This window comes from Pelophylax lessonae (genome assembly GCF_965119305.1).
Source record: "Pelophylax lessonae genome assembly, chromosome: 6".
NCBI classification, from domain to species: domain Eukaryota; kingdom Metazoa; phylum Chordata; class Amphibia; order Anura; family Ranidae; genus Pelophylax; species Pelophylax lessonae.
Genome location: NC_138773.1, coordinates 295,958,198 through 296,102,376, shown reverse-complemented (window position 1 = coordinate 296,102,376; position 144,179 = coordinate 295,958,198). Strand labels below are relative to the sequence as shown.

The 144,179-nt window shown below is 44.0% G+C and overlaps 2 protein-coding genes across 2 annotated transcripts; one reads left to right on the top strand and one right to left on the bottom strand.

Moving 5' to 3' along the window:
* Positions 1 to 20,357: 20,357 nt before the first annotated feature.
* Positions 20,358 to 36,743, top strand: INHA (inhibin subunit alpha; the record flags this gene model as incomplete). Its single annotated transcript, XM_082262011.1, has 2 exons — positions 20,358 to 20,643; positions 35,834 to 36,743. 2 exons carry the CDS (start codon positions 20,358 to 20,360, stop codon positions 36,712 to 36,714), a joined length of 1,167 nt encoding a protein of 388 aa, XP_082118137.1. The 3' UTR covers positions 36,715 to 36,743.
* A 26,901-nt stretch (positions 36,744 to 63,644) lies between these two features.
* Positions 63,645 to 124,647, bottom strand: LOC309558340 (gap junction gamma-1 protein-like). Its single transcript, XM_082261407.1, has 3 exons — positions 124,512 to 124,647; positions 69,192 to 70,353; positions 63,645 to 63,997 (listed from the first exon to the last, which is right to left on the bottom strand). The coding sequence occupies exons 2-3, from the start codon at positions 70,333 to 70,335 to the stop codon at positions 63,990 to 63,992; spliced, it is 1,152 nt and encodes a 383-aa protein (XP_082117533.1). The 5' UTR covers positions 70,336 to 70,353; positions 124,512 to 124,647; the 3' UTR covers positions 63,645 to 63,989.
* Between the last annotated feature and the right edge of the window lie 19,532 nt (positions 124,648 to 144,179).

Here is a 144,179-nt window from a genome sequence, read left to right as displayed (position 1 = left end):
GAAATGGTCAGAGACTGCAGATATGATGATACAGGAGACAGTCAGAGACTGCAGACATGATATAAGAAATGGTCAGAGACTGCAGACATGATATAAGAAATGGTCAGAGACTGCAGACATGATACAAGAGATGGTCAGAGACTGCAGACATGATACAAGAGATGGTCAGAGACTGCAGACATGATACAAGAGATGGTCAGAGACTGCAGACATGATACAGGAGATGGTCAGAGACTGCAGACATGATACAGGAGACGGTCAATTCATTGAAAACAAAGGATCATAATGACATGCTGGTGACTCTTATTTCCAGACTCGGGCCATGAATGGAACCCTTCCTTTCTCTAAGCACCAGGTTCCTTTCTCTGAATCCTGAGGAGTCCACACATTGTCCGGGGGTGGGGGGGGTCCTATAAATACTCCCCATACACAGCACTGAGCTCATGGAAAGTCCCAGTATAGATTTCCCAGAATTCCTCTGCCCTTCCCAGAGATTACATTCCAACACTGCAATGATGACCCTGCAAGGTGGCACTCTGATAACCGATACCCTCAGCACACCGGGATACATGGCTGTTAATGGGGGTCACCGCCTGGGGTGTCCTCGGTGTAAACTCACTCCAACGTCCGCTCACATCTGTCCCCGCACACCCTCTCCATGAGCTGAGCTATGAGGACAGACAGGTCACTGCACACCTTCCAGAGTCTGGGAGTCGGTACAAGCTGTTGTCTGATGGTAACGGCTCGGGAAGGGTCCAGGAGGAGGAAGAATCCTAATACTGGCCATACATGGAGAGATATTGCAGCAACTTCCATTGAATGGCTGGATCAAAAGCGACTGAAAGAAAAAAAAAACAACCTGCCATTACCTTGTTAGATAGAGTGCAAGAGTAGAGGTGCACAGAAACTGAACCGAAAACAAAAAAACACATATAAGAGTCATCATACTCCATGCAATCTGATTGTACAATCTTCTTTAGATCTACCATCACAATAGCCTGCCTGATTGGATACAGATTGGATAGATCCTCATATTCCATAGTTCTGATAAATCTAAAGTTATCTGTACAAAGATTGTATGGTTAGATGGTATTGTCCCTAAAGCTGACCATACACCATGCAATCTGATTGTACAATCTCATTTGGACCTACCAATAACTATGTAATACAAGAGCCTGCCTGATTGGATACAGACTGATTAGTTTAGGTATGTCCTCATATTATATAGTTGTAGGAAATCTAAAGTTGATTGCACAGAGATTGTAAGGTCAGATTGTAACATGTATTGTGACTCTGCAGGCCGTTCTCTGCTCAGCGGGGGATCGATCCGCCGATCCCCACTGAGCAGGCGCATGACAGCTCCGTCTCCGCTCTGTGTGCGGAGACGGAGGTGTCAGATCCCCGCTGTCCCCTGTGGAGGAATCGGATGAGAATGGACCGCCTGTCTGCTCTCATCCGATCCCATCCGATCCCCTGGACCAGTGGTGTATTTTGGTTTTGTGCTGCCCTAGGCAAGACTAAAATTGGGCACCCCCCTCTCCCTTCTATGTAAATTTGCCCCACTCCTTTTTTAGCGGATTTGACTCCCTCCAAAATTGAAGGACTACAAGTGCCAGCATGAACCCCTGAGATCTCACGAGAGGGGGTGGGTGAGGTAGAGAGAGAGGGGGTGGGTGTGGGAGAGAGAGAGAGAGGGGGTGAGGGGAGATGAGAGAGAGGGGGAAAGAGAGAGAGGGGGGGATGAGAGAGAGAGGGGGGATGAGAGAGAAAGAGAGGGGGATAAGAGAGAGAGGGGTGAGAGAGAGATAGGGGGTGAGAGACATGAGAGAGAGAGAGGGGGGGTGAGAGAGATGAGAGAGGGGGGATGAGAGAGATGAGAGAGAGGGGGGGATGAGAGAGATGAGAGAGAGGGGGGATAAGAGAGAGAGGGGGTGAGAGATGATTAGAGAGAGAGGGGGGATGAGAGAGAGAGGGGGATGAGAGAGAAAGAGAGGGGGATAAGAGAGAGATAGGGGGGTGAGAGACATGAGAGAGAGAGAAAGAGAGGGGGATAAGAGAGAGAGGGGTGAGAGAGAGATAGGGGGGTGAGAGAGATGAGAGAGGGGGGATGAGAGAGAGGGGGGGGATGAGAGAGATGAGAGAGAGGGGGGATAAGAGAGAGAGAGGGGGTGAGAGATGATTAGAGAGAGAGGGGGGTGAGGGAGAGAAGGGGATGAGAGAGAGAGAGGGGATAAGAGAGAGAGGGGTGAGAGAGAGAGAGGGGGGGATGAGAGAGATGAGAGAGAGGGGGGATAAGAGAGAGAGGGGGTGAGAGATGATTAGAGAGAGAGGGGGGTGAGGGAGAGAAAGGGGGGTGCGAGAGAGAGAGGGGGGGGGGTGAGAGAGAGGAGGGTTAAGAGAGAGAGAGGGGGAGGGTTGAGAGAGGGGGGGTAAGAGAGAGAGAGAGGGGGTGAGAGAGAGCGAGGGGGGTGAAAGATGGGGGTGAGAGAGATTGAGGAGGGGTGTGTGAGAGAGGGGGTGAGAAACAGAGGGGGGGGGGGGGATGAGAGAGTCGGCTCTAGCAACCAGTGACCAATATAGTCTCAGGTGGAGGGGGGGTGGCTTCTTTGCTGCCCCCCCTCCAAAGTGCCACCCTAGGCCAAAATACAGCACTGCCCTGGACGGATGGACAATAGGGATTCCATCCGTCCAGATTTCACGGACAGGATCAGACCGGATCGGATAGCAGTGGGTGTCAGTGGAGATGTCACCGCTGACATCCGCTGCCCCATAGGGATGCATGGGGGATCCAATCAGATCTGCCCGAAAAACTGACAGTCGGATCGGATCGTCCGGGTGAAAGGACCCTTAGGCTTCATTCACACCAATCCTTTTTGTGGAAACGCAGGACATTTTATTTAACATGGGTTCCTATGGAACACGTTCACACCAATGCATTTTTGTGCCTCTGCGTTTTTGGAAAGGGTTGGGGACTGTTTTTAGCCACTTCAGGACCGGAAGGATTTGCCCCCTTAATGGCCAGGCCCTATTTTGCGGTTCGGCACTGCGTTACTTTAACGGAAATTGCACGGTTGTGCGATGCTGTACCTAAATAAAATTGATGTCCTTTTTTCCCCACAAACAGAGCTTTCTTTTGGTGATATTTGATCACCTGTGCCATTTTTGCGCTATAAACAAAAAAAAAAGAGCGACAATTCTGGAGAAAAAAAAAAACAATATTTTTCACTTTCTGCTATATAACATTCCTTAAAAAAAAAAAAAAAAAGAAAAGAAAATTGTAAAAATCAAATTTTAGGCCAATTTGTTTTCTGCTACATATTTTTGGTAAAAAAAAATCCCAATAAGTGTATTTTGATTGTTTTGCGCAAAAGTTATCGCGTCTACTAACTACGGGAAATTTATGTCATTTTTATTTATTTATTTTTTACTAGTAATGGCGGCGATCTGCGATTTTTTGCGAGTTCTGCCCTCCTCTCTGCTCCGGACTGCTAAGAAGGGGGGGTGGGAAAAGATGAGCCTTTTTTTCAGCAGCACAGAGGACTGCAGGATCTGGCAAAGGAGTTCTGTCCTCTCTGCTGCTGACTACAGAGACAAGGTTGGGGCAGAGACAAGGGGTGTGCCGCAGCTGCAGGAGAGGTGCGAGGGCCACATGAAATGGCCTGAGGGGCCGCATTCGATCCACGGGGCCTTGTGTTTGACACCTGTGGTCTAGGGAAAGTCAGGCTAGGGAGGAAAGCAATAGATGATGTTGGACGTCCTCCAACCAGGAGATGAGGAGGGCTCTATCTGACTTGTTGCAGCTTCTAGTGCACATTGTGGGACGCTCACAGTGTGCGGTGACATCAGTATAGGAGAAGAGCCTGCAAGACTGAAGGGAAGGCTGGAGGTCAGCTTTGTAAATACTCCCTCTAGTGGTGATATGTATATCAAAGAATTAAATCTCCTGAATAATAATAATAATTACAATAACGAAACAATATAACCATGCAGGAGCACCTACCTACAGAGAGGCAAGCGCTGTCCTCCACTTCTATGTCTGGTGCATTCAGATATGGGAAATTCCACCTCCCTATGCCTCCTGCAGATCATTGCTGGTCGATTAAAGGGACGGACTGGCCAATAGTGCGATGCCGGAATACAAGGAGGTGACCAATGACTGAGGAAGACCCCTGAGCTTCCAGGAGAAGAACAAATACAGTCAGAAATTCTACATTCCAGCTGATAATTGCTTTTGTTTAACCACTTCACCCCCGGAAGGATTTGCCCCCTTCCTGGCCAGGCCCTATTTTGCAATTCGGCACTGGGTTACTTTAACGGACAATTGCGCGGTCGTACGCCGATGTACCCAAATAAAATTGATGTCCTTTTTTTTCTCACAAATAGATTTTTCTTTTGGTGGTATTTGATCGCCTGTGCGATTTTTTTTCTTTTTTTTGCGCTATAAACAAAAAAAAAAAGAGCGACAATTTTGAAAAAAAAAAAAAAAAAAACAATATTTTTCACATTCTACTATATGAAATTCTCAAAAAAAAAAATGGAAAAATCAAAATTTTTAACATTTTAGGCCAATTTGTTTTCTGCTACATATTTTTGGTGAAAAAAAAAAAATCGCAATAAGCGTATTTTGATTGGTTTGCGCAAAAGTTATCGTGTCTACTAACTACGGGAAAGATTTGTTATTTTTATTGTTTTTTTTTTTTACTAGTAATGGCGGCGATCTGCGATTTTTTTTTTTTGCCGGACTGCAACATTGCGGCAGACAAATCGGACCCTTGACTGACATTTTTGACACTTTTGGGGGTACCAGTGACATTACTTCAGTAATCAGTGCTACAAATATGCACTGTTACTGTAATAATGACACTGGCAGGGAAGGGGTTAACATTGTGGGTGATCAAGGGGTTAAATGTGAGCCTAGGGGAGTGATTCTAACTGTGGGGGGGGCGTGGCTTGTGAAATGACCATAGAGACTTGTGATCCTATATAGAAGGATTACATGGGCTCTGTGATCATTTCAGGGAGAAGAACGGCCAGCTGTGTTTACAACAGCCGACCATCATTCTCTCTCAGCGGGGAGCGATCGCGGGTGTCAGGTGGCAATCGGAGCCGCCTGCCCCATGCATTGGCATCCCCGCTGCCGAGTGGGGACGGGAGCGCGCCGCCGGTGGTGCGCGCTCACCCCCTACCTTCCCATGTGCAACCGACGTAGATCTACGTCGGTTTGCGCAGGAGAGCCACCTTGCCGCAGTAAAAAGGCGGCAGGTGGTCGGGAAGTGGTTAAGACAGGTCCCCTTTACTGTAAAGATTCAGTGCCGGTTCACACATATGCGATCTCAGACATCCCATGCGATTCGCACCACACTACTGTGTAAATCACATGCGATGTCTGTGCGATGCAAATTCAGCCATACAGATTGCATGGGTCAATTCGCATTACGTTCGGACCAAAGTCGCACAGGACCCTTTTTTTGGTGCGCACCAGAATCGGATCACATGGGTGTCCACACCTATGCGATCCGGTTCATGTCCGAACTAGTTTTGCACTGCGATATGCAAACTGATCTGGGGGGTGTCGGTAACTTTGTATTGACACCCCCAGCGATTCCCATATGGCAGTGTGAACTGCCTGCGGGTCAGATGCAATGCGGGAACCCGTAGTGGATTCGCAGGCTTCCCGCATCGCCCCTCTGAGAACCAGCACTCAGGGCCACTTAACACCACATACAGTTCTGTGCGTTTTTTTTCTGTATTAAAAACGCCTGGATAGTAGGTTATATGGTTTTTAGTTCCCACCAGTGCAGTCAGTTCCTGGGTGTTTGAGAAAAAAGTAGAACATGCTGCATTTTTTTCTGCACTGAACTGTACTGAAACGTGGTAAAACGCATCAGAAACCAACCAGAGCACACCAAAAACGCACTGAAACGCGTCTTTATTTAAGCTCAGTTCTCACCCATGCAGTTTGCTTATGATCATTTCTGCAGTGCTTTTAGCTGCACTTTTTGCATTTTTTGCACAAGCAATTTTACTGAGATTTGTATTTGTTATGCTTTTTTTTTTTTGGCCAATTTGTTGTTGGGCAGATTTTAAAAAAACGCAAAATTGTGGTAAAAACGTGGCAAAAACGCACTACATGCTTTTCTGCAGCTTCTCCATTGGACCAAAAAAGGCATTGTTTTGGGTTTAAAAAAGTCCCTGATCCTTTCCAAAAATGCAGCGGCTGAAAAAAGCATAGATGTGAACATGTCCCATAGGAAACCATGTTAAATGGACTGGAGTGCGTTTCTGCAAAAAGCTACAAAAAAAACGCATAGGTGTGAACAGAGCCTTAGGGTTAGTTCACACCACAAAAACGCATTTTCAGATCTGTTCCGGATGTATTTCTGCATGCGTGTTTCTAATGCAGTCTGGTGTGTTCCAGTGTGCTTTTAAAGCATTTATTATGCTTTTCTGGACACATTCCAGAGGCTTTTTTTCTTATTTTTTTTCCTGTTTTTTTTTTTCTGCTGTACTGGGGTCAGGGGCGTTTATGATGCATTTTTGATGCGTTCCAGTTCGCTTTTGATGTATTTTACCCCGTTCCAGTACAGTCCAGTGCAGGAAAAATGCAGCATGTTCTACTTTTTTTTCTGGAACTGGAAAGCCCTGGAACTGACCGCATGGTGTGAACTGTGCCATTGGAAATCATATAACCTATTTTCCAGGTGTTTTTGATTCAGAAAAACAACGCATTTGGTGTAAACCGACCCTGAAGGTTATGAAAAAAGAGGGGGGGGGGGAAGTACTAGAATGCATCAGAAAACACGCAGAAAAGCATCCAGACTGCGTTTCTATGGTGTGAACTGGCCCTCATGGGGTATTAAATAAAATGTGATGTATTGCAGCTTTTTATTAGATGTGGTGGCTGCATTAGTTTCCTTTTCTCTGGCTTTTTTCCCTGTGTTTTCACCTGGTGATCTGGCCAGCAACACTGGCCTCCACTCTGGATGAAGGAACACAGGAGGCACAGCAGCATTGTCAGTGGGGAGGAGGTGTTAAATGTATTAACAAACTTATATACACTAATTGAAGCCAAACTGCGGCTCACACTTTATATACAGTTACAGAAAAGTTTTTTTTTTACTTTTCGGATAAAGGTTTTTCCATAAATATATAAAAGATGATCATTGTAAGCATCCCTGTCAGTGGTAAATGGTTTGTGTCTTCCATTTAAACTAATAAATTCTGCTAGAGAGACTGTGCTCTGAAAATAACAGACTTGCTGGCTGGATCACCGAATGAAAATAGAAGAAATTAAGCCTAAAAAAAAAAAAAAATGCAGCCATTACATCTAAGAATTGGTATTCTGCAATATAATATAATATAATATAATATTTACTTTGGGGGTTAATACCGCTTTAACTCATTCAGCCCTATAGTTTTTTTTTTTGTTGTTTTCAATCAGGTCAGACCTGAGAAATGACAGAGGATTTCTGAGGATTCAGCAGTCAAGAATCTGTGGGCAGCCGCAGTTAAACCTTAGAACATAGAAATACTTACATAATCGTATCTTCTGATCTGGTATTCGTAACATAAACAAGATGTGGCTGAGACCTTCTCTCTCTCTCCCTACTTCCTCCCTTCCAGGATCTTTTCCCAACACTACTCAATCAGGAAGTGACATACATAATTTTACATTACAGTGTGATACTAGCAGCTGACAGTAGAGAGCAGCAGATCCCTACATAAGCTTACCTAAAAAAATCTCTTTTCAAGTTGTGAGTGCTGCCTGTCTGCTGGCTGTCTCTTTCCACAACTTCCTGGATTCCCTGCATGCTTTGCAGCTTCTCCTTAATTTCTAAGGACTACATATCCCATGGTACCTTGCTGCCTGCAAGCAGCGATTCCCCTCCTGACTCTGCCTCCTGAAACTCCTCCTCTCAGCACCTCTGTAGTTCAGAAGGCGGGCTCTGTGAAATGTGTGACACAGCAGTGCCTAATCACAGGGCATAGTGACTACATGTCACAGAATTCAAGGAAGTAAATATGTGGGGATCTTCACAAAGTAAGTTTACAAACTTCAAGATGGTTCATATTATTAGGTGTAGGCTAAAAAGCATTGAAATAGAATGTAGAAATGAGTATATGATTTTACATTTTGACCATAGAGATGCTTTAATGACTTCTGGCTGCTGCAGCTGGAGGCCCAGGCAGATAGGAAAACAAAATCTGGCCATTTTATTTGCCTGTCCAGTAAACTGTGAACAGCTTTTGGGTCGAACTCATAGTCAACCTGAACCCAAAGGTCACCCCTAGCTACCTAGCTAAGATGTGGACCTAGGAATGGAGGCTTCTTTCAAACCAAAGCTCTACAAAACCTCAAGGATCTAGATATCAGGTAAGATGTCGACCCAGAAACACATGCTTCATCGCATCCAAAGCTCTACAAAGCCTCCAGGTTCTAGGTATCAGGTGAGATATGGGTTTGGGAATGGAGGCTTCATCCTATCTGAAGGTTTATTAAGCCTCCAGGATCTAGATACTAGCTAAGTTGTGGACCTAGGAATGCATCCCATCCCATCCAATGTGTTACAAAGCCTTCAGGATCTAGATTCCTGGTAAGTTGTGGACCTAGGAAGGGAGGCTTCCTCCCTTCCAGAGCTGTACAAAGCCTCCAAGATCTAGATTCCAGGTAAGATGTGGACCGAGGAATGGAGGCTTTATCCCATCTGAACCTTTACAAAGTCTCTAGGATCAAGATACCAGATAAGATGTGGACCTAGGGATGGAGGCTTTATCCCATCCAAAGCTCAACAAAGCCTCCCATATCTAGATACCAGGGAAGATGTGGGCGTAGGAATGGAGGCTTTCCCCCCGTCCAGCGCTGTACAAAGCCTCCAGGATCTAGATACCAGGTAAGATGTGGACCGAGGAATGGCGGCTTTATTCCATCTGAAGCTTTACAAAGTCTCTAGGATTGAGATACCAGATAAGGTGTGGACCTAGTGATGGAGGCTCCATCCCATCCAAAGCTCTACGAAGCCTCCAGGTTCTAGATATCAGGTAAGAGGTGGGCCCAGGAATGGAGGCTTTATCCCATCTGAAGCTTTACAAAGTCTCTAGGATTGAGATAACAGATAAGGTGTGGACCTAGTGATGGAGGCTCCATCCCATCCAAAGCTCAACGAAGCCTCCAGGTTCTAGATATTAGGTAAGAGGTGGACCCAGGAATGGAGGCTTTATCCCATCTGAAGCTTTACAAAGTCTCTAGGATTGAGATAACAGATAAGGTGTGGACCTAGTGATGGAGGCTCCATCCCATCCAAAGCTCTACGAAGCCTCCAGGTTCTAGATATCAGGTAAGAGGTGGACCCAGGATATGGAGGCTTTATACTATCTGAAGCTCCAAAAAGCTTCCAGGGCCTAGATACCAGGTAAGATGTGGACATAGGAATGGATGCTTCATCCCACTTAAAAAACTCAACAAAGCCCTCAGGATCTAGATACCGGGTAAGATGTGGACCTAGGAATGGAGGCTTCATCCCATCTGAAGCTAAACAAAGCCTTCAGAATCCTGATACCAGGTAAGATATGGACCTAGGAATGGAGGCTTCCTCCCATCCAAAGTTCTACAAAGCCTCCAGGACCTAGATACCAGGTAAGATGTGGACCTAGGAATGGAGGCTTCGTCCCATCTGAAGCTAAACAAAGCCTTCAGAATCCTGATACCAGGTAAGATATGGACCAAGGAATGGAGGCTTCATCCCATCTGAAGCTAAACAAAGCCTTCAGAATCCTGATACCAGGTAAGATATGGACCTAGGAATGGAGGCTTCCTCCCATCCAAAGTTCTACAAAGCCTCCAGGACCTAGATACCAGGTAAGATGTGGACCTAGAAATGGAGGCTTCCTCCCTTACAAAGCTCTATAAACCCTCTAGGATCCACAACAGAACTTATTAAAATCCTGGGAAAACCAAAAGTTATTGTGTTCTTCAGATTAGCAATCAACCCTTGGGCCCCTCAATGTGAAGAACTTAGGTGACCCACATGAACTATCCTGGCCACCAAGACACAACTTTTATACAGAGTACGAGGTTGCCTTTTCTGAATTGTGTGAGCTGCATTCCAGACATAGAATGCCTGGCACTCTTCTCCTCCTGCCAGGCCAGTAACACTGTATCTGCTTGTACATATCACAGCCGGTGCTGACGCATTGCCACACAGTTTTGTCTGCTTTCTTATCAAGGTCGCTGGCTTAACCGCGTCCTACCTGGCCGAAAGCCACAGACGAATGCCTAAACCACACCGCGATGTCTCAGAAAGGACACCAGAGTCCGTTGGGAGGCGGATGTCCCAGCAAGCGCCAACACCATTTAGATTGGGTTATCTTTTCGTTACTGACAGTGACGTGACCTGAAGATTTATTGATAATTGACAAAAAAGCCACTGAGTGTATGATAAGATTAGAAAGGGGTTTTGTATACCAAAAAAACACCATTAAAGACGAGCCCAGAGCCACAATATAATAAAATAAATAAACGCAGGGTCTCTATGACGGGATGAAATAAGAAGCCAGGTATTACTTCCTGCTTGCCCCAGCGTCCCTTTAACCACTTCACCCCCGAAAGGATTTGCCCCCTTCCTGACCAGGCCCTATTTTGCAATTCGGCACTGCGTTACTTTAACGGACAATTTCGCGGTCGTGCGACGCTGTACCCAAATAAAATTGATGTCCTTTTTATCCGACAAATGGAGCTTTATTTTGGTGGTATTTGATCACCTGTGTAATTTTGCGCTATAAACAAAAAAAGAGCGACAATTTTGAAAAAAATATATATATTTTTCACATTCTGCTATATAACATTTAAAAATCTAATTTTTTTTAACATTTTAGGCCAATTTGTTTTTTGCTACATATTTTTGGTAAAAAAAAAAAAATCGGAAAGATTTATGTCATTTTTATTGTTTTTGTTTTTTTACTAGTAATGGCGGCAATCTGTGATTTTTTTGCAGGACTGTGACATTGCGGCGGACAGATCGGACCCCCTGACTGACATTTTTGACACTTTTGGGGGGACCAGTGACATTACTACAGTAATCAGTGCTAAAAATATGCACTGTTACTGTAATAATGACACTGGCAGGTAAGGGGTTAACATTGTGGGTGATCAAGGGGTTAAATGTGAGCCTAGGGGAGTGATTCTAACTGTGGGGGGGGATCCTTCCAGGGAGAAGAACGGTCAGCTGTGTTCTTCTGACCGTTCTTCTCTGTCAGGCGGCAATCGGAGCCACCTGCCTGCTGCATCGGCTTCCCCGCTCACGAGCAGGGGCGGAAGTGCACTCCCTAGCCTCCTGCGTGCGACCGACGTATAGTTACGGCGGTTCGCGCAGGAGTGGCTGCCTGCAGCAGTATAACTGCGGCGGGCGGTCGTAAAGCGGTTAAAGACCACCGTTTCGCCACTGCACATACAGTGAGGGAAATAATTATTTGATCCCCTGCAGATTTTATAAGTTTGCCCACTGAAATGAAGGGTCTATAATTGTTATCATGGGTGTATTTTAAATGATATAAAAATAATGCAGATAGGTAGTTGTCAGACTATTGGAGGCACGGTCAGGGCTGCTGTTAGAAATCGCGGGGCCCCGTACAGACTACCTGGCAGGGCCCCCCCAAGAAAATATTAAAGATATATTTAGCTAAAATTACAACAAAATCACTATTAGCAGACACAAATATAACATAACTCGCATAATTCCTGCTAAATCTAAAAAAAAAACTATGTTAAATAAAAAAGAAGATGAGATGAAATATCCAGGCTGGGCAGTTGGAGCTCAGTGATCAGAGAGACAGAGAGAGAGAAACAAAGTTACAATTTACAAATAAACTCCTGAGCAGAGATAAGTGCTGGGAGGGGGGGGGGCACACAAGGGAGGGGGATTAGTGAGGGACAACTGTCTCTTTCTCAACAGATAAAAGCTGATAGCAGGGAGAGGGACAGATCAGATCCAGGTGCTGGAGGAAGATTTCTGTATTTGTTGTCCATCACTAATCCCCCTCTCTGTGTGGGCCCCCCCCCCCCCTGTGAGCTCGGGCCCCCTACAAGAGGGCTGGTGGTCCCCCCCTATCAGCGGCCCTGGGCACTGTACCGCATCACAAAATATATTCAAGAGACGAGAGAGAAGAAGCCCCACAGGGATTTTTGAGGTATAGGCCAACAAGATAAAGTAAACAGAAGAGTAAAGATGTATAAAATCAACAATTTTTATTTAGGAAAATTTTCTTCCAACATGCGTAAAAGGTGAAATAATCACCAAAGGTAACATAAAAGCACAACAAAAATGTTACAGGTACAGTGTAGAACATCTAAGTAATTAGATATGCTCTAAGTCTGGAACATAGGGTTGGTCTTTAGCAGTGAAGGGCCAAGCCAGTTCGTAGTGTACAGACAATCCCAACATGTTTCGAAATTTACAATCATTTCTTTCTCAGGGGAAAGAGAAAAGCAGAGCATAATCTCTTTTCTATAAATATTATATATATATATATATATATTAGAATAGTGCACAAAATACAATACATAGACATATAGCATCCATCCATATATAGGAAAGCATAGAGTCAGTCTGCCATACTCACACTATGTCGATGTCTCAAAGGCATAACTGTATGTAGCCCTGCCCCCAAGGGGGTGGCTTATTGCATTGGTATCCTCTTCACTTCTTTGACCCTGAGCCTGCTCCGACCCAACTGACACTATTTGCTCTGTCATTCCGAATGATTGAGACCACAAGTATTGCAGTGAAGAATCAATTTACTGCTTTTGAAATAAACAAGATTATACAAATAGAATCAAAGGTAATGCAAATGTTGCTAAGGAAGTAGATCCTGAATTCCCAACCAAGGATTTAGGTTTAGTTCAGCACTCAGGATCTTAAAACACAGACCGCACATACATATGCAAATAAATGCATATGTATGCTAGAGGATTGCGTTCAGCAACAGTAAAGACACACTGAATTATATTAGTGTACTTAGAAAGTGACCACAGATTAGAATAACTACACTTAGTAACTTAAAATAGAATAAACAAAATAACAATGCTAGAGTACTATCAGAGTGCACTCTGTGTACTAACTGGGACCCACTTTATGCCGAATTGCAAGAGTCTCCTGGAGAGTGAGGCCTCACTAGTCTTCACCGGCAAGGAAATCCCAACAATCCAAGGAAAGTAATTGTAATCCAATAAAGGTAATGATGATGGAACTGTATGCCCCAAAGCAATCAATAATTGTAATCCATAGAGATGTAGGTAAAACAGATCCTGATGCGTCTAAACAACTAACAGCCTAGGACTGAATAGAGGGCTTGGGGCCTAGTTCACCCACCTCGCACTATATGTATAACTGCAGTGTCCAGTGGTTTAGTTATATGTCAGTATGGCCTTGTTGAAGCAAACAGTTTGGTAGTCCTGCCCTGACTCAGCCTAGGTCTGTGATTAATGCAGATGTAGATGCTGGATGTCTCTCACCCAAACCGGGAGCTCCGCTCTCCGCTGCGGCCAGCCCCGCTCTGCTCAGTGTCTCCTTCTGCCTGCCAGCAACCTTCCGCTCGGTCACGCTACCAAGACTCCTCCACACACTCACACGACCCGCTTCAGCTCCGGTGTCTGCCACTAGGCTTCAGCCTATTCTCCTGCGATCCGCAGCAGCGCTGTCCTCGAGGCAAGAGAGCGAGAATCGATCCCGCCCCCTTTATAAAGACACTCCCAACAAGCTCCGTGCGTCCCATTGCTCCCTGGGAGAAGGGTCTCTCTCTCAGTAGTCTATGATCCTGGATCCTCCCGGACTATATCTCCCATAACTCCAAAGTCACTGTGTTTGCAGAACTTTAATAACAAATAACAGTTTGAACAATGTCAGCCGTGCGACTCGGCTACATGTACATAATGAGTTGCAGTTCCCAGATAGGCCTCTCCTAAGAGGGTCCAAAGGACGCCCAAGCTTTAAAACGCACACCACTTGACTGATCAGGTATATTGAATAGGACAAGGATGTAAATTATGGTCCCAATGCTGCACCAACTAGAAAGAGGGGTAGGCTGCTCACAAGGATCGCCACAAAAGAGGAGCCATCTTGGGGAAGAGAAACAAAATAAAATAAAAAAAACACTGTAGCACTGCCCCCTTGAGGACTGCTGGATGTTAACACTTTCGGTTCCCCTTGGGTTACCATTAGCAACTCTGACATTCACAGTCTATCACTTTACCTCTTGGCTCAGTCAATAATTAGTCCATGGGTATGTAGTTGTTTTGTGTTTTATTTTTAAATTAGGGATGGGAGAAGGGAAAAGTGTAGATACAGCCAGGTTGTTGATCCACCTTGCCACTTAGGTGGATTTAGGATTAAGACTCTCTCCGGATGACTTGATGAACTAATGTTATCTTCAGGACACTCTCCTAGTATCCTCTTTCTTGACCACTGACACCTGTTCACTGACTATCCTACTATGGGGTGGCCCCCCTCAGGTCAGGCCCCTTGACACGATCCCCTGTACTCATGATACTGTTTTTCTAGGGTCTCCAGTGTCTCCCCCTCAGTCATCTTTCCTGGACCTCTGGGTTCAGCTCCTCTGGCCCTCAGGACGACCTCCTAATGCCATGTGCCACTGCTACAGAGGAAGAGGCAGCCGCCACCCTCCCTCTGGGACTCTACTCACCAGCCAAAGACCCTGCAGCACATGTGCTCCTGGCTTTTATCCTGTATCCCAGAATGCACCGAAACAGCCAGTCTCTGCCAATCACCAGGACTGTATCCAGGGGCAGACTGGAAACTTTGAGCCCAGGGGGCAAGTACAAACCAGAGGCCCATGGTGTAGCGACTCGGCCCCCCTCCCACTCTCCCTCTTCCCGTCCTCCTCCTGATCCCCATTCCAGGCTGAAGCTCTGCTCCCGATACTCTCTACTCACCGGCTGAATCCTGGTTCCCAACCTGGCCAGCAGGGGAAGTTGGGGGGAGCTGGGACAGCTCAGTCAGGGCTGGCTGGGGGAGGAGAGTCTCCAGTGGGGCATTGAGCCAGCCTCTGTTCAGACACAGCTTACACCATCCATGCTTGGGGGTAGGGAGTCCTGCGCAATATCCTTGTCTTCAACCTGCACTCAGTAGGTCAGCGGCGGGGGGTTTTTTACTTCTTTTTCTTCACCAGGAATCATTTAGGCATGTCTGTAGCAGAAGAGGTGTAACCTGTTTACAGGGCATCAGAGCGGCCCAGGGGGAAATTGCCCCCCTGCCCCCTGGCCCAGTCCTCCCCTGACTGTATCAAAACCTATGTATCTACTGGTCAGGTTTCCTCCCACTGTCCAACATGCCTGCCTATTGGACCACTCTCTAGACCCAATGAATCACATACGGAGCACACTGAGCAGACCTCACTCACAGATCCTGCTCTCTGGTAGGCAGAAAGCAATAAAGGATTTCCCTGCTGCTCCTCTGATAGGCAGACAGAGCCAAAAACGATACTCTCTCACTAGCACCTACCTAGGAGGGTGCTACACCACTGCAGTGAATATAAGTATATTTGTGTGGTAAATATAATTGGGAATTATCTAAATGGACTCATAAAGAGTACCTGTATAGTAGGCAAGAAAACTTACACGAATAACCTGATCAGCAGTCATAGACACCAGATCGACATCCGAAGTGGTTGGAAGCTGCCCATCAGTGTGGGACAAAGGAGTCCCTATTTATATATACAAAGTAATTTGGACAGATTGTCAATGCCTCTCACCTGTGTGGTGTCCCCATAGCATAGAAATTAGCCCGTTTGTTGGGTTCCTCTCTATATACTCCCTTTATAGGCAAGGGAGAGTCTCCCCAAAGAGTGGCCCCAGATGTGATACCCCGGCCTCAATGGCATCCGGTGCCACCACGCATGCGCCGCGCAGTGACGTCAGATGTCAGGGGGCCGCCGACACATATCACGGGGCCGTGCAGCAAGCAAAAGGCTCAGAGTGTTATATGAGCAGAATGGTCCGGCGCCCGGAAATGACCCCAGACCACGGGTGCATCGCACGGCCCAATATTTGCAGGCCCTGTGTGTCAGAAAACACGACGGGGCTTGCGCATGCCGAGGAGCATATCAACCACACATCAGAGACATCTAGTGGCCAAATAGTAGAATGCCTTGGAAAATAAGTGTGAGATAAAGACAGCACCCAACTAAAGTACGGTATATGAAAATAACTGAAATAGAACAAAAGACCAATGTAAATATTAGCAGACCAACTCTCATGCATATTCACAGACAACAGGTAGAGATATATATATATATATATATATATATATATATATATATATATATATATACATATATAGCAAGATGAACCATGGCATCAATTGTAACACAGCACAAAGAATATATATGAAGCACTCTCCTAGGTAGGTGCTAGAGAGAAAGTATGGTTTGCGTCCTGTCTGCTTACCAGAGGGACTGCAGGTAAATCTATATTGTTCTCTGCCTACCAGAGAGCAGGATCTGTTAGTGATGTCTGCTCATTGTGCTCAGGTTCAACTCGTTCTGTCTGCAGAGTGTTTCACACTGGTCCAATAAAGAGGCATATAATTGGACAGTGGGAGGAAACCTGACGAATGACTGCACAGGGGTTTAGTACAGCCCTGGTGATTTGGCAGAGGAAAGTGCCTCAGTGCATGCTGGGATACTGTATAGAAGTCAGGAGCACATGTGTTAGGGGTCTTTCGGCTGGATGGCGGAGTCCTGGAGGGAGGGGGTGGCTGCCTCCTCCTCTGTAGAGAGGTCCAGAGGCCTCAGGTGGTTGACATGAGGGCCTAGAGAGTAGCAGTGAGGAGCTAAACCTAGAGGTCCTGTGAAGCTGACTGAAAGGGAAGACACTGGAGGATCTGAATCTGCTGTACAGATCTGTGTCAAGGGGTCTGACCTGAGGGGGGCCACCCATGCTCCTAGGATAGTCAGTGGATGGGTGTCAGTAAAGGGGATGCTAGTGAGTGTCCCGAAGACAATGTAGATTCACCAAGTCTTTTGCTGGAGAGAAAAGAGCAAGGAAACCTAACCCTTTCCATACATGTGACAGTATGGATTAAGCAGTGCAGTTGCTTCCACAAGCAACCCACAACACGGTGAGGCCAAGTGAGAGTTGTCCTTATCCAATGTGAATAATTACAGTTGGAGTATCCCACTATTCCCTTCCCCCATCCAACTTCTAAAATAAACACTAAAAACCAATACCCCTAGACTGGACTGTTTATTGAATGATGAGCCATCGGGAGTAAGGAGAGATGGGTGAACTGTACCACAAGTGACTGAATGCTGGTAATCAGAGGAGGCCCGAGAAGTCATCTTACAACAAGTCCTACGGGGAAAGTGCTACATTTGGGGGCGTCGTCTGAGATTTTCTCAAAGTTACAGCAGCGGTTGCTACCGGCAACGGCCGAGTATTTGTCCAAGTAACACTATGTCTTCCCAAGCAAAGTACTGGAGTGTTAGCGGAGAAAATAATGTCTGTTCTACAGCGACCAGTGAAAGTGTGCTGCATAGTCATGGTCAAGGCAACGGTCGCTAACGACCGGACATTTACCTAGGAAACCATATGTCTTCTCAATTAAAGTGCTGGAGTGTCAGTGTAGAAAGTAATGTCTGCTCTACAGCTATCAGTGAAAGTGTGTAAGTCATGGTCACGGCAATGGTTGCTATCGGCAATGACCAGACATTTACCAAAGAAACAATATGTCTTCTCAATTAAAGTGCTGGAGTGTCGATGGGGAAAAGATGTGCTGTATTGTGAGAGAAAATCGTGTCTGCTTTACAGTAATTAGTGCAAGTGAGCTTTCTAGTGATGGTCAAGAAAGCAGTAATCCTGGGCGCGGGGATTGGCACGCCAGGGGTTGTGTTTCTACATGTACTGTGAAAGAAAATGTCTGCCATGCATCCGGTTACAGCTGGACCATTTCTGACAGCAGCAGGGGTGTAACTACAGGGGTTGCAATTGCAACCGGGCCCTATTCTCCAGGGGGCCTGTGTGGCTCCCCTGTACACCGGCTGCTGCAGGGGATGTGTCACAATAGAGAACCAGGAAGGGGTCAGTAAATATGTCATTTACCAGCTCCTTCCTTTTCTGAATGGACAGAGTCATAGTCAGGGACATTGTAAAAAAATAAAATAAAATAATATGATAAAAAATAATACAATTAAAATACCAAAAAATAAAAACTACTGACACCAGGGAGTGAACTTCCAGGATCGCAAAGGTCACACTTGCGACCGGGCCCTGGCATTCCACCACCGTGGGGAGGCCCCAAGATGGCAGGCAGGGGGCCTACTGCAGAAATTGTGAAAGGTTCCCGCTGCGGGACCGTAATAAAGGGCTCCGCAACGAGAGTAAAGGGCCCCAGGATCAGTGGGAAGAGCCCCAGGCTTGAAGGGAAGGGCCCCGGCCAGGGGTCCGGGGGGCCCTTTATGGTTTCTTGCACCGGGGCCCTGAAGGTTCTAGTTACGCCTCTGGACAGCAGTAAGGGAGTTTGGTTGTCTTGTGAATGGAGGAGTGCAACTGAAGCTCAAGTACAGACAGAAGAGGCAGATGTGTGTGTATCTGTGGCAGGGAACACAATCTGCATCGCAGTACCATTCGTGCAGGCTGGGCAGTGTTATGGCAGCGGCGAAGGGACAAGCCAAGCGACAGCCAAGTAACCTTAAGGATTTATCGAAGATCTATAAATAAGAGTAAACCAAAATCCCTCCTGAGATGTGTGCAAACCTGGTAACCAACTACAAGAAATGTCTTATCTCTGTGCTTACCAACAAGGGTTTCTCCACCAAGTACTAAGTCATGTTATATTGGGGATCAAATTTTACTCACTGAACTGCAACTTAATTTGTAGTATTTGTTTTATGTGTTTCTTTTCTGGATTTTTGGTTGATATTCTGTCTCTATCATTTAAGATACACCTATGATAAAAAGGATAGACCCAGGGGAGTAACTACAGGGGTTGCAGGGGTTGCAATTGCAACCGAGCCACATTCTCCAGGGGGCCTGTGTGGCTCCCCTGTACACCGGCTGCTGCAGGGGATGTGTCACAATAGAGAACCAGGAAGGGGTCGGTAAATATGTCATTTACCAGCTCCTTCCTTTTCTGAATGGACAGAGTCATAGTCAGGGACATTGTAAAAAAATAAAATAATATGATAAAAAATAATACAATTAAAATACCAAAAAATAAAAACTACTGACACCAAAGGGTGAACTTCCAGGATCGCAAAGGTCACACTTGCAACCGGGCCCTGGCATTCCACCACCGTGGGGAGGCCCCAAGATGGCGGGAAGAGGGCCCACTGCAGAAATTGTGAAAGGGTCCCGCTGTAGGACCGTAATAAAGGGCCCTGCAACGAGATTAAAGGGCCCCAGGATCAGTGGGAAGAGCCCCAGGCTTGAAGGGAAGGGCCCCGGCCAGGGGTCCGGGGGGCCCTTTATGGTTTCTTGCACCGGGGCCCTGAAGGTTCTAGTTACGCCTCTGGATAGACCCTTCATCAAATCAAATGGGGATCAAATTTTTTTTTTTCCCACTGTAAATAAAAGATCCTTGTGCCCAGAGTTCAGATTTAAAATCAAGTACAATTGGAGGAGAGGGACCCAGAATGGTCATCTGCCCTGCATGCTGGCTGTCAGTGTCACCAAGCCTTCCCAACTGAGCTGCTGCTGTCTTACCCAAGTGCACTATAAAAAGCCTGCTGGATCTGGCAGCACTGAACTAGGCATAAAAGAAAATGCTATATTTCTTCAATAGCATTATAACTGATCATTTGTCGCCTAGAGTTGCTCTTTAATGAAACTGCAATCCCTATGAATTTCAAGGCCTTTCCTGAATGAGGAGGGATGTTCCCGTGTGAAATGACGGGTCAGCCTGGCCTGATCGCAGTTTTATCCCTGGGCCAAACAATACATTCCAAGTTGAAGATAATAGTGTGTGTGCGCCCATCTTTCTTCTGGCTGCCAGCTTTGATAATACACTGGAGAATCGGTAAGAAGGCATTGTCTGGGACATCCAGAGCCAACACAGACCTAAAGACCAGAAGAAACGAGAAGACGTTCAGAAAACGGTCTATAATACGGGAGAGGTGACCTACATTTAGGGAGAAGTCCCATGTTCATGAAAAAGTAGAGAAAAGACGACAAGATCTCTAGAAGAGCCAAATCTAAGAGCCTTGCAACAAAGTTGCATTCGTGCAAGAGAAGGTCAGAGCCCAAAGGAGGAAGGACTGCCTGAAAAACACGGAAGCTGGGAGATAGAGAACTGAGAGGACCCCAGTGATCTGTAGAAGTGGGACACATCTCCGGTGGACATTAACCTACAATGTCTTCTAGATTGGTCCTTCTCCTCTTTTTGGTCCCATTGTGCGGTAAGATGGGGCAGAGCTGTGAGATTCCAGATGGCGATCGTAAGTTCATCCTGGACAAGGTGAAGACAGAAATTCTGGAGGCTCTGGGATCCCCGCCGGCTTCTGCCTTGTCTCCAGAATCACCGGACAAGCCTGAAATACCTACCAGAGTGGCAAGGAGGATCCTACGGAAAAGGGCCACCAAAAAAAGTTCTGCTGTCGTTGAGGACACTTCTCAGGTCATCCTATTCCCCTCTTCAGGTTGGTAGACAGGATTCCAGAGCAGGTTATGGGACTCATTTACACTTGTGGTTGGGGGACAGTAAAAACGTACGATTTAGCCACGTTTTTATTAGTGATCGACTGATATCGGTTTTCGTTGCCGATCCCAATACCAATATTTTGGCCATTGCATATCGGTATTGGCCGATATTTTCGTATATTTAAAAAAAAAATTATTTTTTTTCTCACTTGACAGGTACTTTTGTGGAGGGATCTGGGGGGTCTAAAAGACCCCAAACCTCTCCTCTGCACTTAAAAGCATTCAAAACGCCAAGTTTGGCTGTTTTGAATGCTGTCATTTTTTTTAAATCTGGCGCCGAGTACCCGAAAGTGATGTCATGACATCACTTCATTGCTTATATCTTTAATTTGTACACATGTGAGTGGCATATTCAATAACATTTGTAGACAGAATTATGCTATGTGACATCATTTTACCCTCAAATGAGCAATATTTGGAATATCGGCAATATCGGTCAGTTCCGGGGCCGATACAGATATATCGGCAAAAGTCAATATCGGCCCTCCGATATATCAGCCTTGCCGATAATCGGTTGATCCCTAGTTTTCATTACCCCCAATTGCTCCCCTTAAAGGGGGCGTACACATAATTCTTATGCTTAAAGCAAAACTACACTGCATCGGAGATTCACACACCAAAAGCACTATTTAATTAATTTTTATTATTGGGTATTATTTACTTTTTTGTTGAGAAACCACTTTGAACCCATCCCCCCCCCCCCCCCTCCCCCAGCATTTTTGGCTGTGGCCATCTTGAGTAAGGGCGGATGATTCATGTAGTAGCATTTACTTCCTTAGATCCATCTGCCCTTAGCTCAGGCATGCATGCAGGAGAGGTGTGCTTAGCTGAGAAAACCCCTCCTCCTTTCCTGAAGACTCTTGGGATGGATGACATCATTTGCCTAGGCAAGAAAACAGAAAGTAGCTGAACAAATGTAAAAAAAAAAAAAGTTTAAAACAAGTAAATAGGATATAATTTTCTATCTTTTTACTAATGCTAGCAGCATGAGGGTTACAAATAATCAATGTTGATTGAGAGAGTGAAGTTCCACTTTAATACACATGATGAGAAAATCAGACAAAAAAAAACAAGTTTAGAGCAATTGTCAACTAATCTGATTGTTAGTGCACAGCTATTAGGAGCCAATCATGTGAAAATATCTGAGGGGACAAGAAAGAACATTTTTTTCTCGTAAGATAACATAAGGAACGATTTTCGTGTAATTAGTACAGTATTTGTATGAAAACAATTGAGTGACAAAGACTGCGTATGCTCAGAAACAAAAGAATACATTCAATGACATCACTTCTGACGTTGTATTCTGTCTTATGGGAATTTTCTTAACTTTAATGTCCTATTGGTTTTTGGGAGGAGCCCAGCATGCAAAAAAAAAAAAAAAAGACCATTCATCCGATATTCTGATTGCGTGTACCACCAGGCTTTAGCTTCTCAGCTGCAGCAACAATTAAACCCCTTGTTGCATTTGGTGGACAGAACCACTCCCTGAACCCGACCCATTCAAGTAAATGAGGCCAAACCACAACTGCCCACAATGCAGAAAGTTGCAGCCTGTGGTGGGGACTTTGGTGATTAAAATAAGCAGTGAGGAGGCAACATAATACCTCCTCACTGCCTGCCAAACACCCTCTGAAAAGTGATCCAACTCAGTTCGCACTTCAGGAGGCTAACTCTATTGTAAACTAGTCCTTAACCAGTTCTGGACTGGAAGGATTTGCCCCCTTAATGACCAGGCCATTTTTTGCTATTAACGGATAATTGAGCGGTCGTGCAACGCTGTACCCAACTAAAATTGGCGTCCTTTTTTCCCCACAAATAGAGCTTTCTTTTGGTGATATTTGATCACCTGTGGGATTTTTTTTATTTTTTTATTTTTGCGCTATAACCAAAAAAAGAACAACAATTCTGAAAAAAAGTATATTTTTCACATTCTGCTATATGAGATTCCCAAAAACCAAAATTTTTCATCCTTTTAGGCCAATTTGTTTTCTGCTACATATTTTTGGTAAAAAGAAAATCACAATGAGCGTATTTTGATTGGTTTGCGCAAACGTTATCGCGTCTACAAACTAGGGGAAAGATTTATGTTATTTTTATGTATTATATTTTTTTATTAGTAATGGCGGCGATCTGCGATTTTTTTTGTGGGACTGCGACATTGCGGCGGACAGATCGGACCCCTAACTGACATTTTTGACACTTTGGGGGGACCAGTGACATTACTACAGAAATCAGTGCTAAAAATATGCACTTTTACTGTAATAATGACACTAGCAGGGAAGGTGTTAACCCAGTGGTGATCAAAGGGTTAATTGTGAGCCTAGGGGGTGTTTTCTAACTGTGGGGGGAGGGGCTTGTAAAATGATCACAGAGACCTGTGTTCCTAGATAGAAGGATCACAGGCACTCTGTGATCATTTCAGAGAGAACAGTCAGCTGTGTTTACAACAGCTGACCGTCAGCGGGGAGCGATTGCAGGTGGCAGCCCCGTGGATCGACATCCCCGCTGCTTAGTGGGACCACTCCCACAAACCAATGTACCCATACGTATATCTGTGGTGGGCGGTCGGCACAGGGGTGAGAAACCTTTTTCCACTTAAGGGCCGGATTCAGTATATGTGAATGCATGGAGGGCCGCATTCACCTGCTAATAAATAAAGATAACATTACACAGCCCCTGTACCTCTGAGCCCCTTTACATTACACATCCCCGCACCTCTGAACCCCTTTACATTACACAGCCCCTGTACCTCTGGACCCCTTTACATTACACATCCCCAGCACCTCTGGACCCCTTTACATTTCACAGCCCCTGCACCTCTGGCCCCCTTTACATTACACATCCCCCGCACCTCTGAACCCCTTTACATTATACAGCCCCCGCACCTCTGGACCCCTTTAGATTACACAGCCCCCCCTGCATAATACACAGCCCTCCCCTACAAACACCCCCTGCATATTACACAGCCCTCCCCTACAAACACCCCCTGCATATTACACAGCCCCCCTCCCCTGCATATTACACAGCCCCCACCCCCCGCCCCCCAATTTTACACAGCCCCCCGGCAGCTACTTAAGCTACTACCTAAGAAACTTTGTTATGTTTACACAAACATCCCTGTTTGCTAATGACAGGTGTCCCAGTGCCTGTGCTTTATTAAAAAAATGCCGCTATATACCTGATTTCTGAGCACCACGTGAATGGCTGGCTCTCTCCTCCTCTACTCCTCCCCTCCCTGCTGATGTCAGCGGGGGACTCTCAGCCCCTCCCGCTCTAGCTGTCAGATCTGGAGAGGGGAGAGCCAGCCGGTCTTGTGAGCGCCAAGTGGTGATTAGAAATCAGTTATATAGCGGCATTTTAATAATAATGCACAGGCACTGGGACACTTGTCATTAGCAAACAGGGACATTTGTGTAAACATAATAAAGTGGCTTAACTACCACTTTAAAATGTGCGCAGGCCAGATGCACCTGAATCCATCATGTGCACTGACGGGCTGAAAATTTAGTGGCGGTGGGCCGGGTGCGGCCCGTGGGCCATAGGTTGCCAACCCCCGCTGTAACGGATAATAACGTTTGAGCCGGAGTTTGGCTACGATTTGTTAGTGGCTCTAAATCTGCTAGTACATTAAACCCCCCCAGAGTGACAATGTTGCTGTCTGCTATGTCTCCTGTGCTCATTCTTTCAGACTTGTGTCTCACTAATACAGGAGGTGTGTCACTGGTGTCCCGATCACCAGGTGAAAACAGAGGGAAGACAGTCAAAGAAAAGAAAACTAATGCAGCCACCACATTTAATGATTGCTAAGCTGCAATATATCACATTTTTTCGTTTTTACGTTTAATACCACTTAAAATAGAAAAATTGGAAGCAATAATGAGTCAGTCTAAACATAAAGAATACTACATTGTTAGGTAAATGCTGGAAAGCTAAACCGACCAAAACAGTTTCTTATAAAATATTAGACATATTCATCCTGTGAAGCTGCATGTACATTGGTTGTGTGTGAATAGAGGCAAACATGAGTGTTATTAGGCTATTTTCTGTCCAGGTTTTCATTCGTACAGAAAATAGTTTATTAGGAATCACCACAAATGGCCACTAGGTGGAGTTGATGATCATAAGAAATTAATACTTGTTTACTATGATTGTCAGCTCCATCTAGTGGCCATAATGCGTCTTTTCCTGATTCATTTGATTTTGTATGAAACATATCCAACATTGGTAAAAATAAACAGGCAAAAAATTTGGGGGAGCATACCCATGTATTTCTAAAGCTGCTGCAGCTATGAACCAAAAGACATGTATATTTAAAAAAGAATAGCGCACAAATGCAAAAGAAATTACTACCAAATCTGAAGACAATCCATAAATAAAAATGGGGGTTTGGTCCCACCATATGGCCATATCGTGCTCAAGCCCACTACTGCGTCAAAGTACCCCATTATCAGTGGGTCCTACACTATCCATGGAAAAGAGATGAATCCAGCCTTTCTAACCCTTGGAGATAATACTCCTTGCTGGGAAAGATGTGCAAATGCACTACAGGGGACTCCTCCTATATCCACTTGATGGTGGACACTGATTGAGTACAGGTGTGTGTGGGGGGGTGGGGAGGGTTGCTCAACCTCGATAGTCTGGTCAGACCGATAAATATACATATCCAACATTGGTACCTGCATGCCTCTTGTAAGGGCAGTGTGTTCACCTGCGGTGTGGGAAATGCTCACAGAACACGCTTTTCCCACATCGCAAAGTGCTGTGACTGGGCCCTAAAAGTGGTGCTAGTTTATGTGCCTGTGTGTCCATTGAAAGCAATTGGCTGCATTGAGATTAGTAAATAAATAAACAAATAAATAAATATATATAAATATATATATATATATATATATATATATATATATATATATATAATGCATGAATGCCTAAAAATTTGGTGTTTTTGGCACCCCTGTGCAAGAGCCTCTTTTTGAAACAAGGTAAAGAAGAAAGAGGAAGGAAAAAGGCATTGGACCGCTCAATTATGCACCAAAAACACATAAAAAAACGCACTGGAACGCATCAAATGCGCATGCAGAAACACATTCGGAATAAGTAACGCTTTCCCCCCAAACGCACAACAAAAAAAAACCTAAATTAATGCTTTAACCTAAATTAATGCTTTTGTGAGCATAGTCTAAAGCAGCCTAGACTTCTTCTAGAGGCTTCTAGGAGTTCCTTGAGCAATGAGCAATTTTGGGCTCTCAGAAAATTTCTCACTGACACCACTAATCTTATTAACCATCCAAAATTGGGGGCATTCTTCCCACCGACCACCAATGTAAAGGGCATTCTTCCCACCGACCACCAATGTAAAGGGCATTCTTCCCACTGACCACCAATGTAAGGGACATTCTTCCCACTAATTACCAATGTAAGGTGCATTCTTCCCACTGACCACCAACATAAAGTGCATTCTTTCCACTGACCACCAATGTAAGGTGCATTCTTCTCACGACCACCAATGTAATTAGCATTCTTCCCATTGACCACCAATGTAAGGGACATTCTTCCCACTGACCACAAACGTAAGGTGCATTCTTCCCACTGACCACCAATGTAAGGTGCATTCTTCCCACTGACCACCAATGTAAGGTGCATTCTTCTCACGACCACCAATGTAATTAGCATTCTTCCCACTGACCACCAATGTAAGGGACATTCTTCTCGCTGATGACCAAAGTAATGGGACCCTTTTCCTCTCTGATCACCATTGTAAGGTGGCACTTCCAGTGACCAACAATGTGAAGGAATCCTTCTCCACTGACCATCAATATAAGGGAGCATTTAACAGGCCACCATCATAAAGGGACATGTCTCAACTGATCATAAACAAGTGGGTGTTTTCCACTGACCACCAATGTACAGTTAGATAATACTACAGCCATGATTTTTCCATGATTGTTATTAGTTTTATTTCTTTATCACTAATAATCATTTTGTTGTATAAAGCATACCTGGGTGTAAAATATTTTAAGTACACTACATTCAGGATTCATTTAAATATCCTTTAATCTGAACTTACTGTTCTCTCTAATGTGCCATGAGGTGTAGATTCAGAAATTATTTGCAGGAGTCTCCTGAGATCTGACATATTTCAAGGGTCCCTCCATGTTAAACAGGTTTAAAAGGTGAAACTAGTGTAGCTATAAAAACTCACCACTAGATGTCAGCCTAATGCTAGCTCCAGTAAACACCGTGGTCTTCTACCTACAGTTACACCTGCAGTGTCATGCCGAGACTTACACTATATTACCAAAAGTATTGGGACGCCTGCCTTTACACGCACATGAACTTTAATGGCATCCCAGTCTTAGTCCGTAGGGTTCAATATTGAGTTGGCCCACCCTTTGCAGCTATAACAGCTTCAACTCTTCAACTCTTCTGGGAAGGCTGTCCACAAGGTTTAGGAGTGTGTCTATGGGAATGTTTGACCATTCTTTTACACTGATGTTGTACAAGAAGGTCTAGCTCGTAGTCTCCGCTCTAATTCATCCCAAAGGTCTTCTATCGGGTTGAGGTCAGGACAGTAAAGTTCCTCCACCCCGAACTCGCTCATTCATGTCTTTATGGACCTTGCTTTGTGCACTGGTGTGCAGTCATGTTGGAGCAGGAAGGAGCCATCCCCAAACTGTTCTCACAAAGTTGGAAGCATGAAATTGTCCAAAATGTCTTGGTATGTTGACGCCCTAAGAGTTCCCTTCATTGGAACCAAGGGACAAAGTCCAACCATTGAAAAACAACCCCACGCCATAATCCCACCTCCAATGATTTAGACCAGTGCACAAAGCAAGGGGTTGGGCTTGGCCCCTTAGTTCCAGTGAAGGAAACTCTTAAGGCTTCCAGTGGAGCTGAGGCTGCAGACCTAGGGACTGGGGAAGCTCTGTCCTCAATCTCTTTCTCTGTCTCAAAAGTGAGAGATCAAAGGTCTGTTAAGATCCTTGATATTTCACCGAAGCCCCCCAATGGGGCTCCTAAAAAAAAAAATTGTAAAAAAAATAATAATAAAAAAGATAAATAAAAAAAAATTGTAAAAAAAACAAAAAAATAAAAACTGACACCAATCTCTGCGCTACCGACACCGTCCACTGCTCTGCTGATATATGCCCATGTGTGTTTGTGCTCTGGGGTGCACACACTAATGCAATAGACCGTGCATGCCAATGGTATCAGAGCTGCATACATCTCAGAACTGGATGGACAGAGATAAAACTCTTTATTAGGTAAAACCTCTCTCATTTATGTATTCTGTCTGTGCATTCAGCTAGTTTCCTGGAGTTCAATCTTAAAATCTATTCTAGGGACACTTTGCTAACGAAGTTGCATAATAATATGTAATAAGTAAACGTTATGTGAATGCGGACATCATTCAGGATACCAAACTCACCAGTAGGGTTGCTGTTTATGAATGAGAAAATCATAAATTAGCCCGAAACATTGCAGATTCAGGTCTGAAGAGCTAGAATTTAACATCTGCGATATTTAAATGTATGGAATTCAGTGTAAAAAAAAATGCGCTAAAAGCCGTGCAGCGTTCTTAATTATATGTACAAATAATTACACCTGTGTGCTATTTCAAGCGGTGAGGATCTATTTGTATTGTAAATTATATACCTGGTCAGGGCTGGTTAAAATGTAAATATATGTCACCTGACACAGAAAGCCCCTCTGGGGGTAGATAGTAATTACTGGCGTGATGTCCCACTTAGAATTCCAAGCAGACCCTTAACAGGCATGCAGCATAGATGCCAGAAGTAAGCACCCCCCCCCCCCTCCCCTATACCAGACCATGCCACATGCCTTCTAGCATTATGGGGGTACCTTAGAAGGAGGCAGTAAGCACCCCCTATATTTAGCATTATGGGGGTACCTTAGGAGGCAGTAAGCACCCCCCCCCCTATATTTAGAATTATGGGGGTACCTTAGGAGGCAGTAAGCACCCCCCTATATTTAGCATTATGGGGGTACCTTAGGAGGCAGTAAGCACCCCCCCTATATTTAGCATTATGGGGGTACCTTAGGAGGCAGTAAGCATTCCCCCCTATATTTAGCATTATGGGGGTACCTTAGAAGGGGGCAGCAAGCCCTCCCCACCCCCTTGCAAAGCACCCTGTCCCAATGTTTGCCCCAAAAAGCAGCAGGAGGTAATAAGGGGGACCTATGGGAGAATCTGGAAGCCCCTTTATAATAATATATACAGTATTATATATATATATATATATATGTATATAATCATATAAATAATATATATATATAAATATAATTATATATGTATATATATATATATATATATATATATATATATATATATATATATAAATAAATATATATATATAATATATCCTCTCCCAGCGGAATGAGTACAGGGGTACATTATTACCCCTTGCCCATTCCTACAAAGAGTTAATAGGAAAATAAAAACATGAAAGACTAAAAATCTTTTAATTAATTTGAAGCGTAACTTCACTTTTGTTGAGAAAAAAAAAATTCCCCTCTGGGTGATCTCTGTACATTGCTGGGAATATAATAAACTCTGTTGCAGATTCCTATCTTTTGGCATTTTCAAGAAATTATTGTTTGTTCCTCTGTGCTGAGTGGGTCTAATGGGAGTGGTTTCATAATTATCTATCAGCTGTGGCAGCTGCAGAGCACTAATGAGGAAATCTGCTGGGCCTGCATCCCTTTAGACATGTTTCTTTTGGGAGTATCTCACCCAAAATGAAATTTTTTGTTGCAGGGGATGCCAGAAATCTGACTTGTGTATCTTAGGCAGACTTCTGGGAAATTGGTGAGCCAATCACACAAGCAGGAAATTATGTTTCTGGGGGTGTGGTCAGTATACATTCTGTGTACAGTACAGCTCCAGGCGGCCATATTGCATTTTCAAAAAATTACAGCGGCTGCAGACTGAAAAGGAAAGGTCATTTTTAATAACGTTCAATTACAATATGATTTGTGTGGCAATTGTATACACTATATTATTTTTTCTGTATTTGCTGTTTTTTTTCTTCGCGAAAGGGGAGTTACCCTTTAAACACAAACACACATGTATCGGATTTTAAAATAAAGTTTCAAAGTAAAGCGAACCTAAACTCTCTCAATCAACATTGGCTATTTTTTATCCTTATGCTGCTAACATTAGTAAATAGATAGGAAGGTATATTATATTTACCTGCTTTAGGCTTTATTTACACGGCCGTAAAAAAAATGGATATATACAAGTGTTTTTTAACCACTTGACCTCCGAAGGATTTACCCCCCTTCATGACCAGGCCATTTTTGTGATACGACACTGTGTTACTTTAACTGATATTTGCGCGAATATGCAACGCTGTACATAAATTACATTTATTTCATTTTTTCCCACAAATAGAGTTTTCTTTTGGTGGTATTTGATCAATACTGGGTTTTCTTTTTTTTGCGCTATAAACAATAAAAGACAGAATATGTTTAAAAAGAAAAAAACAATACTTTTTTCTTTCTGCTATAAAACATATCCAATAACAAAATTTAAACATTTATTCATAAATTTAGGAAATTTAGGCCAATATTCTGATACATATTTTTAGTAAAACAATCCCAATAAACGTATATTAATTGGTTTGTGCAAAAGTTATCGCATCTACAGACTATGGGATATATTTATAGAATTGCTATTTATTTATTTTTTGTACTAGTAATGGCGGGGATCAGCGACTTATAGCGAGACTGCGATATTGCAGTGGACAATTGGACACTATTGACACTTTGTGGGAAGCAGTGACACTAATACAGTGATCAGTGCTAAACATATAAACTGTCACTGTACTGATGACACTGGCAGGGAAGGGGTTAAACATCTAGGGCGATCAAAGGGTTAGCTGTGTGCCTAGCCAGTGTTTCTGTGTACTGTGTGTGCAGCTTTTACTAAGGGAAGAGATTTTTTTTTTTTTTTCCCTGCTTTGCAGGAACACAAAATCCATCCCTTCCTCCCTGTCAGAATGGAGATCTGCCTTGTTTACATGGACAGATCTCCAGTCTGTGTGGTTTAAGAATGATCGTCAGGAGCTGCCAGGATCACATATATATATGTGATTCTGCACTTCCGCCTGCAGGGGGGGCTGCTTCTGCTGTGATTATTCATAGCAGAAGCCAATCTGCGGGTGCCAGGCACTGGATGTCCTCCGGCACCTGCCGATCATCAGTAAAACACACAGACCGGAGATCTGTCTATGTAAACAAGGCAGATCTCCATTCTGACAGGGAGGAAGGGATGGATTCTGTGTTCTGGGAAAGCCAAAAACAAAATCCATCTCTTCCCTAAGTAAAAGCAGCACATACATTATACAAAAACACTGGCTAGGCACACAGTTAACCCTTTGATCTCCCTAAATGTTTAACCCTGTGCCAGCCAGTGTCATTAGTATAGTGACATTTTTCTAACACTGATCACTATATTAGTGTTACTGGGTTCCCACAAAGTGTCAGCAGTGTCAATTGTCCACCGCAATGTCGCAGTCCCGCTATAAGTCGCTGATCGCCACCATTACTAGTATAAAAAAAAAAAATGAATGAATAAAAATTCCATAAATATATCCCATAGTTTGTAGATGCTATAACGTTTGTGCAAACCAATATTCACTTACTGGGATTTTTTTTATATTTTATTATATATTTATATTATATTATATTATATTTTTTATATTTTTTTTAACCAAAAATATGTAGCAGAATACATATTGGCCTAAATTCATGAAGAAATTCGATTTTTTTACATTTTTACGGGATATGTTTTATAGCAGAAAGTAAAAAATATTGTTTTTTTTAAAAAAATGTTCGGTCTTTTTTTTAGCACAAAAGAAAATAGAAACCGCAGAGGTGATCAAATACCACCAAAAGAAAGCTGTGTGGTAACAAAACTACATACATTTCTATTAGGGTACAGTGTTGCACGACCGCACAATTGTCATTTAAAGTAATGCAGTCAATGGGGGGGGGGGGGAATATATGGGGCTTGATATAAGACAGGTAGCAGGGAGTAGAATACGATAAAACAGTGGATAAAAATATACTACCTTGTTAATTACATAGTTGGATTGGTAATTTTTAATTTTCAATTTTTAATTTTCATATAAAGTAATGCAGTGCCGTATCGCAAAAAACGGCCTGGTCATTAAGGGGGGTAAATCTTCTGGAGGTCAAGTGGTTTGCCACCAGGAATCTGTCATTTGCACCGGGTGTGGATTCAGCCATTATTGACTTTAGTGGTGTTCAGCTTAGTTTTCTGCTTGTTCTGCCAAATGGATGAGAGCAACACTTCCTAACAGTGGCAGGATATGGTCATGTAGAGCCCAGAGGGAACATGCCAAACTCCCCCCCCCCCCCAAATGTATAAGCATTATGTGTCAACGAAAATCCCCCCTAAAAAACACTGAGCAATCATCTGCATGCTTCCCCCTAAGCATAAATTCCCCCTCCTCCCAGTACAAATCCACCCCCCCTGCTGAACTCCCCCCCTCTCAACACAAATCTTCCCCCCCCCCAAAAAAAAAAAAATTCACCCCCTCCTAGCACAATTCCTATACTCCTAAAATTGCCCCTCCTAGTACATATCTTCTCCCCCCCCCCCCCCTTTCCTTACTCACATCAAATCCCCCCTCCCAGCACAAATTGCCCCCAAATTGCCCCTCTTAGAACAATACTTACCCCCTGCCGCCCTCCAAACTCCCCCTTTCAACACAAATGTCATCCGCTCCAATCTCCTTATGGCACCCGCCACCTCACAGTGCCAAGGGAAGCCGCCCCTTCTGCCACCCCAGGGCGAACATGCCAACCTAAACTTGTATAAGCATTATGTGTCAACGACGAAAATCCCCCTAAAAGACATTGAGCAATAATCTGCATGCTTAACCCCGAAGCATAAATTCCCCCCTCCTCTCAGTACAAATACACCCCTCTGCTGAAATCCCCCTTCTCAACACAAATCTTTGCCCCCCCCCCCCCAAAAAAAAAAAAATCACCCCCTCATAGCACAATTCCTGTAATCCTAAAATTTCCCCTCCTAGTATATATCTTCCCCCCCCCTTTCCCCACACATATCAAATCCCAGCACAAATTCCCCCCAAATTGTCCCTCTTAGAACAATACTTAACTCCGGCCACCCCCCAAACTCCCCCTTCCAAAATAAATCTCTTACCCTCCAATCTCCTTACGGCACCCCCCACCACACAATGCCCAGGGCAGCTTTCCCTTCTGCCCACCCCTTGTCCCAGCCCTGCTTCCTAACACGTTTCATTCCCTTTTATACAACCCAGTGCAGAAAAGCCGGGATCAAGATAAAACCTCAGGAGCTGCCTTTTACTGTACAGTTATTGGATATTTAAAGCTTAGAAAACCAGTACTGAAAAAATACAGGAAAACCCATTGCTGACCTTTCTAAAAATGCCAATTGTCTGGCTGCCTCTGGCTACTACTGAGTCATTGGCCCAGAACAAGCATGGCGATTGGCAGAGTCAGAGCAAAGTTACAACTCCTAATCAATATACTTGTTCTTGGTCAGTAACTTAAACAGTATTGCCATTAAAATAGTATGACAGCCAGAAAAATAGCATTTTCAGATGACTGCCAACAAATTTTGGAGCAGTTCACTGATTCAGTCAGGTGATTTTCATTAGAAGAAAAGTTCAGAAGCAGAACATTCTGTTCATATGAAGTGGGAGAAGTTGGAGACTCCCAAGGTAAAATTACACTTCCTATGACACCCAGCACCATCTAGTGGCCAGATGTGGTATTTTAACTGTTAAATGAAAAACAAATGACCAGCCCAGGCAATAGCCTAATACCTAGGGATACATCGATACCGTTTTTTTTTTATCGGTAAATATGAGTGCCAATACTTTCAGTCAAGTACTCGCTGATACTGAGTACCGATACTTTGGGGTGCAATTTGCACCCATACAAAATGAATGTGCTTGTCATAGTGATTTCAGCCTGGGTTCACACAGGAGCAGTGCGATTCGGAGAGGAATCGCACCAGATTCCTGTTCAAATTGCATGTCATTCTTTGCAGTGCGGTTTGCGCCCATTCCTTTTGTATGAACTCAAATCGCACCACAAAGTATCGGTTTCGGTATCGGGAGCATTTTCATGAGTACTCGTGAAAATACTCGGTATCGCCACCACTATCGGTATCGGTGAACCCCGACTAACATTCATTTTTTGCTCTATTCACACAGAACAAAAATCATGCACTCTAACTGGGAAATTGCTATGTGATTTTTTTTTTTAACCAGTTCCTGCCTGCGCTATAGCCAAAAGACAGCTACAGGCCAGCAATCACAGGGCTACAGGGGACGCACGGGCAGCGCGAGCACATCCATGCATGCCCTATTGGCTTTGTGCGCCCCCTACGGCTCTGTGATTGCCGGTCTTTTACCATGTGATCAGCAGTCATCCAATGACAGCTGGTCACACAATGTAAACAGAAGCCGGTTATAGGCTTTTTTTTCCCTCACGCTGTCATTAAAAGTTGATAATCAGCTTCTGGTAAAGGGACATCGGTCCCAACATTGCCCAACAGTGCTGCTAATCAGTGCCCACCAGTGCCACTTATCAGTGCCCATCAGTGCCTCATCATCAGTGTCAACTATCAGTGCTATCAATCAGTGCCACCTATCAGTGCCACCTCATCAGTGCCCACCAATGCCGCCTCATTAGTGCCACCTATCAGTGTCCATCAGTGCCACCTATCAGTGCAGCCCCATCAGTGCAGCCCCATCAGTGCCCCCTATCAGTGCTCATCAGTGCATCCTATCAGTGTCATCTATCAGTGCCACCTCATTAGTGCCCCCCAATGCTGCCTCATCAGTGCCACCTATCAGATCCCATCAGTGCCACCTATCAGTGCAGCCTCATCAGTGCCTCCTGATTAGTGCCCCCTATTAGTGCTCATCAGTGCATCCTATCAGTGCAATCTATCAGTGCCGCCTCATCAGTGCCTCCTGATCAGTGCCCACCAATGCCGCCTCATCAGTGCCACCTATCAGTGCAGCCCCATTAGTGCCTTCTGATCAGTGCCCCCTATCAGTGCTCATCAGTGCATCCTATCAGTGCCATCTATCAGTGCCGCCTCATCAATGCCCACCAATGATGCCTCATCAGTGCCACCTATCAGTGCCCATCAGTGCCACCTATCAGTGCAGCCCCATCAGTGCCTCATTATTAGTGCCCCCTATTAGTGCTCATCAGTGCATCCTATCAGTGCCATCTATCAGTGCCGCCTCATCAGTGCCCACCAGTGCCACCTATCAGTGCCCATCAGTGCCACCTATCAGTGCAGCCCCATCAGTGCCTCCTGATCAGTGCCCCCTATCAGTACTCATCAGTGCATCCTATCAGTGCCATCTATCAGTGCTGCCTTATCAATGCCTACCAATGCTGCCTCATCAGTGCCACCTATCAGTGCCCATCAGTGCCACCAATCAGTGCAGCCCCATCAGTGCCTCCTAATCATTGCCCCCTATCAGTGCATCCTATCAGTGCCCATCACGACAGCCTATCAGTGCCTATCAGTGCAGCCTCATCAGCGCACATCAGTGAAGGAGAAAAATTACCTGTTTGCAAAAGTTTTTAACAAACTATGAAAAAAACATTTTTTTTTTCATTATTTTGGGTCTTTTTTTGTTTGTTAAGCAAAAAAATAAACCCAGTGGTGATTAAATACCACCAAATAAATAATTATTATATTATTATATATTATAATATATATTATATACAAATCATATTTGTGTGAAAAAAAAATGATAAAAATGTCATATGAGTACAGAGTTGCAATTGTCATTCAAAGTGTGACAGCGCTGAAGATTGGCCTGGGCAGGAAGGGGGTGAAAGTGCCCAGTAGGCAAGTGGTAAATGGACTCCCATGTAAAAAGGTGTTATTTTTAGAATGTACAATTAGTTTTTAAAAATGGTCTGTCCATTGCACTTATATGGTAAGAAAGTGCATAATGCTGAGGCAGTTTTCACTGTCGGGTAAAATTCTTCTTTACCATAAAGTAAAGTCTATTGAGAAATGATCTGGAACTCAGTTGCATTCTTTTCTTTTTTTTACAGATGTTCTTTGTGAGACTCCAGATGTTGAATCTCTTAAAACCGGAGGTGGAAACACCTATACATATATCTTCCGCCCTTCCAGTCACATCCTAAGCCGTAGAATCTCATCAGTGCAGTTCTGGTTTTATACTGGAAAATCCATGATGCAAAAACCAACCATGCCCACTAGGGGGGAGCCAGAGCTCCGTTCAGCATTTACTAATGAGTCTCTTTGCCATGGGCAAAAATTACCACCTGGCAACTCTCCAAATGGTGGAAGATCTAAGACAGGTGACTCAGTTAGTAATGACAATAAAGAGAGGGACCTACAGGTGGACATTCAGGTGCTCTCTGCGGAAGAACTGGTCACCGTGGACACTACGAAGGTGCAGAAGATGGGTGACTGGACTGTTTTTTACCTGGCTCCAGCTTTCCACGGTTACTTGACTATAAGTCTTTTTGTGTTGATGGTGCATTGTTCAAGTTGTCCATGTTCAGATGAGCCAGAAAATACTCCCTTTCTTACATTTCATACTCTTCCAGCCCATCGTGGACGCAGATCAACTATTCCATGGTCTCCATCTGTTCTAGAGCTCTTACAGCGCCCTCCAGCATTAGGAGCAGATAGCGCACAGTGTCATCGGGGTTCTATAAACATAACCTTTGAAGAGCTAGGCTGGAACCAATGGATTGTGTACCCTGGTAGCTTCCAGTTTCACTATTGCCACGGCACCTGTTCACCTAGCCATGGCCTAAGTGCTGCCCTCCACTGGGGGAATTGCTGTGCCGCATTGCCCAGCACCATGAAGCCACTGAGAGTAACGACCACCACAGATGGAGGATTCTCTTTTCGTTATGAGGTTGTTCCAAACTTGCTAACCCAAGATTGCACCTGCAGTTAAATGGTCAACCCACTCTGGTGGGCCCCTGGCGACAAGCAACCTGAATTCCCAACTCCTCCCACCCACCACAGCTATTAACCACTTAAGCCCCGGAAGATTTTACCCCCTTCCTGACCAGGGCCTATTTTGCGATTTGGCACTGCGTGGCTTTAACAGACAATTGCGCGGTCGTGCGACGCTGTACCTAAACGAATTTGACGTCCTTTTTTTCCCACAAACAGAGCTTTCTTTTGGTTGTATTTGATCACCTGTGCGATTTTTTGATCATGCGCTATAAACAAAAAAAGAGCGTCAATTTTGCAAAAATAACAATATTTTTCACATTTTTTATATGAAATTCCCCCACAAAAAAATGTAAAAATCAACATTTTTTAACATTTTCGGCCAATTTGTTTTCTGCTACATATGTTTGGTAAAAAAAAATTGCAAAAAGCGTATTTTGATTGTTTTGCGCAAAAGTTATTGCGTTTACTAGCAAAGGGAAAGATTTTTGTCATTTTTGTTGTTTTTTTTTTAACGCGTAATGACGGCGATCTGCGATTTTTTTGCGGGACTGCGACATTGCGGCGGACAGATTGGACCCTTGACTGACATTTTTGACACTTTTGGGGTTACTAGTGACATTACTACAGTAATCAGTGCTATAAATATGCACTGTTACTGTAAAATTACACTGGCAGTGAATGGGTTGACTTTTTTTGAGAGGGAGGGGTTATGTGTGTCCCTAGGGGCGTGATTCTAACTGTGATTGGCTGTGGCTTGAGGTGTAGGAACAGTGATCAACGGTCCTACATAGTAGAACCGTATGATCACTGTTCATACACAGGGGAGAATGACAGGTGGCTTGTTTACATTAGCCGCCTGTCTTTCTCCCTCTCCATCTCTCCTTTCGATCGCGAGTGACCGGCGGACGATCGGGTCCGCTGGTCACACGCGCGGGGGGGTCCGTGACTGCGCGGGAGCGCGCCTCCGGCGGCGCGCACTCGCTCCCGACACCCTCACAGGCTAGCGACGTAGACCTGCGTCGCTCTGCCTGTAAGGGGCTGACCGCCGCAGTAAATAGTCGTGCGGCGGTCGGCAAGCGGTTAAAGTGGACCTGAAGTTTTGCTACGTTATAGGGAACATCTATTAATGTTATTAGTGCCTAAATTGCTCCCTGAAAGATCTACCCTTTTTCCTAAATATCTCCAGATAAAAGGAGAGCACTTCCTACTATGTGAGGGTGCCTAGGCCCTCACATTGGGACTCAAATGGCACTCCTGTGCCATTTTGAAAAAAAAAAAAAAAACGATCAATGAGAGTGAAAGAAAATCTCAAATTTTGAGTGGTTGCCAGAACTGGAATAGAGGGGAAAACGTCCAATGGAGACACTAGTTCTGGTGAACTAGGGGTCCCCAAGAGATTCCCTTAGCTTTCAGGGATTTCCTGTTTCGGTTATGGGACAGGAAGTGAAGAAAAATCTCCCCAATGGGACATAGATGGAAAAAAATAAAACTTTCAGGGGTTACAGTATATCCCTCCATTACTCTATCCAAAATGAAAAAAGAGCTTTGCCTATAGTTCTACTTTATAGTTGGTATTGTACTTTGAAGATGCATACCACTGAAGCATGAAAATGCTGCATTTAGAGTTAGTTCATGTCAAGAGGACAATGGAAAGATAAGAGCACCTGTGTTATCTGGGTATCTACCTTTGGTGGAGTCTGACCACTCTAATGGCCAAAGCCTGAATATTGCACATACCATCTTGTACTATTGTGCCATCTGGTACACTGACTGCCCACATGTGTATTGATCCATTCAGCAACAGTTCTCTACATGTCATCCATCATTCAAAGCAGTGACTGACAGGGTTAGAACTAGGGATCGACCGATTATCAGCAAAGTCGATATATCGGGGGCACTTTCCAAGATATATCGGAATCGGCCCCTGAGGATACCGATATTTTGGGAAAGTGCTTGTACCAGAGTGATGCCTGCAGCTAGAAGCATCACCCTGGTACCGGCGTCCATAGCCAATGGTCGGCTGGCTTGTAATGACAACCGATGCGGCTGAGAGCCCCCCTCCCGCCGCCTTCGGTGGCTCGCCCGGGTCTCCCGTCCCACCGGGAGACTCGGGCAACCAGCCTGCATGGCCACTGAAGACCCAATCAAAGCTGCATTTGGCTCTGATCGGGTCTCCATGTAAAAACCCAGAAGTGATGTCATGGCGTTTTGAATGCTTTTAAATGCAGTGGAGGGGACCCGCAGATCCCTCCACAAGAGTACCTGTCAAGTGCTAAAAATAAAAAAATAAAATATTTTTCAATGTACGAAAATATCGGCCGATACTGATATTCAATGGCCAAAATATCAGTATCGGTAGCGAAAAAACAGTATCGGTCGATCACTAGTTAGAACTGTATGCTAAGCGCACTGTTCGGCCAATGAAGAGGCCCTTTAGAGCCGGTTCACACTACCACGACTCAAAGTTGCCCCGACTTAGGGCGACTTTGAAGTCGCCCATGCAGCACAACTTCATCGCGGCTTGCAAACGACTTCTCATAATAGAAGTCAATGCAAGTTGCTCCGACTTTCTCCCAAAAGTAGTGCAGGAACCTTTTTCTAAGTCGGAGCGACTTGAGTCGCTCTGATTAGAACGGTTCCATTGCACAGCATGGAACGCTACTTGTCAGGCGACCAAGTCACCTGACAAGTCGGAGTAGTGTGAACCGGCTCTTATAGATACCTTATTGCCATAACTTCATCTTAAACAGTGCTGAGTCTGGTCAATGTTCTCTACTGTTCTGCTCATGGCACAGCGTGGCTCTCGGAGAAAAGAAGATCCACGGCACAGAAATCAAGAGATTGCAATCCCAGTTGAAGTATCTTTGGAAGATCCGTCTGGAGTTCACCAGAAATGAATGTTTTCACTTTAGCAGAAGCACTATTGCAGAGTTTCTTAGACAGCACTTGTAGTTAAAAATTCACATTTTATGTATTTCTAAACCTTACATATTATGTAATACAAACTCACTTCACGCATGTAAGAGCTGCACAGCTTATCTGTTAAGGATTATTTTCTACATAATGATTTCTGATACCCAAAGTAAATGATTTGCTGTATCATGTTTTAGAGAAAAAAAATAAAAAATAAAATAAAGAATCCACATCCAGCAATGTGAGCAGATCTTTTATTGAACAAGATTGTAAGCCTTTGGTCATAAATTAAAGTCTTTGTAGAGGATGTTAGACCCTTTGCCAGTCTTTTATTGCTGACTGTGTCCCCATTGGGGAGATTCATCTCTCTTGATTTGCCCTTGTGACCATTGCCACTAAGAAGTAAAACATTTGAAAATTAAAGTGGTTGTAAAGCTTGTAATTAACCACTTAAGCCCCGGAAGATTTGACCCCCTTCCTGACCAGGCCCTATTTTGCGATTCGATACTGCGTGACTTTAACGGACAATTGCGCGGTCTTGCGACGCTGTACCCAAATTAAATTGATGTCTTTTTTTCCCACAAACAGGGCTTTCTTTTGGTGGTATTTGATCACCTGTGCAATTTTTACTTTTTGCGCTATAAACAAAAAAAGAGCGACAATTTTGAAAAAATAACAATATTTTTCACATTTTTTTATATGAAATTCCCCAAAAAAAATTTAAAAATCAAAATTTTTTAACATTTTTGGCCAATTTGTTTTCTGCTACATATGTTTGGTAAAAAAAATAGCAATAAGCGTATTTTGATTGGTTTGCGCAAAAGTTCTTGCGTTTACTAACTAAGGGAAAGATTTTTGTCATTTTTATTGTTTTTTTTTTTTCACTAGTAATGGCGGTGATCTGCGATTTTTTTTGCAGGACTGCGACATTGCGGCGGACAGATCGGACCCTTGACTGACATTTTTGACACTTTTGGGGTTACCAGTGACATTACTACAGTAATCAGTGCTATACATATGCACTGTTACTGTAAAAATGACACTGGCAGGGAAGGAGTTAACTTTATTGGTGATGCAGGGGTTAAGTGTGTCCCTAGGGGCGTGCTTCCAACTGTAAATAATTCAATATTTCTTCTCTGTCTAATATTACACTGAGCAGATTCATAGGCTTTGATAAAGCACAATTCATGTGTGAAACATGTAAGCCGGTCCTCCCTTGCTTGTACATGTAGTCAGGGCCGTTAATAAGGCAGCACAGCCAGTCCTGTTGTACCGGACCCGGCTCTATCAGCTTACCAGGGGTGCCAGGGCATTTTTACACTTAATTTCTGCAAAATAGCAAACAGGGCTTTCTAAAGCCCTGTAGGAGCAGAAATCTCAATATTATCAGATGCTTTAACCACTTAAGCCCCGGAAGATTTTACCCCCTTCCTGACCAGGGGGTTTTTTGCGATTTTTTACTGCGTGACTTTAACGGACAATTGCGCGGTCGTGCGATGCTGTACCTAAACGAATTTGACGTCCTTTTTTTCCCACAAACAGAGCTTTCTTTTGGTGGTATTTGATCACCTGTGCGATTTTTTGATCATGCGCTATAAACAAAAAAAGAGCGTAAATTTTGCAAAACTAACAATATTTTTCACATTTTTTTATATGAAATTCCCAAAAAATAAAATTTAAAAATCAAAATTTTTTAACATTTTCGGCCAATTTGTTTTATGCTACATATTTTTGGTAAAAAAAAATCGCAAAAAGCGTATTTTGATTGGTTTGCGCAAAAGTTATCGCGTTTACTAACAAAGGGAAAGATTTTTGTAATTTTGGTAATTTTGTAATTTTTTTTTAACGAGTAATGGCGGCGATCTGCGATTTTTTTGCGGGACTGCGACATTGCGGCAGACAGATCAGACCCTTGACTGACATTTTTGACACTTTTGGGGTTACCAGTGACATTACTGCAGTAATCAGTGCTATATATATGCACTGTTACTGTAAAAATTACACTGGCAGGGAAGGGGTTAACTTTATTGGTGATGCAGGGGTTAAGTGTGTCCCTAGGGGCGTGCTTCTAACTGTAAAGGGGTGTGGCTAGTGATGTAACCACAGAGACATACGATCCTACATAGCAGGATCGTATGATCTCCATTTTTACACAGGGGAGAATGACAGGCGGCTTGTTTACATAAGAAGCCTGCCTTTCTCCCTCTCTACCGACGATCGTAGTGTGACATCGGGTCCGCCGACCCGGTCACTCGCACGGACTCCTCAGTGAACGAGCCGGGGCGGGAGCGCGCTCGCCCGCTATTGGCTCACAAGCCGGTCACAGGCTAGTGACGTATATATACGTATATATACGTCACTCTGCCTGGCCGGGGCTGACCGCCGCAGTATATCTACTTGCGGCGGTCGGCAAGTGGTTAAAGGCTAGAGGAGAGATCTGAGGTCTAATAGACCCCAGATCTCTCTATAAAGAGGACCTGTCATGTCTCATTCTATTACATGTTCAAAGCCAGGGTAGGGGAGGGGAAGGACCAGGGGTGGGGTCAAGAGGGGGGTCAAAGGGGCCCCAAAAGATAGGCTGTACAGGGCCCAGTGATTTCTAACAGCAGCCCTGCATGTAGTGCTCTTTATGTTCTTCATGGTTTTATGCTAATAAAGGGGTTTGGATCTCAGTTTGGTGTTCGGCCATCTGGGCTTTCCTTTCATTACTGAGCAGATTTATAACTGAACAGGATGACAAAAAGCACTTTGCCCATAGCACCTAATCAAGTGCGTGCTTCCATTCTCTAACCAGAAAAGGAAGATTGGCAGCTGATATTCCTATTGGTTGCAGTAGACTCCATTTTCAAATGATGTAAATCCTCTTGGCTCAGTTGTGAAGTGTGCAGCAGACGTATTGAGCGGAGGATTGTGCTGTACATACAGTATGAAGAATGTACTTCTCTCAGCATACATGTACCTGCAGGCGGTGCATTCCGTGTGTTGAGCCGCTCCTCCTCCTCCAGGAACTGGAATTCACTCTTTTGCTGCAGGCGAGCTCACCGACATCAGTCCATGTCACATACAACATGCTGGGGCTCACTTGACTTGATTAAGTGGAATTAATGATAAATAGGACTGTCTGAAGTGGTCAGGTGAGTGTTACCTTTTCATTTTCTAATCAGCACTAGAAAACTGACACTTGGATCCCTCTTGGTTGCTATCGGTAACAGTCCTAGACTTTGGTCACCTACAGCCCTGCTTCAAGTGCACAGACTGGGCTATGTGGGGTTCAGGTCAAATACCCCATCGCAATGGATTGCCCAATACCTCCCCATGCCCCCTTCACCAGATTGTCCAAACCATCATCGTCATTTCCATTGAGTACCAATATGACCCGAAAAGAGTGATGGTGAACCTTGGCACCCCAGATGTTTTGGAACTACATTTCCAATGCAGTGTAGTTGAACATCATGGGAAATGCAGTTCCAAAACATCTGGGGTGCCAAGGTTCGCCATCACTGCCCTAAAAGATAATTTGGTTTTACTTTGCATTTGAATATCTACAGGCCAGCTTAACCGCTTGCCGACCGCCGCACGACTATTTACTACGGCGGTCAGCCCCTCACAGGCAGAGCGACGTAGTACTACGTCGCTAGCCTGTGAGGGTCTAGGGAGCGAGCGCGCGCCCCCGGAGGCGCGCTCCCGCTCGGTCACGGACCCCCCCCCCCCCCCGCGCGTGTGACCGGTCACTCGGCGATCGTCGGTGCAGAGGGAGAAAGTCCGGCGGCTGATGTAAACAAAGCCGCCTGTCATTCTCCCCTGTGTAGAAACAGTGATCATACGGTTCTACTATGTAGGACCGTTGATCACTGTTCCTACACCTCAAGCCACAGCCAATCACAGTTAGAATCACGCCCCTAGGGACACACATAACCCCTCCCTCTCAAACAAAAGTTAACCCCTTCACTGGCAGTGTAATTTTACAGTAACAGTGCATATGTATGGCACTGATTACTGTAGAAATGTCACTGGTAACCCCAAAAGTGTCAAAAATGTCAGTCAAGGGTCCGATCTGTCCACCCCAATGTCGCAGTACCGCAAAAAAAAATCGCAGATCGCCGCCATTACGCGTTAAAAAAAAAAACAACAAAAATGACAAAAATCTTTCCCTTTGTTAGTAAACGCGATAACTTTTGCGCAAACCAAACAAAATACGCTTTTTGCGATTTTTTTTACCAAAAATATGTAGCAAAAAACAAATTGGCCGAAAATGTTAAAAAAAAATTATTTTTACATTTTTTGGGGGGAATTTCATATAAAAAAATGTGAAAAATATTGTTATTTTTGCAAAATTTACGCTTTTTTTTTGTTTATAGCGCATGATCAAAAAATTGCACAGGTGATCAAATACCACCAAAAGAAAGCTCTGTTTGTGGGAAAAAAAGGACGTCAAATTCGTTTAGGTACAGCCCTGGTCAGGAAGGGGGTAAAATCTTCCAGGGGTTAAGTGGTTAAAGCAAACCATAAGAACTTTTTAATCTCTAGTTCTAAAAAACTAATTATAAATACACAAGTTGGCTACATTCAAAACATGGAATGGGGGGGGTCCAGATACTAACAATGTTACATGTCACCTGGCACATCTGGTCTGTTTCTCCGCAGCCATTTAAAGCCCCCAAAAAAAGCTTTTTCCCATGCCGTGGGGCTGTGCCCACATTGCATGGGCTAACTGCTCTTTTTTTTTTCTAGGGGAGAGGAGAGGGGAGATATACTTACCTGACTGGTCTGGCACCCCCATGCTCTTTAATTTGGACTGTTCTAAAGATCATCACACCCAGAGTAGGCTCCACAGACCAGGAACAGTCAACTGGAACTGGTAGACTATGGGGGAGCGCCATTTTCCGGAGGATCGAAGGATCAGGTGAGTATATGGTTTACGCTCACCCCTAGACAAAATAAGCAGTTGACCTATGAATTGGAAAAAAAAAGTTTTGCCTGGGGTCAGGCTTTAAGGTTAAGTAATGTAGAGAATCCTGAATTAAAATTGAACCCAGGGTGAAGAAAGATTGTCTAATAGCAAGAGACATTATACTCTTAGGCTGCATTCACATGTCAGTGTAGCGATTGCGGGCAGAATCGCTGCAAATCCGCCCGCGATCCGGAAATCATTGCAAATCGCGGGACGCCTGTGCGTTGCCCGTGATTTGCAATACCACCCCAAACGCTGAGCGATGTTGCCGCGATTTCCGCCTGCCGAATCACGGTAACATCGCGCAAAAAAAAATTGCATTTAGGGGCAGTTAGGCCTTTTTTTTTCAGCAGCCCCTGAACTCTCCTTTATGTTATCTTATCTGTCCATGTACAGAGTTTTTTTTATAGTCCTTTAGAGGAATTTTTTTGAAAGCAAAAAAAATGCGTTCAGGACGGAAGTTTAGTGGCATTTGAAACGCCAAATGCTTTTAACAGCATGCAAACGCGTCTAAACGCGGTAACTCAAATTTATAAGCAGTTTTTTTGTTTATAGGTGTTTTCAATAGGGGATACATTTCTGACCATTTTACAATGTAAAAACACTTCTAAACATAAACGCTGCTAAACGCGCAGAAAAATGCGGCAAAACAGACTTTTTTTAACCGTCGGTTACTAGCTGTCAAGTTCCAGCGTTCAGGAGAGGTTTTCCAACATTCCGTGTCCATGAAGCCTAACCTAAGGCTCGCTTCATATCTATGCGTTTTTTGCAGAAACGCACTCCAGTCCATTTAACATGGTTTCGTATGGGAGACATTCACATCTATGCTTTTTTCCTCCGATGCGTTTTTGGAAAGGGTCAGGGACTTTTTTAAATGCAAAACGGTGCTTTTTTTTGTTCCATAGGTGTCAATGGAGAAGCTGCAGAAAAGCATGTAGTAGTTTTTTCCGTGATTTGCGCTTTGAATCTGCCCAATAACAGTTTGGCCGTAAAAAAAAAAAAAAAAAAGCAAAATCCAATCGTGGCAAAAATTCAGTACATGCTCTTCTGCAGCTTCTCCATTGAAGTCTACGAAATCATAAAAAACAAATGCACCGTTTTGTTTAAAAAAGTCGCCGACCCTTTCCAAAAACTCAGCGGGTGAAAAAGCTTAGATGTGAATGTGTCCCATAGGAAACCATGTTAAATGGCCTGTAGTGTGTTTCTGCAAAAATCACCATAAAACGCATAGGTGTGAACCAGGCGTAAATGTTGGCGGTCTGTGTAGAACACTTTTGTCATGCAGATTTGAAAAACATCCACTTATTTAGAATAAAAAGCATAGTATTTTCTCTAATATATATCTCAGTATGTAGTTCCTATATTGTTTTCAACCCCTAGTGGCCATAATGCGGTTCTCCCCATAAATTTGTCAATCATTATGGCTACTGGGTTAAGGTGACAAGGATTTTAAAATGAAAGCCTAGGGCATATTTTTTTTGGCAATTTTTTAACCGTATTTTCCTTAAATTACATATGCATGGTACAGTATGTGTTTATGGAATGATTGTATGATATATACGTTATTTCTCACATTTCGTCCTTGAGATAAATAAAAGATAGTTCTTAGAATTTTGTGAGATATGACTACCAAATAGTATGAAGATGAGATAGAGAAAAAACAGGAGTGCGTTACTTACAGAGTGCAGAGTTCAGGAGCATGCTACATAAAGAATGCAGGGCTCAGGAGTGCCCTACATAAAGAATGCAGGGCTCAGCAGTGCCCATCTATGCAGCCTCACCAGTGCCCAGCAATGCAGCCTCACTAGTGCCCACCTATGCAGCCTCACTAGTGCCCACCTATGCAGCCTCACTAGTGCCCACCTATGCAGCCTCACCAGTGCCCAGCTATGCAGCCTCACCAGTGCCCAGCTATGCAGCCTCACTAGTGCCCACCAATGCAGCCTCACCAATGCCCAGCAATGCAGCCTTACCAGTGCCTAGAAATGCAGCCTCACCAGTGCCCATCAATGACGCCTCACCAGTGTCCACCTATGAAGAATCATCAAGGCCCATCTATACAGCCTCACCAGTGCCCATCTATGCAGCCTCACCAGTGCCCATCCAATGCAGCCTCATACTGTAAGTGCCCTTCCAATGCAGCCTCACAAGTGCCCATCCAATACAGCCTCACCAGTGCCCATCAATGCAGTCTGACCTGAGCCCAGCAATGCAGCCTCACCAGTGGTCATCTATGTAGCCTCACCAGTGCCCATGAATGCAGTCTGACCAGAGCCCAGCAATGCAGCCTCACCAGTGCCCATCTATGTGCAGCCTCACCAGTGCCCATCAATGCAGCCTCACCTGTGCCAAGCAATGCAGCCTGGCCAGTGCCCATCCAATGCAGTCTCACAAGTGCCCATCTATGCAGCCCCACCAGTGCCTATCAATGTAGCCTCACCAGGGCCCAGCTATGCAGCCTCACCAGTGCCCAGCTATGCAGCCTCACTAGTGCCCACCAATGCAGCCTCACCAATGCCCAGCAATGCAGCATTACCAGTGCCTAGAAATGCAGCCTCACCAGTGCCCATCAATGACACCTCACCAGTGTCCACCTATGAAGCCTCATCAAGGCCCATCTATGCAGCCTCACCAGTGTCCATCCAATGCAGCCTTATACTGTAAGTGCCCTTCCAATGCAGCCTCACAAGTGCCCATCCAATGCAGCCTCACCAGTGCCCATCAATGCAGTCTGACCTGAGCCCAGCAATGCAGCCTCACCAGTGGTCATCTATGTAGCCTCACCAGTGCCCATGAATGCAGTCTGACCAGAGCCAAGCAATGCAGCCTCACCAATGCCCATCTATGCAGCCTCACCAGTGCCCATCAATGCAGCCTCACTTGTGCCAAGCAATGCAGCCTCACAGGGCCCATCTATGCAGCTCCACCAGTGCCTATCAATGTAGCATTACCAGTGCCCATCTATGCAGCCTCACCAGTGTAGGGGATCAGAGAAGAAGAGGAGAACTGGCCAGATCATCACACAGGCCAGCGTCGCCCGCTGTGTCAGCTTTAATTTGAATCGCCGGGCGCCCACCGTCACACAAGTCCCGCCTCCTGGATCGGCTCCTACCTATGATAGACAGCACATGTCCCTGCATTGGACAAGTGTGCTGCCTATCAAAGGAGCCAATCCAGGAGGCAGGACTTTGTGTAACGACAGGCGCCTAGTGATTCAAATTGAAGCTGCCACAACGCAAGATGCCGGCCTAACACCACCCAGTGTGTGTCCCCCCCCGTTGATATGCCACTGGCTTCGGTGCCCCTCCTCCGCCCAGGTTCGTCCCTGCACCTAGCGCAGCCCCTGCAATCCGGGGAGAAAACCTGGGGACGGACTGGCTCTGTGGAGACTGTGCCTGGAACTAGTGGACATCCGGTCACCCTACACTAGGTAGTGCTGACGATATAGGAAATGCATACATTGAAAAAAAAAAAATATTACAGCACTTTTTGTTCTAAACGTATAGATGTTTTTCCTTTTACATTGATCCCTTGGTGTACTTTGTGTATTTCTTCCAGATCTGTGCAGTAATCCAGTGTAAAATTTGCAGGAGTTTCCTCTAATAAAGACCGCGCACTACTGCTCTCTCCTTCTGCAGGCAGCCTGTAGTGGGTGGAGCCTGCTGGGTCCCTCCCACAGCTCTGCTCCCTGCATAGGCTATGTACAGCACAGTGATGATGTCACTGCTACTATTATAAGGTATTACGTGGGTTGAGTGGATTTGTATCCTTTGTGGTTATTCAGGAATATATTTCATTATTTATAATCTTCATTTTAAAGCAGAACTCTGCCCATTCCTATTAGTGCTCCAAAAACATGACATTGTTTTGCACCCGATGACCCGTAGCCTGTTGGGTTGAGCAGCATTGCTCAGCACTTTGCACATGATTGCTCTCTTCACACCTGCAATGCAATAAGAAAGATTAAGACAGAGGCACACCTGTACACTCAGTGACTGGAACATTGATCAATCAGGTGAGATAATGTGGATGCACATTGAGGTGGAGCTCCGACAATGTCAGTACAGTGCACATAATCTCGGCAACATTGCACTGGTAGGGGCCGGGGGGGTTTCAGGGCTCTCTGCCAATCAGAAGGAGGTTCAGACGCAGACAATTCTTAGAAATGTTACCCAAGGAATTGGAAGAAATTCAGGAATGTGATCAATGTGCTTCAGAGCTCCATGAAGACAGATGGGGCAGTGAATACAGCTATTTAGGATAAGTGGAGCAGAGTTCAATCTCCCCCCCCTAAACAAAATATATATATATTATATATATATATATATATATATATTTCATAGGTGACTGAACTGAGATCAATCAGACCCATGCAGCATTTTTGCTGGCCCAAAAAATTTACCTTTTTTTTTTAAAGTATTAATAAAAAATAAAAAAAAAGCAAGCACAGGCAGATAGCTGTGGATGTCATGATCTATTTATCACTAATGCACTTTCCTGAAATTTCTCCTTCAGGGCCCCTTTACATCATAGTGCATTATAGCAATAGAAAATTAAGCCTGCACCTGTGTTTAACCAAGGGGTCTCCCAACTTTTTAAACGAAAGGCCAGTTTATTGATCTTCAGATTTTAGGGGGACCAGGTCAGTGGGAGTGGAAATGTTTTCGGTATTGATGGGAGTAAACATTGCCCCATTTGGTATTAGGGGAGGAATAGTGTCCCACTGTTGGTATCATAGGGAGGAATAGTGCCCCATTGTTGGCATCATAGGGAGGAATAGTGCCCTGTTATTGGTGTCAGTGGGAGGAATAGTGCCTCATTATTGGTGTCAGTGAGATCAATACTACCCCATTTTTGGTGTCAGTGGGAGGAATAGTCCCTCATCATTGGTGTCAGTGGGAGGAATAGTGCCTCATTATTGGTGTCAGTGGGAAGAATAGTGCCTCATTATTGGTGTCAGTGGGAAGAATAGTGCCTCATTATTGGTGTCAGTGGGAAGAATAGTGCCTCATTATTCATAACAGTGGGATGAATAGTGCCCTGTTATTCGTGTCAGTGGGATGAATAGTGCCTCATTATTGGTGTTAGTGAGATAAATAGTACCCCATGTTTGGTGTCATAGAGAAGAATAGTGCCCTTTTTGGTGTCAGTTGACAGCATAGTGTCTCACGGCAGTGGGAGGAATAGTCCCTCATTATTGGTGTCAGTGGGAAGAATAGTACCCCATTATTGGCGTCAGTGGGAAGAATAGTGCCCCATTATTAGTGTCAGTGGGAGGAATAGTGCCTCATTATTCGTGTCAGTGGGAGGAATAGTGCCCCATTGTTGGCATCATAGGGAGGAATAGGGCCCCATTATTGGTATCATGGGGTGGAACAGTGCCTCATAATTGGTGTCAGTGGGAGGAATATTCCCCCATTCTTGGTGTCAGTTGGTAGCATCATCTCATATCATGTCAGTGGGAGGAATAGTGCCCCAAGGGCCAGAAAAGGGTAAGCAAAGGGCTCCATCCGGCCACCATTTGTGGACTACTAGTTTAACTAATCCAGGTTATTTATTAATAAAATAAACAAAACGCTAAATCCATGTGCACAAGGAAAAATTCATGTGCTGCATCATATCACAACATGATCCAGTGTGGGGTCAAGTTACTCAACCCATGCACCACCATATCGGCCATCTGACCCGTTTCAGGGGATGCACCCCTGTTCTTCAGAGCTTGGGTTAGGTCACTTACACCACTATTGATTATAATTTGATATGAGCATATTAATATTTTGTTAGGTACTTATATAGCGTTGTCAATTTACACAGCATTTTACACAAATTGTACATTCACATCAATCGCTGCCTACAAGGAGCTTGCAATCTAAGATCCATAACTCACATTCATGCATACACATACTAGGGCCAATTAACCTACCAGCATGTCTTTGGAATGTGGGAGGAAACCAGAGTACCCAGAAAAAACACACAGAGGCACAGGAAGAACATGCAAACTCCAGGCAGGTAATGCCATGGTTGGAATTCTCCCTCTAGCGAGCCTGGATTTGGCTTTTTGTTTAACAATAAATCTTGCAGTAAAGCAATAGGTGTTAGCACCCTCCTGTGGGCACTTTAAGGCTCCATGTACACGGGACGTTAGAAAAAACGTGCTGCAAAGCTAGTTCTGAGGCCAGGAAAAAGCAGCTGTTAAACGTGCTTTTAGTAGCTTTTTCCATTGGCGTTATTGCACATTTGGCCACGTTGCTTTTAGCAGCGTTTTTTCTGCCTCCATTCAAAATCAATGGTTCCCTATGAGAGCCTATTGATTTGAATGGAAGTCGCACCAGAAGTCGGATCAGGATGATAAACCCAACTTACGGCGCGACTTGCGCTGTGAGAATCTTGAGGGGGAACTCCACGCCAAAAATGGGAAAAAAACTGCGTGGAGGTCCCCCCCGGGTTCCAAACCAGGCCTTTCGGTCTGGTATGGAATTTGAGGGTAGCCCCACGCCGAAAAAACGGCGTGGGGTCCCCCCCCAAAATCCATACCAAACCCTTATCCGAGCACACAGCCCGGTAGGGCAGGAAGGGGGAGGGGACGAGCGAGCGGCCCCACCCCCCTGGACCATACCAGGCCACATGCCCTCAACATGGGGGGGTGTTGGTGCTTTGGGGCAGGGGGGCTCTGCACCCCCCCACCTCAAGGCACCTTGCCCCCATGTTAATGGGGACAAGGGCCTCATCCCCACAACCCTGGCCGGTGGTTGTGGGGGTCTGCGGGCAGGGGGCTCATCGGAATCTGGAAGCCCCCTTTAACAAGGGTGGCCCCCCAGATCCCAGACTCCCTCCCTATGTGAATGGGTATGGGGTACACTGTACCCCTACCCATTCACCCCATAAAAGGCAGTGTATGTAAATAACGACAGGAGACGTTTTGGAAAGTTTATTAAAAATCTTCATCCGGACTTCTCCGCTCTGGTCTTCTCCCTCTCCGCTCTTCTTGTCTTCTGCTCTTTTGCTGTCCGCTCTTCTGCGCTTTTGCCCTCTTCTTCTTCCTCCGGTCCTCCTCCGACACTGTCCCCGGTGATTATGCCGGTCTACGGTCTCTGCAGCTTGTTATATAGCCATTGTGGGCGTGGTCGCCAGGTGACGTCATCAGGAGACCCCCACCCCCTCATGTCACAGATGACGTTATCTGTGACATGAGGGGGCGTGGCATTCCGATGACATCATCGGGAGACCACGCCCCTAATGGCTATATAACAAGCTGCAGAGACCGGTATAATCACCGGGGACATCATCGGAGGAGGACCGGAAGAAGGAGAAGAGCCGAGGGCAAAAGAGCAGAAGATTGGACAGCAGAAGAGCGGACAGCAAAAGAGCAGAAGACAAGAAGAGCGGAGAGGGAGAAGACCAGAGCGGAGGAGTCCGGATGAAGATTTTTAATAAACTTTCCAAAACGTCTCCTGTCGTTATTTACATACACTGCCTTTTATAGGGTGAATGGGTAGGGGTACAGTGTAGGGGGGGTGTAGTTAAAGGGGGCTTCCAGATTCGGATGAGCCCCCTGCCCGCAGACCCCAACAACCACCGGCCAGGGTTGTGGGGATGAGGCCCTTGTCCCCATCAATATGGGGGCAAGCTGCTTTGAGGTGGGGGGGGGGTGCAGAGCCCCCTCTGCCCCAAAGCACCAACCCCCCCATGTTGAAGGCATGTGGCCTGGTATGGTGGGGGGGTGAAGCCGCTCGCTCGTCCCCTCCCCCTTCCTGCCCTACCGGGCTGCGTGCTCGGATAAGGGTCTGGTATGGATTTTGGGGGGGACCCCACACCGTTTTTTCGGCGTGGGGCTACCCTCAAATTCCATACCAGACCCAAAGGGCCTGGTTTGGAACCCGGGGGGACCCCCACGCAGTTTTTTTTCCCATTTTTGGCGTGGAGTTCCCCCTCAAGATTCTCACAGCGCAAGTCGCGCCGCAAGTCAGATCATCCTGATCCGACTTGCGGTGCGATTTCCATTCAAATCAATAGGCTCCCATAGGGAACCAGTGATTTTGAATGGAGGCAGAAAAAACGTATAACGTGGCTGAACGTACTTCATCACGTTCGGTCCCATTTTTGCGTTTGAAACGCCGGGAAACACGCGTTCGAACGCAAATAATTGCGTTCCAAAAAACGTCCCTGAACTCACCTGCCTGTAAATGACTGTAAATGACCCTGTGTACATGGACACATAAGATAACATGCAGGAGGGTTCAGGGGCTTCTGAAAAAAACGCCCAACTGCTCCTAAACGGCCATTTACAACGTCCCGTGTACATTACTGTTTGTGGGATTCCCCTATCTGAGGAGGGCTGCACCATTCTGAGTCCTGGGGATGTTTGTTTGTGCAGATGTGGTCCAGGTAATAGGTGAATGGGAGAGAAAAGCCGCTCAGGTGAGGCTAAGTAGACAGGTGAGGTCAGATCCGCCATCCAGAACTAGCACAAACCAAAGAAGTTGGACAGCACTCGGAAATATGAAATCAAAGATGTTGTTTATTCCTCATAAACCAATCCATACAGACAATGCGCATCAAGGGACATGCCAGGTTGACGCGTTTCACGATACAGATGATGGCTTACTTATAACCACAGTAACCAGTAAGCGATCATCTGTATCGTGAAACGCATCAACTTGGCATGTCCCTTGATGCACTGTCTGTATGGATTTGTTTATGAGGAATAAGACATCTTTGATTTCATATGTCCTAGTGCGGTCCAACTTCTTTGGTTTGTCCAGGTAATAGGCTTGTGGTCCTTTCTAAACCCCCCACTTTCCATTTCTGGGACCCTGCGATGTATAGCATAATTTAAGGCAGGTATCCTCAAACTACAGCACTTCAGCTGTTGGAGGAACTACATATCTTATGAGGCATTGTAAAACTCTGACATTCACAGACATGACTAGGCATGATGGGAATTGTAGTTCCTGAACTAGAGGGGCCATAGTTTGAAGACCCCTGCTTTAAGGGATATATGGATTTTTATGTGATATATCTATTTCAGCCCAAGTAGTCTGTAATTACATAGATGCATGGGTAACTCATGTATATATTTTCAAATTTCTTGTTATAGGTTTCTCTCTATCGTTAGTACTCTGTTCTCCTGAAGAAGCTCCTCTTTACGAAATGTGTTGAGAATTATTCATGTAAAACCCCACTGACCCATTTTTTTCTCTGCTCAACGATCACCACAAGCTATAGATGGCAACGCTGATCAATGTACTCTGACGGCGGGGAAGTCTCCTTGCTGTCAAACACGCCAGCTCAGCAGGGAGCATTCCGACATCGACAGCCCCCACCCCATTTCAACCCGCTGGTTGAACAACAGAAAAAAAAAAAGAGAAAAAAAAAAGAGGGAAGAAGAGAAAAAAAAAAAAAAAAGAAGAGGGGAGAAAAAAAAGAAGAGGGAAGAAGAGAAAAAAAAAGGAGGGAAGGAGAAAAAAAAAAAAGGAGGGGAAAAAAAAAAAAAAGGAGGGAAGAAGAAAAAAAAGACTCAGGCCTATACCTTCTATGTAATGTGAAAGTAGTAGTAGAATTTGGAAAACAAAAACCACTTCACACTGCAAATGAATCATAATGTGCTAGTAGGAGTCCCATACTGTCACAGATAACAGGGCTTCAATCTTCACCCGGTCTTCCTTCCAGGATCACGGGTTTTAGCCATTTGAATGGCCGAGCCATGATGACGTCATTCCCACGCATGCGCACAGGAGCAATGATTGTGGCACAGCGCTCTGTAGGGACAGTTTACTCAGTATGCAATCCCTTCAGAGCACATGTGCCAGTGACTTCACTGGCTGCAGAAATAATAAATACCTCCTAAACAGAGATTTTTCTTGCATCTACAGGTAAGCTTTGTTATAAACTTTCTTGTAGATGAAAGTCACCAAGCTGTGTTTACTACCGCTTTAAAGGAGGCAGCCGGGGAGTTGGTTAGCATAATGAACCCTCTCGCACTGCGCTGGGACATCTCCATTATTAGTAACCTGGATGTGCAATGTCCTAACAAAGGGTTCAAGAGCTCAAGGCTTGGGTGGTACGTTGTAAGTTACGCACTTTTTTTTTTATTATTAAATCTTTGTCTGTCTCACGATTGTACATTGCAAATTTATTCTGAATAGAAGCCACCTATAAAATTCTATATAGAAACCTGCTCCAAAAAGAAACAAGAATGGCAAGAATTTTATGACTTTTTATGCTTTGCAGCATGTTTCATCCTAAATATGGGTGTAACACACAACATTCTATTAGGATATTGCCCCAGTGACTACGTTCATTAGGAGGAAACGTACGTTGGGCGGTAGTGGTAATGTCTCATCGTCTGTAAGGACACCAGACGCTGTGTGTAGCTGATTTGCCTACAATATCCTTCCTTCTCGTATGTACATGTTTATACCAATAAATTGTTTTTTTTATGGATGTCTGCGCAAATTAGTTTGTTTCCTCCTTTTTCATGTGTGGCACAACGCGTTGGAAGTGTGGATTACTAGCACAGCTTGATGTTAATGAGATGTGGTTTATCCATCCATACTGAGAGCCTGGGTTTGCTAAGAAAAGCCCTGTACACACGATAAGAAAATCTGAAGGGAAATTTCGTCCGACGACCCATCTGCCAATTTTCGGATTGTTAGTATGGTGCTTTCGACAGCCGACTCCGACTTTTCGGCTGACAAAATCCTGATGTGCAGGCTATAAAATTTTTGTTGTCCGTAATACAACGTCCGATTTTCGTCTCATTAGTACAGATTTCGACGGAAAAAAATCTTAAGAGCAAGACTAGGCATGCTCAGAGACGAAAGAACACATAGAAAGCAATCCAACACATGACATCACTTCTGAAGTAGAATTCTGTCGTACGGGAAAATTCCTATGAAAAAAACTTCTTCACTTTCCACATCAGACTAGCATGCCACAAAAAAAACAGACGACAGATCGTTCGATAATCTGATCGTGTGTACGGGGCTAAAGTGTCATCCTATTGATTAGGCACTTTGCTTCCTTTGAAAAAGCTGCAAAAAGGCTGTTTAGACCTGCAAAGGTCGATCAATCTGGTAAGAGACAAATCAGCTTGTGTGCAACAGGGCATGACATATTTAAAGCGGAAGTGGAACTTCTGTTTTAAGTACTCCTGACTCCTTGACATACCACATTTGGCATATCATTTTTTTTTTCGAGGGGGTACCCAGTTTTGACAGGTATCCGCTCCCACTCCCGCTGCCTAGGAGGTTCGAGCGGAAGTTCTCCTCTCCCCCTCTTCGTCAGAGACACGTCAGAGATCCCAGAAGATTGCCCCGCCATTGAGGAGGTGCAGTGAACACCGAGCTGTGAAGCCGCAAGCCGTCACAGCCAGGTGCCCACACTAGTGATGCCAGCACCGCCGAGAGGATTGGGAGAGGAGCGAGGGTTCGGGTGGCCGCATCGCTGGCTCATGGGATAGGTGAGTGTGTGTTTATTAAGTCGCAGCTGCAAAAAGAGTGTAACAAACACCGAAAACGGCTGGAACTCCATTTCATATAGGATCACAAATATATTCAGGAAGAATCCCCTCTGATTGGAATCCATACCTGATCACACTATTTAACCATTGACTCACTTTTGGTTTAATCATTTCATTTTGTTTGTGAAAAACAACCTTTTCTTTAAATTGATGCTATTAATGATTTTTTAGCAATATTGTTTTAGATCAGAGCATTCACTTTCTATACAGGGTATTTTCTTTTGTGTAAGGCTGTGCCAGCACTACAAGGGTTAGCAGCTTGTTTATGTCGCTCTAGGCCAGTGATGGTGAAGCTTGGCAGCCAAGGTTTTGGAACTATATTTCCCATGATGCTCATGCACTCTGCAGCTGGAGCATCATGGGAAATGTAGTTCCAAAACATCTGGGATGCCAAGGTTTGCCATCACTGCTCTAGGGGAACAACAAAAGGAGATTTTGACTTTAGCGGTGGGGGACTGGGGTAGAAGCTGCAGGAAGGATCAGGTACAGTCAAATCTCCTTTCATTGTTCCCCTAGAGCAGTGATGGCGAACCTTGGCACCCCAGATGTTTTGGAACTACATTTCCCATGATGTTCCTGCACTCTGCAATGTAGTTGAGCATCATGGGAAATGTAATTCCAAAACATCTGGGGTGCCAAGGTTCACCATTAATGGGTTTTAGATGTCTTAATATAGTTTTAATAATATTTTAGATGTTTTTGGAAATATGAGTGAATATATTAAGAATATCTCAAATATTTCAGATATCTATATTTTTAATAACTTTAATATTGACACATTTAGTTTTTTTTTGCATATACAATTCATGGCTGTCTTGTATGTACACAAGTTCACTATGAAGTTTTTATATTTTGCATATATATATAATTCGTATATATCTATTATATTAATGAATATATTTTTATACATATTTTCATATTTATTTTGATCATTATTTCTATTTAATTTTTATTTTTGTTCCTATTACATTTTTATTATTTTTTCATATTTATTATATTTTCTTATTTTTTCATATATGTATTTTTTCATATTTTTTATTTATTTTGTATTTTTCAGTCCATTTAGTTCTTTAGTACATTTTTAGCATATAATGTTTTACACATTCTTTATCATTCCCATGTGCTGACGATATTTTTCAAATTAATGTACTTCTTTTGGTATTTGCCTATGAACGGTTTATAATTATTCCTTGTGTGTTTTTTTTACCACTGCTCGTTCTTTGTTGTGTATACAGCAGTCCAAAATGCTAAAACTCTTTATCAATGAACTAGATGCTGTATGGGGTAACAACATGTGCCGTTGTATTTGATTACAAGGCAGGCTTTAGGACAGAGCAGATTGAAGGCTCCTCCTCTATTTAATCCCATTTCCAAAATGGCGCAGTAACGGCCTGAAGGAGCGCATGCTCCGAGAACGCGTCGCCGGTGCCCTGACGTCACGCTACCGCAAGTGACGACGGATCGGCTTCTGTGTGTCCCCGGGCCCAGGAAGAGCGGCCAGCTACCGCTCATAGCCTGATGACTGTCACCGCTCGAGCCATCCTGATCCGACCGGAGTGTTGTCATGAGCCTTTTTATTTATTCAATTTGTGAGTACCCTTTGTTCCATTGATTTTATGAAATAAATCTCAAGTTACTGCACTCAGAGTGGCGCCTGTGTTTTCTCCCCTGCCAAGGTTCACCATCACTGCTCTAGGGGAACAATGAAAGGTTTGACTTTACCTGATCCTTCCTGCAGCTTCTACCCCACTCCCCCACTGCTAAAGCCAAGTCTTTCATTGTTCCCTTAGAGCAGTGATGGCAAACCTTGGCATCCCAGTTGTTTTGGAACTACATTTCCCATGATGCTCATGCACTCTGCAGTATAGTAGATACATATAGTTTATACTGCAGAATGCATGAGCATCATGGGAAATGTAGTTCCAAAACATCTGGGGTGCCAAGGATCGCCATCACTGGTCTAGAGGAACAATGAAAGAAGATTTGACTTTACCTTATCCTCCCTGCAGCTTCTACCCTATTCCCCCCACCGCTAGAGACTTTGTGTCATTAAGACCAGAGTGGGGTCCATATCCCTGCTCTGGACGCACATACACCGGGGGACAGTCCAACACCAGATTGTGGGGGAGCGCCATCTGCTGGGAGAGTAGAGGTTCAGACAAGTAACTGTTTCTTCTCTTGCCTAGACATAACTAGCTATAAAAACTCCAGACGCAGCTCCGCTGCAAGAGATAAGGTTTTATTTGGCAGGAGTTGGTCTTTAGACTATTACTTGTTGCGCCTTCTTTTTTACAGTGCAGGCGGAAGGAAAGATGACCCCCGATTGGCTCCAAAGGGTAAGTTTCTCTTCCGTTCCTTCAGTTGTAGAATGTAGAATATATTATATATAAAGCTTCCTTATAAATGGAAAGGAAAAAAACAGGACACACATACAGTCAAGTTGGTTTATCATGGATTTATATATAAAAAAAACACGCAAGAAACAAAGTTGTACCAAACTTTTAACAAACAAATACAAAAAATACAAACCCCTTCCCTCCCCCCCAAAACTAAATACCCAAAAATAAAAATTCGAGATGAAGCTCTGAGATGAACATTGAAAACTTCAAGCTTGTCCAGTATAGGAATGTATATCAATCCCCCACTCATCAGCATTAACACCAACACAATTTCAAGGCACTGACATCAGGGGGCACAGAGGTGAGGATAGAGCAGGCCGTTGCACCCCGACATGCGCTAGCAATCCGGAGACCGGTGGCCGACATTTGGTATGCAACAACCAAGTTGATGAAGAGGTAGCTGGCCAATACTCTGGTGACCAGTGACCCCCGGAGACATAGTCAGAGGTGATACTCCAACATAAAACCACGTTTAGCAGATTCCTGACCAATTTCTCAGTTGTAGAGTTTTGTATGAAAGTTTCCCAACGCACACAATACAAAAAGGTTTCCAGGGCTGGGGAGCACGCATGTGTCGTTTAATTGTCCCTGGAGCGAAAGATGATGGAATATGGAATGTCTGCTCCACAGACAGAATTTATGGCATCGCTAGAAGAAAGAAAAAAAAAAAATGGGGGGGGGGGGTGAGAAAAAAAAAAAAAAAAAAAAAAGTCTTACATGGACAACCGACTCCCCATCAGAGGCCAATGGTTTGCGCCTCTGTTTGCAGCAACTAGAGTTTTTGGAGATTAAAGGCACAAAAATCCACAAGCGTCAGATGGTTTGACACCTTTCACACCACAGCCCGGGTCACCTCCGCTATTCTCAGGATTGTTAGAAAAATACAGGGAGGACTCAGAACCGCTTTGTACATTTCGCTCTCTGCCAGCTGCAAACGAGACCCCAGCGAGAGTGCCGCCCACTCGGGCTCAAAAAAGTTTACCATCACTGACCAGGGGTGTAGTTATAAAGTCCCAGGTTTGATGCACCCTGACTTTTACAAAATTAGAGGGATGATACCCCCAAGGGCAATAAATTGATTTTACATCCCGCCACCATACATGTTAGGACTGTCAGAATACAATGTGGCAGTGGGAGGGATTCCCCCATTAACACTGACTACGTTGATTGGGGAGGGGGACACAATTTTTTATTATGGCTGGAAGAAAAGAAAATGTATGGCCTTGACTTAGATGAAAAGTTTACAGAATGCAAGATAAAAAGAATTCAAAGGTAATGATATTTTATAGTCACATTGGTCCAAAGTATCTGTATATTGCATACCTGGCTGATGCCACCATCTTCCAGGTTCCATGCCGAGCGCCCACCATGCTGCATTGTGAACATACGAGGTTGGCTGCTCAGCAGCCAGAGATTGCTTTGCTCACAAAATACCATCTTGCTAGTCACTGCTATTGGCGGCATGCAGACAAAGTGTTCTATGGGCGGGAAGTTAATGCCTTGTTCCCACTGAGCGGATCGGTTCGGTACGGTTTGCTATTATGAGTGTTCCCATTATGAAAGTGGCCCATACAACCGAACCATTCCTGGTCCTCCTTCAGATGTAGGGCCATAGGAAATGGTACGGTACGGTTAGGGCGGAGCTACTGGCGTCACGCGACACATTCCACTGATTGGTGGACAGAAAAACGTTAATGCTGACGTCAAACAAAAGCACAAAACAAACACCACGTTTGGTGTAAACCCCCGAATGGCCCCTGGCGGTCCGACTTGCAGTGGAAACGCTCGCCTGAATAGGCCGGACCATTCTAACCCTTCCAAACTGTACCAACCCGAACCGTTCCATTCAGACATCACGAGGCATTAGAGAACTACAGAATACTAAAAACTTCACCCATCTAAGGATTAGGCCACTGGCGTGTTCTAAACTTCACTAAATGAAAAATACCAAAACTAAGTAACTTGCATTCAGAACACGAACGATCATTTTTCTACATTAAAAAGGAAATATGCTTTTTTTTAAACCTTAAGGAAAAACTAGGTTGCTATCATAATTGGGAGCCTTTTATATGGATATACAAAACTGGCCTCCCAAAATACCGTACCTTAGAACTGTACGATCGAGCTACGGGAAATAAGGGTTTTCTTGAACGCTTAACATTCCCAGCATGCCTTGCTGGCTTGCTTAAAGTGACCCCCTCATGAGAAAATCAAGGAGGTCGCCATTGTTGACAATCTGAAAATGTTACTTTTCCAGCTGTTTTGCATGGATGACCTGGCCTAAAGGCTTCCCAAGTTATTGACAAAGTATAGGCATAAGGAAATGACAGCAGACTGTCAAACCTCAGCGCTCACTCTGGAGAAAATGGTAATTCGGCGATGCTGCACTCCTGGACCAGGGACACTCCAAAAACACTAAACTGAAAGAAAGAAGGGCGCAAACGTCTAGTGCATTACCTAAGACACTTTGGAAAGTTATTAAAAATAGCCAAAAGCATACTCACAATACATAAAATAAAACGCATGTTATATACATAACTCCATCGACGAGGACATCTATGTGGTTGGAAAGCTTGACGCATTTCGGGGGGCACTCTCCCTTCCTCAAGAGTTTTTAGGAAGGAAGCAGTGATGTGTCATCCTCGTCTCTAGAGTTGTATATATTCTCTTATGTTTAGGAGTATGTTTTTGGCCATTTTTAATAAATTTCCAAGGCGTTTTAGGTCATTCACTTGGCGTTTGCACCCTTCTTTCTTTCTGTTAATAAGGAAATTACACTTCTGACGCTCGCCAACAGAAAGCGGATTCCCAGGCTGTAACTCAAAGTATTGCCAGACATAGCTAAGCAAAAAACCATAATAGAAGCCAAAGAGTAATGGCAGTCTAAAACTTCAGGACAGGATCACTTTAAAATGAAGACACCCCTGTGAGAAGATTCAGACTGCAGCTGCAGTTCTCTGGGCTTTTTGGGCCTTTGGACGCAGTCATTACAGAGTAACCAGAATGGGCTAATTGGAACACATAGCAAAAGCACCAAATCCCCATAATCGCCAAAGCTCCATAATCACTACATAGTCAAGGAGCCTTGAGAAAAGCAGCTATCAGACTTTTTTCTTCCAGGGACCAAAAAATAAAAAAATAAAAAAAACACGGTAACTTGTTTAAAGGATATAAATAGACATCATAAAGTGGTAATGCTTGTTTCTTGGTCAGATTGGGGAGAGGAGAATGACTTGTCCTTTGGACGAACTGTAATGGTAACCGCTCCCTGGTAGCTATAGGTATCAGTCAGACCAAGGAAGCAATGGGAATGGCCCTTTCAGACTAACCTGAAAGACTGCCATTTTTTTGCTGCCTTGGTCTGACCAATTGTATCTTCCATTACAGTTAACCCTAAGGACAAGTCATGCTGGTCTCACTGATCTGACCATGAGACTACTTTATGATGCATACTGGGCATGTGCAGTACGGTATAAGGACTCATTCAGACCGGCACCGAGACCCGGCCTCCCTGCTGAACTACTGTTTTCTGCATGTGCATCCACCTTGGAGCTCCATAGAAGTGGATGCAGAGACTGCACAGACACCGTGGCATTGACATGCAGGCAGGAGCAGGTGTACGGATCTGTACACAGACACTGCTCAAATCCATGCACCCGCCTTGCACGCATTTTTTATTTTTTTTTGCATTGGCCAGGAATCGAACCCGGGGCGCCCCCAGAGGTAGTCTAGTTCACTACCACAGCACCAGCGTACCAATGCCTGCACGCATTTTTTTTGACCTACCAATGTGTCCATGCAGCCTCTGCATCCACTTCTAAAGACTGCCTGCGGGCAGCTCCAAGGCAGATGCACATGCAGCAAAAAAGCAGTTCAGCAGGGAGGATGGGTCTCAGTGCTGGTCTGCATGAGTTCTAAGACACAGACTCTCAGGATTAAATAACACAAACTGCATTATGGCAATAAAAAGGGAAGGCCAGCCCTTTGATCAGCCATAGGACCTATCCCATACCAATCCATTGCTAGTGCAGCCGCCCTAAAATGGTGCGTTTACCCAGCAGTGGTATACCCACTTTATTTCCCCTAGCACAGTCGCTGCAAAAAAAAAAAAAAAAACCTTGTTCAACGTACATCAAGTAACATATTGAAACAGCTGTAGTCGCTTTACGAAAAGCATTTAAACAGCTCTTCACCTCTGTACAGAAAAAAGACAAACTCCCTTTTGCGTTCCTCCAGAAGACACTTTTGGTATTTGCAAAGGCTTTAGGAATGTGCAGCTTCAACCCTTTGCTGCCAGATGGACTAAACCTGTCCGCTGCAAAAGGGTTAAGAAAAATAACCACTCATCTCACGCCGTCCCCCCCCCCCCTTTTTTTTTTTTTTAAAAAGGTTGGAGTGGATCAGCTCAGTCCTTGGAATAGCAAAGTGGCACAGCAGGGTCGTACCACTCCAAGACTGAAGGTGTGCAGGGGGGGGGGGGGGGGGTAGGAGAGGCAATGGAATGTTAAAGCTTTTTTTTTTTTTTTTTTTTTACATGAGGTTTGAAATTTTGGTTCTCCTCATCTCCCCCCAACTAAAGAAAAAGTCTTTCACACCCGACTTGGCCTATTGCATAGAACGCGTCAGCACAGCAGACACTGTTTCTTGAACTTTTTCCAAATTGAAATAAAATAAGTATATATTAAAAAAAAAAAAAAAATACAACGATAACAGTCTAAAAGTAAGCAGAACAAAAAAAACAAACATGCCCAGCACAATTCCCTTTGTTGGCTTCCATGAAAAACGGGTCCTTCGCTGTGCCAAGGCCTTTGAGATTTAAACGAATGATGCTCCATCTGTACCGATAACTTTGCAGTTGTGGTTACATTAACATATATATATATATATATATATATATATATATATATATATATATATATATATATATATAAAAAAAATGTAATGTAATATATATATATTCCAGGCAAAAAGCCAGCTCCCTTTTTATGAAAAACATTGAAATTGTCCAGTACCACTATCTTCAAACACATTTCAACCAATGTAACATTCTTCAATTGAAAAAACAAAGAGTAGAAAAAATATTAAAAGTTATAAAAATGTTAAGACAAAAAAAAATAAAAATAAAAAAATAACGGAGCCAGCCATCTCCCTTGCTGCTGCTCCTGGAAGCGGGTGGCTGGTAGTCCTTGTAAACCAGTAGCATTTAATTCTGCTGGGGGGAGGGGGCTCTGCTCCAGCCATCAGCAGGGAGCGGGATTAACAGCAATATTTCAATAACTTTCCAGAAGACGATGCAGCTTTTGCAGTCAGAAAACAGAGCGCTATTCATAAACCGCGCGCTCCCTAGACGTTCCCTTTTCTTCACCCTCCGCAGAGTTTCCTGGCCAGGGGAGGGGTCAGGACCCTCATGGTAATTCAATTCCAGTTGTCGTTCAGGATTGGCAATGCTTCAAGTCCCCCGTTTCCCCACCCCCATCCTCCGAATATCACAAACCTGTGAAATAAATTAAAAAGCATTAGTAAAAAGTACTACAAAAATCCATAAAGCTTTTAATTCAAGCAATTTTAAAACTTGCAAAATCCAACTACATTTTGAGACACTACAATGCCGTTCTTAAGTCTACAAAATGTGACAATAAAAGTGTTCTGTACAACACAATCTTTTGAAAGGAAAAAAAAAAAAAATCGAATACATACACAGACACCGTCACGTACCGGAGCCCAACCATCCAAAGTCATTTTTGTAACTTGTACCTACAGGTGCGCCTATAAGGCTTGCCTGTAGGTACAGTGAATATCTACTAAACTTGCGGTGTAAAAAAAAAAATATATATATTATATATATATATATATATATATATATATATATATATATATATATATATATATATATATATATATATATATATATATATATATATATTCACACTTGATACAGCCGGGGGAAGTCCCCTGTCGAATGCGCTCTGAAGGTCCGGCATACCGTGCTGGATATTCAGAGCTCTGTGCCGCAGCTAAGGGCTCCTGCACAGATAGATGGGAGTGACATCATCGCTGCCCTGGCCAATCATACAGCCGGAGCCCGCGAACCCGGAAGGAAGACAGGGGGAAGATGGGAGCCATGTCAGCAATAACATTGTACAGCTGGAGGGCTTTGTTCTAAGGTATTTCATAATCTAGCACATTATGCCATTGGCTTGCAGGGGATTTTTTCCTTTTACTTATATGCTGTGGTTTACTACCACTTTAAGTATTGCAGGTAGTTCTGGAAATTCAGGCTTCCAAATACAGAGGATCACAATACTCACTCTGCTCATATGACCGAGCTGGCGATTGGTCCACACGAGGGAAGGTAGTGCATCCTCCTTCCAGTGCAAGCTCTAACCAGAACGGATTTAAAGTGCACCTGTTATGCCTTGCATGGACAAAGCTCTGGTTTACCCAACATACTCTACCTCCTCTAACCCATTAGCCCCTGGGAATAGCCTCTTCCCCATAAAGGCCTTAGGGCTCTTTCACACGGGCGTTCCGTATGTCAGTTTTTCATCCCATCCGTTTGCGGATGAAAAACGGACATAATGTATCTCTATGTAAATACGGATGTCATCGGATGATCATCCTCCGACATCCGTTTTTTGTCAGTTCAGTTTTTTTGAACGGAGGAGAACCCTATTTTTTCTTCCTTTCAAAAAACGGATGTCAGTGGTGTCATCCGCAGACATCCGTATTTACATAGACATGCATTATGTCAGTTTTTCATCCGCAAACGGATGGGATGAAAAACGGACATACGGACCGGATGACACAAGTGTCATCTGTGTCCATTACAAAAAAAAAAAAAAAAAGACCTGATCGGGCAAAAAAAAAAGGAACGCCCGTGTGAAAGAGCCCTTAGGCTGGTGTGTGACAACTTATGTAAAAAAAAAAAATCTCAACACACTCGTGGAACTGGAGAAAGTGCAGAGAAGGGCAACCAAACTGATAAGAGGCATGGAGGACCTCAGCTATGAGGAGAGATTAGAGGAACTGAATTAATGCCGGTTCACACTTATGCGATGCGGGAAGGCTGCGAATTTGCATCGCAAACGCACCCTTGGCAGTTCACACTGCCATATGCTATACGCTGGGAGTGTCAATGAAATGTTAACGACACCCCCAGTTTGATCGCATATCGCAGTGCGATCTTTACAGTTCGCACAGGATGGATCGCACAAGTGTGAACCACTGTGCGATCCGATCCTCATGTGGCTAAAAAAAAAAAAGGGTCATGTGCGACTTGTGTGGCTGCAGTGTGAATTTAGCCATACAAATTGTACGGCTGAATTCGCACTGCACATCCGATTGCATGTAATGAAGGAGCAGTGCGCTCCGATATTACATGCGATCTCCGCAGCCGCACTAGTGTGAACCGGCACTTATTCTCTCTTGAGAAGAGGAGATTGAAGGGGGGATATGATCAACATGTATAAATACATAAGGGGTCCATATAGTGAACTTGGTGTTGAGTTGTTCACTTTAAGGTCATCCCAGAGGACAAGGGGGAACTCTTTACATCTAGAGGAAAACAGATTTTGTCTCCAAATACGGAAAGGTTTCTTCACAGTAAGAGCTGTGAAAATGTGGAATAGATTCCCTCCAGAGCTGGTTCTGGCCAGCTCACTAGATTGTTTTAAAAAAGGCCTGGATTCTTTCCTGGGTGTACATAAGATAACTGGGTACTAATATATTTATAGGTAAAGTTGATCCAGGGAATATCCGATTGCCTCTCGGGGGGATCAGGAAGGAATTTTTTTCCCCTGCTGTAGAAAATTGGATCATACTATGCTGGGGTTTTTCACCTTCCTCTGGATCAACTGCGGGTATAGGATTGTGTATATGGGATTGTATGGTTGGGTTTTCAATACTGGTTTTTTTTTTTTTTTTTTTTTGATTGAACCAGACGGGCTTGTGTCTTTTCAACCTGACTACAACACTGGTAAGAATACATTTTAATTTGGAGGATCTATTACTTCAGTCTTGCTTTTTTAAACTTTGGATTATTAAAGCAGTGTTTCTCAACTCAGAGCACATTACCAGGCCAGGTTTGCAAGAAAACTGAACTACATCACAGGTGATATAAATTTGCTGCTCAGTGATTGCAGTATTCTAGTCTGCATCTCCCCAAGGTAATACTTAAAACTTGGCCTGTTAGTGTGCCCCGAGGACCGGAGTTGAGAAACACTGTATTAAAGTGCGGTCAGATCCTAGCCTAAACAGCGAAACCCTACCTTCGCACAAAGGCTTGGGCAGAGACAAAAGACTGCATCAGAATATTTGTAGCTGAAGCCCCCTATTGCCCTTTCCTAAGGCTGGACAGTGAACAAAGGGTCTCTTGTACCCCCTACATAATGTATCTATAGTACTTAACTGCAGTGCTGCACTGTAGAAGATATAATGAGAAGTGATCAAATTTATACTCCGGTTAAATTGGCCTTGGCATCAGTGCGCACATGTATGTATGTATGTATGTATGTATGTATGTTGCCTTTGCCAAGCCCACTTCTGAAAATGCTAGTTCCCTGGCTTACACTTCTCACCACTGAGCTGGAGCAAGCATGGCACATACAAGTTTCGGAATTCCTTACTTTACTTGTTCAGGATCAGCGACTCAAAAGGTCAAGGCATCAGCACAACAGCGAGGCAACTAGCGATTTCAGAAAGGTCAGGGATTGCAACTCCCATGTTTCTTCCATAACAAAATTTCCATGAAAGCAAGCCTGTGTCAGATTTACTGCTGTTAAATAGCCCCCCCCCCCCCCCATTTACATAAGCCCAGTCCAAAGCAGTGCAATATTGCACAGAGGGTCACACAATGTGTGGTCTTGCAGCAGCCCATTTAAGAAGGGCTGCCTGATCCAACACAACAAACCAAAAATTGAGCAAGCAGCATTTTCGGCATCGTGCACTGGGAAGGTGCATGGCAGTGCCATTCAAAATCACGTGAAAGGGTGCTAATGGGCATTTTCTGACAGTCTTCACATCACACCAATGTGCATGTTACCAAACTGCAATGGTGTAAATGGACCCTTATGCCAGTGGTCCTCAACCCTGGCCTACAGGGCCCACTAACAGGCCAGATTTTAGGTATTTCCTTGGGGAGATGCAGACTAGAGCACTGCAATCACTGAGCAGCAAATGAGATCACCTGGGATGTATTTCAGTTATCTTGAAAATCTGGCCTGTTAGTGGGCCCTGTAGGCCAGGGTTGAGGACCACTGCCTTACGCTGTGGCAGGCAACTCTGGTTCACCAGCATAGTACCTTCATTTTCCTGTGAATATCAGTGATGGAAACATTGTGTACGCACGCGGTGCCGGGGATTAACGCAAACCTGTTTTGAACTGCATAGGTTTGCTTTTAAAATGGAAGAAAACCCCAACTAGAACTTCCTTCTATGGACAGCAAGTGATTAGACCCCATTCATTAGTGATCACATGCAGAAGATCTAGCAGGGCGACCGGTCAGCCCTGGATGCAGGTCAATCATTCGCAGGTAATCATTCCATGAGCGACTTCATCCGAGTAACCACAATTATCTTCGGGAGCCATTAGTCTCGCATAGCTTTCAATGGGGCTACCGCCCGTAGCTAGTCACCGGGAACCCCCGCTGGGTCTCCTACATTTAATCACTAATAGCCCCTTTAACAAAATATGAATGGGGTCTAACCACTCACTGTCCACAGAATGTATAAAAACTTCCTGGATTCAAGCCCTTTTGTCAAAGTAATGAGGTAAAGTAAAAAACTTAAAAATAAAATTGAAAAATATTTAAAAAGCACCCCTGTCCCCTCTGTGCATACATGCAAATGTGCGCATTTATACGTAAATGGCGATTGCAATACACGCGAGAGCTAAAGTCATACTAACACTTAAAGCATAACGTAATCCAAGGTTAAAAGCAATACAAAAATTGCGGCTTTCTAGTCCTTAGATGTGGCTGCATTAGTGCCGCCCCTTCACCCCTCCCCTTTTCTGTAAAAAGGGAAAGAATAAAAAATAAAAAAGCGACTGATCTTGATGGAAGCCCTTTTACCTTCCTGTGCTCTCTCAAAAAATGTTATCAGCTTTCCAAGCTATTTTCTGTGAACTTCTGTGCACCTCTTTCTACACTGGAAAAGCAGGTTAGGCTAATAAAGCTGCGAGAGTGTTGTCACCCTAGGACAGGAAGTGGGATTCTGGCAGGATCACCAGCGTAGCTGGGAACTTAGACCTCTCGTGTTGTCACCCTAGGACAGGAAGTGGGATTCTGGCAGGATCACCAGCGTAGCTGGGAACTTAGACCTCTCGTGTTGTCACCCTAGGACAGGAAGTGGGATACTGGCAGGATCACCAGTGTAGCTGAGTACTTAGACCTCTTGTGTTGTCACCCTAGGTCAGGAAGTGGGATTCTGGCAGGATCACCAGTGTAGCTGGGAACTTAGACCTCTCATGTTGTCACCCTAGGACAGGAAGTGGGATTCTGGCAGGATCACCAGTGTATCTGGGAACTTAGACCTCTCGTGTTGTCACCCTAGGACAGGAAGTGGGATACTGGCAGGATCACCAGTGTATCTGGGAACTTAGACCTCTCGTGTAGTCACCCTAGGACTGGAAATTGGATTCTGGCAGGATCACCAGTGTAGTTGAGTACTTAGACCTCTCTTGACCTTACCTGATTTTTCACAGACTCCTCCACCCTTCTCCTGAGCAAAGTTGAGTCTGTTCTGCTCAGCCGCTATGCTGTTCGCTTCTGGACTGCTACTCCTTGATGGATGGGCGGTGTTTGCCACGCTGTTCAACTGAAAGGCTAAGTCAAGTTGCTCTTGGGCCAGCTTGAGATGCTGACGCAGTTGGTCAAGCTCATGCAGTCCTGAATGGGCCACTGGCAGCTCAAAGGCTTCAGACCCACCATTTTCTGGATACAGCTTGCCATTGGGGACCTTCCCTTTTTTCAGCACAGAATGGTAGTTAGGTGGGGCACTTGGGGTCTTTTTAGAATACTTGACCCCTGTGTCTGGACTTTTCCGCCGCAGGGAGTCACGAATGCCACCAATGCCCAGGTGGAAGAGCTCACAGAGGTTGAGAAAAAGGCACAGCCCACTGACGGCATACATGATGAGGAGGAAGATGGTCTTCTCGGTGGGACGAGACACAAAACAGTCCACAGTATGAGGACACGGGCTTCGTGTACATATATAGGATGGGATGACTTCAAAGCCATACAAAATATATTGCCCGAAGAGGAACCCGACTTCAAAAATCGAGCGGAAGAGCAGCTGCAGCACGTACACCTTCATCAGCCCGTCCTGCTTGATGCGTCTTCGCCCGTCGTGTTTCTTTTTGTCTTTATCCTCGGCATCCTTCTCTTGTACCAGCTCCTCGCTGATCATTGGGTCTTCTTCATTGTCATCTTCCGCTTCTTCGTAATCCCGCCTGGCCCCACGATGAACCATCGGAGCCCTTTTCTTGACACTTTTCGCCTTTTCTAATCGCCTCCTGTACTCGTCCGGCTGGCGAGCAATGCGGTGCATGGCGAAGCCCAAGTACATGATGGAAGGGGTTGTGATGAGGATGATTTGGAAGACCCAGAATCGGACATGCGACAAGGGCGCAAATGCATCATAGCACACGTTCTCACAACCCGGCTGCTGCGTGTTGCACACAAACTTGCTCTGTTCATCATAGTAGATGGACTCGCCGCCCACGGCCGTCAGCACAATCCGAAAAATGATCAGCACCGTCAGCCATACCTTCCCCACAAAGGTGGAGTGGTTGTTGATCTCTTCGAGAAGCCGGGTTAGAAAGCTCCAGCTCATTGTGAGCTATGTGTATATCTGAAACAAATACAAAAAAGTCATTAATACATAGCAATTAATCATCTAACCAGAGCACACTTAGAGGAATTGCTTTAAGTGCTAAAATCCAACTCTGTAAAAAGGTTTAAAAAGGAAGCAGCAGCCGACCACTGCGATTTATTATTTAGCGGACAATCCACAAAACCGCAATCTACCCCCAATAATACAGAATTATCATTAAACAGCACCTAAAAATTAAAGGATGATCTATAATCTCTCCCCATGTCTATTCACATCCTCTGAACATTGCAAGGACAAGGTCCAAATACCTTTGCAATAATGTACATTTCTATATATTATAAACACACGTCAACAATGATTAATCATATAATTTCACTGAGCCACAGAGAGCGCCTCCTAGTGGATAAACTACAATCTGTAGACATTCTTAAAGCGGTAGTATCCCGCTTTTTGACACTTACCTACAGGTAAGCCTATAATAAAAAGGTACAACTAATATCTCGTAAACCGGCACGGTTTAGGAGATATTTGCAGTGCATGCAGCCGCTCACGCGAGCGGCGCATGCGCTCTGAAGGTCCGTGGGGGACCTTCAGTTTTGCTTGCTGGGAGCTTGCCGGAAAATTGCGCGGGAGTGACGTCATCGCGGCACCAGCCAATCACAGCGCCGGAGCCGCCGAACCTGGGAGAGACGCCGAGGGATCATGGCAGCGCCCGCAGCAATGTCCAGGGGTCCGTGTCGGGGCTTCGTTCTAAGGTAAGTAATACATAATGAGCTAGTATGCGATGCATACTAGCTCATTATGCATTTGTCTTGCAGGTTTTTTTTTTTTTTTTGGGTGTACAACCGCTTTAAACGGGTTTGGCACATACAAGTTTATGGGAATGCATTAACACCACTTTAACACCATTGTTAAACCAGAGTTCCATCCAAAAGTGGAAGCTCAGCTTATCTGTCTCCTCCTCCCGACCCCCCCCCCAACTCTCTGGTACCACATTTGGCACCTTTTGTGAGGGGAGAGCAGGTACCTATTTTTCCACTCAAGAGCTCAGCCCCCCCCCCCCCATCCTCCTGCCGCCGGGCCATTCAGAACGCGCAGTGTGCTTCACGCATGCGCAGTAGGGTACCAGCTGTGAAGCAGCAAGGGTCCACTGCCGGTTACCCTTACAATGGAGGCATGAGCCGAGAGCCGATGGAAACATAGGCTGGGGTGCCGACATCGCTGGATTCCAGGACAGGCAAGTGTCCTAATATAAAAAGTCAGCAGCAGACCGTTGTTTTATCAGTTATGAACACAGGGATCCTGTGTTCCTCTTATTTAGGAACAGGTCTCTGTGTTCTTGCAGAAAGCCAATCCCCCTCACAGATAGAAAGCACCCTCTAGGGACTCATTTAAACCTTTGATCGCCCCTGGTGTTAAGAGCTTCCCTGTCATTGTCATTAGTACAGTGACAGTGCATATTTTTAGCACTGATTACTGTAGTAATGTCACTGGTCCCCCAAAAACGAGTCAAAAATGTCAGTTAGGGGTCCAAACTGTCCGCCGAAATGCCGCCATTAATAGTAAAAAAACTAAAAAATATTTCCCCTAGTTTGTAGGACGCAATAACTTTTGCGCAAACCAATCAATATACACTTATTGGGACTTTTTATTACCAAAAACATGTGGCAAAATACAAATTGGCCTAAAATGATGAAAAAATTTGATTTGTACATTTTTTTATTGGGAATGAGATATAGATATATATATATATATATATATATATATATATATATATATATATATATATATATATATATATATAAATAATTTTTCCAGAATGGTCGCTCTTTTTTGTTTATAGCAAGAAAAAAAAAAAATAAAAAAATCGCACCGGTGATCAAATACCACCAAACATCAAAAGGAAAGCTCTATTTGTGTGTGGGGGGCATAAATTTTATTTGGGTACAGCGTCACAAAGAAATGGCCTGGTCATTAAGGGGGTAAATCCTTCCAGTCCAGAAATGGTTAAAATTATATATATATATATATATATATATATATATATATATATATATATATATATATATATATATATATATATATATATATATATATATATATATATACATATACACACACACACACACACACACACACACACACACAGAGTTAGCGGTTTCCTATGCACTGTAATAAGATGACGATTACACGCAATTACCAAATACCAGCTTACATGAGAATGCCACAAATGATGCAACTTTCTGGTAAAATAATCAGAGCCGCGTCACTCTGGCTTCGCATGTTTAGACTGACTTGCAAAAAGTGGAGTTATGGATTAACAAGTTATCCAATTACATGCGTGGGTAGAAAACTGGATGAGATTCACCATGGGTGTGGACATCGAAGAAGAGTCAGCTGTTGAGTCCCTGGGGTTAGGTCGCTTTAGAAAGCAATAAGAATGGTCAATGCTTCCCAGTGCATTTTTTCCCCCCTCTTTCTTCACCTAAACCCCTGTTCCCATCAGTGCGATTTTATCGGTCAAATCGCATGTCAAATTGCAGCCTATTGTCAGAAATGTGAGCGCCCCAATCAGTACGACGCTGACTGAGGTGCCGCATCAATTTCCAAAAGTCGTTCCTGCGCTACTTTTGGTGATTTCAATAGACATCAATAGCATGAAGTGGCACAGATGTCTCTGAAGTTGCCCCCGAAGTCAGACTGAAATCGTGCGAGTTCAGATGACCTCACGCGATTTCAAAGCCACATTTAGTGTGAACGAGGTCTTAGGACCAGTGTTAATTTTGGCAGCAAATTTCAATTTAGTTTTAGTCTTAGGACTAAAATGGCATTTTAGTTTTAGTCCCATTTTAGTCTTCTGCAAGTGTTTTAGTCGTATTTAGTCGACTAAAACTCCAGTATATTTTAGTCGACTAAAACGCCCTACATTTTTGTCGACTAAAACTAATTTTAGTCATCTATAATCAAATGGGTGTAGTGCAATTGTAATTTGTAATGCATTATTTAAGCATTTCTAGCAATTTCCAAACTCATTATATACTACTGCTGGTCCTGGAGTGAAAAATCTAATATGTTATTATTTATGCTTTGAGCATGCACCAGTGTTAATTTTTGGCAGCAAATTTCGATTTAGTTTTAGTTATAGTCTTTTGACTAAAATGCCATTTTAGTTTTAGTCGTATTTTAGTCATCTGAATTGTGTTAGTCGACGAAAACGTTTTAGTCGGTTTTAGTCGACGAAATTAACACTGCTTAGGACTAATTTATACCACCTGCTTTTTTTCTGCATCCAAAATGCATAGAAAGTAGGTTGCATGGTTTTCAATGACCTAGTTCACACCAGTACTTGCAGTTCCAAAAAATAAAAATAAAAAAGTAGAACATGCTGCATTTTCCAGCACAGAATTGTACTGAAACGAGCTAAAACGCATAAAAAACGCACCAGACCCTAGTACTCTTCCGGGTTCGGCGGTTCTGGCGCCACGAGTGGCCGGAGCCGCGATGATGTCATATGCATGTGGGAGTTCACTTTCCAGCAAAGAGTCAGCAAGGAGCTCTGAAGGTCCGCCGGACCTTCAGAGCGCATGCAACGCTGGTATCAGTGGCTGCATGCAGGGCAAATATCTCCCAAACCGTGCAGATTTAGGAGGTATTAATTTTACCTACAGGTAATCCTTATTATAGGCCTTATCATAGGCTTACCTGTAGGTAAAAGTTAAAAAGCGGAGTATATACTACTAAGGTTAAGAAAAAAAGTAAATATGCAAAAATGAATATTTAGCTCTTTTTGTTGTAAGAGGAATGAAGGAATATCATAAGGGCTGATGGTAATACCCCTATATAGGAGGAGAATTACCGATAAAAGGAGTTTAGGTTAGAATTTTCAACAATTATTAAAAAAAATAAAAACATCAAAAAACAAACCTATAAAGAAGTAGAGGTAGTTTAAAAAAGGAGATGATAGGAGGGGAGGGAGGGGATGGAGGGAGGGGTTGGGTTGTTTTGTGAAGAAATTTGACATTTTTCTTATTAAAATTTATATATATTTTTGTATAAATTTGATGAAAAATTAAAAAAAAAAAAAAAAAATACATGACACTGGACTGCACCAAAAACGCACTGGAATGCATCAAAAATGCGCACGCAGGAAAGCATCCGGAACGCGTGTCTATGGGGTGAACTGGCCCTAAAGGTGTATGACCAAGCTTTAAAAACAAAGCATCTAAAGCCCCGTACACACGTACCGATCGTCGGCCGAACGATCGGCCGTCTTTTGTCCAGGGCTGTCGTGTCTGTTGAAAACTGCAAAAGACTTTTGTCGGCCAACAGCCGACTGCAGAAGTGATGTCATGTGATGGTTAACTTTCCTTGTCTTTTTTCTTTTCTGAGCATGCCCAGTCTTGCTAATCGGCTGTCTGTCTGCCGAATTCTGTACTGACTGACAAACAATCGGCCGTTCTGCTGTTGGCCCACAAAAATTTTAATGCTTGCACGACAGATTCTGTTCGGCTGAAAATGCGCTGTCGGCTGTCGGAAGCATCATACTAACAAGCCTACAATCGGCCGATCGGTACGTGTGTACGGGGCATTAGTTTCCCCTCATGCCAAACGTCCGTACAGAGGCACCATACTGGGTGTTTGACCAGCAGGGTTACAGGATTTGACAAGGACACAGCAAAAGGTAGGAAATGATCGGGGACAGAAGGTAAATAAGTGTGATGTAGACAAACATGGATGGTCAAAGGCCGTGTATTTGCACATGTGGGAATTTTGACACTTGCAGAGTAAGAAGGGGGATAGAACTTTGGTTCACCTGGAACAAAAATAATTCCTACCAAGCCCCCCCGATACTATTGACACATACACTCTAAACAGATGAGAAGTCCTATTTGCTTCCCCACAATGAGCAGCAGATGCAAAAACTTTTTCCAGCTTCGTTAGAGGAAACAGCTGTCCAATGTTTCCTCTTTGTAGATCACAGCCCTCTAAGATTGTTTGCTCCAGTAAACTTTTGGCACTCCAAACCAAAGCATGAAAAGGGAGGATGACCCTCGGCCTCCATCCTGCTCCCCGGGTTTGCCAGACAGTAGTGAAGAGGCAGGTGACACAGTGTCACAGTCTGCTGCCTTGTGTGTGACATCTGGACAAGAAGCAGCGTCAAACCACACAGGAAACCACCAATCCCACACCGAGGCAGAGAGCAGATGTGGGGATCGCCCACCGCGATTGTGTAACCGCGATCAGCGCAGAAGAAAAAAAAAAAAAACTGCAGACTAAAAAGAACACCGATGTTAACCAACGATCGGCTGTGAATCATTTCCCCATGTTACTCACTTTTACAATAGAGATCATTAATAGTAACGTAATGGGCCAAGTAAACCACATTAACTCCCAGCAACGCATTATTTACTACCATAAGAACTTGGATGTCAAATTCTGACCCACTGCCAAATTCTAACCCACTGCCAAATTCTGACCCACTGCCTCATTTCACAAGATCCTAGATTGTAAGCTCTAACGAGCAGAGCCCTTTGATTCCTCCCGTATGGAATTGTAACTGAACTGTCTGCTCGTGTTGTAAAGCGATCCACAAACTGTTGGCACTATATCCTGAATAATAATAGTAAGAATCATCATACTAAAAAATGGCTGAGATGGGCTTACTATATATCTACATAGTTAGGTTGAACAACGACACAAGTCCATCTGGTTCAACCAATAAAAACAAAAAAACGTAAAAGAAAACCCAACCATACAATCCCACACACACAATCCTATACCTGCTGTTGATCCAGAGGAAGGCGAAAAAACCCCAGAAAAGCATGATCCAATTTGCTACAGCAGGGAAAAAAAAAAAAAAATCCTTCCTGATCCCCCGAGAGGCAATCTGATATTCCCTGGATCAACTTTACCTATAAATATATTAGTACCCAGTTATATTATGTACACCCAGGAACGAATCCAGGCCTTTTTTAAAGCAATCTAGTGAGCTGGCCAGAACCACCTCTGGAGGGAATCTATTCCACATTTCCACAGCTCTTACAGTGAAGAAACCTTTCCTTATTTGGAGACTAAATCTGTTTTCCTCTAGACGTAAAGAGTGCCCCCTTGTCCTCTGTGATGACCTTAAAGTGAATAACTCAACACCAAGTTCACTATATGGACCCCTTATGTATTTATACATGTTGGTCATATCCCCCCTTAATCTCCTCTTCTCAAGAGAGAATAAATTCAGTTCCTCTAATCTTTCCTCATAGCTGAGCTCCTCCATGCCTCTTATCAGTTTGGTTGCCCTTCTCTGCACTTTCTCCAGTTCCAGGATATCCTTCTTGAGAACTGGTGCCCAAAACTGAACTGCATATTCCAGATGAGGTCTTACTAATGATTTCTACAGGGGCAAAATGATACTAATTCAGGTATCATTCAGAAGACTATCCAGTTTTCAAATAATTTTAAAGTAAACCTATTATGAGAAGAGAAGCCGCCATTACTGGCCAATGCTACTGAAAAATAATGTGTGCCCAACTGTCATTTGTTTCAATACTCTGAATTACGGACCTGGAACGAGTACTCGGATACACTGTTCTGGTCAGCAAGCATCAATTCCAGAGGATCAGTAACAACCAGATAACGTAAAATGGAACTAAACCCATCAGTTTAACGGTTTCAAAACACAGTTGCATTCTCCACATGCTGGGAATGTTAACTGTCACATTTGCTTGCACTCTGAACCAAACTGTCAAACCAAATGGCTGAAGTCAAACCTGATCACATGTGCAGCACCATGGCAGTTGCAGACTGGCCATACATGACAAACAATTCCTGTGACTCAGCCGAAATTGGAGCTGTGGGTGGCCATGAAAACACCACCCGGCTCCAACCGAGAAATTAAAAAGGATAAAGGCAAGAAAAAAAAAAAAAAAAACCGCCAGCTAAAAACATGACAGCGGTTATGGTTTGGGTATGCAATAGCCGGCAGAAGGAAGCTTCATTCATGTCATTTATCAAGGATTGGGTAATCTTTGGATTTCTCTTGGGTAGCCCTGTGAAATCGTTAAGTGTATGACCAACTTTTCATCTTCAAAAAAGGCAATAACCTTTGCTCTTCAATTCCAAATCCCTTTTGACAGGCCATTAGTGAGCAGCTGAGCATTACTAGAAAACAGTGAGAGAAAAAAAAAAAAAAGGGGGGGGGGGGCAATTTGGCATCTGCCAAGCCACATAATACCCACAGAAGCCAGTTAGTAATTGTTTTGCTCCAACTTTTCTGAAGCAGCAAGTGTATTCTTGTTTGCTAGAGTTCAAAACCCAATGAAATGCTGTATGTGATACAATGAGTTATCCTTGCAACATCCATGGTTTTCAGCACCCTCTAAATCTTATAAGGTGCATCTCACCCAACAGTTTTTGGCATGGTCACGTGAGCCCACCAGCCCTTATCTAATGAGCTAGCAATATGCAAAACTAATCTCTTATCTTTTACATTTCTGACTATAAAGCTGGCCATAAATGGACAGAAATTCAAATAAAAATTCCATAAAAAGGAAAAGTCTTAGGAAAATTTGTACGAAAATTCATGGAACAGTCCTTTGTTGTTAGATTAGGTTTGTTTTTAACACTTGATTTTGGAACAAAATGGACTTAACCGAACGAAAACCACATTAACTGTTAAAAGCAGGATGGAAAACTCGTTTCTTAGAATTTTCTTGTCACTGCAGTCAAAAACCGACATCGACCTAACCCACTAAATGATTAGAAAACTAACTTTTAGAACCTTCTTTTCCTAAGAATTTTGTTTGAAGTGCTACCCATCTATGGCCAACGTAAAACCGCAACAGGTGCCGTTTTGTTGTGGTCTGTCATGAGCAGAGTCTTTGTAAATAAGCCTTGACATAGATGGTAACACTGTAGGAAAAAAAAAATTATATATAGGGAACGCGGGGGAACGCAGTTCCGGCACCTCCAGCACTGAATTTATGCCATGGCAAGGGGTGCTGGGGGATCTATTTTTGCACGGTATCTATTGTTGCTGGTGGAGGCTCTTTTGATACTGGGGGTTAATTGTTGCTAGAAGGGATCTACTGTTTCGGGAGGGGTCTACTGTTGCTGGCTGCTAGAGTCTATTGATGTTGGCTGCTGGGTGATCTTTTGCTGCTGCTAGGGGGGGGGGGGGGGGGGGGGGAGTCTATTGCTGCTGGCTGTGGGGGGATCTATTTTATTGCTTTTCTTGTTATCATAACCAAATTCCATACATTCCACTACAAAATTATACTTGGCTCTATATTCTCTAAAAGGGACTGTACTGAAAGCTGGGTAGGGGGTGGATTCAAAGGTTCGGTGCTCGGAGGTGGTAGGGGTGGAACCAAGGGTTAGTGCTCAAAAGGTGGGTAGGGGGCGGAGACACAAAGTAACTTAGAAGGGGGAGTTCCTGCACCTATTCTCTGAGAAAAAAAGCTTATATATATATATATATATATATATATATATATATATATATATATATATATATATATATATATATATATATATATATATATATATATATATATATATATATATCAGAAAGAACGGGCACCAACCTTGCGCATTACCCAAGTGATGTTTATTGGTATAAAAAGAAAGTAAATATACTCACAAACAAGTCAATCATAAAAGCATTTTAATGAACACAAAGGGATCGGGTCACTGGGACCAAGTAGAGCACGCCGGAGGACATTCCAAATGGAAAGTCCCCCGACGTGCTGGACACGGTCTTGGTGACCTGGTCGCTTTGTGTCCATTGTGGACTTTGAAATGCTTTTAAGATTGACTGTTTGTGAGTAGATTTCCTTTTTTATACCAATAAATATCACTTTTGTATACGCAAGGTTGGGGAGTGCTCTTTTCGTTTCTTCTACAGTGTTTCCATTGGGTTACCCAACCCCTAGAGCAGTGGTTCTCAAATCCGGTCCTCGGGACCCACCAACAGGCCAGGTTTGCAAGATAACTAAATTACATCACAGGTGATCTCATTTCCTTCTCAGTGATTGCAGTATTCTAGTCTGCATCCCCCAAGGTAATACTTAAAATCTGGCCTGTTAGTGGGTCCCGAGGACCGGATTTGAGAACCACTGCCCTAGAGGGCAGCAAAATCTGTGCATTTACCCAGAGCCATAGAGATCCTAGGCAATATCCACCACCGTCATATCACTTTTGAGCACAGGAGATTTTGTCTGTCAATAGATATTAGTAATAACTCAGAATTGAAAGCGAAGTGTCAAAAAAGTGTTTGGCATTCTCCGTATTGTTCCTTAGCAAACCTACTGCACATATCTAAAAATGTAAAAGCTATGATCCAAGCACTAGACAATTTGCTCTCCCAACCTGTATGTCAACCCTGCCATGCACATGTGTGGACTTTGCTTGTCTGCTGTATGATCAACAGAAATTTGGCTTGTTCTCAAGTGGTGGAACAGAGCGATGGACAAACACCTCATAACCAAGGCAGCCATAAACCATCAAGTCTATGTAGGGGGGGGGGGGGGGGGGGTTGGAGCACCCCAGGTTTAAAAGATAGTGGGGAAATTTGAATACGCAAAGCCATGTTTAAAATGAAAAACAAATTTTGGAAGAATTTAAAGCCATAAAACTCCCAACAAAATGTTCTGGCAGCCCACACACGACTACACTAATGCCCCGTACACACGTTCCAATAATCGTACGACAAAACTCGCTTTCGACCTGATCTCACGATAATCTGATCGTTAGTACACGGCTTTCGACAGCCAATCACGATAGTTGGTCCAACAAAATCCGAAGGGACAAACAGGAAAACTTCTGTCGTACGACATATTCTCGAACGATAATCGTTTCGTCAGTACAGTATTTGTACGATAAATGTCGATCGAAAAATACCACGCATGATGGGAAACCGTAAAACAATCCGCAGGGGTCAGACGTATATACATCACTTCCGATACGTAGCTACGAAAAATACACTTGGTCAGTGAATCGTACGAAGAAAATCTGATGGTTTGTACGCAGAGTTGGTTTAGATTTTAGTAACATGCAACAATTTACGAAACATTAGTCGTACGATTATCGGAACGTGTGTACGGGGCATAAGACATGGGCTGTCCGTTTGATGCAGAGAGTGAAAACGCCACACTTCTACAAACTACCACTAAAAAACAGAAAGCACTGACAGAAGAACAAGCCAAAAACCATAACATCCACCTCTAAATATTACTGGAAAATTTTCGCCATGGGCTGTTAAATATGAAAGTTTTTCAATCGTTAACATTTTTCCAAATTCCCCTTTAGCATAATCACTTATGTGAATCCCCACAAAATATTACAATCTCTTAACTATAACAGCATGCCAGGGTACAGGTACAAATGGCCGAGTAACTGCCCCAATAACCTATTAGCCCACCTGGCTTCTGGCATTTGCAGGGCACCTTTGGCACAAGAAAAGGTTAATGGCCGGTCAGACCTCAGCATACGGATCCTTGTTCATCCTCAACATCCCATCACAGGTCCTCTACAACGTCGAGACCTAGACCAGTTACTATATGATGATATTACAGCAGCCAAATGCAACACTGATGATGATCTACAAGTCTACAGAATCCCCTAAGTAGACTCTTCCCCACTCATTAGCGGCTAAATGACCCCTTGACCTCCCATTGACGCCATCGCCAATAATTACAGTTCACAACACATTCAACACTTAATAGGACTTTTAAAGAGACAGTCCCCAAATTATAACTAGTTATGGTAAAAAGGAAAATGGAAACCAATGCAAATGTTTTAGGAGCAAATTAAAAAAAAAACTGAATCTTGCCATTTTGGCCAAAGTACAGGTTTACTAAACTGTAATAAAAAAAAGAAAAGAAAAAAGGAGTTAAAGTACAGAATAATAATTTACCACAGATACCCAGTTAACATTCAGTCCACTAACCTCAAGAGACCAACCATCATTTTGTTGCCTCTAAAAAAGGCCAATACCGTAAAGTTACAAAGCTATTTATAATTTAAAAAATTCCTCAAAAAGGGAACCAAGATTTGGACAGAGAAGAAAAATGGTTAGAACCCTTGTTGGGTTTTTTTGATTGAGCCTGTACCACCATTGGTAGAGATCTCCCCTCACTTCCTGTATGGTCAAAAACTAGATTTTTTAGGTATACCCTCAACATTTTAAGGCTTTTGGCATACCCCACGATCACACAGAAAATATGATATGGATGACTGGCTTAACGTTTCAGATTTCAGCGAAAGCTCTGCTTGATACATAGTGTCTCTCCACCTTCCCAATTGCTATACAGACATACCCCACTTTAAAGTACACAATGGGACCAGAGCATGTATGTAAAACGAAAATGTACTTCTCAATGCATGTAAATACACTAGCTCTATAGGAAATCTTGGTCAGCTTAAAGCGGAGTTCCACCCAGTGAACGTTTTTTTTAATAAAAATACCCCCGGGACAGTCAGGGCTAGTGCATTCCACAATGGATAGCCTCTGATCTGTCCTGGGTTGCACTTACCTGCAAGAAGAAATACTTACCTTGAAAATGCATTCTCCAGCGCTGCCATCTCAGGTGTGGGCAGCTTGAAGCCAGCGCGATCCTCTTCTGTGTCCTCTTCCGTCTTCTTCGGTCCCACGATGCACTGCACTGGCCCCACCGTCACTACCGGGCCGCAGCGTCATCCCTGCATAGCTTCTGGGCATGCCCAGAAGCTGTTTTGCAAGGTATGACGCGCCTACACCGGAACTGACGTCGGGGCCGGTGCAGGCGCATTGATTCCTGGGAGCGATGACGTTCAGCTCCCAGGAATCATTGCAAAGTGGAAGTGGCCGAGGAAGGAGGAAGTGGATGGTAAGGCAAGTATATTTTCTTCTAAACGAGGTAAGTAAAAAAAAAAAAAAAAAAAAAAAATTGAGATTATCCATTTGTTTTTCAGGTGACCCGGAGCGAGAAGATGGAGGTAAGTATCATTTTAGGGTGGAACTCCACTTTAACATGGCAATGCTCCCAAACTTAGGGAGCAGGTTAAGGGGAACCAGGACTATGACATGGTAGATTACCTAGGCAAGCTGGCCGACCACAAAATAGGATATGTTGTAGTCCTGGGTCCCCTCTCGATGCTCCCCAAGTTTGATATCCCTGTCACTTATGGTTTGGGAGTAGTGCCATGTCAAGCTAGCTGACCAAGATTTCCCATAGACGCCAATGTTAAAAATCGGGAGTAATGCAATGCTAAGCTAAGCTGACCAAGCTGTGTCCGTGCTCGCGAGTGTACGTAAAGTGAGTGTACGTAAAACGGGGTATGCCTGTATACTTCTCCCTGTCACAATACAGGGAGACGTCATGGGAGCGTCAATCGTCCCAAATCCTGCCACATGGCGTAAAATTCCACTGGAAGGACTGAGGTCGTCCTTCATAGACACTGTGTGGAAGCTTGGTGAAAGCCAACCATATTTTATAACCTTTACCACAGGTACATTTTTTTTTTGGGGGGGGGGGGGGGGTTCCATGTAGTAAGCAGACCTTGACTTTTAGAACCCATTTACACCACCAATCTGTTGCAGTGCAGTTGAGGCATATTGTAACTCAACGCATGTCCAGTTTTGGAGGAGGAACCAAAAAACCTCCCACACATAATGCAATTTGGTGCAAAGCAATGATGTCAATAAGGCATAGTGCAAGTGCCATTTGTGTTGCAGGGTATGGCTGTTAACCTTATACTTTCAATGCTGTTTGAGACAGAATATAGGACCCTCCATACAGTTGATGGACTAAAACAATTTTGAGCAAGCACCTTTGAAGTTCTGGTGAGATGGTCAAGAAGAATAAAGCAAAGCCTCACAAATATACTGCAAATGGCAGCAGAGAAGGTATGTAGACATGAAACAAGGGGGCTTATTCTTCAACCTAGGACAATGGAGAGAGTCATACAAATACTCTCTTTATGTCGCCATTACCAGCTGTGCTGCTCACAGCCCAACTATGGAACCATTTATTCCAGCACGTGTACAGCTGTGTCGGTCTGTTAGAGCCATCAATGCACGCAATGGAAACCATGACTTCTACAGAGCATCAGTCTGCTAACCAACATCCGCGGCATGGAACTGATCTTACCAAAACACCAATCCCCAATTTGTTCACTTACTTCAAATTAGAAGGGGCACAAAGTGAATTCAATGTTCTTCAAAAGAATTTTGTCGACCAACTAAGGCCCCTTTCACACTAGTGCGACTTGTCCCGCGATTTTGGACCGCAAAAATCGTATGACAAGTCGTTTTCCATTATTTTCAATGAGCCCCATTCATATCAGTGCGACTTGAAGTCGCACCGACTTCAAAGTAGTCCCTGCACTACTTTGGCACGATTTTGAGGCCAAAGACATTCAAGCCCAGTCAAAATCAAGGCAAATCGCGCGACTGAAGTCGCACAAGTGTGAAAGGGGCTTTAAAATGTACAAGCCATGTGTGGAAATACTGCAAAAAAAAAAAAAACACAAGAAAAAGAGGCAAAAAGACATTTAGAGTACATTCAGACCCAGTCAAACTGGTGAATGGCATTACTGTACATCACATTAGGACAGCGCGTTCAAATGAATGGGCGGCTGGCAATGCCAGAAATGTCAAAAACAGACACCGTGTACCATTTCACAGAAGTGTGCTTCCATGTGTTGTGGTGAGCTACAATATGTATTAGAGCTGCGCTGCCTTGGGGAGCTATTCAAAAAGAATGGCACCGCACGCCAAGGGCTCATGCACACTGCAGCTCAAGAAAAATAAAAAATAAATAAAAAACGCTGCTTTTACAGACATTTGAGCTTTTATTTCGCTGCCTAAAACGCTTTAAGAAGCTTCTGCATTTTTTTGGTGCCGATTCGCACATTTTTGAGCTTTTGTGAGCATAAATGTTTTTTACCCCCCACAAACCCTCCCCATAGCTCGTTTTGTTTGTGCTTTTTCAAGCGTTTTTTTGGTGCTTCGGCATCTTTTCTGCTCCAAGGTTCCTCTTTGGTGGGGGGTTTTCTGCCTGTAAGCTCATATGCCTGTAAACCCCTGAAAAAGCCATAGGCCCCTTTAACACATACGTCCGTTTTTCATCCATCCATTGATGGATGAAAAAAAGGACATCAGTGAATTTCTATGGAAAAAAACGAATGATTATTTTATTACATCCATTTTCATCCGCTTTTTTGAACGGATAAAAGCCCCATTTTTCATCCGTTAAAAAAAACGGAACTGGCAAGAGACTGGCCGGCAAGAGACTGGCCGGCAAGAGACTGGCCGGCAAGAGACTGGCCGGCAAGAGACTGGCCGGCAAGAGACTGGCCGGCAAGAGACTGGCCGGCAAGAGACTGGCCGGCAAGAGACTGGCCGGCAAGAGACTGGCCGGCAAGAGACTGGCCGGCAAGAGACTGGCCGGCAAGAGACTGGCCGGCAAGAGACTGGCCAACTGATTAAATGAATGGTCCGTATGTGTGAAAGGGGCCATAGTGTGCATGGACACATTGGCTAACATGGAAGGGAAGGGAGTTTCTATAAAGAAAAAGAAGCGCTCAAAAAAAGCTCAAGCCTGTAGGAGCCGCTACTTTGAGATGCAACGTGCATTAGCCCCAACAGGAGATGTGGCAACTTATTCAGCTGAAAGTTTCATTCTACCGGCTCCTGCTGACCCTTTCCTCATTTTTGGTTTGGATAGGAGAAGCAATAGAAGTGCTGTCTTGCCTTGTTGGGGAGATTTCCATTGACTTCCAGTCCAAGAGGCAACAGAAAGACACGTTTAGCACATCTGAATCCACCCAAAAGACAAAAAGACAGGAAAAGATAAAAGGCCAGAAAAATAGGAGGAGGTCAGGAAACACACCTGCCTTTTCCATTATTACAGTTGGAAAGGCAGAATACCACGAGTGTGTTTATCACCCTGCAGTCTGATCATCTTCATCAACTACAGAAAAGTTCCAGCTGTCTGCCTTTACTCCAAGTTCTGAAACCTCTGGATAAAAACGAGAGCCATGCAAAAATTACTTTCATGCCGGCAACAACCGGCTTCACAGATCTCTCACTTTTGGTAAGGCAGTAACAAGATTTCACCAACAGGGGGCACTGCAGGTGATGTGAAATTGCAGCCAATATAGGAAAAAGTCAGTAAAAAGGTCTGCAGAACAGTCAGGCCACAATCCCATTATGCAGTGACAACACCTTCCTGTACATCAAAAACAGGCCATTCTTTCTGAATGAGCCAACAGTGTAAAGTTAAAAAAAAAAAAAAAAAAAAAAAAAAATAATCACATCTTTCACATGGGTGGCAATTTCAACTGCCCTCTAAAAAGTGATCTATGATAGACCAATTTTCAGAGAGGGAGTTAGAGCAGGAGCTTCCTAGCCTTCAAGAGGTGATCCCACTGCTTCCAGAATGTTTGAGTTTCCACACTTATTGGCTAATACTATGCATACATGGCTCATGCGCATCTACTCCTGATGAGTGGGCAATATGACTCACAAAACGCGTCAAGTTCAAACATTAAGATCTATCCATATGCAATACAGATACTGTAATTTTATTATCATGCTCAATAGTGGTGCACCGAAATTTTGGCCGAAAATGGGTTAAAAATACCGATATTAACCACTTGCCGACCAATCACGTTGACTGTACTGCGGCAAAGTGGTTCGTTATTGTCTGGCGACGTAGACCTACGTCACCAGACATTCCCCCCTCTCTGCGGCTGCTGGAGGCTCGCTCCCGCTGTATTCAGTCACAGTGGGAGTCGGGCCAGGGGAGGAGCGGCGGTGATCACCGCCGCTCTTCCCCGATCGTCGGGGAATCGAGTCTGGAGATCCGCCCGCTTTGTTTACAGTGACAGGCAGGGTCAGATTGCAGGGTTCTGCATAGCTGAACCTGCGATCTGTCCCTGTGTCACTCAGTCACCTCCCCCCAGACACGTCAGTAAGCACCAGACATACATTAACCCCTTGATCACCAATAAAAATGAACCCCTTCCCTGCCAGTGTCATTTTTACAGTAACAGTGCATATGTATAGCCCGGATTACTGCAGTAATGTCACTGGTACCCCCAAAAGTGTCAAAAATGTCAGTCAAGGGTCCGATCTGTCCGCCGCAATGGCGCAGTCCCGCAAAAAAAAAAAAAAAAACAAACACCAAAAATGACAGAAATCTTTCCCTTAGTTAGTAAACGCAATAACGTTTGCGCAAACCAATCAAAATACACTTATTGCGATTTTTTTTACCAAAAATATGTAGCAGAAAACAAATTGGCCTAAAATTATAAATTTTGATTTTTACATTTTTTTGGGGGGGAATTTCATATAAAAAAAAAAAAAGTGAAAAATATTGTTATTTTTTTCAAAATTGCTCTTTTTTGTTTATAGCGCAAAAAGTAAAAATCGCACAGGTGATCAAATACCACCAAAAGAAAGCTGTTTGTGGGAAAAAAAGGATGTAAATTTAATTTGGGTACGGCGTTGCATGACCGCGCAATTGTCAGGCAAAGTCGCACAGTGCCAAATTGCAAAAAGTGGCCCAGACGTAAGACAGCAAAATCCTCCGGTGGTAAAGTGGTTAACACTGACACTGGCGGTCACACATAGGTGTTTGCTATATACACCCCATGTGAACGGGGCCTTAGTGTGCTTTACCACAACACAGCCAAGTGCAATATCCACAGTCTTTGGTAAATTCTGGCTGGTTGCCATGGGTGGCCGACCTTTGTTTTGTACACCAGTGAAGCTCACTATATTACCGGACAGATAAATAAAATAATTTTACCTTTGAACGCCAAGTAAAATTAAAACACAAAATACAGAAAAGTTTCCTGCTGAGGTAAATTAAAAAAGCCATGCACAAGGTTTTTGCTGAGGAACATTTTAGAGTAACGCTGGATACACGCTATACAACTTTTGTTGTTAGATTTCCTTTAGATTTACCTTCAACTATGTAATGCAAGGGCCTGCCTGATTGCATACAAACTGAAAGTGTTTAGGTCTGACCTCATACTATATGGTTTTGGTAAGTCTAAACTCTAAAGGGAAAAAAAAAATCTAAAGAAAATTGTATAGTGTGTATCCAGCTTAAGGCCCCTTTCACACATACTGACCGTTCGTCCGTTTTTCATCCATCAGTTGACGGATGAAAAAAAAAAAAAAACGGACATTAATGTATCTCTATGGAAAAACTGATAACAGATCATCCATTTTCATCCGCTTCTGCTAACATGTTTTTTTGACCGGATAAAAGCCCTATTTTTCAGCCGTCAAAAAACAAATCAGACGACAAAACGGATGTTGACTGAAAAAAAGAACGATGACAAAAAAAAAAAAAAAAATATGACAACTGATGAAATGAACCGCCCGTATGTGTGAAAGGGGCCTAAATGTTTATTTGTCTTTCAGGTTCATGTACAGTATGGATAATCTTTCTGGTTGCCCCAGGAACAATCTCCATTCTTTCAGGCATTCACTACTACTACTAGGCCGAAGTGACATCACTGCCCCCTGAATATTGGCCAATACTGCAAGATGGTTCCTGTTCTGTCTACAATGTCAGGGCCCCTCTATAAATGCCACGTCTCTTTAAAAACTCAGTTGCAGAATGTGTGGGAAAGGTGACAGAAGACCCCGGCAGGGATAAGTTTGCAGTAAACAGCCACAGGGTCTCCATACATCACATGGCGTCACGTGTTTACATCCCCTGGCGTGCCAGGACACGACACCTGGTTGAGGAATGAACAGGAGGTGTATTCCCATAAACTGTTCCTGACACATTCTGTTATATACAATATCTCACAAAAGTGAGTACACCCCTCACATTTTTGTAAATATTTTTTAATATCTTTTCATGTGACAACACTGAAGAAATGACACTTTGCTACAATGTAAAGTAGTGAGTGTACAGCTTGTATAACAGTTTGCTTTCCTCTCAAAATAACTCAACACACAGCCATTAATGTCTAAACCGCTGGCAACTAAAGTGAGTACACCCCTAAATGAAAATGTTCAAATTTGGCCCAAAGTGTCAACATTTTGTGTGGCCACCATTATTTTCCAGCACTGCGTTAACCCTTTTGGGCATGGAGTTCACCAGAGCTTCACAGGTTGTCACCGGAGTCCTCTTCCACTCCTCCATGATGACATCACGGAGCTGGTGGATGTTAGAGACCTTGCACTCCTCCGCCTTCCATTTGAGGATGCCCCACAGATGCTAAATAAGGTTTAGGTCTGGAGAAATGCTTGGCCAGTCCATCGCCTTTACCCTCAGCTTCTTTAGTAAAGAAGTGGTCATCTTGGAGGTGTGTTTGGGGTCGTTATGTTGGAATACTGCCCTGCGGCCCAGTCTCTAAAGGGAGGGGGATCGTGCTCTGCTTCAGTATGTCACAGTACATGTTGCCATTCATGGTTCCCTCAATGAACTGCAGCTCTCCAGTGCCGGCAGCACTCATGCACCCCCAGACCATGACACTCCCACCACCATGCTTGACTGTAGGCAAGACACCCTTTAAACTCCTCTCCTGGTTGCTGCCACACACACTTGACATCATCTGAACTAAATAGGTTTATCTTGTTCTCATCGAACCACATGAGATGGTTCCAGTAATCCGTGTCCTTAGTCTGCTTGTCTTCAGCAAACTGTTTACAGACTTTCTTGTGCATCATCTTTAGAAGAGGCTTCCTTCTGGGACGACAGCCATGCAGACCAATTTGATCATATGTCCATTTCCCAAAGACAACCTCTGGATATGATGCTGAGCACGTGCACTCAACTTCTTTGGTTGACCATAGCGAGGCCTGTTGAGTGGAATCTGTCCTGTTAAACCGCTGTATGGTCTTGGCCACCACACTGCAGCTCAGTTTCAGGGTCTTGGCAATCTTCTTATAGCCTAGGTCATCTTTATGTAGAGCAACAATTCTTTTTTTTCAGATCCTCAGAGTTTTTTGTCACGAGCTGCCATGTTGAACTTCTAGTGACCAGTAAGAGAGTGAGAGCAAAAAGAGACTGAGAGCAAAAACACTAAGTTTAAACACACCTGTTCCCCATTCACACCTGAGACCTTGTAACACTAACAAGTCACATGACACCAGGGAGGGAAATTGGCTAATTTGGCCCAATTTGGACATTGTCACTTAGGGGTGTACTCACTTTTGTTACAAGCGGTTTAGGGTCCATTCACACTAGCGCGACTTGTCAGGCGACTTGGTCGCCTGACAAGTCGCGGTCGGTCGGTCGCTCGCCAGTGAATAGTACAGGACCCGTTCCAATAGAAGCGACACAAGTCGATCCGACTTAGAAAAAGGGTCCTGTACTACTTTGGGGCGACCTGGAGGCGACTTGCATTGACTTCAATTATATGAACCCCAGCAAGTCGTGTTGCGCCAGTGTGAATGGGCGCCTTAAACATTAATGGCTGTGTGTTGAATATACACTGTATACAAGCTGTACACCCACTAATTTACATTGTAGCAAAGTGTAATTTCTTCAGTGTTGTCACATGAAAAGATATAATATTTACAAAAATGTGAGGGGTGTACTCACTTTTGTGAGATACTATATAACAGTCACTATTGTACAGGCACCGGCTCTCCCATGTGTCACCAAAGGCAGCAACGAAGCAGGTGAGAAAGTGGCCAAGTGTGTGCCCCGGTCATGAGAACGCAGAACAAACAAATTCTTTATAAGTCTGACAGGTCTCCATAAGTTTGGTTTTGTTACTAAACATAGGACGGACACTAGGGGCCATATCACTAAAGTCTGTGATAATACTGTGCAATCACTAAAAGTGCCGATAATGGCATGCTGCCTCCCATCAACCTCAATGCAAAAAAAAAAAAAAAAATGTAAAAAAAAAGCCAGCCACATTAAATACAAATTTTTAAAAAACTGTCCGTTTCGGTTTTCGCCCAAGTGCATCCTCCGTTTTGGCACCGGAATTTTTATTTTGGTGCACCACCAACACTGGGCATACAATATCCTACACTCGTGTTTACCTGCACAGGGATGCATCCCCATGCAGGCAATTCAATGGATACCTACTGGGAAACACCCGCTCTACAGACATAACCATTGTGACATCTATGGAGGTACGGGTACCCAAATACAGACAGCGTGAGTTCGGGGACAAGCACCCACACAGATGCCATATTGGAACAGAGTGGCCCAACAGACATCAATGGGACTGCCTGCACAGGAATACACTTACACCTGTGCGGGTAAAAACAGCCCTGCACAGATGTACGGTATTGTACCCATTGTGAACGAGGCCTAAATATTAGGAATTCACACAAATGTACAGAGACTGCACAATCTGACAAAACACGTAAGGCCAGATGAAAGCCTCATGCACACAGCCGTACAACAAGGTGGAGGCGGCACAATCAATTTCCAGAGACCTGCTGCGTACAGCCACCTATTGGATGAATTCAAGGATGTGGCTGTACACGGGTAGGTAGCAGGGGTTGCATAAAGCATGGGCTAGCATTATGCAATCCCTTTAGAGGCCTTCAACTGGCCATACACATAGTCTGATTCTGCAGTCTCTACCTGATTGCCTTCCCAAGACCCGCATCTGTTGGGTACAGCCCACTGAGATGAATTAGCAGCAAGCAATTATGCACTAGGGCAGTGATGGAGAACCTTGGCACCCCAGATGTTTTCGAACTACATTTCCCATGATGCTTAACTACACTACAGAGTGCATGAGCATCATGGGAAATGTAGTTCTAAAACATCTGGGGTGCCAAGGTTTGCCATCACTGCACTAGGGGTTGTGTAATGCATGTACACCGATATATACTCAAAACACTGACAATGGGAGTTTGGAGCATACACCTGTGCTTGTGCCTTATGCTACCCCTGGTGCATACCCATGTCCAGACGCATCTTCTAATTCATCTCATTGGGTGGCTGTATGCAGCAGCCGTGGGGGCCCAGAACAGATTACACTGGCTCTGCACATTGTACGGCTGCGTGCATGAACCCCCAATCAGACACCAGGTCGAGAATGGTAAGTTATATGGAAGTGATAGAAAAGTTTATGTGAATGTAAAAAGTTACGAAAATAGAGAATTGACATGAATGTACTGAACATGCAGCTGCCCGTTAAGGCCTTGAGAAGAAAAAGAAAAAGAAAAAAGAAAAAGAAAGAGGGGGGGAGCTATACCCAGTAAGTATTTTTTGTTCAGTGCGAAAAAGAAAAAAAATATAATTATATATATATATATATATATATATATATATATATATATATATATATATATATATATATATATATATATATATATATATATACTGTGGCGATTTTGGCTCTGAGGAAGAGGGTCCTCCCTCGAAACGCGTAAGCCACATCAGGTTTTGAGGACGCCAATACGCTATCCAGCAGTAGAGAAGTGTCCTGGAAGCGAGCGGTGCCCATTCCCTATATGCTTGTTCATATGCTACGTTTGTGAGTATATTGTACCCTACCCTTCTTTGATTTTAATAAACTTTTAAGTGGTAATGCACTAGGTCAGTACGCCCTTCTCTTGTTTTCTTGTAGTGCCTTTTGGATACCCTTGGTTCTGAGGGGGGCAGCAAGACCACTTCATTTGTGTCATAAAACCGCCTAGAAGATTTACCTTCCCGCATACCACTCGAGCGCAGGAGAGATATTGTTGTCCCTCCTACTACCTGGACAGCGATATGAGAAGCAGAAAACTGAGGAGATCCTCTCTCTGCTCTCCACCCCCACCAGCATGCTCCTTGTTCACACAAGAGAACCACAGCTCAACAGAATGGCTCTATGTGCAGCTTCTCCTGTCCCCAGTTTGAGATCTGCTGTACAGAGACAGAAAGAGGCTGATACGAGTTAAATTAGTGACTTGCATTAAACAAAATCCATTTAGAGAAGCATTAATGAATTTAGAGCTTTTAGATCAGCTGGGGTTCAGTTTTAATGGTTCAGAGTGTAATTGGCTACCATGGAGCGGTCATCTAAGTCATTCAACTCTTTTTCTCAGCCAAATTATTTCCTTCACAAGTCTGCAAACAAAATTCCAACAAGTTACCAATTTACAGGCCTGGGACCCCAATATGGCCATGATGGCTTTGAAGTCCTGACTTTGTGAAATTCAATAGAAAAGCACTAATGAGCATTTTACAAGCAGATTTAAAGCTCTTCCATCTACAGATCAGACGCTGGGTGAGAACGCTGAGAAGTGCTACATTTACTGGTCCCGGGGCCCCTAATAAATGACAAGTCTGGGGGATCACAAAGGTTTGATGGCACTGGGGTTATAGAACCACCTGCCAGGAATTAACACCTTCTAAGGTGCTGCCTGTGACACAAAGGATTCTGGGAAGTCAAACAACAAAGGCCAGACCATAAAATCCTGGACAAATGTGTCATGTAAAACTTCTCATATCCTGGCGGGGTTAAAGGCCGATTACAATTTGAAGTATAACTAAAGGCATACCTTTTTTTTTCTGTTTTGGCGTAGAAAGGGATTAGATCACCCGTCAGGTTTTTATTGCTGTCTGTTCCCCAGTTAGGGAGATCCACCCACTTTTTTTGTCCTGGTGACATCAAGCGTGAAAGAAATGTCCAAATTTTGGGTTGTCACCACAACAGGAAGAGAGGAGAAATTTTCCAATGACTAAAGTTCTGGTGACAACCAGGGATTTTCTCCAATTTCCTAGTTTTGGCTATGGGACAGGGAGGGAAATCTCAAGGATGGCACACAAAGAAGTTTGCCTAATGCCTCGTACACACGCATCGATTATTGGCCGGGAATTTTCGGCTTGTTAATATGATGCTATCGACAACTGATTCCTACTTTTCGGCCGAAAAAAATCTGGTGTGCAGGCTATAAAATTTTTGTTGGCCGTCAACAGAACGGCCGATTTTCCGTCAGTCAGTACAGATTTCGGCAGACAAAAATCTGATGAGCAAGACTGGGTATGCTCAGAGAAGAAAAAACATACGGAAAGTAAACCAGTACATGACATCACTTCTGAAGTAGATTTTTGTTGGCCGAGAAAATTCGTGTGCAGTCTAGGCACATTCCAACCAACTCTGGACAAAAGTCGGACGATCGGTCGGCCGATAATTGTTGCATGTGTACGAGGCATAAGACCCCTTTCATACTTGTACAACCTGAAAGTCGTTTGACTTTGCAGTTGCTTGAGGCAATGCCTGTTTAATCTGGAGGTCAATGGACCTCAAGACCCATCAAAGTCAGACCAAATTAGAGCAGGGTCTACTTTGAAGTCACCCAGATATGAATGGTACTCATTGGAAACCATGGGATATGACTTGTCATGCGACTTTGCAGTCCCAAGTTGCACGAGTGTAAAATAGGCCTTACAGTTATACTTTAAAAGTTGAGGTACCCATCACTTTTATAAGTCACACGAGATCATAGACTCCTGTTCTGTTCCATGTAATGTGGGTCTATAGTCTTCTGTAACTTAAAGTGGAACTAAAAGTCTCCATACTTGTCCAACAGTCCTGCGCTGGCATCTTCTTCTGAGTGCCGGGCTTCTTCATTGGTCAGCAGGGGATGAGTTAATCCTGGGTATGCTCAGACAGGAGGCCGTCTTCTTGGCACTTGAAAACTGGCCCGGCCCTGTAAGCGGAGGGGCTCACGACCTCCGCTTATTTAGTCATAGACAGCGAGCAGGCAGGTAGGGGCATTGTATTGGAGAGACAGTAGGTCTCTTCTGCAATAAAATCCTGCCTGCTCACAGGTATTTACAACAGAACTTCAGTCCTGCTCAAGCCCCACTTCCCATGCCATCTTTTTAACCGCTTGCCGACTGCCCCTGTATATACTGCGGCAGGCTGGCTCAGCTGCGCGAATCGCCATACCTGTATGGCGATCCGTGGGAGCGTTCCGGGGGGGGGGGGGGGTGGTGATACACCGCCATGTATACATCGCATCCCTGAGGAGACCCCCATACACCGCCATGTATATATCACATCCCTGAGGAGACCCCCATACACCGCCATGTATACATCACATCCCTGAGGAGACCCCCATACACCGCCATGTATATATCGCATCCCTGAGGAGACCCCCATACACCGCCATGTATACATCACATCCCTGAGGAGACCCCCATACACCACCATGTATATATCACATCCCTGAGGAGACCCCCATACACGGCCATGTATATATCACATCCCTGAGGAGACCCCCATACACCACCATGTATATATCACATCCCTGAGGAGACCCCCATACACCACCATGTATATATCACATCCCTGAGGAGACCCCCCATACACCGCCATGTATATATAACATCCTGGATATCCCTGAGGAGACCCCCATACACCGCCATGTATATAGAACATCCTGGATATCCCTGAGGAGACCCCCATACACCGCCATGTATATATCACATCCCTGAGGAGACCCCCATACACCGCCATGTATATATCACATCCCTGAGGAGACCCCCATACACCGCCATGTATATAGAACATCCTGGATATCCCTGAGGAGACCCCCATACACCACCATGTATATATCACATCCCTGAGGAGACCCCCCATACACCGCCATGTATATATAACATCCTGGATATCCCTGAGGAGACCCCCATACACCGCCATGTATATAGAACATCCTGGATATCCCTGAGGAGACCCCCATACACCGCCATGTATATATCACATCCCTGAGGAGACCCCCATACACCGCCATGTATATATCACATCCCTGAGACCCCCATACACCGACATGTATATATCACATCCCTGAGACCCCCATACACCGACATGTATACATCACATCCTGGATATCCCTGAGGAGACCCCCATACACCGCCATGTATATATCACATCCCTGAGGAGACCCCCCATACACTGCCATGTGTATATAACATCCCTGAGGAGACCTCCTATATGTTTGCAGTGCACTATGCAGGGCTTGCAGGCCATGCCAGGGTCCAGGGAAGTGTCCCTTAAAAGCAAATAAAAATTATTCTTTAATTTGTGACTGCTTGATTGTTTTTTGTTTTATAAAGTTTTGGAAACCATTGGGCTGGGCATGGGCATTGGGCAGTAATCGTGATGCATCGCGGAATCGAATCGTATCGAATCGTGACCCTAATAATCGTAATCGCATTGAATCGTGAGGTAAGTGAAGATGCGCAGCCCTACTGATTAGTGTAGTAATATCACTGCCCCCCTCCCAAAAGTGTCAGTTAGGGGTCTGATCAGTCCGCCGCAATGTCGCAGTCCCACCAAAAATCGCCGATCGCCGCCATTACTAGTAAAAAAAAAAATAAATACAACATAAATATTTCCCGTAGTTTGTAGATGCGATAACTTTTGTGCAAACCAATCAAAATACACTTATTGGGATTTTTTTTTACCAAAAATATGTAGCAGAAAACAAATTGGCCTAAACTATGAAAAACTTGGATTTTTATATATTTTTTTTAATTGGGAATGTTCTATATAGTAGAAAGTGAAAAATATTGTTTGTTTTTTTTTCCAGAATAGTCGCTTTTTTTGCTTATAGCGCAAAATAAATAAATAAAATAAAAATCGCACAGGTCATCAAATACCACCAAAAGAAAGCTCTATTTATGGGGGGGGGGGGGGGGGGGAGGCAATTTTATTTGGGTACAGCGTCGCACGACCGCGCAATTGATACAGTGCCAAACCGCAAAAAAAATGGCCTGGTCATTAAGGATGAAAATCTTCCGGTCCAGAAGTGGTTAAAGGGGTCCGTGTTACTGCGCACGTGTGAAATGACGCTCATGGCATGCTTCATTGAATGTATGCGCTATATAACACTACCGGCATTAGGAGGAAAAAAAAACTGACTTCAATTTTAACCCTCAGAAGTTGCATGAAAGTTGGACCAAAGTATTGCATGAACTACTTTGAAGTTGCTGCAACTTTAGGTTGGGCATATAAGAACGGGTATCATTGGAACACATGGGGAACGACATGTCATGCAACTCCGATGTCCAAAGTTGCATGACAAGTTGCACAAGTGTGAAAGGAACCTAAATAGATCATCTGGGCCAAGATGGCAATCACACCGATTAGCCTGCAGGAAAACAGAAGTGTAAGGCCCCTTTCACACTTGTGTGACTTGTCCTGCGATTTGGGACTGCAAAGTCGCATGACAAGTCGTACTCCATGATTTCCAATGAGTACCATTCATATCTGTGCAACTTCAAGTCGCAAGGGCTTCAAAAGTAGTCTCTGCGCTACTTTGGGCAGATTTATTGTGTTTTAACCACTTAAGCCCCGGAAGATTTTACCCCCTTCCTGACCAGGGCCTATTTTGCGATTCGGCACTACGTGACTTTAATGGACAATTGCGCGGTCGTGCGACGCTGTACCTCAACGAATTTGGGTGTCCCTTTTTTCCCCACAAACAGAGCTTTCTTTTGGTGGTATTTGATCACCTGTGCGATTTTTTGATCATGCGCTATAAACAAAAAAAAAAACGAGCGTCAATTTTGCAAAAAACAACAAAAAATTAAAAAAAATTTTTATATGAAATTCCCCCCAAGAAAATGTAAAAATCAATTTAACATTTTAGGCCAATTTTTTTTTTTTTACCATGTTAGGTAAAAAAAAAAAAAAAAAATTGCAAAAAGCGTATTTTGATTGAGTTTACTAAGAAAGGGAAAGATTTGTCATTTTTGTTGTTTTTTTTTAATGCGTAATTGCGGCGATCTGCAATTTTTTTTGCGGGACTGCGACATTGCGGCGGACAGATCGGACCCTTGACTGACATTTTTGACACTTTTGGGGTTAACAGTGACATTTCTAGAGTAATCAGTGCTATACATATGCACTGTTACTGTAATAATGACACTGGCAGCGAAGGGGTTAACTTTTGAGAGGGAGGGGTTAAGTGTGTCCCTAGGGGCGTGATTCTAACTGTGATTGGCTGTGGCTTGATGTGTAAGAACAGAGATCAACGGTCCTACATAGTAGAACCGTTTGATCACCATTCTTACACAGGGGAGAATGACAGGCGGCTTTTGTTTATATTAGCCGCCTGCCTTTCTCCCGCTGTCACGGACGATCGCGAGTGCCCGGCGGACATTGGGTTCGCCGGGCACACGCGTGGGGGGTCTGTGACCGAGCGAGAGCGCGCATCCGGCGGCGCGCGCGCGCTCCCAAAACCCTTACAGGCTAGCGACGTATCCCTACCTGTGAGGGGCTGACTGCCGACGTAAATAGTCGTGCGGCAGTCGGCAAGTGGTTAAGGTCCATAGACATTGCTTCAAGTCCAATCAAAATCGCGCGACTTTTAGGTTGCATAAGTGTGAAAGGGTCCTAAATAGGACAAATGGAAGATTTACATTACCTAATGGCTCCAGTTATCAGCTGGACAATGACAACCCTGACCAGCAATGCCCCCCTGCCCAGCATTACACCCTCCATCAGTGCAAATACCTGCTGATCACCTGTGAACGGAACGCCAACGACTCATTAACATGTAAATCGCACCTTACTGAAAGCATTGTTTGTTTCCAGGAAGATTATCCCACCCTACTATATCCATATCAAAGCCAAAGTCAACTAAGTCACACTTCCCCCCCCCCCCAGGTGTTTACATGGAACAGAGAAGGCGCCCCCCCCCCCCTCAGGTGTTTACGCTGAGCTCCTGACATGTGTCGGCCAGCAAACAGAAGCCGCACTTCATGTCCTTTACTGCAATCACATGAGCCGCTTATCTCCCAATAGCTGATAAGAATAAGGAGCTGGGAGGGGTCATTCACTCTGAAGGACTTTCCTCTATTTACTTTTCCTAATGGTTGCCCAAGCGTAAAACATTTAAATTAGAACTACAGATTTTATTGCATAATAATAGATGTACTATAGGCTTAAGGCTGGGTTCACATTGGTGCGATGGAAGAAATCGCATGTGATTTGCATCGCACTGCTGTGCAAATCACTTGCGATGTCTGTATGATGCGTATTCAGCCATACAGAGATTGTATGTATGGCTGAATTTGCATCGCCTTCAGACACAACTCGCACAGGACCCTTTTTTTGGTCCGCACCAGAATCGGATCGCATGGGTGTTCACACCTTTGCAATCCGATACCTGTCCAATTTGATAGTTCGCACTGCGATATGCGAACCGATCTGGGGGGTGTCATTTTCCGAATCGCACCAATGTAAACCCTAATTCACAAAGCTACAACACCAGGATAGGATTTTTTTGTTAAAGTGGCAGTTATTTTCAGCAGAGTCCAATGGGAATAAAAAACCTGGAAAATAACTAAACTCATCGATTTAGGCCCCTTTCACACTTGCGGACTGTTCAGATCGGCCTGTCAGTTTTTCAGGGGGATCTGAACGGATGCCCCATGCATCTCTATGGGGCATCGGATGTCAGCGGAGACATGTCCACTGACGTCAAATCCAGACGAATGGAAACCCTATTTTCCATCTGCCTGGCGGATTGGATTGGATGAGAACAGACAGGCGGTCCGTTCTCATCCGATTCCCCCATAGAGGACAGCAGGGACCTGACAGCTCCGTCTTTGACAACAGAGCGGAGACTGAGCTGTCATCTGCCTGCTCAGCGGGGGATCGGCGGATCAATCCCCCGCTGAGCAGCATGGCTCTGTCGATGGAACAGAGCCGCGTGAAAGGGGCCTTAATGTTAAAAAAAAAACCACACAAGCATGCTGGGATTGCTAACTGCCACATATGCTTATGCTCTCAACCAAACTGTCAAACCACCAAATGGCTGGAGTCATAACGGATCACATGTGCAGTACCATGGCAGTTGCAGATCAAACAGAGGCCAAGATGGGAGCTTCCCTTGCTGAAAAGGAGGAGGGTCTAGTTCCGCTTCAAAGTTTTATGAATGATCTGTTCTAACCTTCCCGTTCACAATCTTTTTTGTGTACACTGAGCTGCCGATATTCCAGGATAAAGGGACTCCCGTGCACATGCATGGGAAATTATGCCCTCGCAGGCCGACCAATCAAAAAACAGCCAAAGGTGGGTTTTGGATGGAGAGAATAGAATTAGAATGTCTCAAGTTTTTTTTTTGCGGCCCTTGCTTAGTAGTCCGACCTTATGCATTGGCCCTGGTGACCACCATCTAACCGCCTGGTGCCCAACCTGTGGTCCTTTGGTATATGATATGTGGCCCTTGCAACTCCGCAGATTGTATTACATTGATCCCTACTGGCCTCATGTTCCCAGTTCCATAGTTTTCTGCAGCATTTCCCCAGCCAAAAAATGTACCATGACCACTGGCCTCATGTTCCCAGTTCCATAGTCTTCTGTAGCATATCCCCAGCCAAAAACGTACCATGACCACACTCCCCAACCCTCGTTTCCCCCATTAGATCTGCAAGTTCTGACAGTCCTCTCAAGCATTCTATATATTAAACATTATGTGCGGCCCTTTGGTAATTTCAGGGGCCGCATTTGAGGCCCCCCTTTAGTTCAAAAGTGGACAACCACTTTTCTTCTAGACTAATGCCCCGTACACGAGTCGAAAATTGGCAAGGAATTTTCGGCCAACGTCCGATCTGCCGATTTTTGGCTTGTAGGTATGATGCTTCCGACAACCAACTCCGAATTTTGGTGAAATCTGGTGTGCAGGCTATAAAATTTTTGTTGGCCGTCAACACAAGGGCCGATTTTCGTGCAGTCAGTACAGATTTCGACAGGGAAAAATCTGATGAGCAAGACTGGGCATGCTCAGTGAAGAAAAAACACAAAGAAAGCAAACCAACACATGACATCACTTCTGAAGTAGATTTTTGTTGGCCGAGAAAATTTGTGAGCAGTCTAGGCACATTCCAACCAACAAAACACCACTCTGGACAAAAGTCGGCCAATCGGTCGGCCGATAATCGTTGCGTGTGTATGGGGCTTTAAAGTTTGGTCTACACATACACTTTAGCATACTTTGCCCATGGTTCTACTTTCCTGGCTTCACACTTTTCTGAAATGGTGTGTTAACATTACCGCAACTGGCACCCCAAGGCAACACAGCTCCATGGCGCACACCACGATGTACGGCAATGCATGCATGCATGCGCCGTGTGGCGCACCTTCTCGGCGCATTTGTGGGATCTGCAAGATGGCATGAATGGGTTAGGAGCCAAGACGATGTAACTGCGCATGAGGAATTCCGCAGGCAATCAGCAGTAGAGAGGATGGCAGAGGGCGACGCGGTGACCTCACCTGGACCTACCATTGGTGGAGGACAGGACAGACTAAAGCAGTTGTGCACCATAACCTGCAGGAATAATGTGAAGGTTGCGGGGAAAGCTCACCCCCACCAAAGAAGCTTCTACTTTAACCAGCACAGGTTCACCCCTTCATCTCTTTTCATCGCACCCCCCCCCCCCCCCCCAATTTCACTCTCAGAATCCTTCCTTAAAACCAGGGGAGGTGAACTTAAACTTTTTGACCCGTTCAGAGAACAGGACCAGCCTTTCATTTCCAAAAAAACTCTGCAAAAGTTGCGAAAATCGGCGTGCGGCTCCATAGGAAGCCTCCTTCCCCGGCTGTCCTCAGATCACTCCTCGGAGGGGTGTGGAGTTTCAGGTCGGAGTCTGCAGGTTCCCGTAGTCTCATTGTCAGGATGGGTCCTGGTTTCTTTCAGCGCACTGAAAGGAAGAGGAATATTTGCACCCCAGGGGCACACAATCCCAACAAAGTGGAAGGGGGAACAAAAGGCCAAGAATGCTGTCGGGGAAGGGGAAAGGTGGGGGCGGGGGGTGCAGGGAGGTCAAAGGCGACATCTGGGAGAACTTTGGAAGGCGGATCATTTACAAAAAACACACAAAGCTTGTATTCATGGAAGAGCGCGGCTCCTGTGCCGATAATGAGCCTCACCCCTCTCCGGGCACCAGAGCTTGCAATCTAAATATTCCAGCACAGCCAGAAAACTGATTCTCTGTCAATCATCCCAAATAATGGGACCTTAGAGCAGATCAAAACGCTTCTTCATTAGAGCGCAGCACCCCACCCCCGTATATTTATTTATATATTTTTTGTAATAAAATAAAAATAGTAATAAAATAAAAATAGTAAATTAATATTTTTTTATAATGGGAATAAAATAATAGATATTACTATTAAATTTTTATTATTATAACTACAAGTTTTTATTTTTATTTCTATTAATAATCTATTTTTTTTTCATTTTTTTTTTCTCTTATATTTATATTTTAATTTTTTTTTGTAATAAAATAAAAATAGTAAATTAATATTTTTTTTATAATCGAAATAGATATTACTATTAATTTTCATTATTACTACAAGTTTTTATTTTTATTTCTATTAATCTATTTTTTTTTGTTCATTTTATTTTTTTCTCTTATATTTATATATTTTTATTTTTTTTGGAATAAAATAAAAATATTAATAGTAATAAAATAAAAAAAGTAAATTATTTTTTTTAATAATCGGAATAAAATAATAGATATATTACTATTAATTTTTATTATTACTACAAGTTTTTATTTTTATTTCTATCATCTATTTTTTTTGTTCATTTTATTTTTTTCTCTTATATTTATATATTTTTATTTTTTTGTAATAAAATAAAAATAGTAATAGTAATAAAATTAAAAGTAAATTAATATTTTTTTATAATCGTAATAAAATAATAGATATTACTATTAATATTTTTATTACTACAAGTTTTTTATTACTATTAATTTTTTTTTCCATTTTATTTTTTTTCTCTTATATTTATATATATATTTTTTTGTAATAAAATAAAAAAAATATTAATAGTAATAAAATAAAAAAAGTAAATATTTTTTTATAATCGGAATAGAATAATAGACATTACTATTAATATTTTTATTACTACAAGTTTTTAATTTTTTTTGTTCATTTTATTTTTCTCTCTTATATCCAGACTTTCTCCAGCCTTCCATTCAGATCCCGAGAATCCCAAACTCAAAGAGAAGATACTTACATTTCTATATAAATAGGTTTATGAAATTTAACCAAAAAAAAAAAAAAAAAACAAGCTAAAAATGCCAATTGCCTGGCTGAAATGCTACTTTAGCACCTAGCCCAGTGCGCGCTTGCAGATCTAGAGAGCCGGTTAAACATCAGAACCCCTCATCTGTTTATTTGTTCCAAGTCAACGGCTCCAAAAACCAAAGAATGAGGGTCGCCATGATAGTAATTAGTAATGGACGTGAACATGTTTCCCATTCCGGGGGAGGGGGATCTGGTTGGTAAATTCTGAACTGACAGCGATACGGAAGCTGCAAATGCAGGTCTATTTCTGGAAATGCTACCTGCCTGGCTCTCCGAGTCACTGACCATGGACAAGCATGCAAGTCAAGAGGTCATTTCTGTAGGCTTGTGTTGCAGAAGGTGCTGAAGCACCTGGATCAGCATGATGGCCAGGGAGCTGCTATTCCACAAGGAGGAATCGGCAATGGCAACCTTCCCATTACTCGTAGCTCTCCTTCTATCCCGGCAGATATGAATACAGAAGCGCTGAGCCGTATGAGCTCAGGAAGGAATGCAGAGGATCCACAATCCAAGAAAAGCCTGGAGGAGAAGTTTGGATACTCCGGAGGACGAGGAGCAAACAATGGGAAGGTCGGCCATGAACTTGACTCAACCTGGGTTCACCTGATCTGATGTCCTACACAGGACAATGGAGATGACCAGGATGGAGAATACAAGTCAACCTCCATCAATGACTCCAACCTGCAGGACGTCTGTACACATGACAAGGTATATCATCGGGAAGATTGCCAACCAATCAAGTGAACTGGAAATATCGGTCAGAAGAGTGCCTAAAAATAATACATGAGACACAATTCACAAAGCTAAGGCTCACCATACACATGGCCATTCCACCATACAATACGAGGACCTACCCATTCAACTATACAATATGAAGACCTACCCGTTCCACCATACAATACGAGGACCTACCCGTTCCACCATACAACACGAAGACCTACCCGTTCCACCATACAACACGAGGACCTACCCGTTCCACCATACAATACGAGGACCTACCCGTTCCACCATACAATACGAGGACCTACCCGTTCCACCATACAATACGAGGACCTACCCGTTCCACCATACAATACGAGGACCTACCCGTTCCACCATACAATACGAGGACCTACCCGTTCCACCATACAATACGAGGACCTACCCGTTCCACCATACAATACGAGGACCTACCCGTTCCACCATACAATACGAGGACCTACCTGTTCCACCATACAATATGAAGACCTAGCCGTTCAACCATACAATATGAAGACCTACCCGTTCCACCATACAATACGAAGACCTACCCATTCCACCATACAATACGAAGACCTACCCGTTCCACCATACAATACGAGGACCTACCCGTTCCACCATACAATACGAGGACCTACCCGTTCCACCATACAATACGAGGACCTACCCGTTCCACCATACAATACGAGGACCTACCCGTTCCACCATACAATACGAGGACCTACCTATTCCACCATACAATATGAAGACCTAGCCGTTCAACCATACAATATGAAGACCTACCCGTTCCACCATACAATACGAGGACCTACCCGTTCCACCATACAATACGAGGACCTACCCGTTCCACCATACAATACGAGGACCTACCCGTTCCACCATACAATACGAGGACCTACCTATTCCACCATACAATATGAAGACCTAGCCGTTCCACCATACAATACGAGGACCTACCCGTTCCACCATACAATACGAGGACCTACCCGTTCCACCATACAATACGAGGACCTACCTATTCCACCATACAATATGAAGACCTAGCCGTTCCACCATACAATATGAAGACCTACCCGTTCCACCATACAATACGAAGACCTACCCGTTCCACCATACAATATGAAGACCTACCCATTCCACCATACAATACGAGGACCTACCTATTCCACCATACAATATGAGGACCTACCTATTCCACCATACAATATGAAGACCTACCCGTTCCAACCATACAATATGAGGACCTACCCAACCTATCCAATCAATCCGTATCCAATCAGGAAGGGCCTTGCACTATATCGTTCTTGTTAAATCTGAGGAGCGTCCATACATACAATCAGATCATACAATCTCCCTGAAATCTACCAAAACGATGGCGCATTCATAGAACACAAAAATGAGGGTCACTCTTGCGATGCCATCCAGAGTTAATGACACCCCAATTGCAGAAAAAAAAAATTCTATATGTGTGTATGTATGTATGTATGTATGTATGTATGTATGTATGTATGTATGTATGTATGTATGTATGTATGATGTGAAGCTGAACACCCAAAAGGAGACAATTTTGGCGCATTCACATAAATGGCAGCCCCATGTGTGTACTGCGAAGACACGCAGCAAAGACGCATCCTCACAGAACGCCAAGTGTGAACTTCACCTTACAGGGGGAGATGTGCCAGTACATGGGAGGAGGAGGGGACTTGTAGTTCCTGAGACAATGGAATCACATATAGACAGGTGAGCCTGTCTAGGATATATAAGAAAAAAAAAAACCCAAACCAAAAATGTTATATACACACCTTTACAGCTGCGCTATATTATATATATACATATACACACACACACACCTAGATTAAAAAATAAATACATTCAAGAAAGAAAAAAAAAAAAAAAAAGGGGGGGGGTAAAGAATAAAATTAAGCTTTTATTTTTACCCCCTTGCTTTTTTTTTTTTTTTAATCTGAGCTACTATAAAGTTGAAATATTATAATAATAATAATAATAATAACAATTTTATTTTAGATTGCCAGATTTTAAAAAGAAAAATTAAAAAAAGAAGGAGGGGAGGAGGGGAAAAAACATTTAATAAAAAATTTGTACATTTTTCCCCTCTACTTAATTTTTAATCTAAGCAGCTATACAGCTGAAATATCAGAATAATAAATTATAATTTCATCTTTTAGATCCTCGTAATAAAAATAAAAGGGAGGTAAAAAAATAAATAAAAAGTTGAAATTAATAATTTTTATTCTACCACTCATTTATTTTATTCTGAGCAGCTATAAGAATTAAATATCAGATTGAGCTTTAATGACTGAAAGAAGTTTCCAAGTCTATTGCAGAACACCCCCCTCTCCGGTTCGGTCCCGGTACACAGTGACCGGTGTCGGTCAGACATCGCCGGTCTCCCCCATACACAGATAGCACAGACCGACCTGCTCACCTCTCTCCCGGTACAGCCCGGTCTCTCTCCGGTCCGCTCGCTTTGCGATCTCTTTAGCGCCAATCCAACGATTAAACAAAGGCAGCAGCGTGCGATCTTGTGTCACGTGACCTGGGAATCCCGAGAGGGGGGTGGTATGGGCGGGGCCGAGCCTTGTGGAGGGTCTCCACGCCCACCAAGTTCAGGATTTAGGAAGGAGGTCTAAAGACAAAGAGGAGACCCCTTCCCCTCCCCCTCTGTCAGAGCACCGAACTATACAAAACTACCCACAACTTTCCTATACACAGGCTCTGCAGAGGCTTTTATTAATTGATGTCATTAAATTACATCATGTTATTAAATCAGAAGATTTATATCAATATATTTTCGAGATACAGCGATATATGAGTATAGAATAAATATGAATATGGAGTATAGAAAATGAGTATGGAATATATTTGTATCTTGTATGGAATATATAGGAGTATGGAATATATAGGAGTATGGAATATATATATATATACACAAATTTTCCTCCACCATCCCCAAGTCCCCCCTCCCAGCACAATCCACTCTTCTTCCCCATCTCATCACAAATCCCCACCCACCTCAGTTCCCCCCCTCCCAGAACAAATCCTTTTCCCCAATCCCTCCTCCCAGAATAAATCCTCTTCTACCCCAAAAATCCTCCCTCTTTCCTCCAATCCCCTTTCCAACTAGGGCTCCGTTTCCACTGTCATGCAACTTTGGACACACAAAGTCGCATGACAAGTCACAGCCCATTGATTTCAATGGCACCCGTTCCAATCTATACGATCTAAAGTTGCAAAAACTTTGAAAAGGTGCCGGCACAACTTTGATTCAACTTTTGATTGCGACTTTGAGTCACAGAGTGTGAAGTCAGATCAAAATTGCACTCAAAGTTGAAACAAAGTTGCACTCAAAATCACGCGACTTTGGCTTCCCACTAGTGGAACCGTAGCCTAAATCTCTCTCCCCCTCTTCAAACACATATCCCCCCAATCTCCATTTCTAGCACAAATCCCCCCCCCCTCCACTCTGCTCCCCCTTGTCACTGTGACCCCCTGTCATTTTGCTCCTCGTTGTCACTGTACCCCCCCCCCCCACATCTGTGTTCTCCCCTGTCATCACTGTGACCCCCTGTCATTGTGCTTGCTCCCCGTTGTCACTGTACCCCCCCCCCCACATCTGTGTTCTCCCCTGTCATTGCGCCCCTGCCATCACTGTGACCCCCTGGCATTGTGCTCCCCTTTGTAACTGTGCCCCCCCCCCATCTGTATACTCCCCTGTCATTGTGGCCCTGCCATCACTATGACCCCTTGTCATTGTGTTCCCCATTGTCACTGTGCCCCCCCTGCTCACTCTGCTCCCCTTTGTCACTGTGTTACCCCCATCACTGTGCCTCCCCCTTATCTGTGTACTCCCCTGTCATTGTACCCCTGCCATCACTGTGACCCCCTGGCATTGTGCTCCCCTTTGTAACTGTGCCCCCCCCCCATCTGTATACTCCCCTGTCATTGTGGCCCTGCCATCACTATGACCCCTTGTCATTGTGTTCCCCATTGTCACTGTGCCCCCCCTGCTCACTCTGCTCCCCTTTGTCACTGTGTTACCCCCATCACTGTGCCTCCCCCTTATCTGTGTACTCCCCTGTCATTGTACCCCTGCCATCACTGTGACCCCCTGGCATTGTGCTCCCCGTTGTTACTGTCCCCCCCCCCCATCTGTGTATTCTCCTGTCATTGTGCCCCCCATTGTCAATGTGCCCCCCCTCACTCTGCTCCCCTGTCACTGTGTTACCCCCATCACTGTGCCCCCAACTATGACGTTCCAGCACTGTGTTATGGTGTGAGCTGGCCCTTATATTTCCATGTTGCTGTAATGCACGCATTATTGAGACATGCGTTGCAGTGCCATGTGCTTTGAATGGCACCCCAATACAATGAGGAAACGCGCCTGGGTTGCAGCACATGGTAGCATGAGTTGAAAGCTCATTTATTTCAATGGGCTGCTTAAGCCCAGCGCTGTTACCACCCAACATAATGCAATGCATGGGACCGCGCTGCGCTTTAATAAACATGGACGGCACGGAGGATCCCTCTGCTTTAGAGGACCCTTTGGGGGAGATAATGATTTAAAAAAACTGGAGCACACGGAATCTGGTGCAGCTGTGCATGCTAGCCAATCAGTTTCCAGGTTTTATTGTCAAAGCTTAATTTAACAAGCTGAAGTTAGAAGCTGATTGGTTACTATGCATAATTTTAGTAAATCCCCCTTATTGTTTCATTGGTTTGTAGGGAATCCTGGCGTTTCTGGTAGAAGTATCCCAGCATCATATAATAAAACCAATAATTTATAAATGAATTCTCCTGTATTTTATGGGGTGGCGGGACCTAAACCTGGGCTCAGGGACTTCCTCTGCTATGGACTGGTCTTTGTTTTGCAACTGGAAGTCTTTATCTTAGAAAGCTTACATTCCTAGAAACCAGATCCCCGCACATCTGGACTAACAAGGCTGCGCTCAGACATCGCAGATTTACCTCATTTGGCACACAAAGAAATAACACAAAATTCGATTATTCAACATCAGAGGCCTGCGGGAGCCAATCAGAAACAAGATATTCATGTGGGAGCTGCTGAATGCTGATTTTTGATTGGTTAGTGAGGGTGACCACACACCTCTGGTCCAGGGGAAGGTGGTAGATCCCCTAAAAGTGAAAATAAGGAGGGATCGGCGCTCAATCAGCTGTGTTGTTTCAAGTCAACGAATACGGCTGAAATCGCCTTATCTATAGTTCTGCAATGTGTTTATAATAAAGGTGAGGTTATTTTTTGCCTTCCCTGGTTCTTCTATTCCCCCTTTATTACCATTCTAATAGAATTATTAAAATAAAACCTTTCCATTTTCATTTCGGGCCATATATATTTTAGACACTAGTGATGACACCACTGGGTCTCTGCAGTTCTCTATGCAATGCAGGCAGATCATGACTGGAGGGGGGCTCTTTGTTATAGGGAACAGGAAAGGAGGGTGGTGTTCTATAGTCCTATTGTAGGGTGACCGCACTCACCCTATCACAACATCTATGGAGGAGCAGATACTATTGTTCTTCAGTCTGGATACACTCTATGATGACATACATTTTACATCAAATCAGAAACTCCACCTTCAGATGCCTTTACGTGCGTCTTTGTCTGTTCTTTACCGGTGCTGCAAGTTCTGCTATTGAAATGGTTGTTCTGGCCCTGTGATCTCTTCCCCCTTTCCCATTAGGTCCAGATAGTCCCCTTTCTTTTCCCAGATCCCCTCCCCCATCTCCTAACCCCCCGCCATTCCTAAACCCTTTCTGGTAATCCCAGATCCTCTAACCTGAAATCTAAACAGGAGAACAGACAGCACAGAAAGAGAGAGGGGGCAGAAAAAGAGGGAGTAATAGTGGAGTGGGGGCAGAAAGAAAGGGAGCAATGGCAGAGAGGGGGCAGAAAGAGAAGGATTAATGGAGGAGAGGGGGCAGAAAGAGAAGGATTAATGGAGGAGAGGGGGCAGAAAGAGAAGGATTAATGGAGGAGAGGGGGCAGAAAGAGAAGGATTAATGGAGGAGAGGGGAAAGAAAGAGAGCGAGCAATGGAGGAGAGGGGAAAGAAAGAGAGGGAGCAATGGAGGAGAGGGGAAAGAAAGAGAGGGAGCAATGGAGGAGAGGGGAAAGAGAAGGATTAATGGAGGAGAGGGGAAAGAGAGGGAGCAATGGAGGAGAGGGGAAAGAGAGGGAGCAATGGAGGAGAGGGGAAAGAAAGAGAGTCAGCAATGGAGAAGAGGTGAAAGAAAGAGAGGGAGCAATGGAGGAGAGGGGAAAGAAAGAGAAGGAATAATGGAGGGGAGGAGGCAGAAAGAGAAGGATTAATGGAGGAGAGGGGGCAGAAAGAGAGGGAGCAATGCAGGAGAGGGGGCAATGGAGGAGAGGGGAAAGAAAGAGAGGGAGCAACGGAGAAGAGGGGAAAGAAAGAGAGGGAGCAATGGAGGAGAGGGGAAAGAAAGAGAGGGAGCAATGGAGGAGAGGGGAAAGAAAGAGAGTCAGCAATGGAGAAGAGGGGAAAGAAAGAGAGGGAGCAATGGAGGAGAGGGGAAAGAAAGAGAAGGAATAATGGAGGGGAGGAGGCAGAAAGAGAAGGATTAATGGAGGAGAGGGGGCAGAAAGAGAGGGAGCAATGCAGGAGAGGGGGCAATGGAGGAGAGGGGGCATGAGAGAAGAAAGGGACAGAAAGGTAGAGAAGAGAGGGATTAAGAAAAGGCGAGTAGGGCAGAAACAGAAGAATAAAGGGCAAAAACATGGGGAACAGGTGTAAGAGGAGACAGATATTGGGGGGGGGGGGGGGTTGTGGAGGGTTGGTAAGAAAGCAAAGAAAGAAGGGCAGGAAAGAGAGGGAAGTTAGGTAGGAAAAGAGGGATTTAAGACAACGGGAGGGGAGAGAAGAGCAGAAAGAGAAAAAAGAGGGGCAGGAAAAAAGAAGTGGGATAGAAGGAGAGGGATTTAGGGGTGGGGGGGGGGAAGTAGGGCAGAAAGGAGGGGAAAGTGGCTTAAGAGGGATTTAGAACCAAAAGGGGGGGGGGTAGGACAGAATAAAAGGAAGATAAGTTAGAAGACAGGAAATTAGGACAGAAAAAAAGAGGGAAATAGGTTAGGAAGAGAGGCAAGTAGGGCATTAAGAGGGAGGACAATTGGTTAGAAATACAAGGAAGTAGCTTAGAAAGAGGAATCTGGAACAAAAATAGAGTACAGTGTGTCTGGAATGGAGAAAAGTAGGTAAGAAAGAGAGAAAAATAGGGCAGGAAAAGGGGGGGGGGGGCAGAAAGTAGGATAGAAGGTTAGAAAGGAAGGAAAGTAGGTTAGAAAGGAAAGAAAGTAGGTTAGAAAGGAAGGGAAGTTGGTTAGAAAGGAAAGAAAGTAGGTTAGAAAGGAAGGGAAGTTGGTTAGAAAGGAAGGGAAGTTGGTTGGAAGGGAAGTTGGTTAGAAAGGAAGGAAAGTTGGTTAGAAAGGAAGGGAAGTTGTTTAGAAAGGAAGGAAAGTTGGTTAGAAAGGAAAAAAAGTAGGTTAGAAAGGAAGGGAAGTTGGTTAGAAAGGAAGGTAAGTTGGTTAGAAAAGAAGGAAAGTAGGTTAGAAAGGAAGGAAAGTTGGTTAGAAAGGAAGGAAAGTTGGTTAGAAAGGAAGGAAAGTTGGTTAGAAAGGAAGGAAAGTTGGTTAGAAAAGAAGGAAAGTAGGTTAGAAAGGAAGGAAAGTAGGTTAGAAAGGAAGGAAAGTTGGTTAGAAAGGAAGGAAAGTTGGTTAGAAAGGAAGGAAAGTTGGTTAGAAAGGAAGGAAAGTTGGTTAGAAAGGAAGGTAAGTTGGTTAGAAAGGAAGGAAAGTTGGTTAGAAAGGAAGGAAAGTTGGTTAGAAAAGAAGGAAAGTAGGTTAGAAAGGAAGGAAAGTTGGTTAGAAAAGAAGGAAAGTAGGTTAGAAAGGAAGGAAAGTAGGTTAGAAAGGAAGGAAAGTTGGTTAGAAAGGAAGGAAAGTTGGTTAGAAAGGAAGGAAAGTTGGTTAGAACGAGAGGAATATGAGAGAGAAACAGAGAAAAGTAAGTCACAAAGAGACGGAAGTGCAGCAGAAAGAGAGGGAAGTGAAGTAGAAAGGGAGGGAAACAGCGTAGAAGGGAAGGAAGGGAGGGAGGTATGTCAGAAAGAGAGGGAAGTAGGGTAGAAAGAGCGGGCTCTGGGGCCGGAAGAGATTGAATAAAGCGCGGTGTAAAGTACATGACAGAGGGTTAATCCCATTCTGTCACTCTGCCAGCCCACACTTGTTCCGCCTCAGAGCACCACATAATACTTTTTGGATCAGACCAATTCATCTTTCTAATCCTGTATTTGCTACTAACATCCTAAAAAGGGAACAAGCTGCTAAAATGTGGCGATTGGGCCATATCACGGGCCACACAAGACTGCTTTTATGATGATCTATGCTCAATGGCCCCTGCACGCCTCCTTTGCTGACTACTTTTGGTCAAAGACTGATCTGCCTGGGTTGGGGTTTGGCTTAGAACTCTTACTAGAGACAAGTACACACTATAGAGGGATATGCTTTATTCATATTTCATGTATGAGGTTTGCAACCACGGTAAACACACCAGGGCTTTTTTCACTTCTAAATTTATTTTTAATTGGCTTTGAAAAAAAAGGCTATTGCAATAATCTTTGAGAACCCTCGAATTGATGTTCTGATCTCAGATCTCAGGGGAGCCCTGCTATATTGATAGCTCTCTGTACATAAGCCAACCCATACTGATGGTCAATGAAAACAGGGCTCCCTTACACTGGTGTTCAGTGTAAAGCATGCCCATTACAATGGTAGTTAGTCTATGGTCCCATTGCATTGGATATAGAATGCTACTACATTAGTGGTCAGTGAGAAGAATGCCCCTTACAGACTTTTAACATGATCATTGTTGTCAGTGGTTACTTATTTGAGAAATGTAAGATGAGGGTGCTAAAAATGTGAAAAATATAAACGCAAGTTACTCCCTAGGGGGAGAACTTCTGGGGGAATCTAGGATGGAAAAGGACCTGGGGGTCCTAGTAGACAACAGGCTTAGCATGGGCATGCAATGCCAAGCTGTTTCAAGCAGAGCCAACAGAATATTGGCATGTAAAATAAAGGGATTCACTCCAGAGATAAACCGATAATTCTCCCACTCTGCAAGACTCTGGTCCGGCCGCATCTGGAGTATGCCGTCCAGTTATGGACATCAGTCCTCAGGAAGGATGTGCTGGAACTGGATAGAATCCACCAGAGAAGGGCAACAAAGCTAATAAAGGGACTTGAGGATCTCAGCTACGAGGAAAGACTACAAGCATTGAACTTATTCTCTCTGGAGAGGAGACGCTTGAGAAGGGATATGATAGCGATGTACAAATACCGTACTGGTGACCCTAGCATAGGGAAAAATATTTTCAGCGAAAGGGAATTAAAAAAGATATGCGGCCATTCACTGAAATTGGAAGAGAAGTGGTTTACCCTTAGAGGTGTTTTTACTGTCAGAGTGGTAAGGATGTGGAAGTCTCTTCCACAAGCAGTGGTATCAGAAGGGAGGGTCAATAGTTTAGAAAAACTATCAGATGGGCACCTTAACTAGCATAACATACAGGGATATACAATGTACTCTTGAGATAAACACATAGACCCCCACACACACACCAAAGGTTGAACTGGTCTGGTGTCTTTTTTCAACCTTACCAACTTTGTACCTATGTAATCTATTACCACTGGCTTGCCAAGTGGTATTGGTTCCAGAAATACGCAGGTAGGTTTATAAAATGAACCCACCACAGCTCACAGTCCAAAGAACTCACAGCAACCTCTAAAGAAGAAACCTTAGGGTTCAAAGACCCCTGAATGGGAAAGGCTAAAGGTACCTTTTAGAAATGTGAGAAGCTCCTTACCAATACGACTTGTCGAGTGTAGAGTGTCAGAATTATGTAGGTACCTTTATAAGATGAATCCAACACAGCTCACTGTTCAAAAAACTCCTAGTAACCTCCGGAGGAACCCTTCAGTTTTACAGAGCCATCAATGAGAAATGTAATGAGAAGCTCAACTAGTCCAATACCACTGGGTTGTTGAGTGGGAAGAATACCCCTTAAGATGGCGGTCAGTGGGAAGAATGCTTCCTACATTGACGATGGTGGTCAAAATGCCACCCTTACAGGCAGCCAAAAAAAAAATCATTGCTTTCATGCCAGCCAAGTGGCACTGAACCCCAAACTATGAAGGCACCATCAGATTTGATTTTAATCAGCCATAACTCAAGGAATCCCTAGCAAACTCTGCAGGAATCCCATGAAACCCTGGTTGAGAATGGCTACAGGTACCTTTTATAAATGTGAGGAGAAGCTCCACTAGTCCAGTACCACTGGCTTGTTGAGTGGAAAGAATACCCCTTAAGATGGCGGTCAGTGGGAAGAATGCTCCCTACATTGTAGGTCAGTGGAAAAAATGTTCCTTACGATGATGGTCAAAATGCCACCCTTACAGGCAGCCAAAAAAAAATCATTGCTTTCATGCCTGCCAAGTGGCACTGAACCCCAAACTATGAAGGCACCATCAAATTGGATTTCAATCAGCCATAACTCAAGGAATCCCTAGCAATCTCTGGAGGAATCCCATGAAACCCTGGTTGAGAAAGGCTACAGGTACCTTTTATAAATGTGAGGAGAAGCTTTACTAGTCCAAGTCCACTGGCTTGTTGAGTGGAAAGAATACCCCTTAAGATGGAGGTCAGTCTGAAGAATGCTCCCTACATTGTAGGTCAGTGGAAAAAATGTTCCTTACGATGATGTCAAAATGCCACCCTTACAGGCAGCCAAAAAAAAAATCATTGCTTTCATGCCAGCCAAGTGGCACTGAACCCCAAACTATGAAGGCACCATCAGATTTGATTTTAATCAGCCATAACTCAAGGAATCCCTAGCAAACTCTGCAGGAATCCCATGAAACCCTGGTTGAGAATGGCTACAGGTACCTTTTATAAATGTGAGGAGAAGCTCCACTAGTCCAGTACCACTGGCTTGTTGAGTGGAAAGAATACCCCTTAAGATGGCGGTCAGTGGGAAGAATGCTCCCTACATTGTAGGTCAGTGGAAAAAATGTTCCTTACGATGATGGTCAAAATGCCACCCTTACAGGCAGCCAAAAAAAAATCATTGCTTTCATGCCTGCCAAGTGGCACTGAACCCCAAACTATGAAGGCACCATCAAATTGGATTTCAATCAGCCATAACTCAAGGAATCCCTAGCAATCTCTGGAGGAATCCCATGAAACCCTGGTTGAGAAAGGCTACAGGTACCTTTTATAAATGTGAGGAGAAGCTTTACTAGTCCAAGTCCACTGGCTTGTTGAGTGGAAAGAATACCCCTTAAGATGGAGGTCAGTCTGAAGAATGCTCCCTACATTGTAGGTCAGTGGAAAAAATGTTCCTTACGATGATGTCAAAATGCCACCCTTACAGGCAGCCAAAAAAAAAATCATTGCTTTCATGCCAGCCAAGTGGCACTGAACCCCAAACTATGAAGGCACCATCAAATTGGATTTCAATCAGCCATAACTCAAGGAATCCCTAGCAATCTCTGCAGGAATCCCATGAAACCCTGGTTGAGAAAGGCTACAGGTACCTTTTATAAATGTGAGGAGAAGCTCCACTAGTCCAGTACCACTGGCTTGTTGAGTGGAAAGAATACCCCTTAAGATGGCGGTCAGTGGGAAGAATGCTCCCTACATTGTAGGTCAGTGGAAAAAATGTTCCTTACGATGATGGTCAAAATGCCACCCTTACAGGCAGCCAAAATTTAACATTGGCTTGCTGAGTGACATTGGTGCTAGAATCGTGCAGGTACCTACAGACTAATCCACCGCAGTTCACTGCTCAAAGAACTCCTAGGCACCTCTGGAGGAACCCTGATTGAGAAAGGCTGATTTAAAGGTTTTAAGAAGGTTTAGTGCAATGTAAACAGCTTTAGCTGTTGCAATGGTAACATGTTTAGTTAAGAAATGCCTGTAAAAGAAAGCTGCGAGTGCTTAGCTTTCCTGCTGCCCGTACTCCGATCCTGGGAAGCCTTTATGTGAAGTCCATAGGGAAACTGACCCTTCCAGGAGTGTCAAACTCCTGGGTCACCTGCAGCTCACAGTGGTTCCTCCTGCATGTCATTACAGCAGACAGTCAGTGATGATATAGAGGTCAGTAGGAGGAACCAGTGAGAGTTGTGGAGGACCCAGGAGATTGAGACCACTGGAAGTGATAATTCCCTTGCAGACTTCACGTGAAGGTTTCTCAAAATTGGATTGGCGTTCAGCGGCGCCAGCAGGTAAGGATTTACCTTTACCCTGACCTTGACTGAAACACTATGTTCTAGCGATATGAGTTGTTTCTTTCTGTCCTTTTTCTGCTTGCACATTGTTTTTTAATTCATTATTTGTATTTGTATTTAATAAAATTTATTATTTTTTCATCACCATTACTATTATTAATCTTCTTAAATCTATGTGCCTTAAAAGTCCCAACTTAGGGGAACCTTAAATTTTTGCATTTCTATTAGGGATGTGGCACAACAAGCTCTAGGTCTTTAGCACCCCCCCCATATTGACTGAAACACTATACTATATTGACGTGGTCACTTTAACCGCTTGCCGACCGCCGCACGACTATTTACATCGGCAGTCAGCCCCTCACAGGCAGAGCGACGTAGTACTACGTCGCTAGCCTGTGAGGGTCTAGGGAGCGAGCGCGCGCTCCCGCGCGGTCACGTACCCCCCCGCGCGTGTGACCGGCGGACCCGGTCACTCGGCGATCGTCGGTGCAGAGGGAGAAAGGCAGGCGGCTAATGTAAACAAGCCGCCTGTCATTCTCCCCTGTGTAGAAACAGTGATCATACGGTTCTACTATGTAGGACCGTTGATCACTGTTCCTACACCTCAAGCCACAGCCAATCACAGTTAGAATCACGCCCCTAGGGACACACATAACCCCTCCCTCTCAAAAAAAGTTAACCCCTTCACTGCCAGTGTAATTTTACAGTAACAGTGAATATGTATAGCACTGATTACTGTAGAAATGTCACTGGTAACCCCAAAAGTGTCAAAAATGTCAGTCAAGGGTCCGATCTGTCCGCCGCAATGTCGCAGTACCGCAAAAAAAACGCAGATCGCCGCCATTACGCGTTTAAAAAAAAACAAAAATGACAAAAATCTTTCCCTTTGTTAGTAAACGCAATAACTTTTGCGCAAACCAATCAAAATACGCTTTTTTGCGATTTTTTTTACCAAACATATGTAGCATAAAACAAATTGGCCGAAAATGTTAAAAAAATTTGATTTTTAAATTTTTTTTGGGGAATTTCATATAAAAAAATGTGAAAAATATTGTTATTTTTGCAAAATTTACGCTCTTTTTTTGTTTATAGCACATGATCAAAAAATCGCACAGGTGATCAAATACCACCAAAAGAAAGCTCTGTTTGTGGGAAAAAAAGGACGTCAAATTCGTTTAGGTACAGCGTCGCACGACCGCGCAATTGTCCGTTAAATTCACGCAGTGCCGAATCGCAAAATAGGCCCTGGTCAGGAAGGGGGTAAAATCTTCCGGGGCTTAAGTGGTTAAACAGTATATTTATTTCAGGTCTAAAATAGGGACATTTAAGAATGAGGGACAGGTGGATTTGGTTCCAGAAGAGGGACAGGCACTCTAAATAAGGGACAACTAGGAGCTATGCCGTAGGCTACAACTCTGTGTCCTGTTTGCTCTGCTTTTCCAAAATCAGCCAGACAGACTTGCTAAAAACACAGCAGAAAAAAGTCTAGTGTTACCTGTGGCAACAGATGTTGGAGCTCAACAAACAAAGCACAGGCTGGTAAACGATATAAAACACCCAGCCACTAATTGCAGTTCCTGTTTACTCAGAAAATGGGAAAAGCCAAGGATCACTACAAGGCACTTTTGTTTCAAGTGTCTGATGTTTCAGTTATGGGTTGATACTGGAGGGTTGAATCACCCACTGGCTTCTTTCATCTCTGAACCATGGTGCCCATAGCTGTTCCTTATTTATTTTCTCTGTTTGCAGAGTTCTGCAAGTTTTCATGCAATATATTGTGGAGAACTTTGAATCACTCTCATCACTCTCTGACCCCAAATTAGCCTAAAGCCACCAACACTCTCATGGTTGGTTTGGGAGGAAGTCAATTTCCTTATCTGTAGGTTTGTATAAAGATGCTCAATGCAGATCCTTTTAAAGGAACCAAAGTTATGACTCAAGCCCTGTAAAGAAAGAGTGCTAAAGTTGACCATAGACATCGAAGAATGATTGCTCATCACTTAAAGCGGAGTTCCGGCCACAGAATCCTTTTTTTTTTTTATTAATGTCCCCCAAACAGTGACCCTTCGACCTCTATACATCCGCTAATCCTGTTTCATACATTGTAATAATATGTTTGCAAGCATTAAATCTTACTTTATAAAAATTATTGTGAGCGCCGCCATCTTTGTCCTGGATCGCCGAGTCCGTTGTGGGGAAATGTCTGCCCTGCTTCATGGTTGTAGTGGGCGGAGGCCGGCGAATCCAGCGCGAAATCTCGCGCATGCCCAGTACTATGCGATCGGCATAGTGTTTGTTTCCATAGGGACGGCAGCTTCCGCACAGTGCTCCGCCTAACATCGCGTCATTTCCTGTTTGGAAATCACGCGATGAGAGGAGCGGCCGGCCGCCTTCATCACTGCCCATTGCATCCTGGGAGCTATGAGTAAGAGCTCCCAGGACGCATTGCGGGACAGGAAGTGACCGCGCAGGCCACGCGGCCGAGGAGGAGGAAGTGGATGGTAAGGTGAGTATATTATGCTCTCTAATAAGGTAAGTAAAAAAAAAAAAAGGCTGGGAATATCCAATTATTGCTCAGGTAAGGATAAGGAAGCGGATGCCATAAAATGTACAGGCATGATTTTGTGGCCGGAACTCCGCTTTAAGATCCAATGATCATTTAAACGTGTAAATGAGTTAAAGAGGAAGTAAACCCTCCTCTGACACTTTTACCTATAGGTAAGCCTATGATAAGGCTTACCTATAGGTACTGTAAATATCTCCTAAACATGTACCTTTTAGGAGATATTTACCTTACATGCAGCCAGTGACGTCACTGGCGCAAGCGCTCTGAAGGAACAGCCGCTGTTGCCGTTTCTTCAGAGCTCCGTGCCGTGACTGTCGGCTCCCGCGCGCGTGCGCGGGAGTGACGTCACCGCGGCTCCGGCCAATCTGATGGCCGGATGCCGCGATCCCGGAAGACGGGCAACTGGACATGTCGCCCGTCATAGAGGTGAGCGGACGGCGTGGCGGGGGCTCGTTCTAAGGTAAGTATTTCATAATGAGCTAGTATGCAATGCTGTTTTGATGTGTTTCTCTTTCAGCTTGTAAAAAAAAAATAACTGAGTTTACAACCTCTTTAAATGCAATGAATAAAAAAAGCATCTAAAGGGATATGCCAGCAGAACGCATATGCCCGTGTGACCAATGCCTTAGGAGTAACATTAAAGCTTGGTTCAGATCTATGCGTTTCGGGAACGCTCGCATAATCACGTGTCTTACCAGCCTTCACAGAAATGTGCTGCTCTTTTCCAGACGTGTGAGGGTGCTATTAATTCTAAATGACCCCCACGCATTGACAAACGTGCTCCTCTTTGAACACCAAACTGCGGCACTATGCGATTGGGTGTGGCGCGATTTTACAAAAAGGGTTCTTTCCGATTGAAATAAATGGTCTGCCCTACACATGAAATGTGCGTACGCATAGGTCTGAACCAAGCCTAACTGTTTATTCTCTTTGAGATGAGTCCCAGACTGAGCTAATACTCAGCTATGTTACCTTTTTCTATATTGGTAATAAAAAAAAAATAACAAAAAATGTAAATGGAAAAATAAATTTGACGTATTTGACCAGCACTCGTAGCACCGCGATATTCCCAATATAAAAAATGATTATGAAATGATGTTGCTTTCATAGCGTGCAAAGTGATCTCCTTTGGAATCTTGGAGAAAGACCAAGCACGTGTGTGGCAGCCTTGCAAGCCAATAACTATTGGAATAAAACCTTATGGTCATGTTACATTTTAATGAAAGCTGTGTAATCTGCAGGCTTTCCCCTGATTCCTGATGGGGAACTACAAATTCCAGCATGCCATGTCACAGTATAATTTGTTGTGGTTTCTCATCAGCACTAAACCCGTACACCATATGTGTTATAAGCACAGATCATATCTCCCCCGGCCAGCCAACTCAGCTCTGGAATCGCTCCTCCTACAGGTATGCATTCCTCTTTAGCTGCCATATGGATATTTAAATGCCCCTTTGTTGAGCCTTTACCATGTGAGAACCGTAGCCAGATGCAAATCCCACCTCCAGATCACAGATCAAACCCAAATAAGTTCCCGGCGGAACCTTTGCCAAATCTTTAAATACTTTTCAAGGTTTCCGCTTTTCTTTCAAAAGCTTTATAACTTTTCCATAAAAATCACGTCCCCTCTCTCTCCTTTGTTTGACTTCGCAAACTCGTCCTTCCCTTGGCAACACGCTTGTTGCAAAAGTTCAAAAGTAATACGCTTTATCCACAGTCACAGGCGAAGGAAGTATACTAAGAGTTTCCATGACTAACTGGGACGGGACGTCACTGGCTATTGCATGGGTACACCCGATCATATTTCGGCAAAAAAAAAAAGCATACTCCATGATTTCACTTCTCTATTCAAAGAATTTTTTTTTTACGAAAACCAAAAATAGGATTCGGGACTGAATTAGGAACCCTAAGCTTTTAACTCCTCGCTGACTGTGATATGTTTGTAAACCATAAAAAGCTGTTTTCTTAAGAGAACACTTATCAGCTAATCCTGGTCATTTACTTAATCCATTTCACTGTTTCTGATAAGGCGATCATACATGGGACAATTGCTGGCCAAGTGAAGGTGTTTGGTAATAAGCATGTACACCTTCTACCAAAAGGCATGAGATTGGTCCATGCTGAGAAACCTTCTATATGTCTGTAGTTACTAGAAAATGGAACTAGCAATCCAACACACTGATAGTTTGGGAGTTACAATTGTTCATTTTGGATATTTTTGACTGATCACTACTCCCCCCAACAACTGTAAAGTAAGCTGGTCTTTGGGGGTGATTAGTCATGGACATTAGAGAAAAATGGCGAGTGGAGTGTTCCGGCTTGCGTTCCACGTGGTGAGTAGCTACCTTTTGAAGACGTCACAGGAAGTGACGAAACGCGCCAAGGCTGTGGAACGCACGTCAGCACGTTACTCACCACGTGGAACGCAAGCCGGAAAACACTCCGCTCCCCACTCTGCTAGGAGGTGTTTGTTAGCGGTTTCTTTGGCTTGGAGTTTGAGTCTTTCTTCGCTCCGATTATTATGAATATTTGATGAATAAACTTTTAAAACGATAATACACTATCTGGAGCCTTTCTTTTAACCCCATATCCTGAGGATCGAGATTGGGTAAGGAGGAACCTAACCTGTATCCCACCAGGATCATCCACAAAGGGGATCCCCAATCCGGCCTGAACGGCCTCCAAGCGCTGTAGGTCCTAGTGCTATACAGCACATAGGACCCAACAATTCTGGTAAGTCATTTATTTCTACCACAAGCCACAGGAAAAGAGGAATCCACGTCACGAAAGTCACAAACTTTTATTTATTGAGCACGAAGCACTTTGCACCTGATCACCACTAGAAAAGACTTTATTTATTGAATTTTACATTTATTGTATTCACATATATTGATCACCACTGGAAAAGACTTATTTATCTATTTATCAATTCCTTGGAACTTTTTAATAATTTTCATGTGTTTAATTGATTTGTATTTTCACTTATATTGTAAAGATAAGTTTTCATCATTGTTCACATACATTAGGTTAATTGTTTTTCTGCGGCATGCTCTGTATATAGCCGTGGCTATTTTTCAATCAGTCATGGACATTGTCTGTTTTCCATGACCGTAAACCTGCACTCTCGGATACACAGATCTCTCGAATGATCTCCAGCAATTGAAGATTGTCTACAATTCACTACCCTCCCAATAGAGAAGATTTGGTTGTAAGAAAACCTTATCTGCCTATTTATGTGCTTATCATTCAACTTTCACCATAGCTCAGGTGATCCAAAGGGTTTGGCATTGTGGTTGAATAAAGGCCCGTACACACGATAAGAAAATCTGAAGGGAAATTTCATCCGACGACCGATCTGCCGATTTTCGGATTGTTAGTATGGTGCTTTCGACAGCCGACTCCGACTTTTCGGCCCGAAAAAATCCTGATGTGCAGGCTATATAATTTTTGTCGTCCGTAATACAACGTCTGATTTTCGTCTCATTAGTACAGATTTCGACGGAAAAAAATCTTAAGAGCAAGACTAGGCATGCTCAGAGATGAAAGAACACATACAAAACAATCCAACACATGACATCACTTCTGAAGTAGAATTCTGTCGTACGGGAAAATTCGTATGAAAAAAACCTCTTCACTTTCCACATCAGACTAGCATGCCACAAAAAACCGGACGACAGATCTTTCGATAATCTGATCGTGTGTACGGGGCTTTAGGCTGGCCATATACCAGTAAAATTATGATTCAAATTTTGTTCAAAATTCCGAAAAATCGTTCACCAGAGCAATCAAACTTGCCATCATTGAGTCAACTTTTTTTTTTAGAAAGCCCAAAAAATTTCAACCAATCTGCTACTTGAATGGAATCACAGACATTGAACTGTAGCCTTTTGTGCCCAGAACATGTGCGTTACAATAAATACAATTTTTTCCGAATGGAAATCACATTCACAGTTAGAATTTTGTTCATCCGGCGAAGAAACGAGAAAGGTTGTCCTTCCCATTATTTCTTTACTGCAGTTGAAAACGATTGTCGATTTGACCCCACTAACCAATCAAACAAACATTTTGAAAGCAAACATTTTCTAGCAAAATTCTACCAGCTTTAGAAATCATGGATATTTTAGGACAGAACTGTTGGGGACAGAGGCGTAACTAGAACCTTCAGGACCCCGGTGCAAGAAACCATGAAGGGCCCCCCGGACCTTCAAGCCTGGGGCTCTTCCCACTGATCTTGGGGCCCTTTACTCTCATTGTGGGGCCCTTTATTATGCTCCCGCAGCGGGACCCTTTCACAAGTTCTGCAGTGGGCCCCCTTCCTGCCATCGGTGGTGGAATGCCAGGGCCCGGTCGCAAGTGTGACCTTTGCAATCCTGGAAGTTCATCCACTGGTGACGGTTGGTGAGGGGGACCAGGGGCCCAGAGACAGCAGAACACACGTGAACTGGATAGGAGGAGTGGCAGGGGCAGCATACCGAGGAACCAATCTCCTCCATTTTCCTCCTGCAGCTACAGGAGGAAAAAGGAGGACAGTGATTTTTCTACATGCTGCCCCCCCTCCTATCCAGATGTATAGGGGAGCCACACAGACCCCCTGGAGCATGGGGCCCGGTTGCAATTGCAACCCCTGCAACCCCTGTAGTTACGCCCCTGGTTGGGGACTTGGCTACCTTCACCTGTATGGTGTGCAATGCTGCTGATGTTTAATGGATACCAAAAAATGATTGAGTCAAGAAAAACTCTTGATCGCTCATTGTTCCCCAGGTGATCGAATGAGACAGACCGAAAACAATGATGCTACAGTACCACCCCCTACTTTTTAAATGACATCTAGGATTATTGGTTTCAAGGAACATAGGTGTATTTCAGCTTAAGGGGAGGTATCAATTATCTAATTGTTCTCCTAATAGATGGGTGTATTCAAACCTCATTTCACAAAAGAGTTTGGGATTAATTATAGGCATTCAGCTGTCATGGATCCAGCCGGTCAGATCATTCTGAGACTTGAAGTAGTATGGATCAACATTTTTCCATGGCTACAAGGACCACATAGACCAGTGTTTCTCAACCAAGGTTCCTCCTGAAGTTATCAAGGGTTCCTTGAGCAGTGGTCAGTAGTGGACTGATCTCCCACCTACCCGGAATATCAATGCAAAGGGGCAAATTTCCTATACTGTGTAATGCTGGGGTCTCCAAACTTTCTAAACGAAGGGACAATTTACTGACCTTCAGGATAAAGGGGCTGGGGGCAGACTGTGACCAGTCGGAGTAGAAAATGCCCTGGACTTGGTGGTCAGTGGGAGTGAAGAACAATACACAGCACCTGTGGTTAGGAGGAGGAGGAATAGTGCCCCATCATTGGTATAAGAGGAACAGTGCCCCCATCATTGGTGTCCATGGGAGGAATAGTGCCCCATTGTTGGTGTCAGAGGGAGAAATAGTTCCCCCTTGTTGGTCTAAGTGGAAGGAATAGTGCCCCATTGTTGGTGTCGGAGGGAGAAATAGTTCCCCCATTATTGGTGTAAGTGGAAGAAATAGTGCCCCATAGTTGGTGTCAGAGGGAGAAATAGTTCCCCCATTATTGGTGGAAGGAATAGTGTCCTATTGTAGGTGTAAATGGGAGAAATAGTGCCTCATAACTGGTGTCAGTGGGAGAAATAGTGCCCTATCTTTGGTGGCAGTGGAAGAAATAATGCCCCATCATTGGTGTCAGAGGTAAAATGTATGCTCCCACATTGGTGTCAATGGGAGGAATAATACCCCATTGTTGGTGTCACAGGGAGGAATAGTGTCCCAAGGGCCAGATAAAGGTAAGCAAAGGGACACATTCCGCCCTCGGGCTGGAGTTTGGAGACCATTGGTGTAATGAAAGGGGCCATATCCTCACTGATCACTACGGTTGGAGGATACCACAATTTTTGTGTCAAATATACTAGGTTCTTTCTTTACCCTCAACCTCAATCTTTCTTTACCCTATTGATCACACTACTGTACCATAAGCTGTTTGTCGAATCCTTTTTAGCAGGGCTTACCCGAGAACCTTAAAATTATTTTAAGGGTTCCTCAGGGGTAACAAAAAAAAAGTTGAAAAAGGCTAAGATAGACATTTTGGAATAAACCTTAACTAACTTTAAATCTAAACTGGGGCTTTAAGTTTCCCAACAGCTGGTAGTCGGCACTTTATCCCAAATTGGCATAATTTTTTTTCCAGCCAAACTTTTATCCACTCTTGTGTAACTGGAGTTGCCACCTTTTCCGGAAAAATTCTGTCCTAACTGTTTTTAGGATCTCTTTTTCCTGTTAATATGATTAGCAACAAGTCCAGGTTTTACCAGACAAAATAGGTGACAGCCCTGGGTGTACCAGGATACAAATTCCGGAAGGATTTCCTTAAATCTCCCAACCTAAATTCCTTAAGAGCTTACAAGAGATGAATATAGGTGGAACTCACAACTGGGACACAAATGATCCCTCAACTAATTGATGCTCAGACGAATTCTCAAACAAAACCCACGGAGGGTCTTACCTTGGAAACGTGCTGCAAACGTGGCGTAATTTCTATAGCCTTCTGTGGACTTCTTAGCACAGTACGTTTATTTAGTGAAGTTTTCGTAGACTTCAGTAGGATGTGTCAGGACTGAAGACTTTGAGGCACCACCCTCTTCCAGCTCAGCCCAATCCTAATCCTGTCCCACCCTCCACAACTTTCTCCTAACTAATCCATCCCTGCTCCATCCCCCACCTTCAGCCAACTTTTGACAGCTTGTTTTTTTCCCTTTAATCTTTTGTTTTTGTTTGAAGCCAACTCAGTCCTCATGGATTGCTGATGGGTCATTTTTAGCATTTAAGTCTCTGTGTTTTTTTTGGTACAGATGTGTTTTTGATCCATTGTCATTCACCTCCCTGGTGCTTTACCGCAGCAAGCAGACATTTTTTTTAATTCTTTATCATTTTTAACTAAAAAAACATATGTGTGAAAATAGTCCTTTATGAAAAAAAGGTACAACTGAAGTCCGGACGCAAACACTTTTATTTTATTACAGCCAACAGCCACAAAGGATATAATTCGACATTGTGTGCTCTAAATGCCTTTGCAAAACCAGATATTATGTTGTAAAAGTAGCAGTGACATCATCACTGTACATAGCCTGTGCAAAGGTGTAAACACTTTGATTTTATTTACATTCTCCAACAGCCACAAAGGATATAATTCGACATTGTGTGCCCTAAATGCCTTTGCAAACCCAGATATTATGTTGTAAAATTAGCAGTGACATCATCACTGTACATAGCCTCTGCAAAGCTGTGGGAGGGACCCAGCAGGCTCCACCCACTACAGGCTACCTGCAGAATAATTACAGGAGACAAGACCAGTCACCCTGCACAAGGAGAGAGAGCAGCAGTGAGCGGTCTTTATTACAGGAAGCTCCTGCACAGAGGGAATGTATCTCAATGGATTACTGCACAGATCTGGAAGAAATTCACAAAGTACACCAAGATTGGCATACAAATACACATGACGTTTGTATATGGATATTGGCTTATCCTTAAGTTCAGCTTAAGACCCCTTTCACACGGGATTTCTGATCCGATCCGATCCGCCTGTCAGTTTTTCATGCCGACTGGACCGGATGCTCCATGCATCCCTATGGAGAGGCGGATGTCAGCGGAGACATCTCCGCTGACACCCGCTGCTATCCGATCCAATCCTGTCTGTGAAATCCGGACGGATAGAAACCCTATTTTCCATCCGTCTGGAGGATCGGATCGGATAGGATCGGATGAAAACGGACAAGCGGTTCGTTCTCATCCGATCTCCCCATTGAGGAGAGCGGGGATCTGACAGCTCCGTCTCTGCACACAGAGCGGAGACGGAGCTGTCATCCGCCTGCTCAGCGGGGATCGGCGGATCAATCCCCTGCTGAGCAGAACGGACTCCGTTGGGCGCACCGCCCATGTGAAAGGAGCGTTAGAGCCTATGTAAGGGCAAAACTCTTTCGTTAAATTTGGATTGAGTACCATGAGGTTAAGCAGGCCAGTTCTCAATGAACCGGCTGGGATTTGCTCACTGAGCAGCCCTGTCGATCTCCTTCCGCCGACATCCCTCAACTGAAAAATTGAGTGAGCTGGGCAGAAAATTGTTGGCTAAATATCTGCATCCAGTCAGATGCAATCACTGTTTGGATATTTTGACAGTTGACACGGCATGGCAACTGTAAGGAGCATTCTTCTCACTGACCCCCAATGTAATGGGCATTATTCTTACTAAATCCCAATGCAAAGGGCATTCTTCCCATTGACTCCCAATGTAAAGAGGCACCTCTTCCCCTGATCACCAAGGTACAAGGTCTTGATAACTAATGCAAGGGTGTCTAATCCCGCTGGTTACCAATATACAGGACTCTTCTTCCACTGACCACAAATGCAAGGTAGCCCTGCTCCCACTAACTAGAAAAGTAAAGAGGGCCTCCTATCAATGGTCACCAATGTACTGAGCTCTTCTTCAATGTATGGTGGCCCTTCTTCCACTGACCAAAAAAGTAAGGGGGCTTTTTTTTTCACTGGTCACCAATATACAGAGCCCTTCTTCCACCGATCTCAAAACATAAGGTGGCCCTTTTTCCAATGACCACCAAGGTATCGGGGGTGTGGGGGGGGGGGGCTTCTGCCACTGGTTACCAACATACAAAGCCCCTCTTCTATTGACCACAAATGTAAGGTGACCCTTCTCCCACTGACCACCAAAGTAAGGGGGGGGGGGGGCATTTTCCACTGGTCTCCAATATACACTGACCACAAAATGTAAGGTGGCCCTTCCTTCACTGACCACCAAGGAATGGGGGGGTTCTTCCACTGGTCACCAATATACAGAGCCCTTTTTTCACTGATCTCAAAATGTGAGGTGGCCTTTTTTCCACTGACCACCATGGTAAGGATGGGCTTCTATCACTGGTTACCAACATACAGAGCCCTTCTTACACTGACCACAAATGTAAGGTGACCCTTCTCCCACTGACCACCAAATTAAGGGGGGGGGGTCTTTTTCCACTGGTCACCGATATACAAAGCCCTTCTTCCACTGACAATAAATGTAAAGAGGCCCTTTTTCCACCAACATAGGGGGTCTCTGTGCACTGATTAATGATGTAAGGGGTCACCACCCTCTTTGATCACATATTGGGAATATAACAAATAATTTTTAGCAGGGATTCCCTGAAAATTGATGCAAGGGTTACTCCAGGATAAAAAGGTCGAGGAGAAAGAATGACCTAGAGGAACCAATACAAATAAGGTTTGAGCATTCTGACTTCATGCAGCTATTGTTCCTAGTGGAGATTGAAGCCTAGTACACACAATGAGATTATCGGAAAAATGACCACCCGTTCTTTTTTGCATGCTAGTCTCCATATCGAAAATAAAGAGGTTACTAAAGTAAGAAAATTTGAAAGTGATGTAATGTATTGTGTTTGTATTGTATTTTCGGATTAAAGGAAAAGTCATACGATCTGGTATTGTATGAGAAAATTTTTCCGGTTTGTCCCTTCGGAAAATTTTGTATGTAAACTGTGTACTAATGATCAGATTATCGTACAATTACGTCGAAAGTGATATTTTTTGTACGATTTTCTGATCGTGTGTACGGGCCTTGAGTCTAGTATTCAATGTGCCAGAATTTTAAAGTAATTCTTTCACCTTTCACCACTGTGACTGATACCAAATTGCAACCTAGCACTCTTTGGTCCAGTGGTGTTGTTCATTTTTTTGATGATTGGATTGGCTGCTGCCTTGGGGGGAGGGGGGGGGGACTTTTCCATGGACAGAGGAGATGCGTGGAGTTATTTTGAGGCCCACCATTATTAAGTAAAAGATGCAAACATGGCAGAAAAATGACAGAAACAACAGTGGCCCTGGTCACCTCCTATCCTAGTGAACGTTGACTTATGAAGATCAGTAGACACAACTCTACAATAAGAAGACTCACTGATAGATCATTCTGGATTTGTGTGTACTTTTAACGTCTGTTTTACAAATTCCTCAACGCTTCAATCCGTGAAAGGATGAAAGACAATATAGGAGTTTAATTAGAAGGATGAATGTTGACTCTTTAAAGTGGCTTCCGCCCAAGCCTGAATCACTTCGTATAAAGAGAATCTCCATTCAAGAGAAGCCTGAACGTGGAGCAGTTCAACCATTACATAAAGTATTCTTTCTGCCGTCAGTCAATGTCCACTTGTCCAGTTTAACATTATAATGACTTACAAAATCCCCTCTGGGGGCAGCCATAGTGAATGAGTACCTGGTCTTGTTCAGACACAAAGCTGTGTCCTTAGTATCAAATTTACATACATAATTCTGTAGTAAAGCTGGAGATCCAAATAGAAGACACATAAAGTGTCTATAGATGGGTGTAACGCTACCCCCGTGGGGGCTGCCTCAGACTGGGTTCACACTTTGTGCGGACGTGGCTCACAGCAGGGGGTCCGGTGCATCCCTGTTCCCCATTTCAGGGACAAATCGGGCCCAAATTTTTTCCTGAATTCGGACCTGAAATGGACCCTAATACGCACAGGACCCCTGTGCAATGCGTTCCTCGGCTGCCCCGGAGATGTGAGAGGTAGTTACAGTCTCCTGTCATGCAAACTGGATGCGGGGAAACTTGCATCCAATTTTCATCAGTGTGAACCCAGCCTAAAGCGGTAGTATAGTCCCCATGGCTTTCTTGTACCTACAGGTAAGCCTATTAAAAGGAAGGAAACCCAGGTGAAGATAGAAGCGTGGGGGAGCCATGACAGTGCACCGCTGGAGGACTTTGTTCTAGGGTAAGTCTTTGCGATGCATACTAGCACAATATGCTATTATCCTGCAGGGGCCCAATTTTTGGGAACTTTTTTTTGCCGTTTGCTACTGCTTTAACCACTTGCCGACTGCCTAACGTCTATTTACGTCGGCAGTCAGCCCCTCACAGGCAAAGTGACATAGTACTACGTCGCATGCCTGTGAGGCTCTAGGGAGCGAGCGCGCGCCGCCAGAGGCGCGCTCCCGCTCGCTCACGGACCCCCCCGCGCGTGTGAGCGGCGGACTTGATGTCCGCCGCTCACTCCTGATCGTCGGTTACACGATTATTTTCTCTATTCACACCTTCGATCTGCAGAGAATACAGCCAGAGAACATTCGATTTTTGCGCAATATGACTTTACCTGCAGTTCGAATGATAAATAGTGAATATTTTTATAAATACACCCCAATGTGCAGAGAAAGGGCTCTTGGGAGATGAAGTTCTACGTCAGTAGAAACTGAGCTATCAGCAGCTGCCCCTGCAAAATTTTAAAAGCCTGTTGTTGATGTCACAGACAGTAACAAAATTTGTTTCACACTACAGGAACAAAGGTAAAAGAAAAAAAAGATTTCTAGGGTCTTGATCAAAAAAGGGAGAGGGAGGTCTGCAGGTAAATTTGCAGGCACACTGGGACTGGTCTAACTCCGGGAGGAGCGGAGGAGCGGTTAAGGAAATTATCTTTTATTGTTCTCCCAGAAATAAATACGCAAATAAACCTTGTAGTGAAGACACTAGTGTTAATAAACCCAGGAGCAGGGCCATCTTATCGAATGGGCACGCTGGGCAGTTGCCCGGGGGCCCCACTTGCCTTGGGGGCCCCATCTGCCTAGCGCCCCAGCCCCAGGCAAGCATTAGTCCCGATCCCCATGTGCAACCGCCTCCGAACTTAGTAGGTGGCAAGCGCCTGTCGGCCCTGCGCTGCTGTCAGGCCACTTGGGCCATGGAGGGGGAGCCCACAACTGCAGGAATGCCTGTCCGCCTCCATGGGAACAGGCACACACAGGAAAGTCAAGTCTGACTCCCGTCTGTGTGTGTGTGTTCACCGGACCCAGCCGCCGAACTTGGAAGCTGTCATTAGCCTGGCACTGCTGTAGCAATAAATATCGCTTTATCGATAATTTGCATTTTTATTCTCCTGGGTGATTGTGTAGGCGGGGCCCCAGTGCACTGCATTGCCCGGGGCCCTTTAATGCTCTTAAGATGGCACTGCTCAGGACCCTGCAATCACTATATATGGTCTCCCACGGTACACAGAACATGGAAATTCAATTATTTTAGTAAATATAAATTGCTAAATACCTTTTCTCATCAGCAGTATATAGCAATCTTGTGACTTCTATCATTGTCTGGTTAAAGCTTGTAGGAGGAGTTTTCATTCTACTCTGCAGGACCCCTGACCCTCTGTCTAGACAGTGCTGATTGGTCCTGTGCCATTTCTTTTAATGACTACAAGGCGTTCTCTGATTGGTTGAGGTGAAGAGGCGGGATGGAGATGTCACAATCTCCATCTCATCCGATCAGAGCATGCCTTGTCTTCTTTGAAAAAAATACAAGGCTTTCTGCTGAGCAAGTGAACCCTGGTGGTTACTATGCAGAATTGCAGCTGCCCTGGACTGGGAAGAGTGCTGCTATCACTGTAGTAACACTGACTACTACAGTGATTTGTAGTTTCCACATGGATGGGTCAGGTATAAGTTATACAGTATCTCACAAAAGTGAGTACACCCCTCACATTTTTGTAAATATTTTATTATATCTTTTCATGTGAAAAAACTGAAGAAATGACACTTTGCTACAATGTAAAGTAGTGAGTGTACAGCTTGTATAACAGTGTAAATTTACTGTCCCCTCAAAATAACTCAACACACAGCAATTAACCACTTTACGTCTGCTCACAGTAATACTACTGCGGCAGAGTGGCTCGTTATCGTCTGACGACGTAGTATTAACGTCGCGCCGCCGGAGGCTCGCTCCCGCTGTTTTCATTCACAGCGGGAGTCGGGCCAGGGGAGGAGCAGCAGTGATCGCCGCTGCTCTGCCCCGATCGCCGGGGATCTAGTGTGGAGATCCGCCCGCCTGTGTAAACACAAGCGGGCGGATCTCCATAGTGACAGGGAGTGACAGATCGGACTGTTCAGCATAGTTGAACATGCGATCTGTCCATGACTCACTCAGTCACCTCCCCCCCCCCCACACATTAGTAAGCACCAGGCATACATTAACCCCTCCCTCTCCAATAAAATTAACCCCTTCCCTGCCAGTGTCATTTTTACAGTAACAGTGCATATATATAGCACTGATTACTGCAGTAATGTCACTGGTACCCCCAAAAGTGTCATAAATGTCAGTCAAGGGTCCGATCTGTCTGCCGCAATGTCACAGTCCCACAAAAAAATCGCAGATCGCCGCCATTACGCGTTAAAAAAAAAAACACCAAAAATGACAGAAATCTTTCCCTTTGTTAGTAAACGCAATAACTTTTGCGCAAACCAATCAAAATACGCTTATTGCGATTTTTTTTACCAAACAAAGGTAGCAGAAAACAAATTGGCCAAAAATTTTTAAAAAATTGGTTTTTACATCTTTTTTGGGGGGAATTTCGTATAAAAAAATGTTAAAAATATTGTTATTTTTTTTTAAAATAAACGCTCTTTTTTTGTTTATAACGCAAAAAGTAAAAATCGCACAGGTGATCAAATACCACCAAAAGAAAGCTCTGTTTGTGGGAAAAAAAGGACGTAAATTTAGTTTGGGTACGGCGTCGCACGACCGCGTAATTGTCAGTTGAAGTCGCACAGCACCGAATCGCAAAAAGTGGCCTGGACGGAAGACAGCAAAATCCTCCGGTGGTAAAGTGGTTAATGGCTAAACTGCTGGCAAGAAAAGTGAGTACAACCCTAAGTCTACATTCCAAAGTGGGCCCAATTAGCCATTCCCCCCCCCCCCGTGTCATGTGACTCGTTAGTGTTACAAGGTCTCAGGTGTGAATGGGGAGCAGGTGTGTTAAATTTGGTGTTATCGCTCTCACTCTCTCATACTGATCACTGGAAATTCAACATGGCACCACATGGCAAAGAACTCTCTGAGGATCTGAAAATAATAATTATTGCTCTACATAAAGATGGCCTAGGCTATAACAAGATTGCCAAGACCCTGAAACTGTGCTGCAGCACGGTGGCCAAGACCATACAGCGGTTTAACAGGACAGGTTAGAACAGGCCTCGCCATGGTCGACCAAAGAAGTTGAGTGCACGTGCTCAGCATCATATCCAGAGGTTGTCTTTGGGAAATAGAAGTATGAGTGCTGCCAGCATTGCTGCAGAGACTGAAGGGGTGGGGGGTCAGCCTGTCAGTGCTCAGACCATACCCCGCACACTGCATCAAATTGGTCTGCATGCCTGGCTGTCGTCCCAGAAGGAAGCCTCTTCTAAAGATGATGCACAAGAAAGCCCACAAACAGTTTACTGAAGACAAGCAGAGTAAGGACATGGATTACTGGAACCGTGTCCTGTGGTCTGATGACACCAAGATAAACTTATTTGGTTCAGATGGTGTCAAGCGCGTGTGGCAGCAACCAAGTGAGGAATACAAAGACAAGTGTGTCTTGCCTACAGTCAAGCATGGTGGTGGGAGTGTCATAGTCTGGGGCTGCATGAGTGCTGCCGGCACTGGGGAGCTACAGTTCATTGAGGGAACAATAAATGCCAACATGTACTGTGATATACTGAAGCAGAGCATGATCCCCTCCCTTCAGAGACTGGGCCACAGGGCAATATTCCAACATGATAATGACCCCAAACACACCTCCAAGATGACTGCTGCCTTGCTAAAGAAGCTGAGGGTAAAGGTGATGGACTGGCCAAGCATGTCTCCAGACCTAAACCCTATTGAGCATTTCTGGGGCATCCTAAAACGTAAGGTGGAGGAGCGTAAGGTCTCTAACATCCACCAGCTCCGTAATGTCATTATGGAGGGGTGGAAGAGGACTCCAGTGGCAACCTATGAAGCTCTGGTTAACTCCATGCCCAAGAGGGTTAAGGCAGTAATGGAAAATAATGGTGGCCACCCAAAATATTGACACTTTGGGCCCAATTTGGACATTTCCACTTAGGTGTGTACTCCTTTTTGTTGCCAGCGAGTTATTTTCAGGGGACAGCAAATTTACACTGTTATACAAGCTGTACACTCACTACTTTACATTATAGCAAAGTGTCATTTCTTCAGTGCTGTCACATGAAAAGATATAATAAAATATTTACAAAAATGTGAGGGGTGTACTCACTTTTGTGAGATACTGTACACACTTCCATTGTGCCAAGCTGGATCAAGGTAAATATGCAATAAAATACATACCTGGAGTTCAGCTTAAATAAAGAATGTCTTGTCATTTCCTGGAGGGCGTGCTGATTCCTGTAGATGATTTAGTAAATTATAATTACTGTGTTTATTTCCTTATAGCACATCCGGCTTTGGCACCTGGAGGAACTACAATATGACAAATCTATGGCTCAGAACCAGGAAGTGTAGCAGCACCGTATGATGTGTATCCTCTATGACTTTCCCTCTTCCTGGTCCATTGCACGGATCTCTCCCCTTTCTTCATTGGATTTTAGTTTTATGGAGGTGATTATGGAGGCTCAGCATCAACTGTGGGCATTATCTAGAGTGGTTTGCATGCAAATGCATCCTGCCCAGGAACACCCACCCAGAATATTATCCATTCATCAAGGCCGGGCTTTTTTTCAGCTGGAACTTGGTGGAACTCAGTTCCACCACCTCTGGCTGAGCCCTCTGCTCCCTGCTCACCGCTATCACTTGTAAACACAGAAGTCCAGCTTCTGTGTTTACAAGTGACAGCTTGTCTACCATTGGCATCCAAAGATCTGATCTTCTGAGTGGCTCCTACTGAGTGCATGATGGGAACAAGGGAGATGCAGGTACCCGGGGTGCAGTGCAGATGTGGACACCCCAAGTGGATGATCTCCCAAGAAGTGAGAGAGGCAGAGCCAACTACAGTGTGCGGGGAGGTACTAGCATAGGCGTGCGCAGGGGGTGTGCCAGGTGTGCCTGGGCAAACCCTATTCACTAAGCTGCAGGATGGAGAGTGGGGAAAGGGGCTAGTAAATATGTAATTCACTAGTGCCTTCCTTTTCCAAATGAACATTGTGAACACAACTAGGTTTACTATGCTTCAGTTTGTGAATGAACAGGAAGCCACTCAGCACAGAGCACTTCCCATTCATTCACTGTCCAGTGCAGCTGAGGCCGCAGAGAAAGGCATGTGTGCTTGAGCTTTGGGGTGCACACCCAAATGCAATAGGCTGCGCACACCTATGTACTAGAGCTGGGTGCTTCAGCTTAATGCACCAACAAAAGTAAGACACGCAGAAGATGTTGGAGCTTTTAAGGAGATGAGGAGAAGATAGGGGCAGTGGTGGTGGTGGTGGAGGGGTTCATGCAGAGGTCACAGCTGAAGAGGGGTGAAAATGAGATGTGGATGGGGGTACAGAGGTAGTCAGCTGTGGAAGAAGGCTAAACTCTACATGCAGTGCACCCCTGAATTCTGCACTATGTACCTAGTGCACCCCCAAACTTTGCACGATTTGGAGGGTTTGTGTGTGTGTGTGGGGGGGGGGGGGCAGAGGGAGTTTTTGGGGGCTGTGGTTGAGTTCCTGTACCTAGTTTGTGAGAAAAAAAAAAAAGCCCTGCATCAAGGCATTTTGATGTTGGCATAACTCCCCCTAGGGGCAAACTCACTGCTTGCACTGGGAGCTCCTGAGGTTGGTATTGTGGTATTTAGGAGCTGAAGCAACCTGTCCTGTCAGCCCCTTCCACCAGCCATCATCTGCCGGTGTTCTATCAGAATACTGCTACCTATCAGATTCTTCAACCGTAAGTGACGTTCGGACGAGAACAACTTACTGCGCGTTCACCATGCGTTCCAAAAAGTAGGTTTCCTAATGTGACAGAACAAGAAGCAGCGGCGGACATCTTCTTACACCCACACAAGTCTTGAATTTTACATTTATTTTAGCAGTAAATTCACCTTATATACTGAAATAGACTATTTCACCGCGACCGAGAATAATATATAGAATTGTTACTATAGAATATTTCACTATATAATCAGTTTGTCGATGCACAGTACGGGGTGTACCAACATGGCCGTTACCACCTTCTACCTTCAGGTTTCTGGCTATACTTACAAGAATACAATAAAATACAAATGTAATACTCTGAAATACTGTGCTAAAATAAATGTAAAATTCAAGACTTGCGTGGGTGTAAGAAGCTGTCCACCGCTGCTTCGTGTTCTGTCACATTAGGAAACCTATTGGAACGCATAGTGGCCATGTTGGAACGCATGGCGCATACGTACAGGGCTGCTGTTAGAAATCATGGGGCCCAATACAGCCTACCTGGCAGGACCCCCCCCCCCCCAAATATATCAAGACAATATTTTCACTAAAAATACACTAAAATCATTATTAGCAGACACAAACATAACAGAGAACCTGTGAGAATTAGCCCTTTTTAACTTTTTACATTTAAAAAAAAATATATAAAATATATATAAGAAAAAAAAAAGAAAAAAAAAAAAAAAAATATATATATATACATATATATATATATATATATATATATATATATATACACATACAGAGCCTTGCGAAAGTATTCGGGTCCCTTGAACTTTGCGACCTTTTGCCACATTTCAGGCTTCAAACAAAGATATAAAACTGTAATTTTTTGTGAAGAATCAACAAGTGGGACACAATCATGAAGTGGAACGAAATTTATTGGATATTTCAAACTTTGTTAACAAATAAAAAACTGAAAAATTGGGCGTGTAAAATTATTCAGCCCCTTTACTTTCAGTGCAGCAAACTCTCTCCAGAAGTTCAGTGAGGATCTCTGAATGATCCAATGTTGACCTAAATGACTAATGATGATAAATAGAATCCACCTGTGTGTAATCAAGTCTCCGTATAAATGCACCTGCACTGTGATAGTCTCAGAGGTCCATTTAAAGCGCAGAGAGCATCATGAAGAACAAGGAACACACCAGGCAGGTCCGAGATACTGTTGTGGAGAAGTTTAAAGCCGGATTTGGATACAAAAAGATTTCCCAAGCTTTAAACATCCCAAGGAGCACTGTGCAAGTCATAATATTGAAATGTAAGGAGTATCAGACCACTGCAAATCTACGAAGACCTGGCCGTCCCTCTAAACTTTCAGCTCATACAAGGAGAAGACTGATCAGAGATGCAGCCAAGAGGCCCATGATCACTCTGGATGAACTGCAGAGATCTACAGCTGAGGTGGGAGACTCTGTCCATAGGACAACAATCAGTCGTATACTGCACAAATCTGGCCTTTATGGAAGAGTGGCAAGAAGAAAGCCATTTCTTAAAGATATCCATAAAAAGTGTCGTTTAAAGTTTGCCACAAGCCACCTGGGAGACACACCAAACATGTGGAAGAAGGTGCTCTGGTCAGATGAAACCAAAATCAAACTTTTTGGCAACAATGCAAAACGTTATGTTTGGCGTAAAAGCAACACAGCTCATCACCCTGAACACACCATCCCCACTGTCAAACATGGTGGTGGCAGCATCATGGTTTGGGCCTGCTTTTCTTCAGCAGGGACAGGGAAGATGGTTAAAATTGATGGGAAGATGGATGGAGACAAATACAGGACCATTCTGGAAGAAAACCTGATGGAGTCTGCAAAAGACCTGAGACTGGGACAGAGATTTGTCTTCCAACAAGACAATGATCCAAAACATAAAGCAAAATCTACAATGGAATGGTTCACAAATAAACATATCCAGGTGTTAGAATGGCCAAGTCAAAGTCCAGACCTGAATCCAATCGAGAATCTGTGGAAAGAACTGAAAACTGCTGTTCACAAACGCTCTCCATCCAACCTCACTGAGCTCGAGCTGTTTTGCAAGGAGGTATGGGCAAAAATGTCAGTCTCTCGATGTGCAAAACTGATAGAGACATACCCCAAGCGACTTACAACTGTAATCGCAGCAAAAGGTGGCGCTACAAAGTATTAACTTAAGGGGGCTGAATAATTTTGCACGCCCAATTTTTCAGTTTTTTATTTGTAAATAAAGTTTGAAATATCCAATACATTTAGTTCCACTTCATGATTGTGTCCCACTTGTTGTTGATTCTTCACAAAAAAATATTACAGTTTTATATCTTTATGTTTGAAGCCTGAAATGTGGCAAGAGGTCGCAAAGATCAAGGGGGCTGAATACTTTCGCAAGGTACTGTGTATGTATATATATATATATATATATATATATATATATATATATAAATATACATATGTCATTTATTTTTAGAAATGTTAAAAATGTTTACAATTATTTTATTGTAAAATTATTTAAAATTAATTTATTACAATGTTTAACTGTTATTTTTTTTTTTTTTACAATTTGTTATTTTTTTACAGGACAGGGAAGCCTATAGCACTGCGGGGGGAGGGGGGGGGGCGGTGCAGTGAAAGAGGGGCACACAGGGAGAGGGGGGATCAGAAGCAGGCAGAACAGGGATCGGGGTCGGAGAAGCAATTACAGCAATGATTCCCTGTGTCTGTGTCTCTTCCAGCAGTAGCCTAAAGATGGGGGAGAAACTGGCTTTCAGCTGCTGCAGAGAGCCGCACAGGGCTTCCTTCTGTAATTGCCCCTCCGCCCTACCGCACCGCTTCCCTGTGCTGTTGGGGCTCCCCCTGTGTGCTCGGGCCCCCTACAGGAAGACGGGTGGTCCCCCTCTATCAGTGGCCCTGCATGTGCCGTAAGTTGTTCTAGTCCGTACGTCACTTCCGGTTGCAGAATCTAATAGGTAGCGGTATTCTGATAGAACACCTGCATTGCATAGAGAAGCACAGAGATCCAGTGATGATTTTACAGGTTCAAAAAAAAAAGGCATTTATTGAAAATTTAATTTTTATATGTTGATAAGGGCGAAAAGAGAAACCAGGGACGGCAAAATACAGCATAGCAAAAGAAACGTCAGCTTTAAATTTGGCACCACTGGAAAAGACATGCTGACTGCGCTCTCCTGGAAGCACTCTCTCCATCTCTTCACAGCCTGAAGCGGAGGAGTACTTTATGGAAGATTCCGAACTTCTTACTGCTACATTTTTTTTTTTTTTATTAAATTCTTTTTTTATTGAAGAGTTCTTCATAAGTACACGAAGTCCAAACATTTCCACTTGGAGTGGATCCAGGGGCCTTACATTAATTCCGGGGAGGGAAGACATCAACATTTCTAGATGTAATACGAAAAACAGATAAAACACCGAATCGTTTTCTGGATTAGTTCTCTCAATTTTAGGGCAGTCTGGATTCATATACAGTAGGTGGCCTTCCAAGCAGGAGGGCGGAATGTTTTGTAATGCATTCTTGTGTTTCCGAGCATGCGTAGTCTTGCTCTTACGATTTATTTCGGATGAAAACTGTACTAATTAACTACTTAAAATAATTGTAAACGATCACCTTGTAAAACAACTCATTCAGTTTACAATAGGCAAAATATTTTTATATAGATATAAAAATACATTATAAATACCTTTTTTTCATGAATGATCACATTCCCTCTGTTCTCAGCCGCAGAAGAGCTGGGGGGAGGAGAAGCAGCAGCACACTGAGCTGCCCAGTAAATGGCTGTGCAGCGGGGACGTGTCATGACAAGTCTGATCATTGGAAGAGAGCACACTGAGTTCCCAGCATAGCAATGGAACTGACCTGCTTAGTGTGGTCAGTTTTTAATAGGAAAGTAGAGGTACTGGCAGGAACACCAGGGATTTCACACAAAGGAAGCAATACAAAGAGAACAGGAGACTTCTTCATACAAGTACATGGTACAGCCGACACATATCAGGAGTATGAAGTATTGGGGTAACAAACACTTTAAAGACCAGGCCTATTTCTGACATATGTTGCTTACATTTGAATCAGTATTTTTTGCTAGAAAATGACTTAGAACTCCAGAATATTATATATATATACATAGGCGTGCGCACAGGGTGTGCCAGGTGTGCCTGGGCACACCCTAATAACCCTGTGTGGAGCAGATTCCCCCTGTTTGAACCCCTGATATTTCAGCAAACCCCCCTAATGGCTCCTACAATTTTATAAAAAAATGCTAAAATTGTAAGATATAATAAAAAATAAAAACTACTGACAACATCCACTGCCCTGACACCACTCTCTGCTCTACTGATACCATCAGTATATATACACATGTATGTGTTTGAGCTTTGAGTTGCACACCCTAATGCAATAGGCTGTGCACAACTATGTATATATATATATATTTTAGCAGAGACTCTGGAGAATAAAATGGCGGTCGTTGCAATATTTTATGTCACACAACGGTTTTTCAAATGCAATTATTTTGGGAAAAAATACACTTCCCTGAATTAAAAAAAAAAACAGTAAAGTTAGCCCAATTTTTTGTATTTTGTGTAAGAAGATGTTACGCTATGTAAATAGTTACCTAACATGTTACGATTTAAAATTGCACGCACTCATGGAATGGCGACAAACTACGATACTTAAAAATCTCCATAGGCGACGCTTTAAAATTTTTTTATCGGTTACCAGTTTAGAGTTACAGAAAATATCTAGTGCTGAAATTATTGCTCTCGCTCTAACGAACGCGGCGATACCTCACATGTGTGATTTGAACACTGGTTACATTTGTGGGAGCAACTTATGTATGCGTTTTCTTTGGCGTGTGAGCACGCGTGGGATGGGGGCGCTTTAAAAACATTTATTTATTATTATTGTAGCAGGTTTTCCAGGCATTGGGCCTGATGTGGGTCTGCAATTGGTACCGGTGACACCTTCAGCCCATTTAAACTGAGTACCCAAGTGTGAGATTGGAGTCAATGACCAATCCGGTATCTTTGGTTTGTTTTGTTTATTTTATAATGGGGATGGGAGAAGGGAATGAGTGGGATACTCCTCTGGCTCAACTAGATACAATTGGGAGACTTTGCAGAAAAATGCCTGTTAGCTCTGTCTTGATGCCAGCTGGATACCAACGCTTACAGGCGCTTGAAAATTGCTTTATTACTGAATGGTGCTAGAACTTGACTTGTAACCCTCTGGTTAACTCAAAAGATCCTGGACTGTTGTAAGATTTGACTCTTGACACTCTGTTAAGCTCAAAAGTCCTGTGAACAGCTCCCTCCTGCCCTTCACTGACTGAGGTAGCTCCTTGTAAATGCTGGTGCTGCTGCAACTCTCAACACTGTACACTGCACACTGTACACATTAACTCTTCAGGGTCCAACTGCTGGCGCCCCCTTTACACCTTCAGGGTCCTCTCACTAGGCACCCCCTCTGACACTTCAGGGTCCTCTCACTAGGCACCCCCTCTGACACTTCAGGGTCCTCTCACTAGGCACCCCCTTTACCGCTAGCAAGCTCCTGGATCCTTGGACCTTCCCCGGAGTGGTCCCCTCTCAGCTAGGCAGACCCCCAGGGCCAGTTACAGTACTCACAAACTTGGAATGCTTTCCTGAAACTGTGCCCCCCTCAACTCCGCTGGTCCTCGGCACACCGGATCCTCTCTGCAGCTCAGCTCAGCTCTCACTCTGTATCCTCAGGCAAGTCGCCCAAGACACCCGATCCTTCTGACAGGAGGAGAGACAGCCGTACTCTCCCTCCTGGGACTCTGCTTCCCTCCAAAGACGCTGCGTCATGTTCCTTCCTCAAACTTATACCCACTACCAGAATCATGTGCAGCAGAATCTGCCTTCCTGGGGTAGATACAAGCCTGAATGTGCCACTGATTGGGTTTCCTCCACTGCCCAATGAGAACCCTGTCATGGAGCCAGTGGGGAGACTCCCCATTCTCAATAGCAACACCTGGGAGACATGACAGCCCAGCTTAAAATCGTGGCCCTGCTGTTAGGCAGCCAAGGCCCACTATACTTTTACCTAGCACCTACCTTGTAGGGTTCTACGTCCACCCCACACCAAACTGAGTCAGGTCCCTCTGACTCTGAGGCAGCCACCTCCTATCAAAAATTCTGGCCAAAACCTCAGGAGTATCCCACAAACCTGGAAAGGGGGAAAAGGGAAAGAACGAATGTACAAATAAGTTACGGTGGAAAAATATAGCTATACATACTCTGCTGTACAAATATACAAACACTTCTAGATGCATTGAAAACTATGCACCCCCCACTAAACAAACTCGCTTGGTGGGGATTTCAATGCAAACACAAAGTACATTTCCTAACTGACTGCCTCTAAGATGATCCCACCTGTAGAGAAAAAATGGAAGCAAAAGTTAGTCAACTGCATACACTTTGGAAAATACAAGACGGGGGGCCGGATTTAAAGAAACTGCAGCTTCAAACATCTATGACGTGTTTCAGTTTCGCCGCGTTCAAATCAATTAACTGGCGCTGCGGCGAATTGGCGAGTAAAACAGCAATAATGAATTCCGCCGTCAGCGGGATTCACTTACGATCGCGGCTTCGCCAATTCGCAAACTTATGTCTTCCTGCTTATAGCAGTTTCACATAGCGATGTGGGCTAGTGGATTAGTGCTCACATCACATGTCTGTAATTCATCTCCCTCTGCTGTAGGTTCGAGGCTTACCATCTCCACCTACTTTTTTTATTTTCTTTTTTTGTTTATATTGCTAAAATGGAACGGATTACATCATATATATTGCTAAATAATGTTACACTCAGAAGCGCTTGCAAGCTTACACCATTTTAAGTGTTTTTTTGATCTTGTCTGTGTGTCGAATCGATCTTATGAAGGAAAGTACCAAAGGCAAGTGACCAAACCCCTACCCTACTTCAGGGCAAGATGAAACCTCACAATTTTACCATGGTCTTCTTCCCACATTCCATACAATGTTTAGTTCTTTAGCTATATGTGCTTTTTAGCCTTAACACACTCCATTTTTTCCACCATACAGCTTTATTCTGCACAATAGCTAAGTGCTTTGCAACTTCACTGCAGTTCACAACGTCATGGGTTCAAATCACATCACTACACTTGGGATCTCTTTTCACTCTCATTTTTTTAAACAGTTTTTTTAAACTATCTTGAATTTGGGGGGGGAGGGGGGTGTCCTACCCAAATTTCAAGCACATCAATGGAAACAACACAATTTTGATTTTATGAGTGTGGTCCTAGTTTTATCGAGATGCAATTCTTTACATATTTACCATGGTTCTTACAATTTCTTGACCAATAAACATAGGTGTCTGATATTGGACTCTCTCCATATTTCAACAACACAGGCCCTCATAGTCCAACACTACATTTGCCTCACACCTCAACACAACACTGATACATCCCTACTCTACATTACAACCCCTCACATCACCAGTACAAGCAGCATGCAAAGTGCAAAACTCCGGCCTTGGCAGCTTAATGGGCCATACACTAACAATTTGTCTAGACTTTTTCCTGTAGACTTAACCAAACCATATAATAGAAGCTCAAACCTCAACACTTTCAATTTGGATGCAATCAGGCAGGCCCTTGCACTACATAGAAAATGTCAATCGGAAGGATAAAGTCTTCTCTAAATCTTACAGTGTGGATGGCCCTTTTGTCTGTAGGCACCCACACAAAACAAAAAAACACATGTTCAATTCTAATGTATTTATTTATTTGAGAATGACAGCAGAAGGAGGGATGCAGCAAAAGAATATTGTCACTCTCCAGTCCGTGTGCCTTTACAGCGCCAGACCACGATCTTTGCTCCATGGCTACGGGATTCTGATGTCTTCCACAACTTCCGGCAGAGTTCAGAATCCATTCTGCACCTCTACCAGCTCATAGGGGACAGGCATGGCAAGGTTGCTGGGCAGCTTCCAAGCCACTTTCGAAGTTCCAGGGTGTTCATGTTGGTCATTGGCCATGTGCCTTACCAAATATCCACTGACCACAAAAGAAAATGAGTGGAGTCCATCAAGGTGGGTTTCTACCACCTACACCCGCAAGCAGTACCACTCCTGGAAAAATAAAACAAAGGATAAGACATTTCATTATGAAAATCACATCTTAATGCCTGTTTGCTTCATTCTGAACTTCATTTAATTTCGACATCACGAGTGAAATAACACATTTTATGCCAACTTACACAATCCAGAAATCATTAATGTAAACATTTGAATACACACCTGTGACGCCAGACAGCCCATCACCACAGGCTTCCCATGGTACGTGCCATGATTCCAAGATGTTGATGTTCTGGAAAATTACAACACCATAAGATACCAAGCAGCCGTTCATGTTATCAATAACTACACAGGTGGCATAGACACAAATAAACACCTGCCAGCTCTTCTCAGCCCTTTACACTATTCACAATACCAACATGTTTATGGTTAGAGGTGCATGTTTTTGCTCAAGTAACACAATTTTACCAATGTTGACTACACTTTATCTACAATGGCAAGTGTCATTGGCAGATGATAATCACCCTCTGTCTCCCTGTGAGTGGCACCTCTGCTAACTAGCTAATTAATACACATGCCCTATCTTGACCGGTTACAGTACTTACATGTAAAGTGGCTAGCAACCAGGGTATTCCGGGTGGCCATACCGGCAGCGGTGCTCCGCCGCCTGGGGGCCGCCGGCTGACGGACCTCTGGCTCCCTCTCCTCCGTCAGCTCCCAAGAATCATCCCGGGCAACGCACATGTTGTGCAACACGCAGCACGCCAGGATGATCTTGGAAGCCTTGGTAGGAGAGTACAGGAGTTCACCCCCAGGCCGGGCCAAGCAGAGAAACCGGGACTTGAGAAGACCTATGGTCAACTCAATGATACTCCGGCTTCTCCGCAAGGCCCTGTTGTAATTCCTCTCTGCTGGGCCCTGGGGGTACCTGATTGGAGCCATCAGCCACGTCAGCTGCGGGTAACCAGCATCCCCTGAAAAATAAGAAAAATATAAATTAGTTATTCATATCATGTGACTTTAGATGACTCCTCAAAATGGGAGACAATTAGGCATTTTACTAAACAACCTGCTCGTCTGTTTGCAAAAAATCATATGAAACATCTCAACTCTGTCTAACTGCCTAAATCACTAATACAAATGGGAAAAAGGACACACAAAGTGGTGGGTTTCTCTTGCAAGTTACAACTTGGCCCCTATTCTGTTCCTATTACATTAGCCTAGGTCTTACTTCTGGAATATATCTGCAACTAGAGTGAGGAAACCAATATTGACTCACTTATGCAAAGTACTTTGGGGATATGGCAATACCATTGGAATCATTTGTAGGTTTTCTTTGGGTGGCTAGAGGACACCATTTACACATTGGTTAACCACCTTCATTGGACTCAAAGAC

Bases quoted from the DNA above. Each gene is read 5' to 3' on its own strand.
- LOC309558340 (XM_082261407.1), bottom strand. From the start codon at position 70,335: ATGAGCTGGAGCTTTCTAACCCGGCTTCTCGAAGAGATCAACAACCAC.